Source organism: Nelumbo nucifera, chromosome 1 (genome assembly GCF_055504915.1).
Source record: "Nelumbo nucifera cultivar China Antique chromosome 1, China Antique-T2T, whole genome shotgun sequence".
NCBI classification, from domain to species: Eukaryota; Viridiplantae; Streptophyta; class Magnoliopsida; order Proteales; family Nelumbonaceae; genus Nelumbo; species Nelumbo nucifera.
The window spans coordinates 171697679-171809637 of NC_142649.1; the positions used below are offsets into that span (position 1 = coordinate 171697679).

General features: G+C 38.2%; 5 protein-coding genes, 1 long non-coding RNA gene and 2 pseudogenes across 11 annotated transcripts; 4 read left to right on the forward strand and 4 right to left on the reverse strand.

The window, feature by feature from the left end:
• Positions 1-1298: 1298 nt before the first annotated feature.
• LOC104596463 (Pentatricopeptide repeat (PPR) superfamily protein) lies at positions 1299-17873 on the forward strand. 3 transcript variants are annotated; one of them, XM_088895252.1, is made up of 3 exons: positions 2909-3047; positions 3528-3656; positions 16393-17873. In XM_088895252.1, exon 3 carries the CDS (start codon positions 16405-16407, stop codon positions 17650-17652), a length of 1248 nt encoding a protein of 415 aa, XP_088751378.1. In that variant the 5' UTR covers positions 2909-3047; positions 3528-3656; positions 16393-16404; the 3' UTR covers positions 17653-17873. The 3 variants fall into 3 exon arrangements, with proteins under 3 accessions (XP_010255941.1, XP_088751378.1, XP_088751377.1); XM_010257639.3 differs by lacking the exon at positions 3528-3656 and having other exon boundaries at positions 1299-3047; XM_088895251.1 differs by lacking the exons at positions 2909-3047; positions 3528-3656 and adding an exon at positions 3678-4003.
• A 6929-nt stretch (positions 17874-24802) lies between these two features.
• Positions 24803-27620, forward strand: LOC104596462 (uncharacterized). The gene is made up of 5 exons (XM_010257637.2): positions 24803-25301; positions 25444-25524; positions 26834-27020; positions 27149-27244; positions 27339-27620. Exons 1-5 carry the CDS (start codon positions 25209-25211, stop codon positions 27488-27490), a joined length of 609 nt encoding a protein of 202 aa, XP_010255939.1. The 5' UTR covers positions 24803-25208; the 3' UTR covers positions 27491-27620.
• A 4985-nt stretch (positions 27621-32605) lies between these two features.
• On the forward strand, positions 32606-69694 carry SCY2 (SecY protein transport family protein). 2 transcript variants are annotated; one of them, XM_010257636.3, is made up of 15 exons: positions 32606-32796; positions 35170-35694; positions 36128-36216; positions 38460-38539; positions 38662-38751; positions 43410-43501; positions 45998-46081; positions 47992-48133; positions 48385-48501; positions 53369-53498; positions 65397-65520; positions 65639-65745; positions 68937-69065; positions 69149-69167; positions 69304-69434. In XM_010257636.3, exons 1-13 carry the CDS (start codon positions 32724-32726, stop codon positions 69024-69026), a joined length of 1743 nt encoding a protein of 580 aa, XP_010255938.1. In that variant the 5' UTR covers positions 32606-32723; the 3' UTR covers positions 69027-69065; positions 69149-69167; positions 69304-69434. The 2 variants fall into 2 exon arrangements, with proteins under 2 accessions (XP_010255938.1, XP_010255937.1); XM_010257635.3 differs by having other exon boundaries at positions 32607-32796; positions 69149-69194; positions 69304-69694.
• Positions 69695-70444: 750 nt separating this feature from the next.
• Positions 70445-81915, reverse strand: LOC104596459 (uncharacterized). 3 transcript variants are annotated; one of them, XM_010257631.3, is made up of 12 exons: positions 81165-81915; positions 80946-81011; positions 80365-80694; positions 80205-80285; positions 80043-80123; positions 79894-79962; positions 76758-77324; positions 76613-76681; positions 75358-75513; positions 73373-73589; positions 72941-73288; positions 70445-71060 (listed from the first exon to the last, which is right to left on the reverse strand). In XM_010257631.3, the coding sequence occupies exons 1-12, from the start codon at positions 81822-81824 to the stop codon at positions 70945-70947; spliced, it is 2760 nt and encodes a 919-aa protein (XP_010255933.1). In that variant the 5' UTR covers positions 81825-81915; the 3' UTR covers positions 70445-70944. The 3 variants fall into 3 exon arrangements, with proteins under 3 accessions (XP_010255933.1, XP_010255935.1, XP_010255934.1); XM_010257633.3 differs by lacking the exon at positions 80043-80123 and having other exon boundaries at positions 81165-81868; XM_010257632.3 differs by lacking the exon at positions 79894-79962 and having other exon boundaries at positions 81165-81868.
• LOC148804157 (dof zinc finger protein 1-like) lies at positions 71067-72165 on the forward strand (annotated as a pseudogene).
• An 823-nt stretch (positions 81916-82738) lies between the features above and the next one.
• On the reverse strand, positions 82739-83682 carry LOC148804158 (ras-related protein RABF1-like; annotated as a pseudogene).
• A 20233-nt stretch (positions 83683-103915) lies between these two features.
• On the reverse strand, positions 103916-108752 carry LOC148804159 (uncharacterized). The gene is made up of 2 exons (XR_016080641.1): positions 108189-108752; positions 103916-104223 (listed from the first exon to the last, which is right to left on the reverse strand). It is a non-coding gene; the product is annotated as an uncharacterized LOC148804159 (long non-coding RNA).
• On the reverse strand, positions 105879-108182 carry LOC109114634 (Tetratricopeptide repeat (TPR)-like superfamily protein). Its single transcript, XM_019197595.2, has one exon. It carries the CDS (start codon positions 107949-107951, stop codon positions 106359-106361), a length of 1593 nt encoding a protein of 530 aa, XP_019053140.1. The 5' UTR covers positions 107952-108182; the 3' UTR covers positions 105879-106358.
• Positions 108753-111959: the final 3207 nt, after the last annotated feature.

A 111959-nucleotide genomic window follows, 5' to 3' on the forward strand; every position in this document is an offset into this window, starting at 1 on the left:
ATGAGAATTAATGTGGAGGACACTCTCAGTTCTCTATTTCTCACTCTCTTAGTCTCTCTTAGTCTTGACTCTTCGTATTCCCAAACGACCAGACCCCAATCCCAAGTGGCCAATTCGGCAATCAGATGCTATGTGGATACGTTACTCAATCTCTGACTACCCGACGGAGGACGAATGCTCATGAAGAAGAAAATAGTCTCTCTATGCGGGGAGTTTTCTCAATGACAGTGTTGACACAACATTCGCCGTGTTACTGTGGATCATGGCAAACCTAGTGAAGCATCCACACATCCAAGCAAAGTTGTTGTCGAAGATTGAAGGGGTAGTGGGGTTCGGAGAAGAAATCAAAGAAGAAGATCTGCAAAAGATGTCATATCTTAAGGCGGTGATGTTGGAGGGTCTGAGAAGACCCCCGCGGGGACACTTCTTGCTACCGCACGCAGTAACAGAGGATATCACCATAGATGGGTATCTTGTACCAAAGAATGTGATAATGAATTTCATGATAGCAGAGTCTCATCTGTCATCTCTGTCGCACGGCTCGCGCCAACCACCAGCACCAAAGTGACAATACCGATCGCCACCTCACCGGCAAGTAAGCACCAACGCCATCTTTATATCTCTCTTCTCTCTCTTTCTCATCTCTCCTCTCTACGGCTCCACCAGGCGCCACCTCTCAAGCTCTCACTTTAGGCGACAAACCGACAACAACCACCAACACCAACCAGTCCGACACCGATAGTTTTAGGTATTTTTTTATTTTAAGTGCATAAAAAACCAAAAAACCAAACCGCAGTTAACCAGTCCACTGGTTAACCGATTGCATCGGTTTTGTTTTAATTTGGATATTTAAAAAACCGATCAGGTCGATTCGGTTTGAAAAAAAGTACCTCAAACCGAACCGTGAGCACCCCTAGTGTAACCCCTTTGTTTTTTTTTTCTTGTTTTATATAAAAAAAATGAAGTCTTTACCATGTGCATAGTTATATAAGAGAAGCAAATAAGGGCAAAAATGATAAATAATACTTAAATTTTTTTTTGATACCTATCCCTTAAAATACCCCCAACCTACCTTTTAAAAAAATTAATACACACTTTTTACAATTATCAAAATATTTATCAATTAATACCCACGTTTTACAATTGTGAAAATATTTAAGGGTGGACTACTAATAAAAGGAGGGGTTGCAATTTCAGATTTCTGATTTATCCCAAATATTTATCAAGTTTTCATTTAAGCAATCCACTTATCCCAAATATTTATCAAGTGCTCTGTGACTACTAAATCCAACTATTAATTTCATAAAGAAGAGGGTTTCTAGCACATAAGGGCAACTCTTTGCCTTGAATATCAATAAAAAATAATAATTTTATAAAATAGCTAAAATAACTTTTTGAAAAAATATCAAAAAAGGGCAAGGGCACTGTTCATAGTCTTCCTCTGCCTTCCTTTGTATTCATGCCAGCCATTTCAATGGGTCAACGGGTCTCGATTGTCCATTCCGCGTGCCGGAGGCTCAAAAAGTTATCTCTCAGGGTTTGCAAACCCAGCACCTAGGACCCTCCAGAAGTTATCTCTTTGTGTTTGCAGAGAGATGATTTCAGATACCCAAATAAAACACTCCCCGTAGCCGTAAGAAAACAGTGGGGAGAGAGAGGCAGAGAGAGAATTTCAGATCCGTGGATCTTTTTCCGTTGTTCACGAACTAAAGCACCAAGAGATAAAGATGGGCGAAATTGTCACAGATAAAAATCTTATGAGAAAAAAGAAGTGGGGAAAAGGAAAAGCTTAGAAAAAGCTCGAAACACCCGTGAGAAACCGTTCAGGAATGGACCGGATCTCGTCGAATAAGGAACACCCATTAATCCACAAATGTCCAAAAACAGTAGCCACATCTCCGAAACCTTTGAATCTCCACGTCTTATAGCTTAAGCATACCAAGTTTTTCGTAGAAGAACAGAGAACAAGATATCCATCTTTTATATCTTTTTTCTTACTTCAGATCTTCTACACGAGTCCATCGAGAAAATATTTCAAAAACAAACATCATTCAACTCATCGCTCAAAACCCACCAACTTGAATTCAAGCTTTCTCTGAACCATAATCAGCAAACAGGAAAAGAGAAAGATTGCGAAAAAACAGAAAAGAAGAGATGGAATAACCTTTAAACCGAGGACCCATTAACAAAAAAACGAGATGATTAGCATCCAGAGACAGAGACAGGTCTTTCAAGCTCAAGAAGGCAAAGATGAAGTTTTCACACAAACAAAATAATGTTCCAATGCGTTACACGACGGCCTCTCTGTCTTTCTCCTCCTCCTCCTGACTCCCGAGTCCTGAGCTCCCCCTTTCATAGATATACAATTCTCTACACCCCACCCCCTCTAGGCTCTAGCTCTAAGGCCTTCCCGTGCGTCATTCGATGATGGATGGCATAAATGAACCGCTTCACATGAGTCGTTGGATCTTCACCGAAACCTTCGACAATCATAACGCACATGTTGGCCACGTTGGAATGGTCAGGAGCTGTGTTGGGCAGAGGCGGGAGCGTTGCTGGAATTATTTTTATTGATATTAGGGCCCGAAAGTTGCCCTTATCTATATAACCCAAAAAAATCGACAACTAAATCCAGTCCCGGGTCCCCTATTTACCCTACGGAGTGCAGTTCCGTATTCTGTTTCTGTCTTTCTATTCCTAATGTGAGCGTCCACCTGCGACTGGAGAAGAACAGGGTCTATTTGCGTCGTGCCGTCTGTTGAGAAATGTTGGTCCGTTGTGTGCGCATGGTCCTCTCTTCCGGCCGGTCGTTTTCGGTGGAAGCGGCGGCAGAGGCCTTCACCAAGGGTGGCTCTACCAGCACCAGCACAAGCAGCGGTGGACGAGACACGATAGGGCGAAGGCTTCTCACTCTCATATACCCGAAACGCAGCGCCGTCGTAACTATTCGAAAATGGACCGAAGAAGGCAAAACCGTACGCAAATACGAGCTCAACCGTGTGGTCCGAGAGCTTCGAAAGCTGAAGCGTTACAAACATGCACTCGAGGTGCTCCATTCCACCTTTCTGTTTCCCCAGTTTCTTCTTTCAATATGGTTAATTCTGGATTCATGGGTTTCGTTTGGTTCCTACTGTCATCTAAAATTCTAATGCTTGATCAAAAAGGTGGAGATATAAAACGAAGACTAAAAAGAAGTTAGGTCCTTTTTAGTTCATGCCTCATGAAGGATAATACACAATAAGGGCGTGATAATCCCATAAATGTAATGCACAGTGACACAGCCCAAGCCATGACAAGCTCTACTTGTCTCCTTTCAGTACACATGTGATCTCATGTCTGCTTCTCAAAAAATCTATCCCATCTTTTCTAGGTTTCCAACTCCTAATGCTTATCGTAATGAAAAGATTGTCTTCAGTTTGACACTTAAGATAAATATTTATAGGTGTAAATCTTCGATTAACAGCTGTCTTAACAACTATCTAAATGAATGACAACTGTCTAACTGATTAACTGATTCTCTTATACAGCTAAGGCTTCCCCTCAAGTTGGACATGGGCCGGATGTTGGAGAAAACATGCCCAACTTGAACAAAAAGGAGTGAAATTGTTCTCGACCAAGAGCCTTGGTAAGCACATCAGCTGGCTGAAGCTTTGAAGGTACATGGCAAGTGATGATTGTTTGGGACTGTAAGATTTCTTACAAAGTGATATTTTGATGTGCTTGGTTCTTTCATGAAATACTGGGTTGGCTGCTATATGTAAGGCGGCTTTATTATCACAGTATAGTTGCATGGGTTGGGCATGAGAAAGCCCAATGTCGAGAAAGAGGCGTTTCTGTTATGGACACACCGCCCGGCAGCGCACTGCGGCGCAGTCATAGGCAGCAGCATGCACAGCGGGTCGCCAGCAGCACTAGGCAGCAGCATGCACTGCACGGCAGCACCGCGAGATGTGCGCACCGCCCGGCAGCAGCAGTAGGGCGGGGCCCACGACAGCTCATCAAGGTGGGTCCACACTTATCCTACCACATCAGCTCTGCTCACCAACTCGCCGCCAGCTTCACCATTCCTTATCCCTTATCCCTTTGCCTTTATCCCTTATCCTTATCTTATTTTATCTTCTTAAGTAAGAGTTGTGTTATCATTAGGAGTAGGTAATTAGGAGTTTTAGTTTGAGTTGGATTACCCTAGCCTAGCCGAATCCAACAAGGAAGTTCTCTCTGTAATCTCCTATTTAAGGAGCTACGAATTGAAGTAAAGGTATTCAGTTTTCCAGTCAAGAAAAGAGTGAGGAGAGTTCGGGTGGTCTCTTGGACAAGTCACCCATTCAGAGAGTTCGGGTGGTCTCTTGGACAAATCACCCATTCAGTTTCCGCAATAGGGTCTGCACGCAAGGGAAGGCGCAAGGGAAAGCAGGGCTTTCTCACTGTGGACCGACCCGTGACGAGATCCTACGCGCGGGCCCATAACATTTTGGTATCAGAGCCAAACGTCACGGGCGATATGGAGCAGCTATCATCCAAGGTCAACGAACTGGAACATAGGCTAGCAGAAACCAGCATGGAGGTTCGTGAAGTCAAGGAAGATGTCCGGGAGCTGCAACGCCGCCTGGAAGCATTCCTCCCCAACAAAGAAAGGAGTTCTGAGGGAATCTCGCCAACACAAACAGTCGCCGTCCGGACTGGGCAGAGGCATCCAGCAAACAGCAGATCGCTGCCCCTACAGCCGCAGTTATTCCCAAGGATCAACGCACGGAGGATGAAACTGTAAAGTCTCCTCCTTTGGCCGGGGACAATGTCACGAACATTATATTGGTACCTGCAGAATGCGCTCCTTTGTCGAAGACAAGTGGGCTTGGCGATGTTGCTGGGGCTTTACCGAAGGCCTTGGCTCGGCTTGAACGTAGAGTTATGGTTGTGGCACCACAGTATGGTAACTATGCAGAAGTCCAAGAAACAAGAGTGCATAAGAGATATAAGGTGGATGGGCAGGATATGGAGGTTGCTCTTGAGGTTCTCTTTTGTAAGTATACCCGGTGCGTTCATGTGATCCACAACATAGCACACCAGGGTCGTGGTCCAGTAAGCGATTTTCGTTATGTGGATCTTCCACAAAACTACATACATGACCCAGGAGGGTGTTTTCGACACCCAATTCGAGCTTGAGGACAAGCTCGTAGTCCAGGAGGGGTGTGATGTTATGGACACACCGCCCGACAGTGCATTGTGGCGCAGTCATAGGCAGCAACACGCACAGCGGGCTGCCAGCAGCACGCACCGCCTGGCAGCACGCAACACGCACCACACGACAACAACACTAGGTAGCAACACACACCGCACGATAGCAGCACGCACCTCACGGCAGCAGCATGCACCGCACGACAGCAGCACGCACCGCCCGGCAGCAGCAGTAGTAGGGCGGGGCCTACATGACAGCTCATCAAGGTGGGTCCACACTTATCCTACCACATCAGCTCTGCTCACCAACTCGTCGCCAGCTTCACCATTCCTTATCCCTTATCCCTTATCCTTATCTTATTTTATCTTCTTAAGTAAGAGTTGTGTTACCATTAGGAGTAGGTAATTAGGAGTTTTAGTTTGAGTTGGATTACCCTAGCCTAGCCGAATCCAACAAGGAAGTTCCCTCTGTAGTCTCCTATTTAAGGAGCTACGAATTGAAGTAAAGGTATTCAGTTTTCCAGTCAAGAAAAGAGTGAGGAGAGTTTGGGTGGTCTCTTGAACAAATCACCCATTCGGAGAGTTCGGGTGGTCTCTTGGACAAATCACCCATTCAGTTTCCGCAATAGGGTCTGCACGCAAGGGAAGGCGCAAGGGAAAGCAGGGTTTTCTCCCCGTGGACCGACCCGTGACGAGATCCTACGTGCGGGCCCATAACAGTTTTAGCCAAAGAAGTTCACTTGCTACAGCGGTCATGGCTCGATACTCCGCATCTGTTGAAGACCTTGAGACAGTATTTTGCTTCTTGGGCTTCCAAGATAGGGGAGAACTACCCAACATTGTAATATAGCCGGCGGTTGAATGTCGGGTAGTTGGGCAACCGGCTCAATCTGAGTCACAATAAGCTCTGAGTGTTAGATCACTTGATGCAAATAAGTATATGCCATGAGAAATTGTGCCTTTCAAATATCTGAGAATGTGAAGTGCAGCGTCCCAATGTTCTTGTCGAGGTGTACTCATGAATTGTGTGAGCATGTTGACAGCAATTGTTATGTCAGGCCTTGTAACTTGTAAATAGACTAGTCGTCCAACTAGTCTTCTGTATTGGGATGCATCTTGGAGTAACACCCCAGTTGCTAATGCAAGGTGTTGTTGTAGCATTGGAAATGAATTGGGCTTGCATCCAATCATTCCAACATCCTGAAGAATGTCCTGAGTGTATTTCCTCTAACAAAGATGTATACCAGTCTCAATTCGTGAGACCTCAACCCCCAGAAAATAAGTGAGTGGCCCTAGATCCTTTATGTGGAAACATGATCCCAAGTATTCTTCGAGAGCATGGATTTGGCGAGGGTCATTGCTTGTAATGATAAGATCATCTACATATATTAAGATAGCAAGAAAGTTGTTTGGACTAGACAAGGTAAATAAAATGCAATTTGCATTTGAGGCCTGGAAACCATGTGAACGGAGTGCAGCGACAAGTTTCTCAAACCGTTTTCTTGAGGCTTGCTTGAGGCTATAAAGGGAGCGTTGGAGTTTGCAAACTTGATCATCACCATCCTTAAGTTATCTCGGAGGGGGGAGCATATAAACTTCTTCATGTAAGTCTCCATTGTAGGAATGCATTATTTACGTTCATTTGATGGAATTCCCACTTTTGGACCACAACAATGGATAAGAGACATCGAACGATAATAAGCTTAGCTACAGGAGCATCATATGTTTCATTGTAGTCAATGCCTTCTGTTTGAGTGTAGCCCTTTGCTACAAGCTTAGCCTTGTACCGTTCTACAGTTCCATCAGGTTTGAGTTTGACTTTATACACCCATTTGCATCCTATAGGTGTTTTGCCTTTAGGTAATTGAGTCAGGTTCCAAGTGTGGTTGCGGTTGAGAGCTTCAAGCTCATCATTCATTGCTTGACACCACTTTGGATCTGTAATAGCTTCATTGTGTGAACAAGGTTCAGTGGTGTGTAGCAGGGAAGTGGTAAAGGCAGATGGTTGTTGTTTAACAAGGCCTGTCAATGGATGAGCTGTAGAAAAATTGGTGGTTGGTAAAGTGGGGCAAATGAAATCTTGAAAGTGTTTGGGGACTCGGGTGGTCCTAGTAGGTCTGAGATTTGGTTGGATGAGTTCAGGTGGTCTTGAAACATCTTGAGGTGGTTCAGGTGGATTCGGAATGGGCTGAGTGATGTTCTCAGTGCTTGACTCAACTGAGGGATTTTGGAACGAATAAGGAAGTTGGGTGTTTTCCAGGAAAATTGGATTAGGCTCTGGGGGAATGGCCATGTTGGGTGTATTCAATTCAGTTGAGTTTCCATCTTCAAGAAAGGGGAATCGGTCTTCATGAAATTCAACATCTCGAGACACAAATATTTGTTTAGTGTCCAAATCATAAACTCAAAACCCTTTTTGAGCATGTGGGTATCCAAGAAATATGCACTTGGTTGCTCGAGGAGAAAATTTATCATGTATGTGACCATGAATTCGGGCATAACAAAGGCATCCACATACATGTAGATGACCATAGTGCGGAGGCTTACCAAATAACATTTCATAAGGTGATTTACCAGTGAGAAGCGGTGTGGGCAAATAATTGATCAAGTAGGTTGCTGTCATTACACATTCTCCCCAAAATTGGATTGGCAATCCCGCATGAAATCGGAGTGCATGTGCCATTTCCAATAGATGTCTATGTTTGCGTTCCACCACTCCATTTTGTTGGGGGGTATTAACGCAAGACCTCTGGTGTTCAATGCCGTGAGATGCATAGAATGACTGCGTAGGCCCAGAACAGAATTCAAGTCCATAATCTGAACGGACGCACTGAACCGATGTCTGAAATTGTGTGTTAACATAAGCACAAAATTATTGCAAGTAAGAAGAGGCCTCAGACTTCCGTTTGAGTAGGAAAACCCAAGTGGCTCATGTATAATCATCAACAATTGTCAAGAAATACGAGGCACCTGAAAGAGAAGGGGTGCAGTAACCCCCCCCCCCAAATGATTTGGTCTCACTGGCAGGAAATGGTAATCGTGCCAGTTTGGCCTTATTACAAGCATCACAACAACTTGATTTTGGTGAAGATGGTATTCCTAAGCCAGAGATGAGAGAGAGACGATCATATGAGGCATGACCAAGTCGAGAATGCCACAGTTCTGCATCTGATGGAGGTGATGTCGTGTGGAGGGCTGATGGAGAGTTGTGATCTGAGAACGCATATAGCCCGTTGTGCAACTTACCCACACCAATCGACTTCTTGTGGGTTAAGTCCTGTATAACACAAAAGGTTGGGAAGAAAAGGACCACACAATTCATTGTAGCTGTTTGTTTACTGGCTGAAATCAGATTGCAATGAAAGTCTGGTAAACACAATACATTTGATAATACCTGTCGATAAGGTCACTGAGCCTTGAGATTTCATTGGCACTATTGTGCCATTAGGAAGCTGCATATAGGTTTGGAAACACATGTGGTGTTTGTTGTCATGGACCCAAGATAAGTCATGTGGTCCGATGCACCACTGTCAAGAATCCAAGTGGTTGCATTATCAAATATGGTTTGTAGATCAGAGGCCTTACCGGAAAAATTGGCCAAACTAGGGCGTTTATTTGTAAGACTCGTGCTTCAAAATGCGTTTATTTGATACACATAGATATCTGGGGTGGATATCATACACTCTCACTTACAGGGGCCAGATACTTCCTTACCATTGTAGATGATTATTCACGAGCTACATGGATTTTCCCGATGCAACGCAAATCTGATGCTTACTGTTGCTTGCTTATGTTCTTTGCTATGGTTCAAATTCAATTTAGCACACGGGTAAAGTGTGTTCGATCTGATAATGGATTGGAATTTCTATCTGGTCTTATGCAGACATACTTTATTGAGAATGGCACACTCCACCAACGTTCGTGTGTTGAAACTCCACAACAAAATGGAGTGGTGGAGCGAAAACACCGTCATATTCTTGAGATGGCTAGAGCTCTACGGTTCCAAGAAGATTTGCCGATTCAGTTTTGGGGAGAATGTGTCCTCACAGCTGCATATCTAATCAACTATTTGCCCACTCCCAACCTATCTGGTAAATCCCCGTATGAAATACTGCTTCAAAGGTCACCTACCTCTGATCATCTTCGCACATTTGGGTGCCTCTGCTATGCCACAACGCATAAACGGGGTAGGGATAAATTCAGCCCCCGTTCACAACAATGTATTTTCATTGGGTATCCTTATGGCCAGAAAGGTTACCACGTTTTTAATCTTGAAATAAAGCAAATATTAGTCTCTCGAATGTGATATTCTGGGAAGATCAGTTTCCGTTCAAGACTGCCGACCACAGAAGCCACACTGATGCTTCCACCACTATGGTGGTTCCTACTCCAATCACAGATGATACTATCTCTCCATTGGAAATAGTCAATAGGCATGGAATCCATGCAACAACTGATGACATCAACATGGATTCATCCCAAAGTCTGTTATACAGCTGAGACATACGGCCAACAAATTTCACAATATTTTACCATAGATCAATTCAAGTAGGCAAATGGCAAAGAAAATGAAAGTGGATTACAACCTTTCCATCCTCAAGAAAGCTTATCTCATGGTCACATTGGCACCTTGAGGGAGTTGAATTCACATAATTGGGTGTCAATGAGTCTTGCAACTCCAACAAATTGGGGGTCATTTTCCTTTTCTTTCTTATGGTTCACTAACAAATTTAATTTAGCAAGGTGGTGATAGAGAGTGATTCATGTAATATGTTAAATCGGGGAAAGAAAATCAAGGGAATAAATAATCACAGAATTCTGAGATATTGGTTCTTCTATGAACCTGTTTTTGTTAAGCACCAGGATTTGTTCATAGATAACCTGGAAAGATCAAGAGGAATGAGTAGTTGCTTTGTAAAGTGGGTATCTTTTGCTATTACAATTTTTTATTAAAATTTTGGAGTACTGTTCGATCTTCTTCTTTAATATAGTCCCTTCTACTTGTATCACCTCTTTCCTCATTTTATGTAAAATTCTTATTAACCATAGAAAATAAGAGACAAAAGGGTTCCCCTCCAGATTTTTTTCCTCGGGCTTTTCAAGATTGAAAGTAAATAAATAAGCGCTTAAAACTTTATGAGTATATAAATGACAGAATCAGAGAAGTTTCATTTCACACATCAAAAAATTTAGGACCTGAAAGCTGGGTCCCTTTCTTTCTTGTGTAAAAGACTTTTTCTTTATTTGGTTCCTAGTTGCCAGGAATTTTGAAAAACATTGGTCTGGGATGTTCTGTGATATGGTCCTTAGTGTTGTATGGACTAAGACATGGGAATAAGAAGCTGACGTGCATTCAGGAGTCTGACTTTGTAAGATCAGAAAATAAGGGTTCAAGGACACATTATATGAAAAAGTATTTAATATATTTAATAGACTATACTAATATTTATATCTATCAAAATATTTGTAGTATTTTGATGATCAGCAACATAAAGTTCATATTTTATTAACAGATAAAAAAAAGCTGATCCAAGGCCTTTGCCTCTAGCAGCACTACTTTGGTTTCCAGACCCGGTGACTGCCAAGGTAGTTCATTTCTGTGAGTTCTGTCCTTTCTAGAGAATCCACTGAACTGTTGGCCTATAACCAAATTAAATGAACAGATCATATGAGTTGCTAGTAACATTGCTTCCGTTATCAAGTGTCATAGGAGATATATATTTTTTTGCCACTGTGACTAGTTTTTTATCCATTTGTATTAATTTCTTTCTATGCTCTATCTAAATTAAGATGAATACACACAACCACTTCACATGGTTTGTCATACATGAGTTTTAGTGACCCATGTTAGTTCTTTTCCATCTGTGACCAACTTTATATGATCAGGCATATAAAGTCATACTTTGTATTTAATGGACTTTATAAGAGAGAATAGTAAATGGGGCCCACTTTTTTGTTTATATAAGTTTCTTATTTGTAGACTTTACAAGACAGGGCAAAGTAGAGATCCACATTACTGTTCAACTAAAAACATGGATACCATCTCCTTTTGTTGGGAAACAAGAGTAACAGTGATGAAGATGCTGGGGAAAGGAAATAAACCATGTAAGAAATCAAGTTTCTTGCACATTCATAAAAAAAAAATCAAGTTTCTTGCACCAGTGGATATTTCATAAGTTTTTGAGAGTTATTTTTTAGTATGTTGGTTTATTAGAGAGTTTTAAGAATTTTGAAAAGTTGAGGTTGTAATCATGACACTTTGTTTTAGTTGGGTCAGAACATATCTGTTTTGCTTATTTTGGCATCATTAGTTGATTTTTTTTGTTATCTATCCAACAAGACCAATATCTCATGAATCTAAGGTGTTTTGAGAGAGCAATTGTCTTTTTACCAATAGAGTGTCAGTCTATGACAAGACTGGAGTCTTTCTAGTTCTGGATGTACTATGGAGTAGCTTTTGGTTTGTTTAGTTCTAGTAGGATTACTGATGAGTCTATTAGAGTGTGTATGAATAAATCTTTCTACACTATCTAAGGTCTAAGCCTAGGTTCCTTTTGGCCTTTTTTTTGTCCTTTTAGAACCTTCTTCTTGCACCAAATTACTCTCATTGATGCAGACATTGTCAAAGCATCTTAATCTACTTTTTATCATCTTGTTGCCAATTTAATGCTGCCCCAAATTCTGGTTTATCTCTCCTATATCTACCAGACTATTACTCATTTGTCTCAACATCCTCATCTATTCCATACTGACCTTATAGATGTTTTGTTTTCTGATCTCCCAATGTTATGAACTGTGCTCTTCAAGGAAATACAAGTTAGGTATGGGCTATCAATCAACTAAAAACTAGCTTTAAGTTAGTAATGTGTGACTTTTTTTACTGGAAACGGTAACTTCATTAATACAACTTAAGAATAACTTTCCAGAGTTAAGTACAGCTGTCAACCCCTAAACAGCTGTTGAGCCCCCAGTAATCTTTCTTACAAAACTGCCCAGGACATTCTCTCCCTCACAGTTCCTTGTTTAGCCAACGTGTCAGCTAAACCATTAGCTGATTTCCTTGTCCATTTGAAGCATGCCCCAATCTCCCTTGTTGTGTTGAGGATTTCTCTTATGGGCTGTCTATAAATCCAGGCTCTCAACTTACCAGATTGCAGCCACTCAATCAACAATTTAGAGTCTCCCTCTATCTCAATTTTCTGTAACCCCAATTGTCTGGCATATCTTACACCTTGAAGCAAGGCCATCACCTCCGCTCTCAATGAGTCCCCCACTCCTATTGGTCTTGAAAACATAGCCACAGTTCTGCCATTTTCATCTCTGAATACTCCTATACCTGAAGGGCACTGGTTACCTCTAGAACTCCCGTCGAAGTTCAATTTCACTCTTTGTTGTGTTGGTGGGGACCACAATTCCTGCACAATAGGTTTTTGGAAGTTGTAGATGCCACCACTTCCCAATTCCTGTAAATGTCTTCAGCTGAGAAGTCTTTAAACAAATCCAAAGTTTTCAACCATTGAATAGTCATAATGATTATCCTTTCTACAATTGCCTCCTTGGATTTCTCCACTCCTTTAAAGATTCTATTATTTCTTTCTTCCCAAACTGACCATAAGATAGCTGCTCTTGTGATTTTTTCAGTCACACATTTGGGGACATTTTGTAGTGTCAGGAGAAGATTTGATGGATCATGGATGTTCTGTAAAAAGATAGGATCTATTTATAAGTAGGGGTGCAACTCGGGCTGGATTAGCCTGAATCAAACCAAAAAAATCAGGTCGGGTTGAAGCTTGTATTACCTGATTTAGCTTTGGTGTTCGGATTGGGTTGGGGTTGAGGCGTCAGCAACCTGACCCAACCTGAACCCAATATGTCCTGGCATGTTCAGATGTTAAAGCTAACCTTAAGTGGTTAATCCACTAATACTTGGTCTGAGAAGTGAGAATATTTTCTTCAAAAGAAAAAAGAAGTGAAGAAACTAGGCTAACCGAGGCCCAAGCCCACCCCAACCCAACCCAATATTACCATTGGGATTAGGGGTGTCAACGGTATTCAAAAATCCGATTTCGAATTCGATATTCAGCATAATTGAATAATTTGAATATCTAATCGGTCGAATTCGGATATGACCTGATTCGATTCGATAAATATCCGAATTCGACCGATTATTTAATTCTTATATATAATATATAAAATATTTTATATAATTTATATATAATAATTAAGTTATATAAATAATTTATATATTGATATACTTTATATCAATAAAATATTAATTTTATTTATTTATTACTTATCTAAAATAATTAATTAACTGAATTCAAATCGAATCGAATATTCGAATATTTAATCGGATTCGAATTTGGATATTAACTTTCAATATCCGTTGGATATCGAATCGAATTCGGATATTGCTTGATCTGATTCGAATTCGATCTGTTTACACTCCTAATTGGGATGGGCTAGGGTTGACCAGTGTTTTAAAAGGCATGGGAGGCGTATGCCTGGAGGTGCGCCTCCAGGTGAGGTGCCCCAAAACGCCTTTTTCATGAGGTGTGCTTGAGGCATACACCTCATGTGCCTCTTGCACACCTCATACAAAAAGACGAATAAAAAGAAAAAAGAAAGGGGTGTGAAAGAAAAAGAAAGAGAAGAAAAAAGAAGAAAAGAAAAGAAAAGGGAAGGGAAGATAAGGGGATTGCTATTCATAAAAAAAAAAGATAAGGGGATCACTTGCTCACCTCCACTTGGACAGAACCCCCCCCCCCCCCCCCCCAGCTAGTGTTGTGCATCTTCATTCTTCTTAATATAAAAGATTTTTATTAAAAAATAAGGAAAAAATGAAATCCTCCTTCCTCTTCCTCCTCATCCTCATCCTCCTCCTCTCAAGGAGGCTTATGCCTCTTGCGTTCTGAATCAGGCCTCATGCCTCCAGGTAGTGCAACACCTCACATTACACCTCCGCATTTTAAAACATTCTGGTTGACTACATGTTGAAGGTTGGTTTGTGTTGGGGCTTCACACCTGTAGTTGGGCTAGGGTTGACCTCAGCCTGACTTAGCCCAGCTGAAAGACTGTGCAAGGTTCCATTATGGTAAGGAATCCAACTAAGAATGAAGAAGTGTGGATGCTTGTTATAGTCAAAACTCCAAATTATAGAATGCTTTGAATAGCTCCAGAATTTAGGGTTGCTGAATTTCTCATTTCTAAATACTGATTGAACTACTTAAAGATCATTCCATTTGGATTGGAGTCAATAACTCTTCAGTCAGTCACCAACTATTTCATTGGTATACATACGGCTTACAGCAAAAAATATGAAAATTTTATTGCACAAAGTTCCCTTTTAGAAGTTAAATTCTGGACCATCTAGCTGAGTGGATAGCCTTATGGAAATTTTAATTTCTTTCTCAAAAAAAAAAAAATCTGGTTATGTATTACTGTACGGTAATCTGTATCAGTTACTGGATAGCCTTATAAAGAGACATGAGTTGTGTTTTTTTTTTCGTTTCTTTTTTTATTTGGTCAAAAAAGAGAGTGATGGGCTGTTTAGTTGATTTTTTTTGTCAGTAATGAAAGATCATTGAAAACAGAAAGAAGAAGAAAAAGGTATACAAGTGGTACAAGCAAGGGGTGAAGTTAAAAAAGAACCCTCACCCACAACCTCCAAGAGGGGCCTTAACGTCTCAGATATGCAAAAATGTTTGTAATTACTAATCACTGCCACTCCCATATAATCAAAACCAAACTTGAAGCAAGGTTTTTGAGTGCCACCAAAACAAGCAATAAATTCCATGACCAAAGAAAAAAAACCAACTATAGCTAGACACAAACAAGCAGACTGTGCAAATTTCAAAAGTTATTGCTAGATTGAGGGGGGGGTCTTTTTGGGATTGGGCCGAATAAGAAGGTAAAGAAAACAAAAAGAGTGAACAAGGGAAGAAAAGCAGATCCTATTTCAGTCATTAGAAATGATGGGCTTTTGGACACAAAGGTTGAGTAGTTTTCTTATGGGAATCTGTCTGTGTCTTTGGGTGTAGGGCCTTGCTTTCAGGGGTTGAGACTGGAAGGTTGGGTGTTTAGGGAGTTTGTTTGTCAAGTGGTGGGTGAGTAATGTTCTGGGTGTTTGTGGAGGTTTTTTTTTTTTTTCAGGTTTGGGAGTTTTGTTTTTCTCCGACTTTGAGGAGGGTTCGGGTTGAGGTTCTGTTCCTTATTTTGGGTAATTCCTCATCTCTTGTTCTGTAATCTTCTCTCTTTAATATCTTAATAAATTTTCTTTTTTATCAACTTATCAAAGAACTCCAAGAAACTGACCATTTTGTGCTCCCACTCTCTACTGTCCCTGACTAACAATTACATTATAAGCTGCTACAAGGGCTGAGGATAACTAAACAACATGGGTCCAGCTAAGGAGCTGGGAGCTACTTTCAGATGGATCAAGAGAAGAACTGGAAATGGGATGGCTGATTTATGGGCTAAATGAAATAGGGAACAACTATCTGGGTAGAATTGTAATATGGGTTTGATTGTAAAATTTAAAGACTGACCGGGTAATATTCTCCCAGGCTCCCAGTTTTGAATTGTACTATTAAATTGTCTAAATTAATGAAATTCTGTTATTGATAGAAAAAATAAGCTCTTCCTAGTCTGATATTGTAACATTGGACTTATCCTTTCATCCAACTACCCTAGTTTTTCTCCTCGTATGCTGATTCTTTCAACAACCCTTCAGGGTGGATGTAAATCATGTAATTGCTACCACACCCAATTCTTCCTCCTCGCTTCACAATGATTTCTCATCCTCTTCCCCTGCTTCACAGTCACTTTCCTTCCCAAAGAAAGAAACCATGCTTCTTGCTTATGCCAGCCATCCTCTCAACTCCTGCAGAATGTTTTTCCATCTTCTCTCTTCTCCTTTTTTCAATCCAGGATGTCTGAAAATGCCCAGTTCCCCCAAGATCCAAAGCAAACTCCAATTAGTGAAAGATTATTTCTCAAGTTACTGGCTTGTTGCTCTGTTGTCTGGCTCATCAGAAAATTGTCCCTGCTATTCAACTCAAAAGGAACCTCTTAAATTTACAGATCCCACACTTCTATTTATTCTTGATTTGCTTAACATGTTTCTTCCCCTAGAATTCTAAACCATAATTGTTCATAAACCATGGCCAACCAACATATCATCTAACACTTGATTTACAACTCTACTTCTTTATGCAGATATGTGAATGGATGACAGTTCAACCAGATATAAAGCTATTACCAGGGGACTATGCTCTCCATTTGGACTTAGTTGCAAAAGTTCGTGGCTGGGTTAGTGCGGAAAAGTTTTTTGAAGATCTTCCGGAACATATGAAGGGGGAACCTACCTATTCTGCTCTTCTCCACACCTATGTACAACACAATTTGTCTGAAAAAGCAGAGGCTTTGATGAAGAAAATGTCAGAATGTGGTTTTTCAAGGAATGTTCTTCCTTATAACCACATGCTATCCCTCTACATTTCAAATGGACAATTGGGGAAGGTCCTGGAAGTTATCCAGGAGTTGAAGAAGAACACCTCTCCAGATGTGGTTACCTACAATTTGTGGCTAAATGTATGTGCTTTGCAAAATGATGTTGAGGATGCAGAAAAGGTCTTCCTAGAACTGAAAAAGGCAAAAATAGATGCAGATTGGGTGACATACAGTGTTTTGACTAACTTATATATAAAAAAGGATCAACTAGAGAAGGCAACTAGTACCTTGAAGGAGATGGAGAAACGGGTTTCTAGAAAAAATCGTGTAGCGTATTCCTCCCTCGTTAGCTTGCATACCAGTATGGGAGATAAAGAGGGGGTATACCGGATATGGAAGAAGATTAAATCAACTTTCCATAAGATGAATGATGCCGAGTATACCTGCTTGATAGCATCTTTGGTGAAACTTGGGGAGCTTAAGGAAGCTGAGAATGTCTATGCAGAGTGGGAAGTGGTGTCTGGGACTGGTGACTCTAGGATTCCTAATTTACTTCTTGCAGCTTATATTAACCAAGGTCAGATGGACAAGGCTGAGAAATTTTGTGAAAGGATGGTTCAGAAGGGCATCACACCCAGTTACACAACTTGGGAACTTTTTGCGTGGGGTTACTTAAAAATGAAGAAAATGGATAAAGTCCTTGATTACTTCAAGAAGGCTATTGAGAGTGTGAAGGAATGGGATCCCACTGATCGAATTGTTCGAGAGGTATTTGATAACCTCGAGAAGGAAGGTAATATTGCAGGTGCAGAGCAGTTCTTGGTTATTCTTAGGAGTGCAGGATATGTGACGACTCAGATATATAATTCATTGCTACGCACATACGCAAAAGCCGGTAAGATGCCTCTTATAGTTGCTGAACGCATGAAGAATGATAATGTTGAGTTGGATGAAGAGACTCGGCAGCTTATAAAGTTGACAAGCAAATTTTGCGTAGGTGATGTTTCGAGCATTCTTTCTCATTAAGGAAACTGCACATTTTTGAATCAGAATTTTCTTTTTCGGCCAGATTTATCCATGAATATCAATTCTATATCTTTCCCTGCCCCTTGCCAGTGCGTTTAAATTTCAGTACCTATCAGTGGCTATCACAGGGTATGCGTACTGTTTGATCCTTATGACCATGCTAGTAGCACAATTTGTGATACCTGCTCACTTAATAACTAAATTTGGAATTGCTGCTGTCAGGTAGGACGTTTTCTAGAGCAACAACTTTTTCTGTTTAGTACCAATGTTCCAGGAAACGTTTTTTGTACTTTTACCCATTATCTAGTGCTACATCACAGCCCTGTTGGTAGCAATGAGATGCAGTTTCAGGAAATGCCAAATTTGGCAAGGCATGGCTTGGAGCACCGCTTTCTATGAAAAAACGGTTCCAAACAGATGGCTGTTTCTTGGAGCATTGTTTTTTCCTACGTGGTGTTGATGTGGCACCGTTGCTCCAGGAAACGACAACAATGTCAAATAGCCGCTTGAGCAATAATCATTTGACAGGAGTGATCCCTTGGAGCATTGGCAATTAGGGCTGTTCATAACAAGACCCAAACCGACCAACTCAAGTCGGCCGATTTTTCTTCAACACCGGTCGGTTTCGGGTTATGAAAAAATAAACTAATGGTTCGGTTCAGTTTTGGTTTTCATGTGTGAAAACCGAAACCGACCCGACCCGACTTAGATATATATTATATATAATATATTTCAGATATATTATATATAAAATTCCAGCTTTAATCCATCAAATCATTTTTAATTTTTAGACATCCAGCCTTCGCTTCTTAGACTTGAATCCTTTACCGTTCACGCCGAGAGAATCATTCACAAAACCTACCCAAACCGATCAGGTTGGTTTTACTTAGTATAGGGTCAGATTCGGTTTCATTTTTAGGTAAAGCGACCAGGTTGGGTCAGTTGGAAAAATGTCAGTAAACCAACCCAACCCGACCCATGAAGAGCCCTATTGGCAATTTAAGTAGGCTACAAGTAATTGACTTGTCGGAAAATGTATTAAATGGCATCAGAGCTTGGAAACTACACCAACCTGAGGTTCGGGGTCACTTCAATCTGTCCAAACAGAGAACCAGGAACATCTTTGTGCCCTGGTTCAACCGCATACCCAACTAACGGCCAATGTTCAGATGGCGGGTTCAAAGAACGCGGACAATGGCATGTAAAACAGGAACAGTTTTGGTGGGTTGGTAGGGTGGTTAAGGCGAAGAACGAAAGAAGCACTAGTCACACTGTACATGGCGTAGGATGGAGAATGGAGGCGTGCCCTGTGCCCTGGGTCAGGTGAACCAAATAAGAGGGTAGAAGGTCGAATTAGGCTTAGATGATGATGACGATGATGAACGGTGGGCCATCAACCCCTCGGCTTGGTTTGACTCTCTCTAATCCATGTGTTCATGATATAATTATTTCCATTAAATTATTGATAATAAATAATAAACATAAATCTTTTTATGGAGCAGCGAAGCGTTACGTGAAGAATAACTGCAACAACCGGAAGAAGAGAGGTTTACCGAACCCAACCCAACCCAACCCAATCCACGTCCCTTATTATCTCACGTAGTTCTGAGTTGAGTTACAGTATTGTCCCTTGGTTGTTTTCTGAACTACAAAACTGCTCCATATATATTCATGCCATTTTTTTCTTGTTTTTTTGTTAAAAATACCAATATGCCCTCATTCTCGATGTTCCTGTGATTTAGTTGCACTTGCACATGCACACCCTCTCGTGGCCTATCAAGGAAACACAATTTATTTAATAAGAGTTGGTTTTCTGTTGCAGTCCTGGGCTATGCAAATTTAGACCTGGCAAAAAGTTGACGCAACCCACTAACACGACCCAATACAACCCAAAAAAACCGGGTTAAGGTCTCATTTAGCTACATGAATGGCTGAATGACCCGACCTGAAAAAACTGGGTTAGGTTGGGTTAGGTCATGGGTCAACCCGCTGACCCGATTGTCAGGTCTAATTGGGACTATTTATGTACTACTAAAAGTTTTCACTCTTTAATTTTTTCTATTCAGCCTTTACTCTTTGAATTGTTAAATGTTCAATTTTTTATTTTATATTTGGAATTTTAAGGTTAATTTCTTTAATTTTGACATTTTTCATGTATTTTTTTTATGTTTTTAAATTTCAGTTATTTTTTTTTTGGATGACCCGAATTGACCCATGGGTCAACCCTAACCCAAACATTTAGGGTTAGGGTCTAGTATTTGACAAACCAACCCAAAATTCAACCTGACCCAAAATCAACCCAAAATGTCTTAACCCAACCCGACCCATACCCTCCCAACCCAATTGCCAGGTGTGCATGCAATTTTTCTTTTTGTGTGAAAAAAAAACAAAAATATACACATTAGCAAACACTCCCTTGAATTCTATTTTATTTAATTGCATGGCAAAGCGTATTAGACTATTAGTAACCACATACGTATGGAAATGGTAGAATGATTTTGATTTGCATAGGTACACACTAAGGGAATTTACAAAAAAAAAAAAACAAAAAAAATCCTTCATATGCATCAATAACATTAAGGCTCAGTTTGGAAGGAATACGTACAAATACAAATATATAGAGTGCAAAACTTTGTATTTTGTATGCATACATATTTGTATTTGTATTACTTCCAAACTAAGCCTAAATTTAAGGCTAAAATTATTATAAGGTACACATACATAAAAATAAATATATTTTAATAGTTTATGTGAAGTTTAAGTATGCATGCATACCTCAAGAAATCATATAAATCTCATTAACACTTAAAATATCAATTTTACTGCAGCCAAAAAAAATATGAATGTAATGATTGGTTAATTACTTTTATTTTGTACAAATTTCTTAATATTTAAATACCAACTTTAGTGACAAATTAATTATTCATTTACTTTTTTTATTTTTCATGTTGAAATTAAAAAGGCGGTTTGAGATATTAAAATTTAAAACCATTGATGTTTTAATGCATCTTGAAAGCTGCCCTTGGAAGCTTTGGTATGTGGTGCATGATATTAAGCAGGAGCTTGTATATATGAACCTGGAGATTGCCATATCTATAGACTATAGAGAAGGAAATGGTGTTGCAGATGCTTTGGTTAATATTGCTTGCAATGTTCAAGTATATTCTAAATTTCTAATTATTTCCACTTCTCACAATACACGAATTGGTCATCTGGTCACTTATGCTGTGTTTGGTTTGAAGAAAAAGTAGGGAAAGGTAGGGAGTCCTTTATAAACTTTATATAGGTTTCCCGATCTTTCCCTTCCTTACCCTATTTTTTCCTTCAAACCAAACATAGCCTTAGGAAGGCAACATTTATCTCTTGTTTCTAAGAATTAGATAAGCTTTTTTCAGGGAGTCCCAGATGAGATGTTTTTCTGTATATTATGAGTTGGACTGCCTCTTGTATAGATTCTTTTGAGGGGTAAAGTTTTTATGTCCCCCTTGTAAGCATTTTTTTTTTCTTGAGATAATAAAATTCAATGGTGGTGGCCACTTGGACCACAGATGTTTGGGGTTTAAAAAAAGCACCTTGTAATACAGTGGTAAGGACATTGGAATTAATATAGGAGTTTCATTAAGATTTAAAAAGGTTAATGCCTTAATGTGCATTTAAAAAGGCTCAGTTTGGAAGGAGTATAAATACAAATATGTACAGTACAAATACATATAACATAATATAAAATATAAGGTTTTGTACTCTACATAGTTGTATTTGTACTCCTTCCAAACTGAGCCTAATGTGATGTTCAAATTTCAAATTGAATAGGTGAAAAATGCAAAAATTCAATTTTTGATTATTAATGAATACCCTCTTTTTTTGTAATAAGTGAATTCCCCCTTAAATGTATGCATGGTTAAGAATGGAAATCATTTCCATACTATTCTTTTATATTTTTAGTCTGATAATTTGCAGATATATTTGTTTTTTTCTCAATTTTGAAGATATGTTTATTAAGATGAATATTAACATTCAAATCTATCAAATAATCCTAGGTCTAAGTATTCGATGTATTGTGACCCTGAAAAGTAAAATCTGATATATATATATATATATATATATATATATATAACATAATATAATATTTTTAAATCATTTATTTATGCTGATTTTTTTTTTGTGTAAATGCTCTCTTAAATAGGTAGGAACATCTAATAATTAGTAATGCTGTTATGAATGTCATATATGATATATGTGGCAAATTACTACAGGAGGCTGTACAACACAAGACCCATGATGACAATCCCTACTGGGATCCCTAGAGTCGACAATATTCTTTTTGTTTAATATAATTATTTACCTTTAAAAAAATCCCTTCTTAAAAAATAATTTTCAAATAAGTGAAATGATAGGAGAAATAATTTAAAGGTAAAGGGAAGGGTCTGTTGAATTGAGATCGCCGACCAAGTTCTAGCCATTGGATTTGACAAATGGACTGGTCTTAAACCACTAATAAAACCATTTGGGGTGCTTTCACTAAGGTGGTATTTGGCTCATGGCAATGCATTGAATGATGGATATATCTATACTATTTTAAAAAGCATGAATGGCCTCAAGATTATTTCTGGAATTTTATGGGGATAAAATTTACCCTTTTATATTTAAATTTATTGATAAAAAATGAGGGCAAATAGGATAATCAGTTATTGATATTAAATGAGTTGAAAAGAGGTAATTTTAAGATATTCAATCATTCAATTCCCTTTCATTAAATCCAACATTTAAGTTATTAACTTGCATTCATATTCATTGAATCATATATTTAAGTCATTTTTGTTTCTTCTCATCATTAAGTTCAATTAATTAAATTCATACTTTATAAATTAATAATTCCAATAACATAAAAGCTTATACTTTTAAAATCTACCTAGAAAAAATAGTGCTTTCATCTAGGTTGTGGTAAGAAATTAAATAATTTTGGGCCAATTTATATTGACATGATTAAATAACAAAATGAAAAAAATATAAATTAAAAAAATTGGGAACATTTTTAACATACATATTAAACAATAATAAGTACATTAAATAAGAAATGTTTTTATTAATGATGGAAATGGAATGTAAAATTTAAAACCAATTAGAAATAAAAATATTTTCTATTCTCTCTCATTAAATCCTATATTTAAGATATATTTTTCTCATCTTTAAATTCTTGTAATTAAATCCATAATATTAATTTTAATAGTATAAAAATAAATATTTTGAAAATGTAATTTGAAAACAAAAACATTTTATTCCCTTCTAGTGGTGGGCAAGTAATTCGACCATTGGAGGTCAATAGAATTAATAAATAATGCCATAATTAAATAATAAAAAATTAAAATAAATAAGTACAAAATGTAAGAAGTATTTTTATTAATGATGAAAATGGAATGCCAAATTTAAAATCTACTTAGAGATGAAATAATGTCTTAGTCAAATAATAAAATTTAAAAAAATAAAAAAATACAAAGAATCACAAAATAAAAAAATAGGGAAAATTTTGGGCACATATCTAATGTTATATATTTATAAAAAATAAAATATTGGGTATACCTATAACATTATACATTCATTATATTGAACAAAAATAAGTATTATACATAAGAAATAATTTTATCAATGATGGAAATGTAATACAAAATTTAATGTCTACCTAGAAATCAAACTACTTTTCTTTTTAGGTGGTGGTTAGTGATTTGGGTAAGATGATATTATAGACAAACAAAAATTAAGTGTAATAAGTAAAAAATTATTTATGTAATGTATATGAAATATATAGTTTAAAGGGAAAATTATAGTCAAAGCCAGTTGAACATTTAAAATTAGGTTGTATGATGACCAAAAAACCATTAAAACTTTGACAACCGACTCTACATTTCAAATTATAAAAACCCCCACCATGCATGTCATCAAAGGCTTATGTGGTTGTTGCCAATATGGGACTCTTAATCCATATTGGACACAACAAAAAGCCTATACCAAAAATAGGTTTTCAGTTTCTCTCTCATTCCCTCTGTCTTTCGATCTCCCTCCCTTCTCTCTCACTCTCACAGTCATGTCTCGATCTGCCGCTCCATTTGTCTCTCCCACTATCTCAGCTTTGGTCTGTAGCCAAATCAAAACATTGGTTTCTTCCTCTCTCTCTCTCTCTCTCTCAATCTATCATTCTCTCTCATTCTTCTCCCTCACTCTTCCTCTCGATTAATATCTCATTCTCTCTCAATCTCTATCGTTCTCCCTCAATCTTTCTCCCGCTCCCTCTCTTGTTCTTTTCTTTTTATTTTTCTTACAAACTTATATAATATTAATCAAATTGTATAAAAGAACTAAAGGGACCAACCACTTATACAATCAAGTTATAAATTTCTATTAAGTTGGTGTAAATTTCATAGCCAAGAGTTTCTTGTGATTTTTTATCGAATTTGTGTAATGATACCAATTTGATAAAAAATGGTATTTGTTTTGCAATTTGCTCCAACTCATCACTCGAATACGTCCAGGCAACCCTCCAACTAGGAGCTTCTAAATCATGCATCATCAGTATTAATCTTCCATTTTTTTATTTTTCTTACACACTTATACCACTTGTATAATCAAACTATTTTTTTATCTAGATGGTGGGGCAATGATCCAACTTTTTAAAGAAACCCATGATGTCATAATTGAATAATAAATATTTAAAAAAAGATAGAGCACAAAAAATGAAAATGTATAGAATTTTGTCGAAAACACTTAAGAACATTTCTAATGTTATATTTTCATCATATTAAATAAAAATAATTGTTAAAATAAAAGTTATTTTTTTATGATAGAAATGGAACATAAAATTTAATAATAATAATAATAATTGTTATTTGCTACAAACATTTAAGTTTATTTTTAATCATATTGTTACTTTTGTTAATTTTCAATTTCTATCTTAATTATGATATATCTAAAATTCAATTAATTAATATGAAGAAAAAATTTTCATATGCTATTTAATTAGTAGTATATATATAATAGAATAAAATGATAAAACAAAATTTGTGTAGCCGGCCTCATATAATTGCGCTATGGGACAAGGGAAGGCTTAGTTGATGAAGAATTGATGATAATGAATAATACAAAACATGTTTTTCTGTTCATTCATAGCATTAATTGAGTGACTTGCATATAATGCACGTACTCACTCATTCTCAAAAAATATAATGCATGTATAATTGGTCTCGACTCTAAGAAAGGAGGAGGGGTAATTTAGTCAGTTTGCTCAGACACGGAAAAAACGAGGAGAATCCAAACGTACAAGGACTGGCACGTAAATATTGTGCTGAATCAAGGTCAAACTTAAAGCTAATCCCTGTTCCTTTCCTGTACTCACTCCTCAGTGTCTCCGTTTCCCCACGTTACTATAATTGGCTACGTTGCAGGTCAGAACTTGGAGCTCAACAGCCTCTCTCTAGCTCGTATAGTCGTATATTGCTTGAACGAGGAAAGAAGAAGAAAGAGCTCTCTCTCTCTCTCTCTCTTTCTCTCTCAATACGAATACTCAAATGGCGTTTCTGGCGGAATCCGGCGACGTTTGTGTGCAGGAGGCGATGGCGTGGCTACCCGCCCACGTTTTTGACTCTGCTTGCGAACCGAAGGTCTCTCGTCCAGAATCCAAACCCACTACTATTTATATATTTGTTATTATTACTGAATCTTCTTCATCTGTGATATGTTACATGAAATTCATTCCACTGAATCCGTTTTTGTTGTTTGGGATTTCAATTTTCATTTCCCCAGGAACTTTTGGGCCGTCAATACCACCACCATCATTATCATCATCGTCGTCTCAACAACACTTACGCAAGCCCTCTTCCTCGGGTACTCTTTTCTTCATCTTCATGTACTTACTTTCCACTGGGGGAGAGAGAGAGGTTCTCTCCGTTGGGAAGCGTTTTTTTTTATGATTTTGAGAGGGGGAAACTTGGTCATTGAAATTTTGGTTCCCGGAAAGTTTATTTTTACGTGTATCACTGTCCATCTTCTACATGGATAAATAATTTTTCTATTTGGGGAAGATTTCTAACACTTGAATGGATAAAAAATACTTCTTTTAATAATAGATTTTTATAGTTAAAATGGTTATTACCTAGTAAATAAAAGAACATGGGTAAATGCACTTACCCGGATAAGTATTCCCCTAAAAAAAACTCACCCAGGTAATTGCATTTACCCGGATAAATAACTTACCAAAAAAAGAACAAAGCCTAAAACCGCTAAGCTAGAAGTAGAATGTAGATGATAGAGATTTTCCCCAATTTTCCTGCTATTATTTTCTCTCCATTTAAGGGGAATTCAAATTGTATACAGTTCTACTGGGCCAATTATGATACACCACCTCAGATCCTTTGATGTGCACCAATCATGATGACTTGGCGCAACATAACAGGCATAAGCATCCTCCGGTTGGTTTCCTCCTGATTTAATTGTACACCAAAATCCGTCTATACACCTCAGATCCTATAATGCATGTATAGGCATAAGCATCTTCTGGTTTTTTTCCCATTCATTTCAACTTTGAAGGCTATAAATAGAAATTGCTATAAACCCAGTCAAAAGAATCTTCTTCAAATGACACGACCAGCTTAACTGTTAATAGCATAAACGCGCGCCAGCAAAGAGTAACGGATTTGTTTTCATTGAATACCAATCTGGCAATCTTACCTCTCCTTTTGTACTAGTTAGAAAATGAAAGACATGAATTATCCAGCTATAAATATATTTATGATTGTGATTATGATTAGAGCCTAGAGGGATAACATTTGGTATGCCACTTTGTAACTATTAGTGCTCACCTTAAAAGTCTTAGGGCCCATTTGGTTTGCGGTTCCAATTGTAATAATCCATTCCTAGCCTCCTGCCTGTGGTTCAAATAGCTAGGGATCTGATTCCGATTCGATCCAAACCCTATTCCCATGAATCGATGGAACAGACCCCTCCCTATATATATATTCCATCCCACACACATACAGCATGAATGATTCTACTTTTTCATTATTGAAAATTTTCAAACACGGAGCTTTGGGAAAAGCATGCAGTAACTACCCAGGAAAAATATGGGTAATTAATCACTCAATTAAGTACTGATGGAGGTTTTTCATGTGATGATCGATCGACATTTGTTCATCAGAATCACAGCTCAAAATCGGAGTCAAAACGGCAACCAAGACCAAGACCACCGAGATATCCAATAAACGGTGCATCTGGAGGACCCGGAATGCAGGCCATCTTTCTAGACTCTAGGCAAAGGTCATGCGGCACTGGGGTTTTCCTCCCTCCTTGGGCTGGTACCAACTTCCAACCAACCAAGAAGCCAGGTACGTAACTTCCGAGTTCCGACCAAACAAGAGCCTAACCACGGTACCTTAGCTGATCGGAAACATACAAGTCCTTAGCTCTGAATTAAATTTGATTTGTAATTTAATTTATCAATTATGCCCCGCAGCGTGTTCGCCTGTTCTTCTCCCATCTCGCGTTGTGCAAGCTCTTAACCTCAATGTGCATGCATTAGCCTGTTCCCAAATCACACCCCAACGACGAGGTTAGTACTGTTTTCTTAATTTCTTGGGCTCTTCTCTTTCTCTCTTTCACACTTTTGGATGAATTTTCTCGTTGACGATCAGAATTGTTTGCAGATGTAAACAGTACCTTAGTCTTAGACAATGACCGGAGTCGTCGCAATTCAGTTTGCAATAAAAACTGCAACGGTTCATCTCAGTGCTGTGTCTCCGCCCAATCTCGCAGCTCTTCGCCGGAGATATTTCTTCCAAAGGAATGGACTTACTAGACTTGGAAAAAAAATATCAAAAATAAAGAAGATGAAGAAATGCTCCTTCTCTTCTTACTTCACTATTGATATTGATAATGTAATGTAAACATGTTAATTACCATTGATTCAATAATAATAGTAGTAAACGATGCCCTTACTATACCCGACGTGATTGGTAATTTGGTACGGTTCGATTTGGATCCATATATACAGTGGTATTTAGGTACCTGTGGATTAATTTGCATGTCGAATTGGTTGCGTGTACGGGTTCCTGACTAGCTCGGCTCGGTTCAGTTAGTTTCGAACAAAGCTCAAGCCCAATTTATAGGCTTGTTTGTTAATCGATTTGAGCTTGAATTTAATAAAACTCAGCTCGTAAGGTTTAGTAAATAGTTCGAATAGCTACATAATAATAATAATAATAATAATAATAATAATAATAATAATAATAATAATAATGATGATGATGATGATGATAATAATGATATAATTATAAAAAATAATATATCTAATAAAAATGATATAATATTTTTATTTTTATATATAATAATAATTAATTATTATAATTCTTATTTTTTAAATATCAAATAAAAATATATATATATATATTTTTTTTTATTTTTAAAAAATATTTTTCTTAAGTCAAGCTCAAGCTTACGAGCTTTTGGCTCAAGCTAAGCTCGAGCTCAAGGTTCTAGCTCGAACTGAACTCGAGCCTCATACTACCTTGGCAAGCTGAGCTTGAATAGCTAACTATTCGACTTGGCTCGCCTCGAGTCCACCCCTAGTTGCATGTGTAGGTGCATCATTCCCATTTGACGAGATTTGTTATATGAATTGTTAATAATACTATAACTAACGGTAATTAGTAATGCTAATTAGTAAAATTATTATTAAATTATCATAATTGTTATAATTATCGGTTAAGTACTTTAACAAATATTTATAATTATTGCAATTGTTATAATTATTACTATTCAGGAAAGTGTGTCAAGTTAGTTCCCGAACTTTAAAATGTGTCACCTTGAACTTTCAAATTGTGTGTTTAATTAATAGGTCCTTACCATTAGTTGTTCCTTAGTTAACATTGTCACGTGACATAAGGTGCGTATCAAATAATTTCAAAATGGAAAAATTACCTAGAGATGTAAAACAGGCCATGCTAGACTAGCATGGCATGACCCATGAGTTGTCCTGGATCGTGCCTCCTCCCTTGGGATATTTTGGGGGTTTGGCTCGGCATGGCCCACGGCCAAGGCCCGCATAGATCTATGTCGTGCTGTGTTAGGCTAGTCTATGGATCGGACCAAAGCTATTTATTTTAAAAAAAATGAGAAAAAACTTAAAATTTTAATTTTGTATGAACTTTGATGTATACAATTGCTTATATATACAATAATTAAATAAAATTGAAAAAAATTGTTTATTTTATTAATATATTATATAATTGTAATTTATATAATATAACACATATATAAATATTATATATATAATATTAATATATGGGTCGTGCCAGCCCACGAGCCACGGGCGGCACGACATGATAATGCAGGTCATGCCGGTCCAGCCCGACCCATACAATTATGCTGTGCTATGGCATGGCCCATAGACCATCGAGCCAGGTCGGCTCAAAATCATGCTAGGCCACAAGTGGCACAACCTAATTTGCACCTCTAAAATTACCTTTTATGATATTTTTCTGACCATTTTACTCATTTTCGTCTAAGTGTTAAAAAAAGGGAAAGAAGGGTTTTGAAATCTGATAGGTGATTGTCCAATTATAGTTGATCGTTGAACAGGGGAGCAGGAGCTTGAACAGTTGATTAGTGTCTGGTTTCATAGCTCTTTTCCCCTTTCCTTCTTCTAACACTCAAACGAAATAGGTAAAATGGTCAAAAAAACATCATAAAGGGGTAATTTTGTTATTTTGAAGTTATTTAATGACACCTAATGTCAATTGACGTTGTTGACTACCGGTAGGGACCTATTAGACACAATTTAAAAGTTCAGGGTACTATTAGAGATATGTTTTGAAGTTTGGAGACTGACTTGACACAACCTCCAAAGTTGAGGGTACTGTTCAAGAATTTTCCCTCATATAATTATCAATAATTATACTGAAATTATTGGTTAATACTATCAGCGAAATTATAGTAATAGCCTTTGAAATAATTGTTATTTATCTATGGAAAAAAACGTACCATAACTCCTCTTATGTCCCTTAGTTAGAACTGCAAGTTTAGAACAGTAAACAAACAAATCCTAGTACATCCAGAATTCAAGTAAGTCTACATATACCACATTGGCTCTCAAATTTTAACTCAATTCCTAAACAACTCTAAAGAACTTGTAAAAATTATAGTTTTCAACCAACTTTGCTTACCAAGCAATTATATAAAGAAATTTTTAGTTACAATATCGATGGAAAGATCACAAAACTCAAAATCACGTTTATATTTTTTCTTTTTTGTTGGAGGTCCACCGCTGTCTAGCATAAGATTTTATCATTGCACCAAACATGCAATGGCCCCTCCCTTCCTTTCTTCAATCTATAATATTATTTCTTGTTCCTTCTCCAAATAAAAGTTTTTTCAGTTAACACTTAGCAATCAAGAAAAAAATAATGTGCACTGCAGAATTTTTTTAAATCTGTAACCGCTAAGCTCCTTTAAGATACATGCCCAAAAGAATATCAACATCTCGATCTCCTCCTTTCAATGACCTACCAAGAGAATGAAAAATCACCCATCCTTTTACTATCATGTCTTTCTAGTGGTATCACGGGGTGAGCAAATGGATATATTCTACCTAGGAGTCAACCTTGAACCAGTCTTGAACCGGTGCTACCATATAGAGTATGGTTCCAAATTATTGGAACCGACCCCCACCCAAGTTGATTTGAGGGTCTAGGTGTTTATCCAACTCAAATCGGTCTTGGTGAAATTAAACTTGCCTTGAAATAAATAAAAAAAGAAAGAAAAAACTTTGAAAATGTGAAGATTCAAACCTAAACACTCATAGTTACAAACCCACTTCACCATTGAGTCACTTAAGTGATCTAGCCATTTTTCTTTAATTTAATATTTGAATGTGTATAATAAGTATCGCAAAAGGAAATATTTACAAACAATAAATTATAATATTGATGAGTTTTGACATGTATATTAACATACTACTACTACTACTACTATTACTAGCCAAACTTTGGCATGTCTTGGCTCAACTTGACTAAAATACTATCAAGTTCAAGTTCAAACTTGAGATTGACTTGAACTATATTTTTCGATTCGAGCTCGGTTTCATTAAATATTGGGTGAGCTCGAGTTCAGCTCAAAAGTTAAAAAATGAATATATTTTATATTATACATATGATATATTTTTTATAATTTATAGTATATTCTTATATTATATATAGAATATAAAAATATATTTTATATTCTATATAGGTGTGTATGTATGTAAGGTTCGACTATGATGCCGGAAAGACATGATACCATAAAAACTTACAACCAGCCAACCTGCATCATAAAAATAATAACCAATAAGGTGGGTTTTCATCAAATTCATGAGAGATTGTGATTGGTCAAAGCTTTTTTTGTATCATGTCTTTTCGACATCATAGATTTCCCCATGTATGTATGTACATATGTATGTTGTATGTATTCATGCATGCATGCATGCATGTACATACACATATATGTGTTAATCAAGTCAAACTCACGACCTTTTGAGCCAAACTTTTTATTAGTTGAGCTCAAATAACTAATCTAGCTTACACCAAGGTTCGAACTCAATTAGAATCAAAGTCAAATCAAGCCTAATCAAACTCAAGCCTGAATTGTTCAATTAGAACTCAATTTGATTGCAGTTTTAGTTTTAGGTTCTGCCTTGGAATCGAACCAAAACAACCCATGCTCATCCCTAACCACAATTAGTGCCTATTTGATTTCACTTCGAACAAGTATTTTTTTATAAGTACTTAATAAAAGTGTTGGAACCACACATTAAGTGTAAAATAAGTACTTGTGGGTATTTGGTAAAAAAGTACAAAAAATACTTATTTGATAAAGAATTACTTATTAAAAAACGCCACTTGAGAGTTGCCTTTTTTATAAGTACTTGTTAATAAGTGGACTTGTGAAAATTTTGGGACTAAAAAGACCATGTTTATTTTTTTAAATACCTGGAATACCCCCATCTCTCCTTAAACCCCATTCTTCCTCACTCGAATAGGGTCGAGCATACTAGCGGCAGCACCTTCCTTGGGAGCCATCGATGACCGTCGAACGAGCTACAAACTTGCTGGCGACCAGGTTGGTTTCACGTTTGCACTTGTTGTCTACATATGTTCTTGAATATTTTGGTTTTTTTTTTTGAGATTTTAAATGCTTGAAACCCTCTTTACCAGGTTTGGTTTTTTGGGGCGATTCCGGCATTCTCATTGTGCTTTCGTCGGCAACACACGGGTCAGCCATCCTCCTCCCTCGTCTTTGTTTTAAAACTATTTTTAGTACAATATTTTGATTAAAACCAATGTACAATCAAGCTACTTATGGAGAAAGTAGCTTACCAAACATCCCCACCCCAATAAGTGCTTAAAAACATAATAAGTGATTGGGCAAGTGGGTCACCAAACAACCTTAAGTGATTGTTAAAATAAGTACTTCTAAAAAGTACTTGTGCAACAAGTACTTCTTTTAACAACCACTTAATCATCAAACAAGGCCTTAAAGCCATAGAGATTGAATAGGTTTGACAATAGACTTGATTGTGGAAGATATGTTTGGTTTGGGAGAAAGTAAGAAAAAAAAAACAAAAAGAAAATTAGACAAAAAAATAAGAAAGGAACAAACAGATAAGGGAAAATTGTTAAGGCATTTCAAAATATTTCTTTAGAACTTTCCCTCCACTTTTATTTATCTCTTGTTTTTTATTTCTCTTGTTCTCTTATCTTGCTTTTTGTCGGAAAAAGGGAGGGACACTTTAGTAATTATCTTTACGGTCAAATCCGTTAATGGAAAAAGGGTAAAGCGCTGAAATCTGAAATTTCAGGGGACTTCGTCTTAAAATAAAGTTCAGGGGGAGGGGATAAAGTATCCCTATCACAAGTACCAGGGTGGTGGCCTGTAATTTACCTTTTTATTTCTTTTCTCTTCTCGATAGGCAGCCTGAGCAGTTGGATTGAACATTCGCCTGGCAGTTCTCGGCTACAAAACTCAAGGAGAGACTCTCCCTCGCCTTCTTTGTCATTATGGAGGCAATCTCTTTGAGCTCGCATCATTTCAATGCTCATCTATTTAGAAGAAAGCCATTCATGGTTCGATGTGAGTGTTTCCTTTCTATTCTTGTTCTTCCTCTTATGCAAATTGATTACTTTGAACTCATTTGCTCTAGTTCGTAGTTTCGTTTAGCTTTTAAACTAAACCCTATTGTGGCATCTCTGTCTTCCCACTTGCATTTCAGTGGTGCTATGCTTGTTCGAATAGGTCTTTAATGATTCAATAGCATTTTAACCGACTCACACTCATTAGCAGGATATTTTTAAGGGTTCATTTTTATTGTTGTTCTGGTGTACGGTAGCGGACATGTCCTGTCTTTGATTATGATAGACTTGACTGAATTGCGCAAGAACAATTTCAGCATCCTGCCTTTTCTAGTTATTTATGATGATTCTTCTTACTTAACAAGGTTTATCTATTTTATGGTAATTTTGCAAGTTTTATTAGTTTTTTGTTGTTTTTCTTCTCTTGTAAGTAAGAAGAATTATGTGCTACGTTAACAAGGTTTATTGGGTCACTCCGAAGTACGACATTATTCTTGCTACGTTACTTTATCAGTTGATCTTATAATTCCTACTTGCCTGAGTTAAGAGTTATCCGAATTTTAGTGTGAACTTACAAATCTTGTTTGTTTCATGTTATTATGTGCAAAGTTCTGAATTATTGGGTTCAACAGCCAGCCTTCTGCCAAAGTTCAGACAAACTCCTAGTCATGGTTGAAGAATCGATGGCAAAACTCAAAAGGACCTGTTTTGGTGTTTTAGAAGTATTATGCTTTTCTGCACAGAATATTTTAATGCCCTCTTTTTATTTTGGATATTTTCCTATACCTTTTCCCCTAAATCCTAATACGTAGAATAAAGGAATATTATCTTTTCTTTTCCTTTATTTTCTAAATGATGAGTTGGTGGGGATAGGGAAGTAGGATGACTGGTTAAAATGAGGTCAATTTACTCATTGTTTCCACTTGAATATTATTTAGTTGAGGAAATAAAAAGGACCAAAAATATTGTAGCTTTGTTTAAAGGTGTCCTCAACTAGATGAAGAGTAAAAGAAACATAGAGGCTAAAAGAAATAGCATGGATTAATGCTGAGTTGACTACTTTGATTTTTCTCACACAATGGAAACTCTCGGTTTCCCATGTCTACAAGTGCAAGTCATGCCAAACTCTTCGGAACAATGTAGTTAATGGTTTAAAAGGCAGAGATTTGAGGCAAGGCTCTAGAATATCTCAAAGCCTCATGGGATCTCATTCTTTCAAGAAAATGAGAAAAAGGTGAGAAAGTATACAGAAAAGACTATATATATGTATATATATTTTTTATATAAGAAGGAATTAATCATCATAAAAAATGAGGAGTATAAAGTACCAAGAACCTTAAAAAAGATAAAAAAATAATTGCATTCATATAAATCCTTCAAGACTATTTGTATAACTTAAAAGCAATACTTCAAATGAGTTCTAAAACTCCTAATTATTTAAATGAATCACAAATATACAAGGAAAACTCAGAATTGGTTATTAATTTAGTTTTATGATACTTTGCTTCAATGAATGTATGAAATGCAAGTTTTTTAGTAAGGGAAAATCTATGATAACGGAAAGACATGGTACCAAAAGAGCTTTGACCAATCAAAGCCCACCTGTGTATTTTGATAAAAACCATCTGATTGGTTAACATGTTTATGATGCCGGTTGATTGGTCACAAGTTTTTTGGATATGATGTCTTTCTAGTAACATAGTCGAACCCTTTTAATAAATATATGACATACATGTTCTTGACATAAGGCATCTCAAGGTGTGAGGCATGTTCCTTATACCTTTTAGGTATGAGCCTCAGGGCACAAGCCTCACATGCCTTCTAAAGTACCAATATACTTTACATGTCAAAGAGGAAGATGTGCAATAATGCAAAGTATGGAGTATGGACAAGCAGCCCTTCAAGATACACCTAAACACACACACATACACCCAAATGCTGCCAGTATACAAAAAATCCTCGTAGTCCCCAACTTAGCTAGATCACCCACCACTGGATTCATCTGTCCAGAAATCCATCTAATATGAACCTGTGTTCCTTTCAATCTCAATGAGAAGATGTGCCACATGTCCGTAGTATTACATTGATCAACTCAATCCTTTACAAAAAAGTCTTTTATTTATTTATTTTTTGTGGTTGTCATGCGTTAACCGTTAATATGTTGTAGTCATTCATGGTTAAATGCTTCATATCATTGTAGATTGTGTGTACGGTTTCCTGTTGCCTTTGCATTTTATAACCATCAATATAAAGGACCATTTGGTTTATCATCTTTAATAGCCCTAGTCCATATGCTTAGATAAAACATCAACTTAGTTGTTATCATTTATAATCCTTTTTGGGTTTCATTTGTAACTTTGCCCCTGATGTACAGGTGGAATGGTTGAACACAATCTCCATGGGTATCATCCATCATTTGCTGGGACCTACTCTTCCATAGTGACCAAGTCATCATGTTCTCTCAGAAGGCATGCCATGTTGTTGAATGGCCACCTAGCATCAAATTTGAATAGAAAAATTTCAGTATATTGTTCAAAGAATCTCCGAAATAATTCCTTGAATATTAAGGCAAGATCAATGGAGTCTTTACATGTTGGTTCTATTTCACCAGGAGCTGATGATGGAACAGATGTGACAATTTCACATAATGATGCCAATGACCATGCGACTTTGCAAACCAAACCTAAGATGTTCAGAAACAGATTTTTGAATTTTGTTCGTCTGGGTTCTGTTGTCAATGGTGCTGCAGAATCTTTTTTTAAGAGTGAAATACGTCGAAGATTATTTGTAACAGCTGTATTAATAGTAATCAGTCGTGTTGGCTATTTTATTCCATTACCTGGCTTTGACAGACGGTTGATACCTCAGGACTACCTTAGCTTTGTTTCTGGTTCTGTTGGTAAGTCTTGGTTATGCATATTTTCTTTGGATGCCCGATTAGATCCAAATATTTGTATTCTGAATTGATAAGACGAACATTTCCTATCTATTTGTTATTCCTTATCTGTTAGCAAGGTACAAGTTCAAATTCTTTATTTCATTTAAATGGGTTGGCCAAGGGTTGTAGGATAAACAAATATCTTTTGAAATAATTAGGTTCCATTCTAAATACATTGATCAATTATGGTTGATTTTGTAAATATTCTGTATAACTTTAGAACCATGGTTAGAAAACATTGTGAAGCATATTGCATATATGTATCAAATAACATTACAGGAAAAATGTAACCTAAATTACCTTTGGTTTGTATACCATGCCTTGTTGTTGACAAATACCCTTGGTGACGAGCTTGGTGATTTTTGGTTTGTATACTATGCCTGGTTTTTGACAGATGAGCTTGGTGATTTTTCTGCGGAGCTTAAGCTTTCACTTTTCCAGCTTGGAATCAGTCCTCAAATAGCAGCATCAATTGTTATGCAGGTTCATAACACTTTTTCCGTTTTTATGCAACTTTCTTAATTGGATGGTTCTACTATTGGTTTTTCTTTGGTTTTATTTCTCTATTATAAATAATTGCTGTCCATGGTGCTTTTCAGTGCCATAGTTCACATGGCTCAGATGATATATTTAATTACTCAGATTACTAGTTTAAAATTGGATTAAGAGTAAACCACATTTTGGTGCATGTCATGTTTGTTTTCTTTGATGTTCAAGTCAGAATGCACAGTAGACTTTCAAAACTTGTATGACAATATGGACCCCAGATACTAGGTCTGATTGCAAACTGAAATAAAGGAGGGAGAACTAAGGTAGCAGGAGATCTGCTCAAGAATAGCTAATTTTCTACAGAATATATATAAAATCGCACACAACAAAATGCTCTTTTCCAAGCACTAAAGGAGGGAGAACTAATATGGGTTGTTTCTGTTCTATCCGTTTTCCACAGTCAGTATCTATGTTTTGCTAATAGAGAAGACAACTCCGTTGTGAGGAGGTGATTGAGCTACTTCTCATTAGAGTCATTAAGTGGGCTCCGTATTTGGAGATATTTAGAGACGTATCAATGGGTTTTCTTCTTAGAGATTGGCATTTGATGTTTCACTTCTGCCCAGCTAAGCTTGTGACTGCTCTTGAGCCCCCCAACCCCCAATACAAAAAAGAAGATAAGTAATTAAAAGAAAGAAGAGAAATGAAAAAAATAAAAAAAATCTATGCTCAACTTTTACAGGTGTTTATCAGGAATCCAATTGAGTAAGTTTTGAAGGGCTGTTGTTTGGTTTAATGGTGAAATCTCAGGGTAACAAGCATGAGACTTGAGAGTTTGAGTCTGAAAATAGCTACAGTGTACAAAGAAAAGTCACAAGTTAGGTCTATACTCGGTCTACTCCTTCCAAGACCCCAGATAGCCAGGACCATCATTGGGTAATCCGGTAATGACACTTCTTGCTTCAGGGATGGCAGAGAGTAGGTCTCATTGATTTATTTGGAATCTACGAGGAATGGTAATTCATCTAGGGTGCAGCTTCTTTCCTTCCAAAATTTTAGGCTGTCTTTATCTTTGGGCCTTGACAGGATCATTGTTCAACAAGACTCTTGGACTGTAATTAGTCAATGGGAGATTACTTTTCCTGTTTGTGGAGATTTTATTGTCTCCTTTAGAGAGGTCAGATCCTTGGAACCCAGACTGAATCCCTCATATTGCTGGGTGTTAAGCATAGTTGTCAAGGCGACGCCTAGGTGACAAGGCGCCCTTTGAGGCTCGCCTCGCCTAATCGCCAAGCAGTTTTGCACTATGTATTGTAAAATACTTTTTTATTCTTTATTTTTTGACATTATAATTATAAAATAGGCACTATTAAACTAAAATATTTATTTTGTGTGTTTATATACTAATTCGTTTTTATTATTTTCTTATTTGTTAGGATTTAATCTATACAAACATTGCTAAATGCTGTATTGAACCCTCAAAGACTTTAAAACCTGAACCAAAAAGGAAGAACTTAAAATTTTGTCTAATCAACACATTTTCTACTACTACTACTACTTTTTCTTTTCTTCTTTTCCTATAACAAAAATAAGGGTTCAGTCCCTATATTTTTTGAATTTTCCTTTCCTTCTTGTTTTTCTTCTCATGAATATGTTGATTTTCTATACTTTAACATGAACTCTATACTTTTCTTATGAAAATTATGAATAATTATTAAGGAAATATGGCTATGGTACCTAGGGAACTACCCTAGGATCTATGTTTTCTATATAAAAAATCCATGGCGCCTAGGCGACTAGGTGACAAGGCGCCCCCCTGACGCCCAGCCTCACCTTGGCACCTTGAAACCAATGGTGCTAAGATCTGCAAACTCAGTTGGACATAATGTTGTTGGAGATGGAATGAGGCAGACTTAATTTTATTGAGGTCTTATACTGTTGGTTTGGGTGGTTTCTATCATTCCATTTCCAGGCCTCCATTTTTCTATCATTGATTTCTTGCTGTCCAAACCTCCAATACCATTTATTGGCATTGATATTTTAATACTTATTAACATTATTTTGAGCAATTTCTTGTTATTCAAACCTCCAGTACCATTTATTGGCGTTGATATTTTAATACTTATTAACATTATTTTGGGCAATTTCTTGCTGTCCAAACTTCCAGTATCATTGTATTCCTTGAGTTCTTTGCATGTATAACACCTTTAAGCAGAAATTGTGAATCTCATATGCAGGTGCTTTGTCATGTTGTACCTTCACTAGTGAAGCTGCGGAAAGAAGGTTTAGATGGCCATGAGAAGATTAAGAGTTATATGTGTGTCTAGTTTATTCATCTCAAGCAGTGAGACGATTCCTACCATTCGTTTTCACTCTATCATGTCTTTGCTCAATATGTTGTGATGGTTCCCAACCCTTTGATTTGGTTTTCCATTTCAGATGGTGGATCTCACTTGGGTTTGCGATATTGGAAGCACTCATCCTTGCTTGTTACTCACTTCCATATTCAATCTATGCAGCTAGTCACAGGTAGTTATTGTATTAACAGTCTTAAGTTCAATAATTTTCTTGTATTTAGGAAAATGTTTTCTGACTTGATTCAATTCTTGGAAATACAACTTAGTACTACTATTTTTTTTGTCAGTAAAGAATGAGAACTTGGTTCCTTCTATTGATCAACAATTTGTATACCGTCTAAAAACACATGAATTGCTGAGTCACTTGCATTATTCCCAGTTATCACATTGTTACATGAATTGCTGTATTGGCTTGCCATTAAATGTTTGCATCTGAATAATTGATGAGTTATTACGTCCACAATTGCCTATCTTAACAGACCCCTGATTCTAGAGTTTGAATTCCACATCCTTCTGACCTTTTCACCACAAAAGTCTTTCTTTGAGACATTTTCTTCTAGTGACTCAAGGCTTTCCCATATAAAAGGATCATGGCATTCAGTTATTCCTGGAGTGTGCTTGTTTGCATGGGAAGCAGTAATAAATGGAAAAATCAATACATGTGACAAAGGTTTAGAGTATTGATACACCCGATACGCAAAAACAAGAGTATCGGGTGTTTCAATACCACAAAACATTATTTTTTTAGTTTTTTTACCCAAAATTGGTCAAGGGTCGGTTTTAGGCCTGCCTACCCCCTGAAAATGTCCAAAATTCCAAACCCCCTGTATTTAGATATTGGTGGCTTGCTGATACAATACGATACACCTGATACGGGGCTTAACATGCCAATACTTTAAACCTTGCATGTGACAAATTATAAAGGGAGAAGGGATCAACAAAAGTGCCTTCTAAATTCTAATATCATCCTGGATGTGCATAACATATCTACAGGAGGTTGAATCAGCCTCACATTAAGTTTTGCACTGCAAGGAGTCTTAAAAACTGTGGTACTTTTTTCTTGGACTAATTGGTTTGGTGTGGGTGGACCCAGGAGGGTTGATAGAGCTTCTTTAGCAGTGGAAGCTGGTTGGTTTGGGGGCTCAGGGAAAGCTTTGTTGGAAACTAATCATCCATGGGATGTATGGAAAGAGAGGAATAACTAAGTCTTTGAAGGCAAGAATGCTTTCTTTTGAGGTAAAGCCTTGGATACTTTTGGATTAGGTGATGGGGTGGATGCTTTCCTTGATGAATCCTATCCTTCCTGCAGAGCTGGCCGCTGGGGGGTTTGAGCACAAAGGGGAGAGTGGTATAGGAGTTACTTTCCATGGCTGTCTTTTGGTGTGTGTGCGTGGGGAGAGGAATTATTGGATTTTTGAAAACAAATACTTGGAGGACTAAACAGTTCTGGGCAGAATTAAGGGAAAGCTTTGCTCCTGGTTGTCAGTATAGAGTACGGCAGATTTTTTGATAGAGATGTGTTATTTTCTTGTTAATTGCTTGCTAACAGAAAATTTTCTAGTCATAATGGTATGGATGTACTTGGTCTGGTTTATATATATTTTTTGTTTATAATACAATACAATACCTTTTGACAAAAAATAAAAAAAGAATGCCTCTATTAGAGGTTGTGTGCGGTTAGGCGCAACAAAAGTGCTAGACTTCCAAACACCTGAGGCACATGGTGCAAGGTGAGGCATATGCCTAAATGAAGTAAGGCACAGCTTTTCAAAAAATTAAGAGAAAAAGCTTGGCATATAAGAATTTTCATGTCTGGATTTTATATCAAATAAAAAGCACATAAATCTCTATAACGACATACATAAGAATCCATAACCATATTTAATGAAAATCAGTGATGATTCAATATCTATGAAATGCCATAATCCAAATACATAGAAGACATACAAATCCACTAGGCATGAAGAAGGTCAAAATTAAAGTCTAAAAGTTTCATAATAACCATATAATAAGTAAATCATAGAAGAGGCATAGGAGTGTAGCCCCTGTTTTAGGTAGGAAAAGAAGAACAGGACTGTTGTTTCAGTGGATCCTTCAGTTGAAAAAAGGAAAATTATATATACTCGTTACAGTAAGGATCATACCAAAGTATTTCCAGCATTCAATAATTCAAGCCCTATTTTACCTAGATAAAGCCAGGATATCATAGTTGTCAAGGCACCTGCCTAGGCGACAAAAATGACAAGGCGAGTGCCTTTTATAGTATCATTTGTATTGTTGTATATTATTAATGTATGTGTTAATACATTTTATTATATGTTATATATCATTATACTTTGTTTTAATGTTTTATTATTGAAATTTAAAAGATCAAAGGGTTTTGAGGAGAGAAAAAGAAAGAAAGAAAGAAATGAAAGAGGAAAGAAAGAATAGAATAATAAAGTCTTTTTTTTTCTATTCTCTCTCTAATTAAATAAAACAGAAACTCCATCCATGTTTTTTTTTTCTATTTTACTTTCCATCTTGAATATTTATCATATAAAGTTAATAACCTTCTTTAGCTGCTAATTAATATGAATTTACTCTATTAAATACTTATTGTAGTAGTATTATTTTTGAAAATAATGAAATTAATATATGTAAAAGATTTTTATCTTTTAGATGTGAAGATTTGCCACATTTTTAGAGGAAATTTAATGTTCTTAATAAAGAGAATTGCTATTTTTTCAATTAACATACATGTTGAATGGTATATAAAACTAGGAAACTAGTCAAAAGTCAGTTTTTTTTATATTATAAAATTTTTATCGCCTAGGCAATGCCTAGGCGCCTGCTTAGGTGACCCAGTGTCGCCCAGAATTGCCTAGATGCCTTGAAAACTATGCAGGATATGGCTGGACATGACATCGGATATGAAATTTACACTAACATTTTGAAGTATTTGACATGATATGATACCTGTGTACAGGTATCTGAGTATCATAATTCAAGCCTATGAAATTCATCAACGTTTTTCTTTCTCCTAGACTCCTAGTTGCATCATTTCAAGGAGCTAGTGTTATGTTGGATAGCTTCTATTCCTAATCTTTGCAGGTTGGGGTTCGTGCCTCTTCCAAGGCTGATTGTACTCTTCTTTTTGTTCTCTTTAATAAAAGTATTTATTCATTCATCAAAAAATCTTTGCAGGTTGGGGTGTTTACAGAGGTGGAGGGCTGGATTTTTGGCCCATATATACAAGGGAGTTGATGAGGGTGGGCCTTAGCACAACGATTGGGTTGCTCCATTGCGACCTGGGTGACCAGAAATTTTGGAAACAACCTCTCTGTATGTACAGGGGTAAGGTTGCGTACATCTGTCCCTCCCCAGACCCTTCATTGGCAGAAGCCTCGTGCATTGGGCTGCTCATTTATATATATAAGGGAGTTGATCTCTTGATTTTGGTTGCAGTTCACCTTGTTTTAGGTTTATTTAGAAGTTAATAAACCATTAGAAAGGTGTAAAACACATTAGAATATAATAAAAAGGAAATCATTCTCTTGGATTGCCTTGCACCTCAGCCCAGGCACACCTTTTAAAACACTGCCTGTTCTTTGTAAATTGTTGGGCCCTAGCAACAGAGGAGTTCAAGAGTGTACCCTTTTCTGGTATGTAGGGAAATCTGGTGGGGATTCTACATTCCTCCCCTCCATATTCCCATTCTTAGGAAGCCCCAATTTCTGAAATAGTTGGCCTGCCGTTAATGCACTTTGATGTAAGTGCTCATGGGAGGTCCAACCAGTACTGGGGGGAGTATTTCTGACAACACGAGTGCCATCATTTGGGCCTACAGTGGGCCAATTGAAGATGTGGATACAACAAAAGCTGAAGTACTGCTTACAGGTTGAAGGATAGCTAAAATGCATAATATGTGCACCTAACCATTATAGCTGTAATATTTCTGATGGGAGATGAAATGCCGTTTTTTGTATATTGGCAGCTCTTTATGACTTTACCTGTTTATTTTTTTAGAGGATGGGGTTGTTAATAATCTCTTTATATATATTCAAGTGCTTCTTATATGTACACCTTTTGCATTTATTAATATTTTTGGTAATAAAATAAAATTTATTAAAAGGAAAAAAGAAATTAAACAGGAGAGTGACCATAAGTCACTCAAGAGAGAAAAAGGAAAACAGAACATCAAAACCCATACAATCACTCCAAGCTGACCAAGCCTAAAAAAAACCAACAAAAAGACAACAAAACACAAATCTCCAAAGCCAAAACCCCTTAGGAACAAACAACCCTAGACAACAGCTCTAACACCAAAGCCAACAAAGATATAACCATAACAGAACCTACTTGTATCATTTTTTCTGTTAAGTGCATTTAAAAAAAGTTTGCATTTCGATGTTCTGACTAGTTTTCTGCAACCCATGTGGTTTATTTACTTATGTGATGGTACAAGTAGAGAAATGCACTTTTTAATAATTAGTACTAAAATAGTCAGCTTGAACCACTTTAATGTTGGTCTGGTTTCTTATATTAGTTTATTATTCATCAAGAAGTAGATTCAGTAGCTGTGTATTGTTCCATTCAATAGTTTGTTATGTGTTGGTCTCATTAGAACAATTACTTCCTCATGGCTGGTTTAACCTAATTACCTTTTAGCTTCCATAGGATGGTTGTGATAACTTTGGTTAATTGTCTAGATCTCTTCTCTTTCCGCTCCCACTTTTTTCTTTTTATTTATTAAGATTCCACTCCATTGTGTATCCATTTTTCAACCACCTTAGAGATGGTAATTTATGTCAATGCTTTATTACTCTAAAAAATTTATTTTGTTTGCAGACTCAAGCATGTGATAGTGACAACATTTTTATTGGTCTGCGGTGCAATGACCATGACGTGGATTTGTGATAAAATATCAGACTCTGGATTTGGTAATATTCTCTGATATTGGTTTATTTGCCAAATGGTGCTAATGTAATCATAAGCATCTGTTTTGTGGATGACAATGGTCATATTGCAATTTCTAGCTACTGATGCTTAATAGTCTCGGTATAATTTTTCTGTTAATTTGATATTCTTAGACCTTCCTCACTTTTGTTCCTAGAAATATCTTTAATTTTCCCCAAGAGCTTTATCTTTTTACTTGAATACAAGTATCTTGTGTGTGAGAAAATTATTCAGTTGAGAATCTTGAGATCAAGGTAAAAATTGATACAAATCAGTAAATCCATATTTTTTTATCATAATAGAAATTCATTAAAAATCAAGAATGCACAAAATGTATATGAAGGAAAACAAAACAAAACGGAAGAAAGAAAAAAAAAAGAGGTGAGATTATAGTCATTAAAACTGAACTTTGCTTCTATTGATCCTGTGATAAATCAATAGCTGATAGGTTAGCCAGGAAGGTTTCTTGTGACCAATGGAAACTTCTTTACAACATAGGGGCTGGGATTTCATATTTTGGTCTATGCTTTCTTCTTTTCTCTTGGAGGGGCCTTCTTTTATATGCCAGTTTATTGGTATGGGTCCTGTTCTTTTCTTAAGCTTATTTAATAAAGCTTCTTTTGATACCAATCAAAGTAAAAATGACACATATACAAATAAGTTCAAAGAAAAGAAAGAAATAGAGGAAATCTCAACAACTGTCAAAAAGAGAAAGCAGTTCTGTCCTGCATTTGTACCAGATTGCTATACATGCATCCAGCCTCTCAAAAATTCAACACTGAACATACCAACCCATGGCACAAAACAACCCTTGCCTAGATGCAGTAACCCCCCTAGATCCTCCCTGAGGCACAAATTGTTAAAAAATCTGCAGAGGCAGTGTCCATATTTACTCTTGAACAAAGAAAAGCAATGTTCTAGAAACCCATAGACAAAATGATATAACAACAAAGTGATGGTTATTCTCACTGCTTATAATGACTTCTGCTCAAATCAACACCCTCTAGATTAAGGCTTGTTGAATTGAAGCCTTATTCTCAAATATTTGCTATGTGAATCCTGTCTCACCATTGAACTTAATCAAAAGTCACACAACAATTCTGGGTTCATGTTCATACAGGTTTTGCTAAATGTTTTTATGCCTGCTGCCTACCTGACACAGCCCTCCTTTATCCAGGCTTGGGGCCGGCAGTATCCAATATTTCCCCATATGTGCATCAAAAGATAGTCTCAGAAGACTCCCTATCTATCCTTTGTTACATCTGTTTTTGGGTTCTTTTTCCAGAACAGGAGGTGTTTCCCCAAAAGTCCTTTGCTTTGGGTCTTCTTCACTGAACTTGAGTGACCCTAAAACCCTAGGAGGGGGGGGGGGAGAAATGTTGAAGCCTTTGTGGAAAATAAAGTGAAATAAGGATTGAAAATTTAATTATATTGCTGCCACAATAAGACTCCAAACTCAATGAAACAAAGAAAACAGACCAAACTAAACAACCAAACCAAAAGAAACCACCATATCAGTCCACCAGCAAACCCAAACAACAGACTTTTTAACCAATGACAACAAATAAACCAGACCCCCAAACCCAACCAATGATGACACATGCACACACCCCTTTGCTGATAGCATATTGGTCTTCTCAGGTATTTGGTAGGAGAGGCAAGGTGCTATGGCAATTGGTTCCAGGTGCTCTATCTTGGTCTATATGGTTAGAGCACAATAAAAGAGATTTTGATCAATCAAAGCTCGGAGATAGCAGACTGAAGGAATTCATTGATTTAAGGCTAGATCAGTTTGCAATTCAACGGGAGGAAATTCTTTTCGATAATATTATAAGAGTTAATAGTTGCCATATCTTATACTCGTGTCAGTGAAAGCTGAAGACTGGAATTATTCTTTTTGTAATTACCTTTGAGGGAAACCTTTTGAGTAATACAAATCTTACTTATTTATAAAAAAATAAGATTATTAAAACTGACTTCAGAAGGTGTAATTTTCTTTCCTAATTTAATAAAATCCTTTCTGGTGCTGATAAAAAACTGACTCAGAAGGAACAATAATCCTTTTGTCTAGTTCTCAAGTTGTATCCACCAGGCTTGAGAAAAGTATGGCCTTGGATTTTTTGCATACAGCTTCCTTTTTATTTGATATAGAGAGTTACAGCTCCCAAAGAAATGCAGGTGTTCAATTATATGTAGATCCATGGTTACTATATATTGTTTCCTAATCAGGAAATGGGTATATTAGAGGAGAAAGAAAACAAAGCAGTGCTGTCCAATCATGTGCTTTGTAGCTGTTAGATTTCATGCTAAGAAGTGTTCAGATACCTTAATTTTGTGTCTCTAGAATGTTTGCTTCAAACAATGACAACATTATGCAATTTATTTGAATGGCTTTCTGGTGAATCATATTCATTCTTTTATATTATATGATGGCATGGTAATAATATTTCCCCCTTTCTGATTGGTAATGCATGCTTTAGGTCAAGGGTCGTCCCTGATAATATGTGCTGGAATATTGACTGGCTACACGGATACTTTGTACAAGATGTTGTCTCAACTCTCAGGTTCTCATCGTCGGTTTCAACTTTTCCCTGTTATACAACAATTGTTTGGAGAAATAAATACTAGAGTTATTCATATCTACCCTTTTCCCTTTAGGATTTTCTGAATGATGTGGATTTCCTTTACTCAAATAATGGGTCTGTTTACTGGAATGGCTGGAGAAATGCATTCATCCTCTTCGTATTGCTCTCATACTCTTGCATATTTGTTAGCATAGTGGATAAGGATGCCAAACAAATAGGTTCTGTTCTGTAAGAGATCTTTTATTGTTATTAAAAGCAAATTTTGTTAAAGTAAAAGGGAATTAGACATGGAGCACATTGGACCAACAGCCAAAGAATGAGGGCAAGGATAGAAGGCCACCCTGCCAACCCAGAACCCCATACATGAACCACCTTTTTCCAAAAGGATCAATCAAACACAAGAAGGAACAAGGGATCAACCATCCACCCCACTAAAAAGAAAACCAAAGCCATATAAATCTTGAAACATAATCCATTCAGAAGATGAAATACCACTCAAGTGAACCCTTTTAAGAAAAATCACAGATCAGCAAAACCCTGCATCACTGAACAGCACTGCCAAAGACCAACAACCAAATTAGAAATGTGAAAAACCAAATAACCCAAACTCCCCTTGCTCCACCAATCAACCTCTGCCATTAAGATTTGTCCCTTCTGCTTGGCCCGTACCTCTCATGCTCTTGGAGACATCTCTAATTTTTCACCGCTCTTCCCCTCAGGAGAGCTTGGTTCTAGCATAACCCACCTGAGCTGTTCAGATTCTTTGGGCGGCCCCTCAGAAAGACCACCATCAACTTGCTTATGACTTGACAAGGTCACCTCAGGACCTTCCAAATTCTCTTTGAAAGTGGCTGTTACAACTTCCTCATTGCCCTGAAAAATGCTGCCCAGGGACTTCACTACATAAGCAGAGTGTCTTGCTGCCACCTGAACAGCACCGGATAAGAGCAAAAAGGCCTCATTGAGTTAGAATATTAGCTTGATTGGAACCACCCTTTGAAACCTCGGCAGCCTTGGAGAGACAGCTTGGACCTCAAATTAGTATCCTCTCTTCCATAGCCACTACAACTTCTTTGTACCTATCACCTGACACTCTCGTTGACCCTTCGGTAACAGGGTGTCAGAGGTTAGTTGGAGGTGTCCCCAGACAGAGGACAAGATCAGAGTGGACCAATTTCACCACTGGAGGAATGAATCCCAGGTTGTCTGATGCTGATCTTTCTTCTGCTTTGGTCCCTTGAATCCCTTTCCCCATGAAGAACATCACAGAAGTTTGGCCACCATTCCTCACCCTCCAAGCTCAAAGTTGGTTATCCATTGGATCCAAACTATGGAGATCTTTTATGTCATTAATATGGATGCAATGATAAGAGGCTGAAGCACTGTAGTTAGATGAGATCCCAATAGAGATAAGATTGTTCATGACTCAACAATCCCTAGTGGGAATGCCATTGCACTCAACTTTGATATTCAGTGGCAAATCCTGGCTCCTCTGGTATTAGGATAATGTATTCAGGACAGGTGATGGCTGATGCTTGTGGAGAGTCCAGTGGGTTTAGGGGATTCAGCAAGAACATGTTGGTATCACTTTTATAAGGGACTTTACCATCTATCTCTGTGGTCCATGTGAGTTCAAATTGGAAGGACATTCCTAGATTGTGATTGATCAGATGAGGGACAGATCCAGTGGGCCTAGGAGTCTCAGCTACCAATTAAAAGAGATGTGGGCTCTGATTGCCAAATTGAACCCACCCAGATCCACCAATGTATTCTTTGACTGTTGCAATGGACATATAACTTATACTATGGCAATTATGGTTCTTTCTTACGACATTCTGTACCATCACTGTTTGGCTGCTTGTACTTTATCTATATTTGCCATATTGCAGGAAGTGTTGTGAGTTGGTGGCCGTACATTCTTGTGGTACTTGGTGTTTTCACTGTAGTTACCATGTGGGCAGTTGTGGTAACGGAGGGTTGCAGAAAGATAAAGTTGCAATATTATGCTTTCAAACTTGCTTCTGCTGCAAGGTCAATTTCTAATCATTGTTATCCTGATATTCAAAGTGGGGTTGTTTCTTGGCAAGCTACAAGCCTGCTAATTTTTCTCATATGACTCCATAAAATTTCATTAGATGATTTTTAAAGAAAATGTTTTTATTTTCTTGTTATTTGGTTCATATAATGCATTATGTTATCTTACTGTTGTACTTTCTAATAGTTGATTGAAACATGATATGCACATACTGATACTTATCAATGTCATTTGGTATTATGGGCAGAGATGACTCTCCAATTACTGAGGTGGAACCTTATATCCCTTTCAACATTAATCCATCAGGAATGCAGCCTGTTCTCACCACTACTTATCTCTTGGCATTTCCAAGCATCCTTGCAAGGTTATTCTCCCAACAGTTAGTTTATACATGTTTATCTTTTCACCTTTAGGATACATAAATAGCAGAGGATTTTCAATTGAAAGTCTATCTACCTGACTTGCATAGGTTTAAACTCTGCCCAGTATAACTCCAAGCAATGTCTACTAAGGTTGGATCCAGGTTAGAAGTGCCCAACCCCCACCCAAAAAAAATGTCACCTTAACCAGAAAAATTGAACAGAAAAAAGAAACCAATCAACCATTTTAAAACAGAACCCTGATAATCAACCTGGATTTCCTCATAATTGGGTTGAGAATTTCAACCTGATGACCTGGTCTCATACATGGCATCCCTATACCATCATAATTTTTAAGTTTCAAACATTTATAATTACAGCATTTCATTTTATTTTTGAAATATCAATCATACTCTAGACGTTCTGTATAGAAAAGTTCCAGTAGGTCATGAAAATGTCAAAGAATTTCAGCTTGGCTTGGTGCATCTCAATTTGACTGATCTGACTCAATCATGGGACAAGTTTGGATTGAGAATCAAATCTTTTCTTGGGCTTCAATTATCAAATTACAAGTCAGACTTAGGTCAGATAGGGTTTTGATTGAGGGTTCAGGCAATTCTTTCCAACCAAAGCCCAATAATACATATTCAATTTGCTTATGCAATCGTGGGATTTCTTTGACCTATATACAAGATGAGATCATGAAAATGTTTGTCTAGTAGTGAGTCATTGTGGGCCCTACCATGTCTGTAGCCTGGTTTTTAAGCCACTGAGGTGAGGCTAGGTGATAGGGGGTGCCTTGTCCCCTAGCCGCCTAGGCAGGCACCTAGGCCTTGCCTAGGTGATGGTTTTTTTTTTTTTTGTCCGAATAAAAATCATGAATTTAGGGTAATACCCTTGGTTCCATAGCAACAGCAACCATCTTTGACTATTAATTGTCTATAATCTTCATAAGAAAATTTATAATCTTCATTTAAAGCATAGAAAATCAACATATTCATGAAAAAATTGAAGAAAGAAAAGAAATTTCAGGAAATAGTTGGGCTGAGCTTCTATTTTTTTTCCTAGGAAAATATGTGTTTTGGACAAAATTTTGAGTTCTTCCATGCCTATTAGTTCAGATTTTGAAGTCTTCGAGAGTTCAAGATAGTATACTTGATTGAACCCTAACAAATAAGAAAAATAATAAAAAGAAACTAGTATTTTAACTCAAATTGAATAATTTAGTTTAATAATGTCTGTTTTATTTTTATAATCTCAAAAAAAGTTAAGAATATAAAAGTATCCTAGAGGTGGCCTCTATTTTATATGATAAGTGGGTTGTTCATGTATCATTTGGTGTAGTAATAACAGACATGCCTTTGCTGGGTTATTTGTTTTTTCGTTTAATTGATAACAGCATATTTGTGCTGGATGGTCACAAAAAATTGTTGTGACTTTGTGAACTCATGAAAACCAAATCACCTAGGCATGCACTCACTAGGTGATTTGGTTTATCCTTAGACTTGTAGCATGTTTGGATTTTTTTAGAGGCTCAGAAAGCATTATGATTATGTGAACTCATTACTCCACATGTTAGGCTACCTTTGTATTTCTTGATATTTTCAGTAAGGTAGTGGATTCTAGAGGTAGTCTCCCTTTTATCATATAACGGGTAGTTCATGTATCACTTGTGGTAGCAAGTAGCAACAACAAGCATGCACTCACTGGGTAAGTTCATCTTTCATTTGATTGATAAAATGTTTATATTTACTAATTGAAACCAAATCACCTAGGCATGCACTTGCAAGGTAATTTGGTTTTAAGTTTGATTATTAGCATGTTTGTGACTTATTGGATGATGAAGAAAGTGTTGTGACCATGTGAACTCATCGGAATCAAATCACCTAGGCATGCATCCACTGGGTGATTTGGTTTTTCATTTGATTGATTGTAGTTTAGTGTTTTATTGGAAGGCAACAGGAAAGTATTGTGACCATATGAACACACCATAACACATGTTAGGCAACCTTGGCATATCTTGCTTGTCATAGTAAGGTGGTAGACCTTAGAGGTACTCTCTATTTTTTCATATGTTAGTGGGTTGTTATTGTATCATTTGGGGTAGGGAAATGGTATGCACTCATTAGGCATTTTGATTATTAGCATGTTTGTGTTTTATTGTAGGATTACAAGAAAGTGTTGTGACCATGTGAAATCATCAAAACCAAATCACCTAGGCATGCACTCATTCAGTGGTTTGGTTATTTGTTTGATTAATAGCATGCTTATGTTTTGTTAGAGGATAACAAGTGTTGCGACTATGTGAACACATCAAAACCAAATCACCTACACGCACTCGCTGAGTGATTTGTTTTTTCATTTGATTGATAGTGTTATATTTTATTGGAAGATCAAAAGAAAGTGTTGTGACCATGCAAGCTCATTTCTCCTCATGTTAAGCTATCATTGTATTTCTTTATTGTGAATGTAAGGTAGTGGAATCTAGAGGCATGGTGTTTTTGTTTTGACCAATAACAGAAGTACAGACCCATTAAAGAAACTACCAGAAAAGAAAGTACAACATGAGGGAGAGGTAAGCTCTTAACTCTCCCCTTAAGAAGCAACAACTTACAAAATAACCCAAAACAAATGATTCCTTCCCACCCCTTGTTTCGCAAGTGTATCTGCAAAAGGATTAGCTCAACGTTTTTTGAATAAAACCCGTATTCTACCATTAATTGTTGCCTAGTTGCCTTGGTGATTTTTTTAAATAAAAACTATGAATCCTAGGGTGATTCCTTAGATTTCATAGCAGGAAACAACCATCTTTCACTATTAATTGTCTATAATCTTCATAGAAAATAATCAATATGTGTTGATTGGATAAAATTTTGACTTCTTCCATGCTTATCAGTTCAAGGCAGTATATATATTGATTGAACCCTAACAAATGAGAAAAGAGAAACTAGTTTTTTAAATTAAACTGAATAGTTTAGTTTAATAATGTCTATTTTATTATTATAACCTCAAAAAATTAAGAATATAAAAGTATCCAAGAGCACCATGTAAAAAATATCTTGGTGATTAAGGCGACCCTCCATGGGTTCCTTTGGTGCCTAAGCCATCACCTTGACAATTATGGTCTGTAGGGTGAAGTTTGCAAGAGTTGTATAAACTTGTTGTTTACTTGAATTCCTCTTTAACTATTTATAAATATTTATTGCAAGAACATTAACAAGAGTGATATTCGCTTTAGAGGCTTGAGCATTGCATAGACATTCAGATGAGTTCATTTCTTGCCAAATTCATTATTGTGTTTGAAGCTTGTATGCATTCTTTATAAAGTTTTTCCCATCTGTACTCACCTTGTATCAGTGATTTAAAAGGCGTGCCTAGGTGCACAATTGAGGCACATTTTAGGGTATGCGCCTTGCCCAGGTCCTAGACACGGCCCTTTCAAAAGGCACAAGCCTGGTGCGCCTAGGCATGCACCTTGTGCCGCAGCCCAGGCGTGCACATTCTCAAAATTGTGCGCTTTTTTCTTTTTTTCTTTTTTGAATCTGATAGCTGGGCCAGGGGCTCCACCCCTGACCATGCCCCTTGAGGCAAGCCCGAACAAGTCCATGTTAGGGTCTTAAATTCTTATTTCTCACAAAAAAAATAATGATTTTGTAATTTTAATTGCCTTTTAAGAAGATATTTTATTAGGATGAATGAATGAACAACATTAACAAATAGGGGGTTCTATTCTGCTTTGGTGTTGTTCATTCATTCATCCTAATAAAATATCTTCTTAAAAGGCAATTAAAATTATAAAATCATTATTTTTTATGTGAGAATTAAGAATTTAAGATCCTAACATGGACTTGTTCGGGCTTTCCTCGAGGGGTGTGGTATAAAGGCGACTCGTAGAATCAAGAATGCAATCTGTTTTGCATCACATTAGCTACTTGAATTAATGCAATTGAGGAAAAAAAGAGATTGTGGGTTTTACATGCTTGAAAATGCTTTATATGTTTGATTTTATTTTTAAATTTTCATTTGAATATGCTTTACATGTTATGTTTATGTATTTGAATTTTAGATAATAGGTTTTTTAAAACTTAAGTTTATATTTTTATTAATATTATGTTTAACTTTTTTGAATTTTCTGACTTTTTTTTTTGTATTTTTGCACCTTGCACTTTTAAAACACTGCCTTGTATGACCTAATTCTTCCTGACCTTATTTGTTCTTGGATTGAGGAATAAGTATCTTGGGTTGTATGCGGGTTAGTTTAATACTACATTGGCATTTGTTTGGTCCTCAACCTGATGGAACCCATCCAATTTCTCCATTAGTTGATATACTAACACCTAACTGTGCCTCATACTGTTCTTTTGGCACTAACAACTATTTGATGTGCACTTGTGCATTAAAAATTCTTGGGTTGGCAAGCGTGAGAACACAAATTTGAGTTTGAGAGTGGCCACTTTGTGTAAAAAATGCCAAAGGTTAGGACCACATCCAGTCTACCCCTCCCAAGACACCAGATAGCTGGGACCAACATTGGGTAATGGACGTTTTTATGAGTTAAAAATGATCTAAATAATTGGGATTGATTTTAATGGTTGTTATCATCCAATTTTTCTGTCTTTTATGCAAGAGTGTAGAGGGATTTGTCAAGCATTGGTCTCATCCCCCTTCATACACATCATACATTTCCATTGTATACCCTTGGTGGCATACAGATGATGATACCATAAAATTCCTTTTGCATTTACCAGCCCAATAACTCATGATACTGACATGTAGAAAGAACAACTTTTGTACTGTGCTTTATTTCCAGAATTCTCCTTATCAGGAAAAGGCTATTCATCCAACTTTCTAATATGAATCCTTTCTTTGCAGTCTTCTTGGCTCACCATTTTGGGAACACATAAAAGAGATATTGAACCCCAACACTTCAGTTGGTGCAGAACCATGGGTTTACTATTCTATATATGGTTTTTTTGTCTTTGTATTCAATATATTTGACATTGTAAGTTTCACATGAACTTAGTATTGGATTATTCTGAAATTATGAATGTTATCTTGATTAAACTTCTAAAATGATTGCTTGTGTTATATTCTGCTTTGGGTAATGTTGCAAAAAGCTCAAGAGAAAACTAATGACTTTTGGCTCAAGCCTTATATGGTAACAAAGGATCAGGGCCTACCATTAAATGGAGCCCATGTACTAGATAATATGGATCAAAATTCAAATTGATCACTTTTGAGTAATTTAATGACAACTGTGGTAAAAAATGACCTAACCATGCTGATTTTTTGGCACATCAATCTCCTAGGCGAGACATCTCAAATGGTTGGTCTTGATCCTCAGTTACATGCAAAACTATATGGTTTATAGATCAAAATAAACTAAATGTCTTTCATTTAAACTCGAACTTTTTGCAATTGTCAATCTCATGCATCTGCTCCTAGGGTTGCATTGGATTAAGAGGAATTGCTAATCCCACTTTTGTGATACAATGACAACCTGAGTGTCATCCTTTTACACTAGTTTCTTCTTAAACACCACCATCATATGGAAACAAAAGTATAAAGAGAGAGATTTATATAGATTTTTAGGTGTATGTTTTTTCCTTTTTTTTTCCTACTGAGTTGGTTTATGTTACTTTTTTACTTGATGCACTAGAAATATCTCATGAAATCATAACCTCAAGATAATCTTTGTAAAATACTTTGATGTTGTACAGGGGGTTTTTCCCCTCTATATGCACAAGTAGTGTAGACAGAATGGTGGACTTACTTTTTAATGAGACCCATATAATGCAATTTTGACATTCAATTTATGACTAAATATGCAGATATAGTGCAGGTTGATGATGGGATTGCTAGTTTCACTTCTCTTTCCCCAGATATGTCAACTTCTAGAGTTTTGGGCAATCAAAAAGAAACAAACCTACAAATTATTGTAGTGGAGATGAGGATGTTGCAATGGATGCGTGGCAATACCAGAAATGAGTTCATTTGTGTAGCGTAACACTACTCACTCTAGGAACCAAAATAAGTGAAAGTAGACAAATCATTTTGTGAATGGAAGACCATCTCTTATGCTAGTGAGAAATGTTTTCTGGAGGCTGCCAAGGATATTGACGATGGAAAAAATGACTCCAAATCCCTGGAACATAAGCACAGGAGACAAGGAGACAATAGGTTCTCTGATCATTAGTTTTACAAGGAGAGCAGGTGTGGGAGATAGGGATCAATTGAATTTCACAAGTTTGAACCTTTTGGGGCATGACCTGCCAACAAAAGGTTCTAGTTTTCCACATTTTCAACAATGGTGACATTGTTAAGTCTATGTGGGGTCAGTTATTATACTCTTGGGTGGGGGGTTCATAAGCCTTTCAAAGACATTAGTTATAGTAGAAATCTGCTGAATTAAAAAAATATGAAAGAAAGTAGTTTCTTGAAGAGAGAAGGAAGAGAGAAGGAGAAGAAGAGAAGAGGAGAAGTTGAAAGAAAAGAGAGCAATAATCTGGCCGCCCCCTTCACTTATTATTTATACTAAAATAATAGAACAGTATAAAGACAATTATGCCCTTATAGGGTGGCAAAACATAAAACAACATATATAACACTCAAAAAACATAATAAAATTTGGACTCACATAACTACTGTGGTCCCCACCTCCTATCTAACAACTAACATAAAACATCTACTCAGAAAAACATCATAAAACTAATTAATCTTCAACACTCCCCTTCAAGTTGGGAGTAAATGTCACACATTCCCAACTTGCGTAGATCATGTTCAAGCTTGTTCCTTTCCACCTCTTTAGTGAGAACATCAGCCAGTTGCAACTCTGAAGAGACATAAGGCAAACACACTTCTCCGGTTGTTACCCTTTCTCTTATAAAGTGTCTATCAACTTCAATGTGTTTTTGTCCTATCATGCTGAATTGGATTGTGGGCAATATTGATTGCAGCCTGATTGTCACAGTATAACATCATAGGTTCCTCTGCTTTCACCCCAATCTCACTCAAAAGAGATCTAACCCAAAGAAGTTCTGAGACACCATGAGCCATGGATCTATACTTAGCCTCTGCACTTGACCTTGCCACAGCCACTTGCTTCTTACTCTTCCAGGAGATCAAGTTTCCACCTATAAAGGTACACACTCCTGATGTAGACCTCCTGACATCTAAGCATCCTGCCCAGTCTGCATCCGTATAGGATTCTAGCTTCAGATTCTCATGATTTGAGAAAAGAATGCCTATGCCAGGGTGCTTTTTCAGATATGCAAGTATTCTCTCAATAGCTTCCCAGTGCTGAACCCGAGGTGCATGCATGTACTGACTCACAACACTGACAGCATAAGAAATATCTGGTCGTGTCATACACAAATACAGCAATCGACCCACCATTCTTTGATATCTCCCCACATCCTTTACCAATTCACCATTTTCACCATTAATTCTGTGATTTGGATCAATAGGAGTATCTGCTGGTTTGGTCCCCAGCTTCCCAGTCTCTCGCAGTAGGTCAAGTACATATTTTCTCTATGAAATGAAGATCCCATGCTTGGATCTTGCAACTTCAATCCCTAAGAAGTATTTGAGCTCACCAAGATCATTGATCTCAAATTCTTTCTGCAATGATTTTTTTAGGTCATCAATCCCCTCCAGATCATTTCCTGTCACCACTATATCATCCACATACACAATCAGAATTGACACCAAAGCATCTCTCCTCTTCACAAAGAGGGTGTGATCAAACTATGTGTATCCAAAACGGGTGAGTGCCCCTCTGAACCTGTCAAACCAAGACCTAGGTGACTGTTTCAGTCCATATAGAGATTTTCTGAGTCTGCACACCTTTCCTTTACCAACATTTTCATAAAAGCCTACTGGAATGTCCATATATACCTCCTCCTGTAAGTCACCATTGAGGAAAGCATTTTTGACATCAAGCTGGAACAAGGGCCATGAATAGGTGACTGCTAGAGATAAAAGAATACGAACTGAACTCATCTTAGCTACTGGTGCAAAGGTTTCCAGATAATCAACACCATAGGTCTGAGTATACCCTTTTGCTACCAATCTTGCCTTGTACCTCTTTATCTTGCCATCAGCCTTATACTTCACTGTGAATACCCATCGACATCCGACTGTCTCCCTGTCTGGGGGGAGATCAACTATTTTCCAAGTTTGGTTTTTGACCAAAGCATCCATCTCATCTTGCATGGCTGTTTTCCACTCGGGTTTGGAGAGAGCCTCAGTAACATTTCTGGGTATAGACATAGAATCCAGGGAAGAAAGAAAAGCACGGTAGGAGGGTGATAAGGCATTGTAGGAAAGATGGTGTGAAATGCAATGGGCTGTACACTTTCTCTTCCCCTTACGAAGTGCAATGGGAAGATCAAGGTCAGTGGGATCAACTGCAACAATGGTGTTAGGGACAAAAACATTATCATCAGGAAACATAACAGGCTCAAGAGGAATACCTGGAATTGTATCTGCCGAATCTAGAGTTTCAGAAGGATTGACAGAGAGTGGTGTGGGTCGAGGATGTGTGGAGTCAACCATCATCTGCCGGCGTTGATATTGCTGTGAGGCTGCCCGTAGTGGCTTAGGTAATGAAACTGTGGGTGCAGGTGCTAGCTGAACCGATGCTGGCTGAACTGTGCAGGTGGTGGCTGAACTGATGTAGATACTGGCTGAACTGATGGAGGTACCACAGAAACAGGAAGAGGAACAAATTGTGAGTTCTCCTCCCCAAAACTGTTATGGTCACACCATCCGGCAAGGCACCGCGGCACAGTCATAGGCAGCAGCCCGCACAATAGGCCGCACAACAGTGGGCACCGCCTGGCAGCACTGCAGCATGCACCGCCGATGGCGCGCAGCACGCACCGCCAGGCAGCAGCGCGCACCGCACGCACTGCACGCCAGCACGCATCGCGCACACACACGGCACCGGCACCATGGCGCAACACGCACCGCCAGGCAGCAGCACGGTAGCAGCACCATGAGGCGCGCGCACGCACTGCGCGGCAGCAGCACTGCGCGCACGCACCGCGCGGCAGTGGCACCATGAGCCGCGCGCACGCACCCGGCAGCAGCAGTAGAGCGGGGCCCACACGACAGCTCATGGGGGTGGGCCCACCCTTATCTGGACACATCAAGCCAACTCGCCGCCAGCTTACCTTATCCTTATCTTATCCCTTATCCCTTAGCTTTATCTTAATCTCATCTTTATCTTATCTTAAGTAAGAGTGAGTTACCAATAGGAGTAGGTAATTAGGAGTTTGAGTTCAAGTTGGAGTTTGAGTTTAATTAGGAATTTCCTTCTGTAAGCTCCTATTAAAGGAGCCACGAATTGAAATAAAGCATTCAGTTTTCCAGCCAAGAAAAGAGTGAGGAGAGTTTGGGTGGTCTCTTGGACAAATCACCCCAAGGGAGAGTTCGGGTGGTCTCTTGGACAAATCACCCACTAGATAGGCAAAATAGGGTCTGTGCGTAAGACCAAAGGCAAGGGAAGATCAGGGGTTCCTGTCGTGGAACGACCCGTGACGCGATCCTACGCTCGGGCCCATAACAAAAACTCTCCCCCTGAGGAGAACCACTCGAGAAGAATGTGGATTCAAAAAAGGTAACATCCATAGTGACATCTTCTCCTCGACATTGGGTCATAACAACAATACCCCTTTTGGTTCTGAGCATACCTAAGAAAAACACATTTCTTGGCCTTAGGATCCAATTTCTTGGGATGAGGGCCAAGAATGTGAACAAAAGAAACACAGTCAAAAACCCTCAAAGGTATATGAAATATCTCTCCATCTGGAAAAAGGAGGCTAAATGTCACCTTAAACCCCAAAGTCCGTGAAGGAACACGGTTAATCACATGTACGGCTGTAAGAACTGCATCTCCCCAGAACTGCACAGGAACTGAAGCACACACCATAAGACTCCTTGCCACCTCCACAATGTGTCTGTTTTTCCTCTCAACAACTCCATTCTGTTGCGGTGTATATGCACAACTGCTCTGATGAACTACACCATGTTCTAAGAGATACGTGGTTAGGTCCTTCTCAAAGTACTCTCTGGCATTATCTGATCTAAAAACCTTAGTTCTCACTCCAAATTGTGTGAGAACCATCTGATGGAATTGTTGTACTAAGTTAGGAACCTCATCACGTGATCTCATCAAATATATCCAAGAATATCGTGTATAATCATCCCCAAACAGGAGAAAGTAACGAAATCCTCCCATGGAAGGGATTTGATATGGCCCCCATACATCAGTGTGAACAATATTAAAAGCAGTACTTCTTTTATTACTTGGTTTAAAAGACTGTATACAATGCTTTCCTAACTGACAACTCTCACACTCCAAAGTAGATAATTGAACAGACTCAAACAATTTTGGGAAAAGACATTTCAAAGAACTAAAAGAAAGATGTCCCAAGCGATTGTGCCAAAGCATAATCTGGTTTACTGACTCTGACCCACTACTACTGCTGCTGCTAACATGATGGCCCTGATGTCTCGGAATCTCATCCAGAAGGTAGACTCCATTCACCTCACGACCACTCCCAATCATCTTCTTTGACTCCTATCCTGCAAAACACAATTACCAGGAAGAAAGGTCACAGAACAATTCAAATTTTTTGTCAAAGAACTAACAGACAATAGGTTGGTATGAAGTCTAGGGACATGTAAAACAGAGGACAAAGTTATATCATTGGTCACTCTAACTGTCCCCTTCCCAGCAATGGGCATATGTGAACCATTTGCTGTAGAGACTCTGTCTCTACTAGAGCACAACTGATAGGAATTGAAAATGGTAGGGGCATTAGTCATATGCTCAGATGGTCCTGAGTCTATAATCCAGGGAGGTCCCTCCTTACCTGAAGTGGATACAAGATTCGCAGTTGCATATGAACTATCTGTATGTGCAAAGGAAGTGGTGTAGTTGGCTCTTGCATTTTGCTGTCCATATGGAAGGCTAGAGCTGGGTGAACATTTCTTACTCATAAGTTGTCCAAACCTCTCCAATTTTGTTCTTACTGTTGCTACTACAATGGATTCCCAATCAGTTTGGGAGAGAGGGGCTGAAGAGTCTCCTGTAGTGGCTACATTTGCATTTCCCTTCTTGTTTCTTATCCGAGCAGGCATAAGATTTGGATGAAGCTTCCAACAAGTGTCCCTGGTATGCTTAGGCTTCTTTGCAATAATCACACACCAAGTCCTTCTTATCTTCCTTTCTAGTCTCACTACTCCCCTTGTCTCCATTCGGCTTAGGTTTTGTTGTACCAACCATAGCCGACTGGTCAATCCCAGGCTGTCTCAGCAATACATTCCTCCTACTCCTCTCCAGAGACAAAAGCATAGGCCTGAGAGAGTGTCACACTCTCCCTAGAAAGAATTTGCTGCCTAGCAATGTCAAATTCAAGGTTCAGCCCTGCCAAGAACTCAAAAACCCTATTCCTCTCTACCAGTTTGTGATAAGTTGCTGCATCATTTACACTTTCCCATACCATAGTATCTAAGCGATCTATTTCCTGCCACAGGGTTTTCAGCATGGAGAAATACACATCAAGAGGTTTTTCTCCCTGTTTCATACTTATCACCTGATTTCTTAACTGATAGGCTCTAGCTTCATTTTGCTTTTGAGGGTAGGTTTCAGTCACTCCATACCAAATCTCCTTAGCAGTATTAGCACATAGGAAATTTTTTGCAATATGAGGTAACATAGAATTACACAACCAAGACATTACCATGTAATTCTCTTGCACCCATCGGGAAGAGTCTGTATCAGGTTTCTTCTCCTCCCTAGTGAGATACCCTAATTTTCCACTGGCACCAATAGCCATCTTAGCTGATTGTGCCCACTCCAAATAATTTGTACCATCAAGTTTTACTGTAGTAATGATCCCAGACCCAAAAATATCACTACTACCTCCAACACCCAGTCCCACAGTACCGATAGATTTCGTCCCGGTATTCCAACTCTCCATTTTACTTCAAACTGTTCAACAGTAAGAAAAAAAATAGATTGGAGACCTTCAAAAAATAATTTAATACCACACACATAGAAATCAACCCTTCCGGAAGAAGAAAACCCTAGCTGGAGGGAAATCTCTCTCCTCCCCACGCCTCCCAACAGAGAGAAAAGTGAATCGATCACTCCGGGAGGCCTAGAAAATTTCAAAAACCAAACTGCCCTCTTCAGAAAATCAAAAGAAAACTAACAATACCTGGGCGTCCAAGATCAGATCAAAAACAAAGAGTCCAACTTTTCTGGGACTCTTCCCTGTACTCTAGTTCTTCTTGATTTTGATGCCGAACAGTAGATCACCTCCCTGATGTCTAGATCCCACCAAAAACTCTAAGAATTGGGCAATCTATAGCAGCAGATCAATCAGCCCTTTACTACTTCATGTAGTCGGCTGATCTAGGGCTGCATGAGAATGCTTCAAGAAACCCTAGCCGATGCTCTGATACCAAGTAGAAATCTGCTGAATTAAAAAAATATGAAAGAAAGTAGTTTCTTGAAGAGAGAAGGAAGAGAGAAGGAGAAGAAGAGAAGAAGAGAAGAAGAGAAGTTGAAAGAAAAGAGAGATATAATCTGGCCGCCCCCTTCACTTATTATTTATACTAAAATAATAGAACAGTACAAAGACAACTATGCCCTTATAGGGTGGCAAAACATAAAACAGCATATATAACACTCAAAAAACATAATAAAATTTAGACTCACATAACTACTGTGGTCCCCACCTCCTATCTAACAACTAACATAAAACATCTACTCAGAAAAACATCATAAAAAATTCATCAAAAAAAAAACATCATAAAACTAATTAATCTTCAACAGTTATAAGGATTTTTTTTTTTGTTTTGAGATTCTCTTTTTGTATCCTGTATATAACATTTTTATAAAGCTGCTGTATAGCCCCAATCAGCTTCTTGTTGTGGGGGGATATTTTTCTTCTTCTTTTTTTAATATAATAATACATTACCTCTTTCAAAAAAAAAGGCTCTAGTTTTGGGTGAGGAGTGACAATTCTGGGCGAGACTGGGGCGCCTAGGCATCACCTAGGCGATAAAAATTTTATAATATAAAAAACTGACTTTTGTAGTTTCCTAGTTTTATATACCATTCAACATGTATGTTAATTGAAAAAATAGTAATCCTCTTTATTGAGAACATTAAATTTTCTCTAAAAATGTGGCAAATCATCACATCTAAAAGATAAAAATCTTTTACATATATTAATTCATTATTTTCAAAAATAATACTACTATAATAAGTATTTAATAGAGCAAATTCATATTAATTAGCAGCTAAAGAAGGTTATTAACTTTATATGATAAATATTCAAGATGGAAAGTAAAATAGAAAAAAAAACAAGGATGGAGTTTCTGTTTTATTTAATTAGAGAGAGAATAGAAAATTTCACAGTTATTGATAAAAAAAGAACTTTATTGTTCTATTCTTTCTTTCCTCTTTCTTTTCTTTCTTTCATTCTTTTTCTCTTCTCTAAACCCTTTGATCTTTTAAATTTCAATCAATATAGCATATAATAAAATGTATTAACACATACATTGATAAGATACAACAATATAAATGATATTATAAAAGGCGCCCACCTTGTCATTTTTGTCGCCTAAGTGGGCACTTAGTCACCTAGGCGGGTGCCTAGTTGCTAAAAGTCAAGGCATTTGGGCGAGGCGCCCAGCCAAGGGCGCCTAGTCGCCTAGGCAATGCCTTGAAAACTATGGATCCGACTCTTAACCTGGGCTGATCTAGACAGCGAAATTATGGGAGCTTGTGTGGAAATTATAACATCAAGAAACAATAAACCAGAAACATAAAGAAGGAAATAAGGAGACATAAGATATAGGCAGCATGGTACCATTGTACAATCCAAAATAATAAAAAGAAAAAGATAAATGTGGTTCGGCTTGGTAGTCCACCACATGAGGAGATAAACCCTTCACTATGGAAGAAAATAGGAGAGTGCAAGGTGACTTGGAAAACCTTAACCCATATTGATCATAGACCCATCTACCTCACTAAAGTTTCTTTCTTACTCTAACCAATTCAGCAGATAGCTTATATAGCCTCTTTTCTGCTAAACTAAAATACTAAGCTAGGGGATAAAAAGGAAAATGTTAAATATGTCCTCAAGAATTGGTGGCATGTCAGACTCTGGTACACGTCCAACAACAGACATTCGTCCATTTAGAAGAGTCCCTGCAACTCTAATTCCTGATAATATAATATATTGAAATTTAAAATAAATACTATTTTTCTTTTCATTATGGTTTTGAAAAAATTGATCTTTTCTTGGGATGAAAGCAAGCCTCCGCTTCTTCCCTAATATATATGGGATTCCTCAAATGGAATGTATGGTGTTCTTGCTCAAATGGCTAGATGGTTGGCACTTATCAAAAATAAAGACCAGATGTTTGACACCCTTGGACTTGGCAGGATTGCACTTGCTACCTGGATGAAGCAAGGATTAATGCTTAGACATTGATTTATATCAGTTTTAGGCATCCAGCATGTGGAGATGGGAAATGATATTCAGGTGGTTTTCAGCTGGCTCAGAGATGTTGGTGAGGAGTTGCTAAAGATCCCATTGGGCATGCTAAAGCTGTAGCAGCAAATGTGAATATTTTGTTCAGGTGGATCCAGAGAACAGCTGCTCTTGAATTTTGTAGAAACATGCTTGCTATTTAGGTATGAACATTACTGTGGAGACTTAGATTTATGCCAGTTTTTGGAGTCCATCATGTGGGAGGAGACTCAGATGGTTATTTGTTGGACAGAAGATGGTTGTGAAAGCCAGTGGACATTTGTGAAGTAAGCGAAAACTCTAGCACCATTTTGAAAATTCATTCAGTTGGGTCCAAAGAAGTGGTGGGGAGGCTGGAGCTGTACTTGGGCTTATCACCCAGCATGGCTGCTTTTTGTTTTTTTTTTTTTTTTCTGATATAGTTTCCATTTGTGCTGGTTAGGAGTTGGGTTTTTGTGAGAAGCTTTGTGTCTAGCTTGACATGATTCTCAAGATGACTGTATGTTCAATCATTTAGTTATACTGATTATTAATAAATCTCTTTTGATCTCATTGATGATAAAAAAATAACAGGAATGCTCACTGTAAGTAGCATCCATAGATAATCATCCATAACTCACAAGGCTTGTAGGTTTTTTTTTCCAAATAGTCAACCAAAACCATCCAGAAACTGGAACTGTTTTTCGAAGAGTAAAAAAGAAAAGAAAACATTCATTAAAATAAAAAAGTCTCAATACAATCATCAGAGGGTGATGAGGAAGCACCCGGATTGCGAAAATCCAAAATATCAAAGAAACAACAGCTAAAGAAAGAAATAGCAAATACTCCATAGACCTCAAAAGAAAGCAAGCGATTCAATCTCCACAAAAACATGCTAACAGAGGCATGCTAACCCACGCTTCTCCCCAAAAAACATTAACCATCTCTTTCAAACACTTCTTCCTGTTCATCTCCATCCTCCTTCTTCGTCTCTCCTCCTACCCCTACGATAATCTTCTTCAGCCTCTCTTCCCTCTTGCTTTTCTCAAAAGCCTCAATATCTTTCCTAGCAAACTCTTCTCTGCCCCAAAAGAACAATCCTAAACTCTTTCCATTTCCAACGTCTCTATCAGCCAGGTTCTCAATCTCCAGCACTGCTCCCTTTACCTCCTTGGTGCCTGATAGAATTTCCTCGGTCTTCTTTTCTACAGCAACTCCACCATCCTTTTCCTCCTCCTTTAACCCAGCAATTGGCTTTAGAACTTCCTCGGACGCCTCCAACAATTGGGTCACCGCCCCTACTGAACTTTGGAACTTTGCATATGTCTTCTTCCCCTCCACCTTTTTTGAACCCTTATATTGTATTATCTTTTCTTTTGTGTGTATATGTGTACAGGTTTTTCAATTGGACAGTGTAGTCTTCTGATCTGGCCTGAGGTGTTAGATAAGTAAAAAGGAGAAGAGGTGAAAGTGGAGAAAATAGAGAATAGAAGAAAGAGAGATTATAGTCTTCAAAATCCTAGTCCCATTGACCTAAACTCTCTTTTATACACACAAACACACACTTAAGTTTCATGGACCAAAGCTTAAAATAAATAAAAATTATCTTTGTACCCCTAATTAGTAACTTTCTAAAGTGACCATTACTTCCCATATTTACATGCCATACAGAATTAGATGCTTTCTTTGACTCTCTTAATCAAGCTGGTAAGTATGCCATATAGTCCCAGCTTGTAACAAATGAAGTCAACCTGAGGTCAATTTAAGGCCTTTGTGAACAATTAGCAAATTGATTTTCTCAGGTAACATAGAGTGTAGTAATATCTTTACCTCAACAATCTTTCCCAAACAAGATGGCAATTGACTTTGATGTGTTTAGTCCTCCCATTCAATACACAGCTTCAACACCTGACTGTGCTATTACACTTTGTCTCTTACTTTTCCAGGTAACCAAACTACCCTAGGAAAGTACAATGTCCTGTAGTAGACAGCCTTCTAAAGGTGAACCAGCCCAATCAGTATCAATAAACCTAAAATGTAGAATAAATAAAAGTTACTACTATATCTCTAATTAGTAACTTTCTAAAGTAACCATGTTACCCATATTTACACGCTACAGAGAATAGACCCTTTCTTTAACAGACAGGAACATGGCCATGCAATTCAGTGATCACTGTTGCATAAATGTAATGGCTAGGATTGCCAAAAACACTTGTTTCAATTTTGTGGTCAACCCAAGGGATGGCCAATAATTGGATTCACATAGGTGATAGTTATTGTCTCGCAAGTTTGTGTACTGACTGTAATGTGTAAAGTTGATACTGCCAGATTAGCATTCTTCTAATCATTAATTCCCTGTGTAGGCCAATTTGCCGAAGGAAATTGCAGATTACTTGAATAAGATGGGTGCAAGGATACCAAACATAAAGCCTGGGAAGGCCACAGTCGAGTATTTAACAAAGATTCAGGCATCCACACGTTTTTGGGGTATGTTATCTTTGAAGATATGATTATGAGAACATTGTCTAGCTCCAATCATATTTACGATTAGCACAAAACATATTAAATTGCTCTGGTTTTGCTGATTACTTGGAAAGTAATGCAGGTGGTTTATTGTTAAGCATTTTGGCCACTTCATCAACCTTGCTTGATCATCATCTACGGCGTATCAATGAGGGATTTGCAATAGGCTTCACATCAGTCTTAATTATTGTAAGTACCTTAACAACAATAGGACAGTAAGGCTGTTGCATGTACTGTAAGTCAGGAGACCATTACAATCCCTGAGCCTGAAAAACACTTGAATGAATTATTTTTACATATATTCACCCAGTTCAAAAGCATCTCTTAGCACCTAACTTCTTATGCTTCTCAGTTTTCTGTTTAGATTTGAACTTTCTTTTCTGTTCATGGTCTTCTATTTTTGTGTTATACATGTACAAAGGGAAATTCATAAACACGACAGAAAGTAATATGCTTCCCATTTGATTGAGAAGATAACTTGGAGTAGCCTAAATAATTCCAGAAAACAAGTCTCATCTTTGACATGAAGTCGACAATGAAATACAGGGCGGGAATTTTATTCAATGTTTACTTTGGATTAGAAGCCATCAGCCATGTTTGGATATTTCTCTTCCATAATTTGAAATGGTATAGTGATGATTTTATCTAGTGATGTGGATATCATAGTCTGCATACTTTTCTTTAGTTATTGCTACAAATGTCGCAGTAGCCAACTTTGTAAGTCTTCAAAGACTCGGTTAACATTTACAAAAAAAAAAAAAGTTGGAATCTTAAAGAGCTTATTTTCTCCAAAATAGAAATTGAAACCTCTTTGAGAAGTACAATACCCTGGAATGCAGTATTGATGATTTAATGTGTATATTTTCTTTTTTAATTGATAACAGATTAAAGAGAATTTTATTACTGATGAAAAGAGATGACCAAAAAGGGAAAAGAAAAAAAAATTGCTAATCTGAGATAGCTAGAAAGGCCCAAGAGCATACAGCAAACCCACAAAGAATAAACCAAATTACAATTGTCTACCCCCAGTGCATATCTGCTATAATGGCTTCTTCCCTAGCTACTGTCTCTTAGATTCTTCTGTCATAATAGGAAGAAATGACTTTCTACATGGTGAACAGGTTTTCACTTAGCAGATATGAGAAATGCATTGATTAAAATTGCATATTATATGCACCCCTGTACAAATATGCTGATATTTCTTGTCCACCTCCATCTTATGTTATAGTGGATAATGTGATGACCTATTTTCATGATTATTATTTTGAAATGGTAAAATGTTGAGGGCCCGGGAATAGGATCTCGTCACGGGTCGGTCCACGGGGAAAACCTCCTGTTTTCCCTTGTTCCTTCCTGCTCGTGATGAACCTATCTTGGCACCTTAGGTGATTTGTCCAAGAGATCACCAACTCTCCTAACTCACTCTTGACTGAATAATTTGATGTCTCATTCAATAATGGGGTCTCCTTAAATAGGAGATTACAAGAGTCCTAATCAAAGGGAGTCTCCTTGCTGAATAGGGAGACTTCCAGTTTTATCTTGCTAAGGATAAGCTAAGCCAATCCTAATCTGATAAGCTACTAACAAGATAAGATAAGCTAAGCTAATCCTAATCTGATAAGCTATTAACAAGATAAGATAAGAGATAAGAACAAGCAAAATGAGCTAATCTAATCTAATCTAGATAAGGCTGCTGTTGCCGAGCTGGGTAGGATGAGCATCACTGAATCCTTGCTGCTGCTGGCGGTGGGCCCGGGGCCTGTTGCTGCCGGCGGCGATGGTACGTCTTCCCGAGGAAGGCGTCCATAACATAAAATGACACTATGAATATATTAAAAGATTCTGCTTACAAGTCTGTAAAACGAATTGCTGTATAGGACCCAAAAAGTAGGCCAATATAGGATGGGAAGGAGAAAGTTCTTACTAGGGTGTATGTCTTGGGTAAGAAAGAGGAATTAAATAATCTAAACTATGAAAGGAAGAGGTTCAGATCTAAACAAAGAAGAGAAAGAGAAGAAAGCCTAAACCTTTAGAGATAGGGAGAGGAAATAGAGAAAAAAGATCATACTCTCGTCCATATTCAACTTGAAAACGAACTTGTATTCCATTAAATCAACTCTTAAATTTCAATTATAATGACTATTTTAGACTCAAAATAAGGGTTCAGATATCAATAAAAATTACTATTTATAAAAAATGTAAGGGCTCGAATCCTCTTCACGAACTCCAATTTCAACCATGAAATTGACTAGAAACAGCTTTTAGCTACTTCAAAACTAAGACAGATCCATAGGTATTCCAGTAACTCATCACCAATCCTCCTAAAACTAAATAAAGAAGAAACAATTGTAAGAGAAACAAAAAAATAGGAACAACCAAATCCTATTTGCAAACCGACACTGTATTTATTAGTAAAACAACTATCACTCTCAAAACATGCTAGATTTACAAGATATTCATCCTGTTTGATAGATAACTTGATGACCTATACAAGGACATCAAAATCATAAGGAGTTGAACTGTCACAAGCTTATTGTTGAAGGGGATTAAAAACTGGTCATAAGCTGACTGCAAAAAGAATATGGCGGTCCGTGGAAGTATGCTAATGAGAAAAGATTGTTTAATCAGTTAGCACAAGATTTAGAAATTCAGTTACAGTGGGTAAAGAGAAGTGTCAACTGCTTTGCGGATACTCTTGCTAAGCTAGGGGGTGGGAAGGGAACAAATGTTTTGGGCTATGTTGTAATTTGTTTGTTGTTTCCCTAGGGGAGGTTAAGAGGGTTTACCTCTCCCCTTCTACTTTGTACTCTTTTATCTAATTTTTAATGAAAGTTTTCTGTTATTCAAAAATAATAATAATAATAATAACTACTTTTCCCCCTAAAATATAGATTAAAATGAAAGTAGCATGATTGCAACTTTAATTTTGAAAAACTCCAACTTTCTAATAAGACGTTAAACTTTTTTACCCTTCCTCTGTGACACCAACAACGTTGGAAAGAGCTTTTAAAAAACTCAATTTGACAAAAATTCTAGTCACCTGACAATTGAACAAGGAATCAGTAAAAATTGTTTTCCTTCTCCATGAATTCTTTACTTGCTTTTCACGTTTCCATCATAGGCATGCAATTGGTGCCACCCCACTGCTGCTATTATTTTCCTACACCTCATACATACATACATACATACATACATACATATACTATAACATATATATATATATGTGTGTGTGTGTGTGTGTGTAGTGATTGTCCATGGACAAATGGCGCTGCAAGTGAGGACTTAAGAGTCCTGTACACTGCCATCTGTGATTTCTTTTTCTTTTCAACTGGTATCTATTTTGCTGGGTGAACATCCTGACTAGTCTTGCACTTGTTCAGGTGGGTTCCATTATTGAGCTGAGAAGATCCTATCAAGCATATAATGTAATGCCAGCCTTAAGTAAAGCTCTGAGGCGATATGGTGTCTAGCATTCAACGAGCCTGTGATATTCAGTTTGAGCCTTTGAGGTAATATCGTACTGGTCTTCAATTTAAAGAAATTCAATGCCTATTTATAAATACTTATTAATAATAGGTCTTCATCCATACAGGCATTTGACATTCTCTGAGGTAGTATGGTTGTCATTAACAATCCAGGTTATTATGCTATTATTTATTTATGGTGTGATAACCCCTCTCAGTTATTATTCATTAACAGTCCAGGTTATTATGCTAGTATTTATTTATGGTGTGATACCCCTCTCAGTTATTATTGATAAGAAAATCCGGGAGCTGCTCGAGGACCATTGTAAAGATCAATGTTTCATGCCGTTCAAGACTATTTTACATTGAATACCGACACTTGGATTCACTGCCGCCCCCTCTCCCCCTCCCCCTCCGAGGTGCAGCCTGTATTTTTGAGGATTAGGAGATAATTTACTACTACTATTCTGTCCACAATTTGATGGAAGAGGAAGTTGTGTATTTTTAGTTCACAAAAAACTGCACTTAGTTCCTGTAACTACATGATTTTGGTTTCATCCTGTTTGTACTGCATGTCCATAATTTTATAGAAGAGCAAGTTGTGTTTTGATTCGCAAAAAATTGTACTCGATTCCTGTAATTAAAATGATTTTGGTTTTAACCTGTTCGTTCTGCGAGTTGTGTTCTTGAGGTATTTTAATTATGTCCATAATTTGATATATAAGAGCTAGTTGTGTTTTAATTCACAAAAAATGTGGCCAGTTCCTGTGGTGTCAAAAAGTGTTCCCCACTGATATATTTGAACACACCACACCACCCCTGTAATCGATATTCGTTACCGTGGTGGTGTGATGTTTTCCAAGAAACTGGGATTTGAATAATAGACTTTGTAGCTAATCAATGCTTTACATGTAAAAAGTGATGTGTTTTGAAACACGAGAAATGTTGATCCAACTTCAGTTGGTTCTGGAACATGCCACAGCTTTAAAAAATTGCATGGTCTCTGGTATGTTCTGAAATCGGCTGAAATGAGGTTTGAACAAAGTATCTTACACCCCTTGAACGATTTTGGTTTCATCTTGTAAATACGAGGCATACACTGCGAGTTGTAAATATGATGCCTGGGTTTCATAACCATATTGATAGTTGTGAGATTTGATTGATTGAAATTGCCTTGTTTTCACCGATTTAGAACATGAGCAAATTGCCCGTTACCACGACTCAACATTCTTACGAATCTCATTGCTGCAAATATTCAAGTCAACGAGGATCCCATTAACGGGGATAGGAGGGCCCTTTTGGCAATTGATAAGTTAGTTATACTTCCATTTATAAAAAAATATTATCATCTTTCTTGCTTTAAGCATTGATTCAAAGTCCTCGTGTTTAGTTGGATAAATGAGGAATCAACACAAATTTCATTGTTTTCTAGGACAACAATAATGAATTTGTTTTGTTTTCTTTCTTTTCCCTTTTTTGTTTTGGGAAGGGATGGGAAGGGGAGTCCCAGAGTCTACAATGGTACATCTTAATTGGTCCCACCGTCTCAGTGCACGCAGCACTGACATCTTATACAAAAAATGAATACAATATAACAACGAAGTTCCAAGACCCATGCTACAACATTTTCAAAAAAGAATGCAAAAACTACGTAAAAAAAATCATTACCTCGACGGATCAAAACAAGCCTCGGCAACCACAACCAACATCTGGAACCGGAGCTACATTTTCTGAAACTGCATCTTTAATGGAAATAGCAACACGTGCATTCTGTTCTAATGGAGCCCTTTTCGTTCTTCGAAAGCCCGGGCGCTTTCCTAGTTTCCTTCTCCCATATAACAAACAGGTTTCTTCCAATTAGCTCTGTATGGCAAAACACTTGAATAGAGATGCTTGAATATGTTTACATTCTGCACCGACTTCCTCAATGACTGACAACCATGTAAGGTAATTTTGGAAGATCACAAGCTACCCTATTCACCCACAAGTTTGCAAGCGTGAGAAAGTAGTTTCCCCCATTCCATTCCACAAGTTTCATGCCTGGCGAATTTGATAAAATAGTAGCCAAAGTAAGATTATTTGCAAGTATATGAAAACTAGAAATTCTAAAATGAGATGAAAGGTATTTCTTCAATTTTTGGGGCACATGCCACCCGAGTAAAATTGAATGGATGTCAAGAATCAAAATCATTGTTGTTTTGAGTTATGATCTAGATATGTGTTTTTATTTTTATCATTTCATTTTTTTTGGGTTGTTTGGGCTCCAGGAGATTGAACTGGTGAAACCAATGGAGGAGGTGGTCTCTAATGCATGTTGGAGGCCTATGTTGGAGAGGAGAGCCAAGCCTCAGAAAGAACAAGCTTTGAATTGTCCGAGGTGCAATTCAACAAACACCAAATTCTGTTATTACAACAACTATAGTCTCACTCAACCAAGATACTTCTGCTAGACTTGTAGAAGGTACTGGACTGAAGGTGGATCTCTCAGAAATGTTCCTGTTGGAGGAGGCTCAAGAAAGAACAAGAGATCTTCAAATTCGTCAGCTTCATCCTCCTCAAAAAAGTTGTCTGATCTAACCCCACCAACCAGCTCTACATCCTCTTCTCAAAACCTAAAGATCCAGAAAGGGCAAGACCTCAACCTGGCTTTCCCATCCACACAAGATTTCTAGGCTATCTCCGAATTTGCTCGAGTACCCAAGATTGAGACCACCACCAACGAAGACAGCCCTAACCCTTGTTCTTCTTCCACTGCTACACCTTCACTTTTGGCTCTTGAGTTGCTGATAAGTGGAATTACTTCAAGGGGGTTGAATTCTTTCATGCCGATGCCAAATCTAGATTTGAAATCATTTTACCCAACTGGATTTTCTTGGCAGGATTTCAAGCCAAACCTTGGTTTTTCTCTTGATGGGCTTGGAGTTGGAGGTGGGCATGCCGGTATGGAAATCTCCAAGGAGTTCAAGAGAGTAGTGGCAGAATTTTATTTCCTTTTGAGGATCTGAAACAAGTCTAAAACACAAATGATATTGAGCAGAATAGAGGATAAGGAGATTCAACTGTGTATTGGAATGGGACGTTGGGTGGAGGATCAGGTAAAGTAGAAGCTGAGGTGAAGAAAAAAAGAAAAAGAAAACCATAATTGCACGAGGAAAGGAAGAAACTGTTGTTTCTCTTCTTAAATGGCTGGTGACTTGTTTGGAGTTGTTCAGACTAACAAATGGGATACAAAGTTTTGTTTATTTCTTTTTCTTAATTATTTCTCTGTACTCTTTAGCCATTGTGAAGATTTGAAGCTCATTTTAGGTTGGCTTCAAAATGGGATACTGCTAGGGCAAGAAGAAAAGGTCCAGGAGAGCTGGGATTTATTTTTTCTTTAGTCCTGTTTCCTTTTGCAGGGCAAGACTACTACTGCTTCTAGGGCTTGCACCAAGGCCTAAAATCATGCTTTCTCCTAGCACAGGAAGAGCAAATGGGCACTAATAGTTTTTTCTTGTTTTTGGTTAGGATTACTATTACTAGAAATTATGTTCATGTTGTAGGTAGCAAGAGCTTGTGAAATGTATGTGGAAACTGGTAACCTGTAAGGGGTCTGATGGACAGACAAAAAAATGACTTGTTAAATTTGTTTATTTCTATTTAACAAACAAGTATCTGTTATTATCTCAAAAAAAAAAAAAAATCAAAATCATTGTTTGGGTGAGTCTCTCCTGGTAAGTACCAAAACCCAAAATTTATGATGTGATTCCGAGCATTCAATTTTACCAGTTACCAACCAAGAGCAGCCAGACCATCTTTTTTCTTATTTTTATTTTTATTTTTTTATTTGGGGGGGGGTTAAAGTTTTCATCACTTCTGCATACCTGTAAAATGTACATACAGCAGAACCAAACCTAAAGCACAATTTGAAGAATCATTACCTGGTACCATTGCTAAGGATAATCCTGATAGCTGACAAACTGATTCCCACTGAGCAAGAAGATGGTTTTGAAGGGACAGTTCATCAAGATCACGAACAGACTTGATTGATTCTAACAATGTCAGGGCAGTTTCTTCACATCCACATTTGGTTGTATTGGATAGAGACTGGAGAGCTTCTTCTAGACCTGAATTTGACCATAAAGCGATGCACTCCTCTAAAGGAGTGAATATATCAGATGGGCTCACAAGACTAGAAAGTATCCAAGGCTTGTGAACTGTTGTTGCTGATACTCTTAGAACTTCAACCACTCTATAAATTTCTCCAAGGGCAAGTACATATCTCTGGCCTGGACTACTTGTAGGGTATTAGAAAAGACACATAAAGCTAAAACTAATCAAGAAGTAGATTGTTGCAATTAAGTAAATAATACCTCGAGGTTCAGACAGTATTTTCTTATGCGCGTTCTTCTGCATTGACTGCTTCCAAATGAAGGCACTGTGTTTCAATTCTTCAGCACAAACTGAGATCATTTTTGACAATGTTGTAACATAATTGGATTGCTCTTCCATAGACCCCAGGGTCAACATTTTTAGAACAAAAAAGGTATGCTCAAAAAGTTCAATTGCTGAGCTCAAATCCTTCTCTGCCTGTTCATGACCGCTCAAGTTAGGTTAGGGAAAGTGTGTATACACATCAAATATCTTTTTTTTTTATAAGTAGACACATGCACATCAAATATCTTGACAATTCAATTAAAGTTCAATACCATTGGATAGCTAAAATAAGAATTGTAATTTCAATTAACTTGTGGAATCCTTCACTTAGGACCCCAGAACCTAACTGAGATCAATCCATATAGCTTGATATTAGTTCTGTAAGACCATTTATTTTCTATCTAAAATGAGATTTACATGATCTGGAAAAAATTAGGGGTGAGCAAGAAAAACCAAACCAGTCGGTTCCATATTTTAAAAAAAAAAACGAAGGTACCGGTTCAGTTTCAGTTAACCAATATAGAAAACCCACAGTTAACCAAACCAACCAATATACATATATTTCTATATATTTTATATTTTCTATATATTATAAATTAATAAGAATGCATTATATATAATATATAATGTATAATGTATAATATATAATATATCATTTATATATATATATATATTTCTAGTTTTTTATTATATATTTTTATAACATATACCGACAAACCAAACCACCAGTTAACCAATCAGCTTCGGTTCAGTTACTGGATTTCCATAAACCGGTAGTACTGGTTCGGTTTCAAAAATAGGCCCACGGTTTGGTTAACCAAACCGTGAGCACCCCTAGATACAATTTGGGTGAATTATGGCCAAATTCTATGTTTCTCCTATTAAGTATGTGTATACAAGGAATCCACATCGCTTAGGCTGAACTCATGCAAAGGCCGAAGCGTGCAATTGGTGTGGCCCTCTTTGATATATTGCAATTTGCAGCTATAAGTAGCCAGATCCAGATCTGAAAGACTTGAGGAAGAATATTGAGTCTCTCTCTCTCTCTCTCTCTCTCTTTCTCTCTCTGCATTGCAACTGAGCTTATCTCATCCTGTCTCTAAATAAGTGCCTTATTATCAGGTTTAAGTTTTATTTTGGTACAAACCACAATGAGAATTTGGTTTGCCTTGTTTTATTTAACGTATAAACTTAACAAATCTTTCAAAGCGCTTTGGAATGATTATACCATGGAGCTCTAGGATACATTTTCTTCAGTAACAGAGAAATATCATGCAAAACAAAAAAACCTTAAAGGTAGGAAAGGAAACTCAAGAGAGGGCTTTTATCACCAATAAAGAAGCGTGAAATCAAGATTTACATTCCATAAGCCTTAATTTTGGTGTCTTACTTGTTCAAATGGCTTGGTTTTGGTACCATTAAAAGTTTTTTAAAGTTATCTACCTAGCAAGGCAGCATCATCAACATCAACTTTCTTTTGTTATCGTCAGCATCATTGATATGAACAGATTTTTTTTATAAGTAAAAAGAAAAAGCAAATACAACCTAGATAGGTGTTGAGAGAACACCTCCACATAAAGCTAAGGAACAACAACTTCCCAAACAATTTCCTATGGGAGACTTTTTCACCCAAATCCCAACCCACACCCCTCCAAAAATCTTACAAGAACCAACCACCCCAAAAGAAACATAAAGACATATAAATTATCTGTTCCCTATCAAAGGGATAAACCTACTAACAGAATAAAAATCGCAAGAATGGATGAACTTATTTGACAGGGTTTGATTTTTATTCTTTTATTCCTTCTTTTGTGCATGAATGCAATCCATTGCAGCTTATGAACAAGTGGAGGTATTCTACTATTCATCTACAAACAAATTGTGTGCTCCAAATGGAACTCACTAAGATGAAGGGTCATACCAATGATATTCTTCTCAACAAGTGATATTCTCTGTCAAGCACTTGAAACTCCTGTTCTTGCATAAATTCATCGACACGAATATTTCTTAGTGCATGCTCCTCTAAGAATGCTCCTTCAGGAACCACATTTTCCATATGCAATTTCTTATAAGCTACCTGAAATTAGGAAGAATGAAGAACCAAGACAAAATTTTTTGCACAGTCAGTGCCAAGCAGTAAACCCTATTCTTTTAGGTCTTTTTTTATTCAAATCACAATATTTTAACTCCTACAGGAATGACAGTGTTCCTTACAGATTCAACGATTAATCCAGAATACATGAAAATTTTAAGCAAGTCAATATCTTTATAGAAGAGGAATATATTAATAGAAGGAAAATGAACCCAAATATTAGTGTGGCAACCCAGGACCCTCAGGTGTAGGGGTGTATTTGGAAACAAAAAGAGAAATATTAAGTATGCTTTTCTGGACTTGTTGGTTATGGAGATTCTACACATGCTGAACTGCTATCCATACTACATGGGTTGAGAATGGGAAAGTTGTCATATTGCAGAAACATAGTGATGGAAGGGCATTTAGGGGTAGTAGTTGGTTGGATAAATAAAATTCTAGGGCTGTGGAAGTTTTCTGGAGCAGTTCGTTATGCAGATTGTACACATGCTGAACTGCTAGCCATACTACATGGACCGAGATTGGAAAGTTGCTACATTGCAGAAACATAATGATGGAAGGGAAATTGAGGGTAGTAGTTGGTTGGATAAATAGGGCTGTGGAAGTTCAGAAACAGCATAAAAGAATTGAAATATTTGAATAGGGAACTGCAAATGGCCTTTAAGTAGGTGTACAGATCAGCATAAAAGTCACTATACTGCAATAACATGGTGAGGGAAGAGGATTTGAGGGTAGTAGTTGGTTGGATAAATCAAAAATCTAGGACCATGGAACTTTACTAACAGCATAAAAGAATTGAAGTGCTTGAATAGGGAGCTGCAAATGGCCTTTATGTGGGTGTATAGATCAGCTAATGGCTTGGATGACTCATTAGCAAAAGTGCAAAACAAGGAGGAAGTAGGGAAAGCTTTCTGGGGTCAAATCTAATGCAATGGTCAAAAAATGGGTTGGGGGAATGCCAACCCTAATTGAGATCCTGACTAGCTGTTTTACTTATATATATAACCCATTCTTTCATTCATTTAATAAAATGGCATCATAACTAATAAAAAATGAACCTAAATAACCAATTTCAACTACAAACCTGGATTTCCTCCAGGAGCTCTACTGCTTTTCCATCTTCACCAGAAAGAGCAGCAACCTTCTGAGCATTCTGGCAGTGCCCACATTTCACAAAATTAGGATTGTCAAAAATAAGAAAAAGATATGAAATATGAATTTTCACCAACCTTCAGACCATCAAGATGGTGAAGAGCAACAGCACATGTTTGATCCTTTAATCTAGTGTAGATATCCACAAAGTTCCTTAGCTTTGATCCCATGGTAATTTTTTCATCTGTATCCGTGATTCTGTAATTTTGATCTCCAGCTCTAGTTTCTGAGAAGGCATCTTTGAACTTGCAGGAATTCTTGTTGAAATCATCTTGTTCATTCACTAAATGTGAATTCATGTCATCATCTTGTACATTCAATAATTGTGAAATCATACCATCACCTTGTCCATTCACTAATTGTGAATTCATGCCCATTTGGGCTGAATTAAATCCATTTTCCAATGGTTCTTTAGTAGTATCAACAGTTGAAGGATGTTCAACCTGACTATATAAAGATGATATAAGATCATTGAAAGAAAGATGTGGACTGGAACCGTGACTATTGGTGCTGTTTCCTGCATAAATTTTTGGTTTGTAGGAAGATGCATTCTGAACATACATGGCATCATCAGAGTCCAGATTATCATTGCTAAAAAAGGACAGGGGCCAAACTTCCTGATGCCTACTCTGACCTCCATTTCCCTGTTAGGTAACTTGTTAATTTTTTGCTAAAAGGAAACAGAAGTGTAAAATCATGTTAACAAACTTTAGACTGCAATACAAATATTAAATGTATGTAAAACAAAAACTAAACAAGTAACAAAATCAGGAAACAAGAAGTGGACTAAAGAAGATAAAGAATCCTAACCTCCAATGCATTTATGACTAACCATCCCCCTGCCTGAATTATAGAGAAGGTATTCATTATCGATCATGTTTCTATACTTCAGCCATCTTGTCCAAAACAGAAACATGTAGGAGGTGGCTTAGAAAGCATCTGAAGAGTTCTTTGGAAAATCAGTGCTAGCATTGCATGTGTTCTTTTTTTTAAATTTTTACAAATAACAAAACTACAACCCACAAACAAGATGGAAGATCTTGATTCCTTCCATCAACAGTTCCATCAAGCAGCCCTCAGATATCCACCCCTTCAGCAAAACCTTGTAATTGATTTTTATTTTTATTTTTTTGGATCAATAACAGAGATTTCATTAAATGATTAAAGACTGAAAATACACAGAAAGGGAGCTAAAATAGCTTAACTCCCCATAACTGTCACTAGACACCCAAAAACAAAAACAATTACAGCTGAGCCCAAAAAACAGAACTCCTATTCACCCCTTGTCTAGCTAAGCCATCTGCAAAAGAGTTCGCACTTCTCCTTATCCATGTGCATTGAACTTCCATGTCTTTGGTCAACCATTTAAATTTCCTCTTTTCATTGCTGTAGCTCCATAATCTTGAGCTGTAGCTCCAAATCCCAAATCCTAACTTTCCCATTCTCGAGCCTGAGAGCTGGTGGCAGAATGTGACTCCACTATTGTATGTTGTGAGGTTATGGAAACACTCACATTGTATCAGAATTTCATGACCTATAAGCAAGGTTCAAAGTATCAATACACCATGATACACCGGAAGGGGTGTATCAACACTTTGAACCATGCACACATAGTTTTTCTGGTTTTTTTTTTCAAAAATAGGTCGGGGATCAGTCTTAGGCCTGCCTACTCCCTAAAAACATCCAAATTTCAAAAACCCCTTTATTTAGAGTATCAACACCCTGCCAATACGATACGATACACCCAATAGGAGGAATATCATGTTGAAATTTGAACCTTGCCAATAAGTTGACATCTTGTTCAAATGTCAGCATAGGCATATACTATTGCAGATTACCTTGCTAAGAGTGAGAGTTCAACACTAGTTTGTATTTTTGACCTTCAATCCATTTGTGCCATTTTTTATGGTTTTCTTTATTTTACTTTCTTATGCTTTGCAAAGGCCTGTTGGTCACAACCATCCCTCTTCTGAATTTTTTTTGTTCACCTGGTCCCTCTTTTTCACCTTTTCTCTTTTAGTAAGGCTTTGTATCTCTGTCCCTTTTCTCTCTCTCTTTTAATGTAATCCCTTTTTCATAATCAAAACGAGAGAGAGAGAGGGGGGTATGCCTCAATTAAAAGTTACTAATCACAATTTCTCCTAGATTTGACAACCCTAGAAGGAACAATTCCGAATGGAATCCCCTCCATTTGAGTAATGAGAAGGGAACAATACCAAAAAAACAGTTCCCCTCACTGACCAAACAAAGAAAATAGAAAGTTTAAAATACAGTAGAGGACCAATACAATCAGCCCAAATCTATGACCTCCCAAAGAGGCCCTCCAATCACTCGTTCCCAAGCTAGGGCGCCTGGCAAGACATTGGCAGACCTTGTAACCCAGTTCCTGTTTAACAAACAATCCATTCTCTAATGATGTGTCTATGTTCCAAAGGTCCATGGTCCATCATTACCAAATGACCCACTCAACCTTCATATTGTGTACCAATGCACTAAGCACTAAATCCTGCAATCTTAGTTCCATTAATGACATCATACTTGTCCTGTATCGATTTGCACAAGAATAATACATAACATGCTGATTTACATGTTAAAAGGAAATAGTCTGTGTTAATAATAAGTTGTTAATATAAGCTGTAGAAATTCGTACACCTGAGGACCTATAACATTCATATGTAACAGATGCTGTGTAAGCATCATCTCTGTTCCTTTACATCTTCATATGATAAGTATGTTAAAACAGAAACTCTTTTTTTTTAATGATTTATGTTAAAAAAGAAGCATTAGTATTTTGTATAACATAAACTACACTTTATTGTACTACACTTTGTAGAATGGAATGATGAAAGACAAGATTTATGTACAACCCCATACAGTTGGGACAAGGCTTAGATGATTATGATGAAAATAGTGCACTGTATAATCTCTCAATTTATCTTTTCTTGTATACTAAAAGATGTTGTCAGTTGCTTTTGATGCATACTTCTGTGTCCGTGTGTGCTTGCTGGTAGAGACACGCACAGAATATCTTAAAGATGAAGAGGGGGAGAGGGAATCTAAAATGCAAGATTTGAATAATTTCTTGTGGGACTATTAAATGAGGCTGTAACTCAGTAAAAATCTTTCAAATACCTCATCTCTTACAAATACAACTAAAAATATCATGTATGAAGCACCAAATTTTATAGAAGAAATAAAACAAATTATATCAACCTTGGTTTCACTGTCAAAAATGTGTACTTCCACTCCAGCACCAGAATGATCAGCACTTTGTTGTTCTTCCTAAAACCCAGAAAATGTATATGCTTTTCAAAGTTTAATTTTGGCCAGTGGCAATAATAAGCAAATGAAAAATTAATTACCTTTTTATCCACCTGGGTTTCACTGTCAAAAATGAGCACTTCCACTCCAGCACCAGAATGAACAGCACTTTGTTGTTCTTCCTAAAACCCAAAAAAATGTAATTGTTTTTCAAAGTTTAATTTTTGCCAGTGGCAATAATAAGCAAATGAAAAATTTATTACCTTTTTATCCACCTGGGTTTCACTGTCAAAAATGAGTACTTCCACTCCAGCACCAGAATGACCAGCACCTTGTTGTTCTTCCTAAAACCCAAAAAATGTATATGTTTTTCAAAGTTTAATTTGGCTAGTGGCAATAATAAGCAAATGAAAATTTACCTACCTTTTTCTCAGAAGAGCCATTTACAGCTCCATTTTCTGAAAAAGCATCCTTGAAGTCCCAGTAATTGTCAACAGAATTGATATCCCCATTGACAGAATGAGAATTTGATCCATTTTCAGCTATAATCTGCTTGGATTGGGTGTTTGAAACCAAGATAGAACCATTCTGAATGAAAAAACTTGTCTCAAACCCGAGTCCATCGTCAAAATCAGCAGACTTGTTATGGGAAAACCCATCTTCTTTAACAAAAAATTCACACAACTCCTGTCCGTTGCTAAATCCAGATACATGTATAGATTCTTCGGGATTTTCCAATCTTTCCCCATTAACCTTGTGATAAGTAAAAAGGCATCAGACTTGATTACCCAGAAAGAACCTACTTGATCACATCTTACAAGAAGTATAAGCACATTTAAAGTGAGCAAACTGCATATAGGACGCCGTGAAAACGTGAGGGAGATTTAAATAGGTCCTATACTCTGTAATCTTCAGATAATGATCCCTCGATGCAATTGTAAGACAGTCATTACTGCCAAAAGATAGGCAGTATCCATCATAACTAGAAACTGAACAATACTCACCTGAAATTGTGAATTGATTTTTGTTGTTTCCACTTGAACCTCGAATAAATCATGAGTCTTTTCTGCCTAGTATAGAAGTTTAGACTTTAGAAATATGAAAACCAAATGAAAAGATAATCAACTTATACTTAACAGAACTCACGAACGGCTTAAAAAGTAAACGTGAAAGATCAAAAATAAAAAAATAAAAAAAAAGAGAAAGAGATAAATAAAAATCACCTGTACTGAGGAATTGTTGTCTCCAACCTTGTTTTCAGAGAAGGCATCCTTGAATTCCCACCCCTCGTCATCAAAGTCACTGTTTTCATCTACCAAATTGGAAGTCGAGCCATTTTCAGTTCTGATCTGATCAGCCTGACTGTACAAATTCACGAGAAGATCAGTAAGAGCAATGCTTGATCCAATATTGACAGGAGCAGCCGGTTTAGGAGAAAACATATCCATAGCAGCATTTGTTGAAGAATCAACAGAATCGGATTCTCTATCTTCCTCTCCAAAAAACGAAAGAGGCAAAGCTCCTCGAGGCTTCTCCCACCGTTTATCAGAAACAGGCGAAGCCGAATGCTTCCCGTCTTCACCAAGGTTCGAGTCAGCTTCAGGGACTTTTGTCGAATGACCCGACAAAAAACCGAAAGGATCAAAGCTTTTCTCGGTTTGAAGGAAACCAGTAGGGTTTTGAGTGTGAAAGCCATTATATGGCTCAAATCCAAGTGAAGTTCCTACGGAATCCTGCTTCTGGGAGAAATTGTCCATGAAATCCCCCCAATTGTCATCTACTCTTGTGTTTTGACTGAAGCTGAGTGGTTGATCAGAGGGCGACACGAACTTGAAGTCTCCGAAACCCTCGTCATCGTCGTCCTCTACCTGGTTTTCCGGCATCGTTTCGTCTCTCTCTCTCTCTGAACAACGATGAATCAAAGACAGCTTTGATTTGTCTTATGTTTTATACGAGGCAAAGGGCAGGTGGTGCGTTGTGCGTGCTGTTCATGTTAGTGGGAACTGCGTAATAAAGCAAAGTTGCACCGACGCAGTTATTTTTGTTTTTTTATTTAAAAATATATTTTTAAATAGGGAAAATTATAGTAAGAGACGGCTATATATTTAAATTTACGCTCTATGTTGGTAAAAAAGGGTAAATTACAAAGACCCCCTGTACGGGTCTCTAACAAAGTCCCCCTGTCCTGTTTTGCGATAAAGACCCCCTTGACCGTTAAGTTAGATGACGGAATACATTAAATTACCAAAATATCCCACTAAACTTTTTCTATTTTTTTTGCCCTTTTTCTCTTAAAACCTATTTAACCTATGGTTTTTCCTTTCTTATCTTCTTTTCCCCTCCCTCACAGTCCTCTCTCATTCTTTCTCTCTCCCAACTCTCCGAAATGAAAGGACGGAGGAATTGATCTCCACTATCTTCAACTCTCATTCATAAACAGTTTTGCTTCGCCAATTAGAGAATTGATCTCCACTATCTTCAACTCTGCTATTTCACTAAAAACGTAACAAACAGGACAATATCCAATAAAACATTCACTGTTATTTCTCTCTGCATTTTCAGGGTTAGGAAACCAACTATGAACTTGTGTTAATATGGCATCCGCTCTTTCTGCCCAGGTTTGCATTACCGGTCGATTGGCTTCCTCTCCTCTCTTTTGAGCTGCACTCGATAGTTGTTGTGTAGGATCTCTCCTCAAAATTAAGATTTCTATGAGTTCATTAAGGTTGTTCATGTTCCTTCTGTAATGAAAAATATAACCAATCTGCTTCCTGACAGACTTTTTTTTTTTAATCATACTGAAAACCCATTATAAATAGATCAAAGATAACAGGGCAAGTCACGATATAAACAAATTCAGAAGTACAGTGCAGAAGAAAGAGAGGTATTGGAATTCTGTAATCTGTAGTGCAATTGGTGTCCTTTCTGCAATCATGAAGAGGGAGCACGAGGCAACCTTTTAGCAATTTCCTCAAATAGTTGATTAATATTATATGTTGTCTTTGTAGATGTCTCAATAAAGAACATCCCATTCTTCTATGCATGGTTCATACCATCTTCAATGGATACTTCTCGTTTTTCTTGGAGATCAGCTTTGTTCCCTACCAAAGCCAAGACAATATTGGTGTTCCCATGTTTTTGTAGCTCCTTAACCCAGTACTGAGCTTTGTTGAATGACTGTGGATTTGTTATGTCATACACAACTACTGCAACTGCAGCGAGAGGTAGCGGATCAAGGTGGAAGAGCAGTGCAGTGAAGATTGCTAGTGGATGGGATTGAGAGAGGTAGTGAGAGGTAGTGAATGAAGGAAGACAGACAACAGACAAGGCAGCGGAGGAAGATCAGTGCGAGGTAGAGCGGATGAGAGTGAAGCAACGAAGGAAGGCAAGCAGCTCCTCGGTAGTAAAGGGGGGCCAGTGTAGCATATCTCTCTTGCCTTGCAGTGTCCCATATTTCAAACTTGACTGTTGTAGAATCTTGCAATGCTACTGTCTATGATAAAAATAAAGCTCCAACAGTCACTTTGGATGATGGATCAAACTGTCCACGAACAAAACGAAGAACAATATAGCTTTTGCCAACACCAGAGTACCCTAAAAGCACCAGCTTCACTCATAAATTTGTTGAGTCCGTTGCTTCAACATTATCAGAACTAAAACCATCCAACCGTCCAGAAGACATGCTTTCTGGAAGGGAGGAGGAGCAACCCATGGTACGGTGAGACCTGCCTGGTTCTTCTAGGGCTCTCGACAGACATTAGTACGCACTTTACCACTTCCATAAGGGGAGTTACCAAGATTTCCAACAAACTCATTTTGGTTTTTTTTTTTTTTTTGCCTTTTCATGAACTAAGTAGCAACAAAAAATTATCTCAAACTAAAGCAGTAGAGCATGTCTACGTATTGGAAATGATGGTTGCAGGGTACTTATCTTAATGAATTCGCTCTCCAGTTGCAGAACGATGCATTTATCGGTAGGAAGTAATGCTCCACCACCTACATATCCTCTGATCCGACCAAACTGTTGATGTTCTGCACTACTACTCGTTTAGCGTCTTAAATTCAACAATGGGTGTGTTGAAGCTTTGAAGTTTTAAGGATGGATGTGTTAACCCATTAACGGCCACCAACTTTGCTACAGTCATACCATACGTTGCTTCGATGCTGCTAAAGCTCTCCCCTGCATGCACTAAATACGATAAATAAACTGTCGTAATGCCATTACCAGTGTTATTGAAGCATGTGCACGACAACGGAATTAAAAGGCTCTGACCACTCCACAATCGTCCCTGGCCATCAATCCCATTAACGCTCCTGATCTGCTCTGCACTGGCCAGCCCACCATAGTCAATCAATATAGACTCGATTGTGTCTACAACTCGAACCGTATAAGATTAGGGGAGAGAGAGAAAGGTGAAGGAACATAAGGATAGTATCGGAAGGTCATGGGGATTAAAAAATATTATAACGGCTTTTTTGGAGGGAAGGCTAACGGAAGGGGTCTTTGTCTCACGGTCATAGTACAGAGGGGTGTTTGTCGCAAAACAAAGTACAAGGGGGTCTTTGTCATAGACCCCATAGTACGGGGGGTCTTTGTAATTTACCCAAAAAAATCAATAAAACTCTGAAATTCTCTGATAGTCGGTTTTACATTTCAAACTTATAGGTAGAGGTGTAAAGTGGGCCGTCGGCACGGCCCGCGGGCCGTCACGGGCCGTGCCACCCTTCTTGTGAAAATTTTGGGGGTCGGCCCAGCACGGCTTATGGCCCAGGCCTGTGTGGGCCTGTGGACCAAGCCTTGGTCCAAGTCGGGCCATGGACTGGGTCAAAGCTATTTTTGCCTATCTATTTAAAAAAAATTGAAAAAAAAAACTTAAAATTTTAATTTTATATGAATTTTGATGTATACAATTGCTTATATATACAATAATTAAATAAATTAGTATAGTAAAATTGAAAAAAATTGTTTATTTTATTAATATATTATATACTATATGATGGAGGGAGATTTGACCCAACCCCTTGGCCATACGACACGTGGAAGCAACCGAGAGTGCCCAGGCAGAAGCGCCAGTTCGGCACGGTAGCGGGCCCACAACCCAAGCTCCGAGGAAAAAAGTCCCGAGCTCCCCCAAGGGGGAACCTACAAACCCGAGCTCCGAGCTGAAGAGTCCCGAGCTCTCCCTCCGAGGTCCTGAGCCTTACAAGGAGCACAAAAGGCAAAAAACCCAAACTGCCCACCCAGGGGCAGTTCGGGCCATACTTCTATCCGAACTCAAGACCACCTCGCACACCACTTCGGCTCCAAGTCGCTTGACTGAACAATCGTACCTGATGCCTAGGAAGCCCGTACACAGAGGCGGCGCACCTGATTGATTAGGGGTCCGACACATGACAGCCGCCCTCCAACGGCCACCTACCACCGCCATCTCAGACGTGGCAGAGACGGCCCTGACAAGGAACAGTGGAGGTTATGACACCCGAACTAGCAACCGGCAACTAGTAGAGGAAATGACACCCAATCTGGCAGAGGTAATGATACCCGAACTTGCAGAGGTATGGAAGTAAATGTACAGGGTGATTATAAAATACCCCCATCTCCTAAGGAAGGAGGTATGTGATTCTTGCGCTTTCTGGTCTTAGAATTCCCCATTTCCCTTGCCTTCTAAAGAGCACTAACTTGAGCTTCAGAGTGTTCCAACTGGGTTTCTCCCCGGAAGTCTCCATTTTCTTCCTTGTTTCAGGCACCTCCAATCTCGTCAGAAGCAAGGTAACCGACAGTTAGGACTGATCGGATTGCGCATCATCATTTGGCGCCGTCTGTGGGAACCTTTCAAAAAGCCTCCCCTATCATTTAACTCTCTCTCTCAAAGAAACCTTAGCTTCCATGGCTTCCTCTAGCAACAATAGGCACAACGCCGACTTGAATGCTGTAGGGGAACACCCTCAGCCCGCCAATGTATGCATCGGACAATTCACCATCCCCCTCTCAATGGACGAAATCCCTAGCCTCAATGCACCAAGCATGGTGGCACCTGTGAATGTTCCCCTTCCCCTCCCTATCGAGACAACTTTCACTGAACCTATTGTTGTCCCTCTGGCAACTAGCCAAAATCAATTCAATGACTTGATGCAATGCATGCGAGCCATGCGAGCAATGCAAGCCCAAATGCAGCAATTCCAGCAACATCAGCTCCATCAGTAGCAAGTACTGCACCACATTTCTCAGTATCACTATCAACAGCAGTTCCCCCAACTGCCTCTGAACCAACCACAGCTCCCACCTCGGCACCTTGCTCCGAAACTGGCCAAGCCCTCCCCTCAGGGCGGGCGCCCTCACCGAGGAGGAGCCTCCCAACTCTAGGACCCCTCCAAGAGGTAGGCCTCATCCCTGGGCAGGAGGGAAAGACTAATCACCCCCGCCTCGCAGCACGCCGGCGAATCGGGAACCTCCTTGCCATTCAAGTTAGTACATCGACACTCTAAGTTCGAGCTCCCGCTCATAGAGAACCAGTTCGACGCCTTGGCAGCGGACTACTAGCAGTCCGGGTCGATCAACCTCGGCAACACCGAGGCAAGTAGCGCCAACACCAGGCCCTCTAAGCAGCAGTGAAGAGGCCGGCAAAGTCACCGAACTACCACCCACATCCTGCTCGAGCTCCTAGGTAAAGAAGAAACAAGCTCGGATGAGGTAAAAGTTGCCCCTATTCTTTCAGTCCCTTCCCCCTTGTCATCAGAACTCCTTGCAGTCCCCATGCCCAAGGATTTCAAACTCCCTCCTCTAGACAAGTATGAAGGGTCTTTTGACCCCAATGACCATGTCGATGCTTTCTAGTCCCAAATGCACCTGGCAAGGGCCAGTGAGTCTTGTATGTGTGTGGCGTTCACTACAACCTTCAGGGGAGTAGCCCGCACCTGGTACAAGAACCTGGCTCCCAGGTCGATAAGAAGCTGGACCCAGTTCGTGCAGGTCTTCGCCACGCACTTTGTTACCAGCAAGCGGTGCCCCCGCACCGAGGAGAGCCTCATTGGAATAGTCTAGAAGGAAGGAGAGTCCATCCGGGGCTATATCAAACGGTTCAATGACACATGCTTGCAGATTCCGCGCCAAGACCCCGCGGTACAGCTCGCGGAAACCAAGAGGGGCGTGACACACAAGGAGTTCAGGTGGCACATGGTAGTCAACCAGCCCGTGACCGTAGCCGAGTTCCTCAAGCTCGCGGACAAATTCATAAGAACAGAGGAGGAGATCAACCAAAGGATTGAAGGCGGGATCAAAAAAAGGAAGAGGGAAGGCGAGCCATCCAACTCAGATGACAGGAGAAAGAGAGACCCAGCTCGGGGGCCGAAGCCAAGCCAGCCATTCCGAGCTCCCTTAATAGGTCGGGCGGACTACACGCCCTTAAACGCAAAGCGGGCCGAGATCTTAATGACGATCAAAGACGCCCCGTATGTGAAGTGGCCACCTCGTCTGAAGGGAAACCCGAACGAGAGGAATAAAAACTTGTACTGCAACTTCCATAGAGACCACGGTCATAGCACCGAGCATTGTAATAATCTCCGCGCGAGATAGAGGAGCTTACCCGTCGCGGGTACCTACGAAATTTTATACAGCATAATAATAATAATAATAATAATAATAATAATAATAATAATAATAATAATAATAATAATAATAATAATAATAATAATAATAATAATAATAATAATAATAATAATAATAATAATAATAATAATAATAAGACAGGTCGGCAGGGAGAGCACAGCAGAGATGCTCCCAAGTCTAGCAGCCGACCAGTCGAACCACAGAAGCAGCCCCCGGAGGAAAGACTAGTTCAGGGAACAATCCACGTGATCGTTGGAGGATCAATCGTAGCAGGATGCACCTCGGCAGCAGCTCGGGCATCAACCCGAGAGGCCGCCAGAGAAGAACAAAATCCCCCAAAGCGGCCTAGGACGGAAGACCCCATATTCTTCACTGAAGATGATGCGCGCGGGGCCCACTACCCCCACAACGACGCACTTGTCATAAAGATGAAGATCAATGACTTTGAAGTCCGGCGGGTACTCATTGACTCCGGCAGTTCGGCAGACATCCTCTTTAAAGCGGCCTTCAACAAGCTCCAGTTCCAAGAGAGTGACTTGAAGCCCGTGAACACCCCGCTGGTCGGCTTCAGCGGAGAAGATGTCAGACCCCTGAGAAAGGTCACAATACCTGTGGAAGTCGGCACGTGGCCTAGCACGGTAAGACTCAGTCACGATTTCTTGGTGGTCGCGACCCTCTCCCCCTACAATGCCATAGTAGGTCGGCTGATCACCCACGCTTTAAAAGCCGTGGTATCCACTTACTATTTGGCCATGAAGTTCCCAACGGACTTCGGCATCGGGGTAGTGCGGGGGGACCAGCTCGAGTCCTGCAAGTGCTACGTTGCCGCCCTCAAGGGAAAGGCCAAGGTAACCAGCGACCTCGAACTGGAGCGACCTATGAAACAGAACGAGGAGCGAGCTGCACCAACAGAGGAAACTGTTCCCATCTCTGCCTCGGCAGAGAACCCCGCCAGATTACTTCAGGTCGGAGCATCCCCTGAAGAACCCCTACGATCCGAACTGGTACGCAGCAGGCCCACAACCCGAGCTCCGAGGAAAAAAGTCCCGAGCTCCCCCAAAGGGGGAACCTACAAACCCGAGCTCCGAGCTGAAGAGTCCTGAGCTCCCCAAGGAGGAACCCAAGCTCTCCCTCCGAGGTCCTGAGCCTTACAAGGAGCATAAAAGGCAAAAAACCCGAACTGCCCACCCAGGTGTCACGGTGGTAATCGTTAGGGCCCCGTGTGGCACTCGAAATGGGCGAGTAAGCCTACGAAACAAAGCAAACACACACACAAAGGCAACAATATGCCACACGAATTAGCAAAAGGCTATTTGTATTGCATTAATCAGTGGTAAGCACAAGCACACAGTACAGTGTCGAGGGGATCTCGTGCTTAACCTTTACACGCTTATGAGCTCACTCGACTACCTACCTCCCCTCAAAGAGTACGTTAAGCTTTTGGGGGAGTGATAATAGGAAACATCAAAATGATGAAAAAACATACTAAGTAATTACAATAACGCCATTGGCGGTCCCCCTTACAAAATACAAGCAAAGCCCACCCATGACACACATGTTGACACCATGAAGGCACGCGGTTGGCACTCTGATGGCTCACTGTAGGTGCTTGATGGTGCGACGAAGGAGTCACCTGTGACATTCTCCCCCACTCAATTCGATCTACGTCCTCGGAGATCGGCTTCAGCTGGTCCCTTAGAGTCACTGTTGCGGAAGGAGGGTTCTTCTGCTGCTCCCCGAAACCGGCTGTTGTCCAAGGCCGAGGTGTATATTTTGGTGGCATGGTTGGGTTGGCTCATTCTGTTGGGGTTTCCTATGGCTAAGTCCTTTCCTGGCAGCCTCAAGGTATGTTAGTGGCTGGTTCTGTTTGGCTAAGGGGTAGGTTTGGGCCAGGTAAGGATCAAAATGGTGTTTTGGATTATTAAGGTGTGGATTTCCATGCATTTTTCCCCAAGGGTAACTCACAGGGCTACTACGGGAACTAGCCTTAAGGATGATGTGAATGTGGTCCCTAGATGGCTTGGGTGGCACTCGCTCTCCCCGGTGGTTGTGGTAGTAGATGTGGGCAAGGTTTGACACCGCCTTGAGTCTTCTTCTGTTGGGCCCACCAATTGCGGGCACTTGCGGCTTCTGTTGCGAAGTCAACTTCTGATGATGTGATTGGTGTTGAAGCCGATGTTGCTGCTGGTGTTGACTTGGGCGCTGGCATTGGTGTTGGCGCTGGAAATGGAACTGTCTTGGGGGTGACTTCTTGGTGACGACTTCCCAACCAGTTCCAGTGTCGATGTGAGGTACTTGACAGGGGTTCTTCCTTGTTGACACAGAGCTGTCTTCATGGTTGATAGTTTCTTGGTACAACTGCAAGGCTGAAAGCTGCTTCCCAAGTATCTGCAAGGTTGATGAGACAGGAACCATGCAAGGGGAGTGTTCGTCCAGAATAAGCAAACTGTTGATGTGTGGCATAAGTGCTGCTTCTGCCTGCTTGAGGAACTCCACTCAAGAACCACCTGAAAATCATCCAAGGGAACCACAAATAGATTGATGGGTCCTTTCCATGGTCCAACTCGGAGTTCTACTCCATGGGCCGTGCCCTCTACTACTTTGGCCCCGGAGTTGACAGTCTTGACCCACCTAGTTTGTTTGGTGGTGGTCAAGCCGAGTCGCTTTGCCTCTGCAAGCGAAATGAAGTTGTGGGTGGCCCCAGTGTCCACCAAGGCTTGGGTTGGCCTCTCGCCGAGGGTGATGTCTACATAACTTAGCCCCTTGTGGGCTTTGGTGGGCCGCTTTGATGTGGCCTCTTTCTTGACCATGGCATTGATGAGTTGGAGGGCGCCTACTCTTGGCGCCGCTGTGGGTTTCTCCTCATCGCTCTCTTCACTATCGCTGAGTTTGGCGATGAGGGCAGTTATTTTCTTTCGGGTTGGACAGTCACTCGTCCAATGCTTCCCGTTGCAAAGGTAACAAGGCGCAGGAGGAGGTCTCCTAGTGGATTGGTGGCCCTGATAGCTTGGGCCTCCTTGTGGCTTCTTCCCTTGTTGGTAATTGTAGGGCTTGTCCGCAGGCATTGGTTTCTCCTTTGTAGGGGTTGATTGTGGATCTCCCCCACTCAGACTCATGGTACCTGGGCTGGATGGTCTTTGCACATCTTCCTTAGGTGTTCTCAGATCAACAAGCTGCTCAGCTATGGCCATGGCGGTGGCGAGGTCCTCAACCCCACGTCGCTGGAGTTCGAGCTCAGCCCATGGGCTGAGGCCGTCCATAAAATTGAACAGAAGATCCTTGTCTGACATGTCAGTGATCTCCAGCGTCAAGGCCGAAAACTCCTTGACGTAGTCATGTAGTGATTCTTGATGTCTGAGATTCTTCATTCTTTGGCGCGCCAAGTACTCCACATTTTCTGGGTAGAACTGCCGCTTGATCTCACGCTTGAATCCAACCCAAGTGTCAATGGTACGGGTTCCACGTTCAATGTCTTGGCAACACCTACGCCACCATAACATTGCGATATCAGTCAAATACATAGCAGTTGTACGTACCTGAGTTTGGTTGTCAATGATGCCAGTGGCAGAGAAATATTACTCCAATTGCCACAAGAAGTTGTCAAGCTCCCTAGCATCCCGAGCACCCGAGTAAGGTGTTGGCTCTCTGATCTTGATGTTCATGGAAGCTAGGGTGGAGGGAGTGCTAGGTGCGTTGGCCACTGCCCTCTTTAGGAGAGTCATCTCATCTCTCATCTCATCCAATTGCGCTTGGAATCTGTCTAGCAAGCCCTGTAGGCTGCTTTGGGAAGGCCCAACTCCCGAATTCTGTATGGTGGTGTGCATGTCTCTGAAGGCGTCATTGAAACGTCCTTCTAGTTCCACCACTGCATTCTCAACCGTCTCTAGGTTGAGGTGGAGTTCATCAACCCGATCTCGGGTTTCTCCCACTGTCACCTCGCAACGTAGGAGGCGCATGTCCACGGTAGCTAGTTGGTTGATTGATTTGTCGTACTTGCTAGCTTTAGTTGTATGCCCCTTTGGGGCTTGTGTCTTGGTAGGTTCGTCAAGTGGAGCTTCATCAGTGTCGTGGGCTTGAATCCGCCCATGTGGTGTGTCATCGGCAATGCCCTGATTGCTCTTCATTGGGTTGATGTAGGGACGAAGACAAGGTCCAGAGTGTTTGTAGGAGCTCCTGCTTTGATACCAACTGTCACGGGGGTAATCGTTGGGACCCCGTGCGGCACTCGAAATGGGTGAGTAAGCCTACGAAACAAAGCAAACACACACACAAAGGCAACAAGATGCCACACGAATTAGCAAAAGGCTATTTGTATTGCATTAATCAGTGGTAAGCACAAGCACACAGTACAGTGTCGAGGGGATCTCGTGCTTAACCTTTACACGCTTATGAGCTCACTCGACTACCTACCTCCCCTCAAAGAGTAAGTTAAGCTTTTGGGGGAGTGACAATAGGAAACAACAAAATGATGAAAAAACATACTAAGTAATTACAATAACGCCATTGGCGGTCCCCCTTACAAAATACAAGCAAAGCCCACCCATGACACACATGTTGACACCATGAAGGCACGCGGTTGGCACTCTGATGGCTCACTGTACGTGCTTGATGGCGCAACGAAGGAGTCACCTGTGACATAGGGGAAGTTCGGGCCATACTTCTATCCGAACTCAAGACCACCTCGCACACCACTTCGGTTCCAAGTCACCTGACTGAACAACCATACCTAACGCCCAGGAAGCCCGTACATGGAGGCGGCGCACCTGACTGATTAGGGGTATATATATATATATATATATATATATATATATATATATATATATGCAACCGGTTTCGAGTTGACGGTTCGGTCATTCAATTTGAACGAATGGCCCGTTTTGATAATAAAAATTATGGAACCGTTCTGACCACTGGTTTTTGGGTCAACGATTCGACCGTCCAGTTCAAAGGGATGGCCCGTTAAGCAGTATTATACGCTTGTGAGGTCCATTAAGCAGTATCATACATGTTATGTCATTCTAGAGCGTGACTCATATGACTTGAAAACAGAACCATCTTGGCCACCGGTCTTTGGGTCGACGATTCGACCGTCCAGTACGAAAGGATGACCCATTCTAACAAAAAATAAAAAATAAATAGAAAAAGACTAAAAACAATTAAACAGGTTGACGGTTCGACCACTTGGGTCAATGGGTCGTTGACCGATTCAACAGTTTTTGGCCAGGGATCGGGATTGTGGTAAAATGGCACCGGTTGCTTGGATGGTTTCCAATAAAAAAATAAAAAAAATGGCAGTTCGATTGTTCTGTTCGAATGGATGGCCCATTCTGACAACAAAAATTATAGGCAAAAAATTGAGTGTGTGAAGTCCATTAAGCAGTATCATACGTGTTATGTTATTCGAGTGTGTGACTCATACGACCTGAAAATGGAACCGTTCTACCCATTGGTTTTCGGGTTGATGGTTCGACCATTCGATTTAAACGGATGGCCCGTTCTAACAACAAAATTTAAAAAATGGCCAAAAACCATTGAACGAGTCGACGGTTTGACCGCCCAGGTCAATGGGTCATTAATCGATTCAACGGTTTTTAGCTAGGGATTGGGATTGGGATAAAATAAAATCGGTTGCCTGGATGGTTCCCAATTAAAAAAATAAAAATACAGTTAAAACCATTGAATGGGTCAATGGGTCAACAGTTCGACCGCCTGAGTCAATGGGTCATTGATCGATTCAATGGTTTTTTGCTAGGGACCGGGATTGGGGTAAAATGGAACTGGTTGCTTGGACGGTTCCTGGGCCAAAATGTTCATCCATCCGGGTCAACGGTGGTTCGAAAACCATGGTTATTTGTGCTTTTGGATTTTCAATATTGAAAGGTGTCTTCTATTGTTGGCTTTATTCGAGCGTGTGCGGTATGTTCCTTTCTTTTTCATTTTCTGCTTTTGCTTTGTTTTTTTATGTGTTTGGTCTTCTTCTTCAAGATCCTCCAAAAACAGTTTAAGGTTTACCACCATTTTATTTCCAAAACGGTCTAGGGTCTTCTTCTTCCCTTTTGTGTGTTTTGGTCTTTCTTTGATTGAATGTATGTTTAACAGGTCCCAAAGTGGAACTTTGGACTCGATTTTCTGATTTTTTTTCCTTGGTTTTCCAGTTTGGTGGATTTACCACCATTTTTTTTTGTGTTTAAGGTCACTTTGGAATTTATCTTTCAAGGTTTTGGAATCCCTTGCAATGTCCACCCTTCCCATGACTATGACTACAAAGTAATTTCATCTAATTATTGACATCTAGAAAAAATGGTCCGAAAACGGAACCATTCTAGCACCGGTTTCCAGGTTGACGGTTCAATCGTCTTCTTTGAACGGATGGCCCATTCTAACTTCTAATAACAAAAAATAAAAAATGGCCAAAAACCGTTGAACGGGTTGACCGCCCGGGTCAATGGGGTCGTTGACTAATTTAACGATTTTTGGCCAGGAACTGGGTTTGGGGGTAAAACGGAGCCGATTGCCTAGATGATTCTCAGGCCAAATGGTCGTACTATCTAGGTCAACCGGGAGTTCTCGATGGGAAACAAATGACAGCTATGAAGTAAAACTTAGAACTATCATTGTATGATCGTATTCTTTTATATGAGATGCTTTGCTGAAGCAATATTTAAAAAATGAGCAACAATGATTTCTTTTATGAGTTTTAAGACTTGGGTACTTATAATTATAATTCTTATTAAAAAAGCATTGTCTTTTTTAATGTAGCAAATAGCAATATGGTGCAATTCCGCAGGGGCCCCTCCGCTAGTTATAATTTATACTATTATCGTAAAATAATCTCATTAATAAGAATTATTTTTCTAGTTAATTAAAACATAATATTAATTTGAATAATATGTTATAACATAGTATACATTTGAATTTAATAATCTCATTATTTAAATTATTATTAATTTGAATATTATGTTATAATTATTTGAATATTATGCTATAAATATGTTATGTAACATAATATAAATTTGAAAATATTAATCTGAATTTAATAATCTCGCTATAGAATAATCTCATTATTTAAATTATTATTAATTTGAATATTATGTTATAATTATTTTTCTAGTTCTAAGAAAATTTTTTATTTCAATATTTTAACTATTTAAAATCTAGTTATGTTAAATATTTCGTTAGTTAAAACATTTTGTTATTTAAATATTGAAATAATATATAAAATATTTAAAATTTTTCATTATTGGAATTTTATTTCTTTTAAAGTTATTACATAATATTAAATATTTTGTTATATAATCATTTATCTATTTCTAATAATATATTATTTAAGATATTTAGTTCTTGAAATATTTAAATAATATTTTTGTGTTAAATTTTTATTATTTGAATAACATTTAAATTGAATAATCTGGAAAACCGTAATTTATGTTTTTAGTACATAATTTCATGATGAATTTTGTAAAATTATAAAATTATTAATAATATGAATATTATTAAATCGATTATAATTATTTTTTTGTGTTTTTAATAATTTTTTAAGGTTATTATATAATTTTGTTAGAATATTTAAATAATTTTTAAACTTTTTAACTCAAACTTTTTTTATATAGTTATAGAGAAAATGTGGGGGAGAGGATAAATAGGAATTAGAGATAATTTAGGAGAAAGTGGGGGATAATGGGGGGGAAGTAGTTTAGGAGAAAATTTAGGAGATGATATTATTTAGGTTATTGGGAACATGTGTGTGTGTGTGGGGGGGGGGGGGGAGAGAGAGAAAGATTTTAGGTAATTTTTTTATGGGGAAGGAGAACATCTCATTGGTTGTTTAAAAAATGGCATGGAATAAAAAAATAAAAAATCAGAAAAAAAAGAGAAATTTTCTAGATTGTTGTGTTTTAATATATATACTAGTGGGGCCCGTGAGATGCACGGGCTTATTAAACTAAAATCTATGTTAAAGGACCTTTATGTAGGGGTGATCATTTCAGCCCGGCCCGACCCAACCCAAAAATTTCTGAGCTTGGGCCTAGGTTTTTTGTTCAGGCCCGCAAATTTTAGAGCTGGGCTTGGGCTTAAAACTTCAAGCCTGACCCGACCCGCATATATTTAAACTTACACATTTTGTGTATAATGTATGCATATGTATACATGTTATTTTACATTAGATTATATATTTTATATATAAATATTATAACATGACATGTATAATTTATATTATATGTAATAGTTTATATTATATAATGTATAAAATAAGTTTATATGCATGTTGTGTCATTTAATATAAAATATTATATATATGTAATGTTTTATATATGAAAGATTTGGCACAAAATCTAGCCCAACCCAGGCTGGGCCGGGCCCGTATAGACCTGGGCTAGGGCTTATCTTTCGGGCTTGGAACCCCAGGCCGGGTTAGGCCCAAGCCTAAGCTATAGCCCTTATCATAAGTGCAAAGCCCGGCCCGACCCATGATCACCCCTACCTTTATGATATTTTTAATTGAGCAAAGCGAAAGTAAATCTAAACCAATCATTGTTTTTTTTTTAAATTTTTTTTGTTATGTATTGTTAGATAAAATTGTATTAATTTTTAGGGTAAATTGCTGAAACCTCATCTAAAGTTCCTGACTATGCTGAAACCTCCCATAAAGTTTGGTAATTGCAGTCACTTCCCTTGAACTTTCTGACATAGTTGTAAATAGACTCTCTCTGGAAAAATCTTCTAAAAGAAGGCATGAAAATGTCCAAAATACCCATGTACTTACTTTTAATAAAAATGTTTATTTTTCAAAATTTTTCTTCATATGAATCACTATCCCAAGTCCTTCCAATCTCTTTTCTAAAATTGATTTATTTTCCAAATTTGCCCTTTACATCAATCACTCAAAGGTCAAGCTTTAAATTCTCTTTGTTTTTGTTGTTCATAAAGTTTGTATTTTTTCCTGTATAAGCCAAGCTTAAAGTAATGCATGGGTATTTTAAACATTTTCATGCCTTTTTTTAAAGAAGATTCTATCAAAGGGGGTCTATTTGCAACTGTATTAAAAAGTTCAAGGGAGGTGATTGAAATTACTAAACTTCAAGGGAGGTTTCAACAATTTGCCCTAATTTTTATTACGTTAGATAAATTATTGTTAATTTGTGTTATTCTCAATTGAATTTAAAAGAATTTTATCTTTTATTAATTTTCATTAGATGCATTTATTTTGATTTTTAATAATTTTTTCCTATTATTACATATCTAATTTTTTGATTTATTTAATATCTTGACATGGTGGAATTCAGAATTGGCAACAAAGCGAGTTTGCACAGGAACCATACTCTCCCCGTCCCTAACCCCAATGTTAGGTCGGGTTAGGGACTTCACTCCTCATTCTTATCAATCGGGTATCTCAATTATTTATCAAGTATTGTAAAAAACTAATTTTGAAATACAAATATTTTACATTTGGGATCGGGTTGATGTAGGGACTTTACTATGCACCCCCATCATTGTTCCCGATCAGGTATCCCAATTTTCCCTTTGTATGTGCTAATAAAGCTTATGCATGGTATTGAATTTGGTTGGATTTTAACCTTATCATTTTTATTACTCTTCCCAAAGAGTAGACCTCTTTTGAATGATATCAAAAGTGAAATCTCTCTTTCAAACGATCACAGAAGTCGATGCTTGAACTGTGACAAAAGCAGACCATAGATATCAGAGAATGGAAAACAGAGCAAATACAGATGATAATGGTTGCTGGATCTAGTTGAGATAATGGTCTCTCGAACCTTGAAAGAGCCTTCCTAGATGTAGCTGGAGAATCATTGCTTGAACGGTGCCAAAAACAGAAAAAATAGGCAGTGGTTACCGTGACAAAACCAGAGCGATATCACTGGCAAGACTTTGGTGCGAACTGAAGCAGAGGAACATTGTGAATGATGCCAACAACAAAGCAAAATTACTATAGTTATCGTCTCTTAAACAATGGCGAAAACAGAACATTACCGGGAAGATTTTGATACGAATGGAAGGAGACAATCGTTGTGAGAATGATTGTGATACAAATGGAAGGAGGGGATTATTGTGAGAAGGAAAGTAGCAGTATCCTACCAACATACGTTCCTTTCTAAATCTCTGTTTTACACATATGATGTAACCGTTTTTGGTCACGTACCATTTTTTGGCTAAGTACCTCGTGTTTGACCTGGTGGTGACGTGCCTTGGTGATGAGCTACTTGGTGGCGAACTCCCTGGGGGAGAACTACTTGGTGACGAACTGCCTGGTGATGCTCCCTGGTGGCGAACTGCCCGGTGGCGAACTGCCTGATGGCGAACTGCCCGGCAGTGCTCCCTGGTGGCGAACTGCCTGGTAGTGCTCCCTGGTGGCGAACTGCCTGGGGGCGAACTGCCTGGGGGCGAACTGCCTGGTGGCGAACTGCCCGGTAGTGCTCCCTGGTGGTGAACTGCCTGATGGCGAACTGCCTGGTAGTGCTCCCTGGTGGCGAACTGCCTGGTGGCGAGCTACCTGGTGGCGAACTGTCTGGGGGCGAACTGCCTGGTAGTGCTCCCTGGTGGCGAACTGCTTGGTGGCGAACTGCCTGGTGGGGAGCTACCTGGTGGCGAACTGCCTGGTGGTGAACTGCCTGATGGCGAACTGCCTGGTAGTGCTCCCTAGTGGCGAACTGCCTGGTGACGAACTGCCTGATGGCGAACTCGTCACTTGATTTGCTCCTAGGCGATCTGCAACTCAGAGGATGGTGGAGCTCCCTGGTGCAGCGCAACCCGACTACCCTCCGCGTGAAGTGATTTTCTCTCCTTTGTAGACGGCGGGAGTTGAGGGACCTGCGGGAATTGAATCAGAGGACCCGGGGGTATTTTCCCGGCGGGGACTCGATGCCTAAGTTAGCATTCTGATTACAGAGGGCTTGGAGAGAAATGAGAGAGCTAGAGAGCGGGGGTTACCATACTTTTTTCTCTCCTCTGGCTTTGGGGGTCGGAGTCCTTATATAGTGGTGCCCTCGCGGGTTAGGTGGGTGAAAAGCCTTCAAATGGTAAGACGTCATATCCCGTCAGAATTGGGGTACGGTGATGAACTCCTCGAGGTTGTCAGGCTGGCGCTTGTGCCAGGCGGCCAAGTTGGCGCCTGGGCCAGGTTGTTAGGTCGACGCCTATGTCAGTCGGCAGGTCGGTGTCCGGGCCAGGTTGCCAGGCCGGCACCTGTCTGTCGGCGGGTCGATGTCCGGGCTAGGTTGCCAGGTCGGCGCCTGTGTCAGTCGGCGGGTCGGTGTCCGGGCCAGGTTGCCAGGCCGGCGCCTGTGTCCGGGTCAGGTTGTCAGGTCGGCGCCTGTGTCCGGGTCAGGTTGTCAGGTCGGCGCCTGTGTCCGGGCCAGATTGCCAGGTCGGCGCTTGTGTCTGGGCCAGGTTGCCAGGTCGGCGCTTGTGTCCGGGCCAGGTTGCGCAGGCCGCGCGCAGGTCGCGCCAGGTCGCGTGTAGGCCGCCCGTGGGCCGCGTGCAGGTCACGCCAGGCCAGCCAGACCGGTGCCCGGGGGGGACACCAACTTGCTAAGTTGTTGCCTGGGTGCTTGCCTAGTTGTCACGAGGTGCCACGTGTCACAATTTCACTGGAGGGCCAAATCTGCCCTCATCAACATACATTCCTTTCTAATGAAATTCAAGAAGTGGGAGTTAACAAAGCTTCAACTAATGAAACGTGGTGGGAAGATGATGAACATATAAAAAGGTGGGTTGATAGTGGCGTGAAAATAGAAAACTCCAAGGTGGATGAGATGTGTGTGTATCCTCATCTCTTTATCAAAGCAAAAACGTAGGAGATAAAGTTAAAAATTAAAGACATTCCACACCCAATACGCAAGAGTGGGAAATAGGGTTCGAAACTCTCTTCTTTTATTGGTTGTTTCAAAAAATGATATGGATTAAAAAAATAAAAACCCCTGCCATCCAATTGTGACTATTGCCAACATGGCATTCTTAATCCATATTGGATATAGTAAAAAATTTATACCAAAATCAAAACATCTATCTCCCATTTTCTTTGTCTCTCAGCCTCATGCTCCCTCTGTCTCTCCCACTCCCTCTATCTCTCTATCTCCCGCTCTTTTTGTATCTCTTGCTCCCTCTACCTCTCAATCTCCTATTTCCTTTGTCTTTTGATCTCCCTCCCACTCTCTTACTCTCATAGTCATCTCTCAATCTCCCATTCCCTCTGTCTCTCCCACTCTCTTAGCTTTGGTCAAGAGCCAAATCAAATTCGCTCTCTCTCTCTCTCTATGTGTAGATCTTTTATTCTCCCTCAGTCTTTCTCTTGCTCCCTCATTTTTTTTATTTTTCATAGAAACTTATATGGTATTTATCAAACCGTATAAGTTACAAGTTAGTCAAGGGACCAACAACTTGTACAATCAAGTTATAAATTCCTATCAAGTTAGTGCAAATTTCATAACCAAGAATTTCTTGGGAATTTTTATTAAATTGGGCTAAGGGAGTTAAAACCATACCAAGTTGGTTTTATGTTCTTTAATACGGTCTGGTTAATACCGTATAAGTGTGTAAGAAAAAACAAGAACAAGAGAGGAAGTGGGAAAGAAATTGAGAAAGAATGGTAGAGACTGAGGGAGAAGGAGAGATTGATTGAGAGAGAGAATGCAGGATAAGGAGAGAGCAATTGAGAGAGAGAATGCAGGATAAGGAGAAATCAATTGAGAGAGAGAATGCGGGATAAGGAGAGATCATTCGAGAGAGAAAATGAGGGAGGAGATATTAAATGAGGAAAGGAATGAGAGAGATTGAGGGAGAACAATAGATTGATAGAGAGGGAGAGAACGAGAGAAATTGACTGAGAGAATGTAAAACCCTTTTCTCAAATCACATAGTCATTGAGCAAGGAGAGACAATTGTAAGAGTGAGAGAGTGGGAGGGTGATTGAAAGATAGAGAGAGTGGGAGAGAAAGTGAAAACTTTTTTTTATTTTATTTTCAAATAATCTATGTTGGACAAATTCATGTTGTGTCCAACATGGATTAAGAGTCCCATGTTGGCAACAACCACATAAGCTTTTGGTGATGTGGCAAGGGTTTTATAATTTGAAATGTACAACTGGCTGCCAAAGTTTTGTTGGTTTTTGAACCAAATTGCAGTGTCATTTTAAATGTTGAGCCGACTTTGACTATAATTTTTCCTATTAAATAAATAATAGGAAAATTCGTGATTAGTGTCCTATACTTTGGGCATAGTGCCACTTTAGTCATCTGAACTTTCAAAACATGCCAATCCAATACCTATCGTTAACCAACCGTTAAGTGGCATGTGAAAAGACACAAATGCCCTTTTGGTATCGTTTAATTTTCTTCTTGAATCATTGCTATAGAAAGGACCAAATGAATGGCAGAGCATGGAGCTTGATCAAGGACCCTTTAGTTGACCCACCTAAAGTCCGTTCGTGTTGTCTCCATTGCACCATTGAGCCTCTTATGCTTGTGGAATGGAAGAATCACCATTGCCACTCTTTTTATACTCTGGTGCAAATGTTTATCTGTATGTTGGACAATGTTGAGATGGTTGTCATTGGTTGCACAGAGAGATGACTAAATTGTTGGAAAGTTTCAAATGCAACCCCAAACCTGCACAGGATTGGGATTGTTCACCATTGTTGTGGTTCAATCTTAATTCATGAGGAAGAAGCTAATGAACAATGTTTTGAAGGATAATTTTGACATTTTCAAAAATTTAAATCTTAACATGATACACATGACTGACGACCGGTTAATGGCAGGTAATGAATTGGCGCATGTTAAAAGTTAGGATATTGAATTGTTGCATTTTAAAGTTCAGAAACCAAAATGACACTGAGCTAAATGTACAAATACTTATTGAGAATTTTCTCATAAATAATTTTCTTTAGAAAATTGTTGAATTCTAGTTGCCATCAATCGTCGCTCAGTCCTGCGTCGCACCGCTTGCCAGCCTAGCCGCCCATCCATGTCTCAATTCCGAGGCTCGGATCATAAGCGTTGGTTTAGGCCTTTAGGGTAGACGAATAAGCCATCGTTAGTGAGCTATGGGTCCATCGTCAAGATTCGAATATGTGGTGTGTTAAATTCCAGGTACGCTATTCTTCGTTTGTCAAGAACTCAAGATCCATGTATTAAAAATCGAACCAACTGTGGACCAGCCAAAGGGCCCAACCCAACTCATGTGCTTTGATGCGTTAGTCACTTTATTTAAATCATGAATGAATGAGGCTTATGCCTAAATTTGGGTAGTTGATGGGTCGTCATAACCAAGGTTCAAAGTATCGGAAAACACCAAGTGTATCGGAAAGGCAATTTTAAGAGATGTATCGGGATACACCTTGGATACACATGTGTATTGGAGAAAAATTAAAATAACATAGATATGCTTGGAAACACTATAAATACTTTAATAAATCATAAAAAAAACATTAATAACACTAATATCCTCAATGAGGTGTATATACATTAAATTAATATATTTTAATGTTTTATGGGATGGGAAAAACTCAATTCTCCTATCCAACCATAAAACATGCATTGGCACAAATTCTAAGTGAAAATATAATAAATAATTATTTATTATTTGTTTTCAAAAAGTATAAAAAATAAATAAACATTATATAATATATTCAAAAAGTAGTTATTGAATAAGAAATTTCAATTGCTTTGTGGATATGATAGATCATCCATATAATTATAATATGTTCAATTGTTGTGATCAAATGATAAAAAAAATATATAATTAATTAATTAATTTTTAATTCTAAAAATATAAAAATAAAAAAAAATTATTAAATAAGAAATTTCAATTGGACTGTGGATATGAAAGAACATCCATAGAATTATAATATATTCAATTGTTGTGATCAAATGATAAAATATAATTATTTATTATTTATTTTTTTAATTTCAAAAATATAAAAAATAAAAAAAATACTAAAGAAGAAATTTCAATTGCTCTATGGATATGATAAATAAATCCATAGATCTAAAACATATTTAGTCTTTATAGGTAGAGAGAAATTACATTTTCAATTTTTTTATTAATTTATATTTTCTCCAAACATCTTCATGAAATTTCTAGAAATTTATTAACAACACAAAAAAATTATGATTTTGAATGTAAGAAATGTAGATCAACATCAATTTAAACATTCAAGAAAAAAATCACAAGATATTATAAAAAATTGAACAAATTTACCTATTTTTGCCATACTTTTTCAAAATTTAAAAAATTTTCAAAAAAAAAAATTAACGATTCACACTTGTTTCTTATAATTTTTTTTGCAAATCTAGCACTCTAGGAAGGAGGTTTGGAGTTTTAGAGTCATTTGGGGGTGAAAGAAGACTTATTTGAAGGAAAAGAAGCTTGCTTTCCCCTTTATTTATTTATTTTTAGTTTTTGGCCGTATCTTTTTTGTTGATACGCTACTGATACACCTCAATACACCCCCAATACGCCCCAATACGCCTTTGATACACTCCAATACGATCTGGTATGGTTCTAATACACATAAAAAAGACAAGACGTCCGATTTCCATTCTCGTATATGTTTGTCAAAGATACGATCGATACACTGCATCGGGCTTATCGTATCAAAATTTTAAACATTTGTCATAGCTTTTCTGGATCTGTATTTTGGATTTAGAATGACCAACACTTGGGTTAGAAATTCTCAACTAGGGTTGTCAAACTTGGACCAGCAGGACAGTTGGACCGCTATAACCAGGAACCAGCAGCCAAAGGGGCTTTGCCCAATTCTTAGAAATGTTGACTCGGTCAAATTCAACCGATTTACTTGCCTCGTAAGTGTAATATATACTGTTTTAAGCTTATTCTGATCATGTATAGCTTTAAAAGATAATCTATAACGATAAAACCCTTTTTAAATTTGTTTATACCTTTTATCTTAACGAGTTATATGATTGAACCATTCATCAACACATCAATACAATTATTTCTTTTTTAATGTTTAAAAAGATCAAAGAGCTAAATCTTAAATGAGACAATTCCTATATTAAAAATTGTTTTGTTTTATAAATTATTATCCAGCTAGATTTTTAGGAATAGGGGAAGGGATTTGTTAGTTTGGATTTACATTAACGTCCTTCCAAATATACAGAAAAAAAATGTCAAAATTACCTTTTCTCCTTGTTTCATTGCTAGATAACTAAATAGCAATATTCTTTCACGGATAGATTTCATGTGAAAAGTCATAGCATCTAGATCTAGTTATGGTTACGGCTAAACCTGTGGAAAAGAAACAAAAACGAAATTGGAGGAGCATTGCCAAATGCCAAGCAATCCGCCTAATGGCAAACCGCAAACCTAATATCTCAACAAGAAAGGGGAAAGAAGAATAAAAGCCGGCATTTTCCATTCCCGTTATAAAGAAGGCTTTAATCAGGATTTTGAGCACAATCCATGATGGAGGCCTCAGCAAAAGCTTTGGTCCATAAACTTCGACTTTATTTAATCATATATTTGGAAATTGGAACTCCTATTGAAAAAAAAAAAAAAGTTTGCACAGCCACGCCTGCCTGCACACATACAGAAGATTAAAGCCACTAAGGGTTTAAGGCATAAATTGTCCTCCCATTTGTCTACTTTGTGGATGATGATGTCTCTTGCTTCCTTTGCTCTGGCTTAACGAATGGATCCTACAAGTTTTAAAGGAGATGGGGTATTAACAAAAGTTCAATCATCAAATTAACTTAGGACTACAATGTCTTACAATCATTATCCAACAGGACTTTTCTACAAATGAAGCTTCTTTAAGCTTTAAGTGAAGAATCTAAAAGAACTCAGTAAATTCTAACTAACCTTCTAAATACCGATCTTTTCAAGTTCATTACGCCAGTCTTTTTCAATCCATAACTGTTCCCAAGTATTTTGTCAGCTAAATAAATGAGGAAACATATCCAATGTACATACAAACCAGAAACAGCACACTTTACTACAATTCCTAGGTTATCCCCAATAAAGATCAATTATCCTATTCCTAGTAATAGTATATGTATATTGCAAAAAGAAAACTATTTGACTTGACCAATTTTTTTCAATCCAAATCTTAGTGACATGACTATGTAATTATTGCCAGATTGTTTATGCCCCTCCGGCCCTCCCTTGCAAAAAAAAAAAAAAAAAAAAAATCAGAAGTGTTCACACTCCTAGGAATCCATTTGAACGACATTTTCAATCTGGATATGAAGGATCTTGCTTCTCTTATAGTATGGGTGTAGATCAAAGAAACTAACTTTTCATCCCTTAACATCGCTTAACCATCCATTACAAGCCTAGAGTTCCCTTCTACTTTATGCTCTATATAATCCAGTCAGCCAATTTCAGCCCTTGTAAAACTGAGTAACTTCCATCTTGGCTGGAGTTACCAAGTCCAAGTGGTCCAGTGTAAATCAAAAGGACTTCACATGATGAATTCCTGAATTAATACAGTAACCTATGCTGCAACCATCGAAGATGAGCTTAATTTTAAGATGTAGAGGCAGTTCCAATATCCGTTGGATGGTAGCTTTCAATAAGAGAGAAGAAGCCACAATGCTGTCATCCCCTCGCTATAGCATCCCTCTCTAATTGCTAATGCCAATTTGCTGCACTGCAGCGCGGCGAAACATTTCATTCTTAGCTCCAGAAGAGAGGATTCACAAAAGGAGGTTCAAAGGGACAGAGAGGAGTGTCAATGTGATTGAACTTAGCAACTTAAAAAATATAATTAGATAAATTGAATGCTTTTCTTTTCATTTTCCCTTTTTTGTTTTGTTTTTTATTTTTTGGGGGAGGAGAGATTAAACAAGATTTAATAACAGCCATGAGGACTTTATTGAAATTGGTTTGGTCCTCCCATCATTGAAGAAGCCTGAACTTGCCTAGAGAACAGTTAAAATACTGGAAATCAGTATTCTTCACTTTGCCTAGAGCACAGTAAAGTGATGACCAAAATTACACTTGATACCTCAACATGCAATATGAACAGTTCACTTGTAGGTTCTACATTCCAAGCCTGGCAATACTTTCAAATTTGTGGAGGAACCAAAACGGGTGTAAACCAGAATAAAGACTTAATTGAAGCAAGGGATGCCAAGGCCCTTCAAAATCTAACCACATAAGGGGAACAAAAACAAAGTCTTCCATTTATGACACCCTAAAGTATGTTATCAGTAATAGTTGATATGGTGCAAATGCATACTATAGCTCACTATGTAATAGAAAATGTACTAAACATGCTGCTAACATAAAAGGTTTACCATTGCAAACCAATTTCTGTGGATAATTACTGTGAAGCTGGGCAACAGAGAATGTTTTTAATTTCCGACTTCATTAGTTTCCAGGACTCAGAAAATCACCATTGCGTTCTTCAACATGGATTGATTATTGTTTTGTCAAGCAAGTTGCCCCACACAATACCAGCAAAAGGGCAGTAAAAGAGTAATCATTACACCCAAAGAGGAAAATCAGTTAACTAATTTCAAAAAACATCAAAAACTGATGCCAAAATGGAGGGAATATTCTTTTTTAATAATTGAGTCAACGATTTCAAAGTGGTTCCAGAAATCACACATTATAGAGTAGGTTTCTCAGTGATTCTGATCTCAGAAACCACTGTAATTGGAATCATTCGTGTTCAAGAAAACCACCAAAGTCATGAAGTAGATGCTTCAACTGAACACCTATCATTGTCTCTATAACATTGCCAATAGCATAGAATCTTAAAGGCACGGCCACTTCTTAAAGCTCATCAATATCATTTTTCTTGAACCAATAGGTCAACATTTCCAACCTAGCATTCAATGGTTATCCAGCTACTCCCTGCTTCCTTACTCAGACTTTTCTCCCGCAACAAATTCCTCAACTCCTCCACAACATCCCATCTCCCAATGGCAGCATAGAAGTTTGAAAGCAGTATGTAGTTCCCAGGTTTGTCTGGCTCCAACTCAAGTAGGCGTCTTGCTACAAACTCACCCCTCTTCACATCCAAATTAATTCTACAAGCATTAAGTAGGGCTGCCCATACTGCACCCATGGGCTCATTGCCCATCTTTTGCATATCATAAAAAACACCCCAGGCTTCTTCAAGCTGACCTGCCCGGCCTAAGAGGTCTATAAAGCATGCATAATGCTCTGATCTTGGAATTATTCCATGTTCCAATCTCATGGAAACAAAACATTCTCGACCTTTTTCCACCAGACCTGAATGCCCACAAGCCGATAGAACAGCCAAAAATGTCACTGAATTTGGTGAAACACCAGTCTGTTCCTTGCTCATCTTATCAAACATCTCAAGAGCTTTGGCACCATACCCATGACTGCCATATGCATCTATAATACTGGTCCAAGAAACCACATTTTTTTGAGGAATTCGATCAAACAAGAATCGGGCGATTGATATTTTACCACATTTAGCATACATGTCTAACAAAGTATTTAAAAGTTGAGTGTCCCACTCAAAGCCAAGACGGATTGTCACACAGTGTATCTGCTTCCCAATCCATAAATCTGAGCACTCTGAGCAGGCAGAAAGAATACTGGTGAGGGCAATCTCATTTGGTTTCATGTAATTCATAATAGAGAAAGCCTCTTTGTACTTTCTATTTCGGACACAACCAGAAACCAACGAGTTATAGATTGCATCATCTTTTCTGCAATTCAAATTGCGGAAAACATTAATGGCTTCATCCATTAACCCGCAACTTGAATAGAAATCAATGAGAGCAGTACCCAAGACTAGCATATCACAAGCCCTAACAATTACTAACGCATGAGCTTCCCTCCCCTGTTTAAGAGCCTTCAGAGAAGCGCAGGCTTTCAGCACAGAACACAACGTGAAATCACTAAAGTGGACTCCACTCTTTCTCATTGCTTCAAAGACACGGAGTGCATCCCTAGTAAGATTATGGCAGAGGAAACCTGAAATCATGGTGTTCCATGTAACAACATCCTTCGATCTTGTTTCTTTGAAGAGGCGAACCGACTCACTCAAGTGTCCACACTTGGAGTACATGTCCATGACGGCGGTTTGTGTAACAGTTTCGGAAACAGCACCGGTTTTGATGACCAAAGCATGGACTTGTCGACCTCTCTTGAGGTCTGCCAGGGCTGTGGACGCGCCAATAACAGGTGTAAAGGTGTAAGAATCCAGATCATGGCGCGTCCGGTGCATCTTACGGAAAAGATGCCATGCAGCATGAGCGTCGCCATTTCGAACTTGGGCAGCAAGAAGAGCGTTTAGTGACCACAAGTCTCTGTTGGACGTTTCATCAAACAGGTTCTTAGCGTGTTCAACGCCTTTATGCGGTTTCAGAACGTTTGTAGTAAAGGTTCCATAAGAAGATTTGGTTTTAGGTATTCCAACAAGACGAGATACTAGAGACATAAAACTTAGAGGAGAGAACAGGAAAGGATAAAATAAGATGATTCAAACAAAACAAATAGTAAAACACAAACGCAAGAAAAAAGAATTTAAATATCCCATATCTCACAGTAGTGGATTCAATCGATCCTACAGAAAATTGAACTGATGCAACAAAAGGAAGGGAGGAGAAATCATGTCGAATAGCAAAGCAAATACAGGCTAAAAAGCCTAAGCTTTTAGGGTTTCGATGGGACTTACGTTATCGACGAAGAGGTAGTTCGCAACGACGACGGTGGCTACGATGGAACCCAAGATGGACACTGGGCCAGTAAGAAGACTCCATTTTCTGTAAATCATCTTCTCTCACTCTAACTTCCTTCTCGCTGCTTCTGCTCTTCCTCTTCAAAACCACAACTATGAAGAATGCCTGTCGGAGTCGGACCTTGTGCCTTCGCGCGGAGAGCTTATATAGAGCGAGAGGTATGTGCTTTCACAAGATTGGAGATCTGTATATGAAACAACATTAACAGTTTTACACGCACGAGATGCCAAGCGATTTTCAATTTTTCACGTGGACTAAGCCAGAAGCACGTTGGATCTGAGGGGATTTTTGAGCGCACCTCACCCGAACCTCACAGTCACAGAGCGCACCAATCTCCCGATTTGGTATATGTTAGACACCGATGTTGTAGAAAACGGTGATGCTGATGTGTGAGTTGGAGGTACTGTTTTTTTAGAAAATGGTGTTTGAAAATGTTATAGGAAATCTACATCATTGCCACATCATGTTTTTATTGGCAGCAACAAACTGCAATCCGAGGTGACGGGATCTGCTCCTTACAGGCACATCCACCATGCATTGGGAGCGTGTCCCGTGAATAATAATCAATAAGTATGGAAGATGTTCCCAATGCATGATAGGATGTGCGTGTGAGGCGCTTGTGAGCCATCAAGTGTGAGGAGCAGATCCGGTCTCCAATATGAAAAAACGCCAAATTCGGTGTTGCTCCAAATCATGCATTCTCGATTTCCAAGGTGTGACTTGAAGCTCTACTTTTTATAAAAAACAATTCCAAATAAACAAGCATTTTCTGAAATACTATTTTTTTCGACGCAACACTGATGTATTACCGTTTTCTGGAGCAGCAGCATCGATGTCAAACAGATGCTTGATACTCATTTGAGTAATAAAAAAACAATGATAAAAGCATTTATCCGAATAAGTGTTTATCTGTAAACATTGGTATGGATAAATGAATTTATCCAAGTAAATAATTTAACGAGACACGAATGAAGCCTGACATTCTTTAGCTACTTGCATATTAATGATTGGAAGTAAGATCATCATGAACAAACAAAATATATGATACCGAAGAGCTTTGGTCGATAAAAAACCATGAATTTTGATGAATAATACCACCTGATTGGTTAAGAGTATTGAACGGATAAGTGATTACTTTGTAGTGCAAATGTGTGTTTTATGCATTCTATTTAAATTTTATGGACATTTGATAAAAATGTAATTGTGCATTTCAAAATATGTTTGCATTCAAAATGAGAGTTGTGTTTGAATTCAAAAAAATGGACACAAATTTTTGCACTCAAAATTGATCAATGTAAAAAAAGGTGAATTTCAGTCTTGAAATTCATGTTTACACCCATCACAACTTAAATTTGTTTGACAGGATTAATGTAAAATTAAATCAACTTTGTATTTTTATAAATCAAACATATTTATATTTGCACTCTTTGCAAACTGAGTTTTAGGCTGCATTTGGAAGTGATGTAAATCAAGATCGACATAAATATTTACGTTGGTTCAGTTTTGTCATCATTTAGAAGAAGTGTAAATCAAAGATCAACGTAAAACTCCATTCTGGTCTAGATTTGTCGGCGTTTGGATGAAGTGGAATTTTATGTCGTAAATCGATGTAAAACCTCATCAAAAGTAAAATTTTACATCGATTATCAATGTAAATACTATACCAAAAAATCAATGTAAAACTTCACACTTTTTGAAGTTAATATTCACTTTTTTATGATTCAGTATAAAACATCATCAATATACTTTTACACCAATTCCAAATGCAACCTTATACTCAAATTACTTTGAACTAAGTCAGGGAAGTATGACACTTTGGGCCCCCATGTTATATTTGTGAAACGCTTAGACCTTTATACTCTATACTTTCATGTCACAAACAAACCCACTTCTCACCATCTTGTTAGAGGAGTCAAGGGTGTGATCCCATGTATGTGTGCTTTGTCAAGACATTTCTAGAATCTTGAAATGCCCTCGTCTCATTTCGGAGGACAGTTTTGCTTTAACCTTTTGTCATAATGTTGTGTTTGGTTGCAGTGCAAATAAATTTGCATTGATGCAAAGTTATGATAATGCAAATGGTTTGGGTGCACATTCTGATTTATTTTTGTTTCAAATTTTACCTTAAGCTGCGTTTGCAAATGATGCAAATAAGTGTCAATGCAAATATGTAGAGTGTAAAACGGTCCATATAAATTGCAATGTTTGGTTAGTTTTGCACTGACAAATTTACCTTCTTACCAAACAAGCTTTTAGCTGTAATGGATGAAAGCATGAATTCTAATAAAGCATAGACCTTTTTTTATCAAAAGCCCATTTGAATGCAAGTTTATTGATGTACTTTTATATCGTATTATCAATGTAAATATACATTGGGAAATGTATTTTTTGTCATTTGTCAATACATAAATGTAATATTACCAAACATAGGCAAAAGTGAACTAGAGTGCATATTTACCCTGAACCGGGATTTACACTCCATTTGCATAATTTCCAAATGCAGCCTTATTTTATTTGATTACAATACAAATGAAGTAAAATAAGACTTGAAACAGAATGAAGTAAAAATCAAAAAAAAATTAAACCAGAATTTATATTCTTTTCATTTTCAGTCCCATGCATTTTTTAATACAAATAAGATTGCACTTCAACCAAACACAGCCTAAACTACTAACTAAAGCTTTAGACCATTGAACTTAAGCCTCAAGAGTCAAGATCAGTCAAGTAATAATGACTGATTTTAATTATTACGAAGATATATTAAACGTTAAAATGTGTGTTATTTTTAACAAGTCGTGATGGTATGGTGTGGCAGATTAAGAATGTTTTCCTTTCCATATGGATTGACTTCAGCTTAAATCCCATAAACAACATAAAGACATGGAGCTAGATAGAGCGATGGGTGGCAGCCAAGGCCCAAGAGAGGAGAATAAGTATGTATTTGGAACCGTGGGTTTTTATTCACTAAATGTTTATATTTGATTTATTTGTAAAATCGAGAAAAGTAATAATGAATCTATTTATTGACACTTAGATGCTACTAATCACCCATTGACATCACAGTAAATAAATGTCTATTCATTGGAGAGAGTGTTAAAATAAAGCTTCTCTTAATAATAAATGCGCACACATAAATCAAGACCCGCTTTTGTAAGTCTCTATACATACAAAACAGCATAATGGGAGAAATGTTGAAGTGGCGCCTATGAAACTTCCCTCAATGTAAGATTTCTACCAAAACTCTTCTCAACTGCATTGAAGAGTCATTTAAGTGCATGATTTTAGAACTGAAAAGCTTGAAATCTAGCAGGTCAAACCTTTCAGTTGATTTATGTGACTTTGAGTTGTTGACAGCTTGCAAGAAAGAATTAGAGGATTGATTAAAACTTGTGAAAGAATTTGTCCAATCTCAAAGAACTTCTGGAGCAATTATGAGTGTATACTGAATAGTTTCAGTGTGGAATTTTTGCAGTTTTATGCGATTGTTCTGTTTTTATGAGCATTTTTGTGGCTTTGTGCAAAACGAAACTTTTTTCGGAGAATGACGGTCCAGGGTCAGAATTCTTAAGCCCAAAGTAAAATTGGGATAGGTGTCAGCTCAGAAATCAGAAGTTGCAATGGATCTGTATGTACTTTTCCATTTTTTTCTCACTCAATGATTTTGACATTGTTTTCTAAACATCACTGATTTTGTCAGTTCCTCAAAT

What these genes read in the sequence shown, in the direction of transcription:
- LOC109114634 (XM_019197595.2), bottom strand. Translation starts at nt 107,951, where the DNA reads ATGTCTCTAGTATCTCGTCTTGTTGGAATACCTAAAACCAAATCTTCT.
- LOC104596462 (XM_010257637.2), top strand. Translation starts at nt 25,209, where the DNA reads ATGGCGTTTCTGGCGGAATCCGGCGACGTTTGTGTGCAGGAGGCGATG. An exon ending in ACTCTGCTTGCGAACCGAAG is followed by an intron (nt 25,302 to 25,443) that starts GTCTCTCGTCCA and finishes TCATTTCCCCAG; the next exon opens with GAACTTTTGGGCCGTCAATA. An exon ending in CCAACCAACCAAGAAGCCAG is followed by an intron (nt 27,021 to 27,148) that starts GTACGTAACTTC and finishes TATGCCCCGCAG; the next exon opens with CGTGTTCGCCTGTTCTTCTC.
- SCY2 (XM_010257636.3), top strand. Translation starts at nt 32,724, where the DNA reads ATGGAGGCAATCTCTTTGAGCTCGCATCATTTCAATGCTCATCTATTT. An exon ending in AATATCAGACTCTGGATTTG is followed by an intron (nt 43,502 to 45,997) that starts GTAATATTCTCT and finishes TGCATGCTTTAG; the next exon opens with GTCAAGGGTCGTCCCTGATA. An exon ending in AAACTTGCTTCTGCTGCAAG is followed by an intron (nt 48,134 to 48,384) that starts GTCAATTTCTAA and finishes TATTATGGGCAG; the next exon opens with AGATGACTCTCCAATTACTG.
- LOC104596459 (XM_010257631.3), bottom strand. Translation starts at nt 81,824, where the DNA reads ATGCCGGAAAACCAGGTAGAGGACGACGATGACGAGGGTTTCGGAGAC. An exon ending in AAACCCAGGTGGATAAAAAG is followed by an intron (nt 79,963 to 80,042) that starts GTAATTAATTTT and finishes TCTGGGTTTTAG; the next exon opens with GAAGAACAACAAAGTGCTGA. An exon ending in ACCATCTTGATGGTCTGAAG is followed by an intron (nt 76,682 to 76,757) that starts GTTGGTGAAAAT and finishes GGGCACTGCCAG; the next exon opens with AATGCTCAGAAGGTTGCTGC.
- LOC104596463 (XM_010257639.3), top strand. Translation starts at nt 2,766, where the DNA reads ATGTTGGTCCGTTGTGTGCGCATGGTCCTCTCTTCCGGCCGGTCGTTT. An exon ending in GTTACAAACATGCACTCGAG is followed by an intron (nt 3,048 to 16,392) that starts GTGCTCCATTCC and finishes TTCTTTATGCAG; the next exon opens with ATATGTGAATGGATGACAGT.